At 33.5% G+C, this 109,427-nt stretch overlaps 7 protein-coding genes across 9 annotated transcripts; 4 read left to right on the top strand and 3 right to left on the bottom strand.

Moving 5' to 3' along the window:
* The first annotated feature begins 741 nt into the window (after positions 1–741).
* Positions 742–12,091, top strand: LOC126778234 (retinol dehydrogenase 14). Of its 2 annotated transcripts, none has more exons than XM_050501718.1 (3): positions 742–809; positions 10,731–11,024; positions 11,117–12,091. In XM_050501718.1, exons 2-3 carry the CDS (start codon positions 10,733–10,735, stop codon positions 11,842–11,844), a joined length of 1,020 nt encoding a protein of 339 aa, XP_050357675.1. In that variant the 5' UTR covers positions 742–809; positions 10,731–10,732; the 3' UTR covers positions 11,845–12,091. The 2 variants fall into 2 exon arrangements, with proteins under 2 accessions (XP_050357675.1, XP_050357676.1); XM_050501719.1 differs by lacking the exon at positions 742–809 and adding an exon at positions 9,731–9,792 and having other exon boundaries at positions 11,117–12,090.
* A 109-nt stretch (positions 12,092–12,200) lies between these two features.
* On the bottom strand, positions 12,201–16,280 carry LOC126778101 (uncharacterized). Its single transcript, XM_050501478.1, has 2 exons — positions 14,977–16,280; positions 12,201–14,098 (listed from the first exon to the last, which is right to left on the bottom strand). Exons 1-2 carry the CDS (start codon positions 16,171–16,173, stop codon positions 12,851–12,853), a joined length of 2,445 nt encoding a protein of 814 aa, XP_050357435.1. The 5' UTR covers positions 16,174–16,280; the 3' UTR covers positions 12,201–12,850.
* A 467-nt stretch (positions 16,281–16,747) lies between these two features.
* Positions 16,748–20,954, top strand: LOC126778190 (nucleolar protein 56). Its single transcript, XM_050501653.1, has 8 exons — positions 16,748–16,838; positions 17,308–17,512; positions 17,591–17,758; positions 18,416–18,614; positions 19,089–19,352; positions 19,831–19,985; positions 20,116–20,286; positions 20,579–20,954. The coding sequence occupies exons 1-8, from the start codon at positions 16,836–16,838 to the stop codon at positions 20,824–20,826; spliced, it is 1,413 nt and encodes a 470-aa protein (XP_050357610.1). The 5' UTR covers positions 16,748–16,835; the 3' UTR covers positions 20,827–20,954.
* On the bottom strand, positions 20,948–34,183 carry LOC126778085 (DNA-directed RNA polymerase I subunit RPA2). Its single transcript, XM_050501450.1, has 20 exons — positions 33,999–34,183; positions 33,568–33,897; positions 33,364–33,456; positions 32,771–32,917; positions 30,501–30,673; positions 29,955–30,204; positions 28,500–28,655; positions 28,017–28,183; positions 27,500–27,647; positions 27,323–27,383; positions 26,960–27,159; positions 26,600–26,753; positions 25,605–25,695; positions 24,953–25,148; positions 24,571–24,785; positions 23,988–24,126; positions 23,467–23,673; positions 22,964–23,167; positions 21,861–22,025; positions 20,948–21,698 (listed from the first exon to the last, which is right to left on the bottom strand). Exons 1-20 carry the CDS (start codon positions 34,083–34,085, stop codon positions 21,492–21,494), a joined length of 3,390 nt encoding a protein of 1,129 aa, XP_050357407.1. The 5' UTR covers positions 34,086–34,183; the 3' UTR covers positions 20,948–21,491.
* A 5,828-nt stretch (positions 34,184–40,011) lies between these two features.
* Positions 40,012–68,371, top strand: LOC126778164 (facilitated trehalose transporter Tret1-like). Its single transcript, XM_050501604.1, has 7 exons — positions 40,012–40,224; positions 59,574–59,684; positions 62,594–62,812; positions 64,010–64,207; positions 65,583–65,778; positions 66,807–66,933; positions 67,073–68,371. Exons 2-7 carry the CDS (start codon positions 59,597–59,599, stop codon positions 67,760–67,762), a joined length of 1,518 nt encoding a protein of 505 aa, XP_050357561.1. The 5' UTR covers positions 40,012–40,224; positions 59,574–59,596; the 3' UTR covers positions 67,763–68,371.
* A 1,486-nt stretch (positions 68,372–69,857) lies between these two features.
* Positions 69,858–70,511, bottom strand: LOC126778319 (uncharacterized). Its single transcript, XM_050501826.1, has one exon. The coding sequence runs from the start codon at positions 70,369–70,371 to the stop codon at positions 70,006–70,008; it is 366 nt and encodes a 121-aa protein (XP_050357783.1). The 5' UTR covers positions 70,372–70,511; the 3' UTR covers positions 69,858–70,005.
* A 3,393-nt stretch (positions 70,512–73,904) lies between these two features.
* LOC126778181 (facilitated trehalose transporter Tret1) lies at positions 73,905–106,789 on the top strand. 2 transcript variants are annotated; one of them, XM_050501635.1, is made up of 11 exons: positions 73,905–74,027; positions 86,585–86,746; positions 98,102–98,257; positions 98,839–99,041; positions 99,996–100,182; positions 100,824–100,945; positions 101,659–101,835; positions 102,423–102,515; positions 103,363–103,589; positions 104,723–104,875; positions 105,140–106,789. In XM_050501635.1, the coding sequence occupies exons 2-11, from the start codon at positions 86,632–86,634 to the stop codon at positions 105,162–105,164; spliced, it is 1,458 nt and encodes a 485-aa protein (XP_050357592.1). In that variant the 5' UTR covers positions 73,905–74,027; positions 86,585–86,631; the 3' UTR covers positions 105,165–106,789. The 2 variants fall into 2 exon arrangements, with proteins under 2 accessions (XP_050357592.1, XP_050357593.1); XM_050501636.1 differs by lacking the exon at positions 73,905–74,027 and adding an exon at positions 74,061–74,081.
* Positions 106,790–109,427: the final 2,638 nt, after the last annotated feature.

Here is a 109,427-nt window from a genome sequence, read left to right as displayed (position 1 = left end):
TTTATATGTAGGTACTTGTTGTGCAGTAACAGCGTAATTGAAAAACTCCAAACTGTCACCTTAATAAAGACTTATGCTTGCAGGGTGCCATTACGGTATTACGACGCTATATATTTTCCCAACACTCGAACTAAAACGTTAACGCTATTTTCTTATAATAGGTGGATTGGTAAATGAATGGTGGTAACCGCCCATAGACATTGGCGCTGTAAAGTATATTAACCATACCTTACATCTTCAATGCATCACCCATCTTGGAACTAAAATCTTATGTCCCTTGTGCTTGAAGGAGCACTGGTTCACTTACCCTTCAAACCGAAACACGGTACGGTTGACGGTAGAATATGCGATGAGTTGGAATGCAAGCATGCACCATTAATTATTCTCCTACTCGACAAAAAAAATATTACGAGAAAGCCAGAATCTGTTAAAAATTCTACCATGTCTGTATATCCACCAGCCCGAAGTAGATCAGCATGGCGGAATGAGCTCCAAACCTCATTAAAATATTTACAATAAAAACATTAAGCAACACATAAAGCGTCGTATATTAGTATTTTCTGTGAAAATGCTGAATATGGAATAAATGTCGTGACACCTCTTTGATAATTTAATAAAAAACTGACACTGTGTCGAGGCATTAAGGTACAATTCACTTTGGCTCAAGTTATGCATGCTAATCTTATTTGAGCATAGGTTTACTCGACATTTTCTTTTAAGCTTGATACTAACTTAGTCGGTGTCTGTAGTTTGAGACGTGCAGTCGTGTTAAGAGTTTTATTCTGAAAAAACATATATTCTACTAAGAGGTATGTCATATACTTTAAAATATATATAATTTTAAATCAAAATGATATATATATATATACCTTTAAAGTTTATTATTTAGTTTTGTGTAATGATTTAACGGATAACCTTTTAAAAAAGAATCATGACATATTATTATTTATTTATATAATCTATAACCGGTTTTTTTTACAACGAAATTTACCAAACATGTTCAAAATTATCGGTGAATGAATTGTTATCCGGTTTCTGTTGTGGTGATAAAGAGAAAGCTTATTTAACTATAGTAAGCAAAGCTCGTATGAAGTCGTTATTATTTTAAATAATATGTGATTTATTAATATGCAAAAGTATTTGGACCATTACATTTTATGTAATAATTTTGGCATTAAAATATGAATTGTACTATCATCAAGTTTAATCTATACATGGAAAGTCGAGATAACGCTTAAAGTTTATTTCACCACGTTGGAGCAACTATAATAATAATGTCCTCCAGACCGATTTCCGCCACGGCGGCCAATCTCAAGAGAGATTAGCCAACTACGCAGGAGATATTATAGTGCACAAGTGTGTGCGCAAACACAGGTGCACTCTCTATTCGCTAACTCTCAATATGACCGATGGGACGGCAATCCGACACGACCGGAAAGAGTTCAGGCGCAGGACCAACGGCTTTACGTGCTTTCCGAGGCACGGGAGTGTACACACTTCCAACTTCCACACTCCGGGCTGCTACTGAGAATTTTCCGACAGATAAACCCAATAACTTTTTTTTTGGAACGACCTGGGAATTGAACCCAGGACCTCCGGGTCTGCGGCCTTATATCATGCCACTAGACCAACGAGGCCATTAATTAAGAACATATAAATCTCTAAACAAAAAATATAAGTATTATATTCACTGAGTCATCTTGTGTCTTTTTTGTAAGTAATTTGTTTTGTTTAAAAACATCATACCTGACTCCTTCCTTTAAAGTACCTTTGATTAATTTAATCACCGTAAAATATTGTATATTGGAGCCGCACGTGGATATAAAAAAATTATGAATGTTTTGCGTAAACACGACGATTTTTTAAATATTTAATTCATTGTTAAATATTATAATTAATTAATATATGTTACCACGCCGAAGCCCTTTCTAAGACAGGCTTTGCTTACTCCCAAAGTAATCGGAAGGACCAAATGATGAACGAAATAATAACTATATTTCACTGTTCACAGTACTTTAATAAATTTAATCAATATTGTAACATTGACATTACGTATACGTACTATTACAAAAAAACTTACAGCGGAATTAGAAATTTCAAAAAAATAATCAACGCCATCTATTGACAAATAGTAATAAACATCTGTTACTCTTAACAGGCTTTGTATATTTAAATTAGTAATTTTATATGTTGTCATACAATACGGTGTCGCCATTCGTTTTCACTTTCAATTCATTAGAACGACTCACTTTCTTCACTAATAGAGAATATGTTATAACGGAATGGTTCCGCATAATTGATTTTTAGAAAAAAATATAATAAATAAATAGTCAGAAATCTTTATCAAAATCTCTTTATGTAAACGTTCCTTGGCAATGCAATTCTGAAGGTTCTCTTTTATTTCTTTAAGGTGGATGGAACCGAACGGAACAGCTACAATACAAAGCTTTGAATATTATTTTTTCTCACAAGCCGGTATTAATATAGGCTACGGGGCCCTTGGCACTGGTGCCGAATCCATAGCCTATATTATTACCTTTATAGGTATGTACAGGATAAATAGAGTCGAATTGTACAAATGTAACGCGAGCTTTACATTTGTACAATTCTTTTACAATTTGTCTTAAGCGGCGGCGGAAGGTAGTCGGCTAGACCTCACCCCCGTCCCCGGCACGCGTCTCCCATTAATTCGGATTTCGGTTACCTATTTAGTGAGTTCAAAATTTCGCACACGTACGCTTGGCACGCGCCTTTATTTATATTATTGTTAATATTCTTAAGTTTTTGTTTGTAAATGTGTTATTATACCTGTTATCGTGAATTGTGATTAATATACATAATTGTTACTGATCGTGTGATGTTTAAATTCCCATTAAAATCCTGAAATAAGCTATAACGAGTCTCAAGTAGTATTACACAAATTAACTATATAAGCGCTATGAATTATAATAATTTAGTAAAAGAACTTTTTACTGTCAAAGAAGTTTTTACTGTCAAAGTGAACTCCGAGCCAGCCGTTCTGGAATTTAAATTTTCTTTGATTATTTTGTATTAGTTGGACCATTGCGTTGCTGATTAAGCTGCAGACCTCAATTATATCAATGCATAAAGCCATTATAAGTGTTTGGATTTTTTTGCCAAGATATTCTCAGTAGTAGCGAAAACCCACGAATTTGAAAGTTGCGACTAACGACTATAAATCTAGAAATCATTTATTATTTCCAGAGTTATATAAAAACTTTTTAATCTCTAGCTGAGTTAATTGCATATTGTATTTTGTTAAAAAACTTTAAGTTGATGGCGTTGAAGGATAATGGTGATGACGTATATAAGCTGTTTGAGGTATGTATGTATCAAAACCAGTTACGTCGTTATGGTATCTTATATACATAATGACATACCAAAAAACGTGAAAATTGTTTGCCTGTTCCGTTGGCATAAACATGCAAACAGCAACAAGTTTATTCCGAGAGGTATATAATATAAAGTACATTCTGAAAATTAATCAATTTTTTACTTTAAAAATATACATGAAAAACTTTATTGCATATTTCTTATTGGTTAATTTTTATTTTTTATCTGATGTTTTTATTTCAAAATCAATTGCAATGCTTCTATGTTGAATCTAGATTTTGAATTTAATAATCGTATAAATGTGTTATATATAGTTGATACTACCAAAAACCCTTTTTGCAATTTTATTTTGAATAACTAATATCCTGATATCTTTATCCAAAACAAAATTAAAAATATTATTATATATAATTTAATTAAATATTATATATAATTTAATTATGGATCCCTAATAGTTCCATAATTAAATTTGTTAGGTCAAATAAGACATAGGCCGAATTATAAACAGGATGCTTGCAACGAATGACGTGTTCAGAATTAATTTATATAACTCTAATATAATAAATTGTTTCCGGTGGTTATGAATAAATGTTCTAAGATATTATATTAAATGTTCTGACTGCCCCGTTGGTCTAGTGACTGAATATAAGCCCGTAGATCCCGAGGTTCTGGTCTCAAACCCCATGTCAGGCCAATAAAAAGTATTGGGTTTTTCTGTCGACTCTCAATAGCCCGAAGTATGGAAAATAAAAGTATGTACACTCTCATGCCTCAGAAAACACGTAAAGCCGTTAGTCTTGCCCCTTAACTCTTTGTGAGATTTATTCAATTTAATATGTCCTGCGCAGTTGGCTAATATGTATTGCGCCGTGGCCGATATCGGTCAGGCCATAATTCGAAGAAGATACATTGTGACGTCATTGCAATTATTCGCTTAGAACGCTTAATCGATGATTACGGTATGGATACAAGGAACTTTAAATTTTCATGTTCTTAAACGTTTTATAATTCATCTTGTACTCGGTGGTGAAGGAAAACATCATTTGGATTGGATGCGCTTAGCCCAGCAGTGGGACATTATGACTGAAGTGTATAATTTATTAAGGGTGTCTATATTGGCTTTATCGCTGGCACCGCGTTAATAGAATTATAATGCTTATGTATTACGATATAAAGTCTAATGTGGTCTACGTTCTCAACTGTAGCCGGCACGGGTACGGGTAGCTGGTGTGAAATCAATTTATTTTTATTATATCTTCTGCGCTAATGGACTTTTTTGACATTGGCCAACAAATCAAATCAAAATTAAATTAAATTTAAAATACCACCGGTTCAGAATGTAGATTCTACCGAGAACCGGCAAGGAAATCAGTAGGAACTCTTTTTCGACAATCAATTAGCAATTCAATTACTACCTATTTATCGTATATAGAAATTAATAACTACTAACTCTTTTTTATCATCTATACAAATAATTAATACGCCTTATGAATCAAAAATTAACGAGGGAGGTGAGTTTGATCTCAAAACATCATATTTAAAATATTTTTTTTTTTTTTTACAATTTTTTAAAGCTACGAGTTCTTAAATTCTTTACTGGATCGACAGATCGACGCGTGACGTCACATCGCTCGTCTTCACTCGCACAGTCATACCATTTCGCCCATTTTTTTTATAATATAGGTATGCGGACGAGCATATGAAGCCATGGGATGCTAAGTGGTCACCAACGCCCATAGACATTGACATTGTAAGTAATGTTAACCATCGCTTACATCGCCGATACGCCACCAAGGTTGAGAACTAAGATGTTATGTCCTTTGTACCTGTAATTACACTGGCTCACTCACCCTTCAAACCGGAACACGACAATACCAAGTACTGCTGTTTTGCGGTAGTATATCTGATGAGTGGGTGGTACCCACCCAGACGAGCTTGCACAAAGCCCTACCACCAGTAAAGATTATTTTCGCGTTATTCTTGATTTTATTTACATTACAATTTACTACTAGAATTTTACCGCCGGATATCGCGTCAAAATCCTAAAATCCATTCATTCCCCCTCGATGTCTGGAAATCCACACACGCGCGACGTTTAAGGCATTTACTGCCTCGCACAACCACTCCGGGAACCTAGAAATGGGACAAAGAAACCTTAAAAAAAGAGCCTACTCATTCCTTAAAAGCCGGCAAAATAAGGTTTCTTCCAGTAACAGAGTATTTCAATACAAGCAGGCTCTTCACTTCGCTTCGTGACCTACACTTTCATCACAAGCAAATACACAATATCGTGGCTATATGTAAGACTTGCTTTAACGGTACAAAGCACATGTTCCCTTTTCACCTGAATATGTACTATTGCGTTATAACTATAGCGTCCCGAACTGTTTATATAAAATTAAAATGTAGGAAATGTATATTATTTTTTATATCGATATTATCTTCTACCTAATATCTAAAAGAGTACGAATTTATCGACGATCAGATTTACGATTAATCTGCATTTACAAAAGATTAAAAATAAACAATAATAAAAAGCTCACCATGTAATGACTTCTACTCGTAACCAATTTAAAATTATATTTACTTCATAGTTAGTGAAAACCTCGTGGAATCTTACTACAGTTTTGAGTATTTTAATACACATATATTCTTTAAAATAAGATACTTAGTTTGCAAGTTCTTGGACATCTATGAACTAATATATTTCGCGTGATTTTTAAAAGAGTCCGCAATCATAAGGTCGGCTTTCGGTAGATTATGTATGTCAATTCACAAAAAGGAATAAAATAAATACAAAATTATCAACGCGCGTAACGTGAAAAGCCGAGATGGCCTAGTGATTAGAACGCGTAAATCTTAACCGATGATCGTGGGTTCAAAACCGGTGCTTAATTTGTGTTTATAATTCATCTCGTGCTTAACGGTTAAGGAAAACATCGTGAGGAAACCTGCATGTGTCTAATTTCATTGAAATTATGCCACATGTGTATTCTGCCAACCCGCATTGGAGCAGTGTGGTGGAATAAGCTCGAAGCCTTCTCCTCAAAAGGGAGAGGAGGCCTTAGCCCAGCAGTGGGACATTAACAGGCTGTTAGTATAGTGTTAGTGTATCGTGAAAAAATCGCCCGCAATAATAAGAATTATATGAGAGCGCCTAAATTTATTTATTTTAAAAAAAAGTTTACATGAAATAATCATAAATTTTTCATGCACGTTATTATAATCATTTAATGATTATTTTAGTATAAAAACGATTTTTTTTTTCATTTACGTCTTAGAAAAATGGCAAAGAGTTTTGCCACCGACCGCCGATTGCCGATATTCCACCAGAAGTACTATAACACATTAAAGGCATGTTAAGCACAAATTCGAAAACCCAGTGCATTGTTTATTTTCTAAAAGAGAAAACACACTCAAACGTAACAATACATATCTGTCCTCAAAGGGACATAACTTAAAACAGCACTTTTTATTAGGATACTAGATGGCGCTGTCCGCAGATGAATCGCGCTAACGTTGTGCATTCGTCAGATGCACTAAAACGCTACCGATGAAAACTAAATCAGCTTTATATTATCTGTGATATGTTATGTGATAAATACTATTTGTTACATCAATTTGCATACATAACACATTAATAATATAATTTACTAGGTTTTCTTAAATAAATTTTTTGTAGCGTTTTTATGTAAATAATAAACGCTTTATTAATTATTAGATCCTTACATATGAAATTGGCGTTTTGTACGGGAGGAATATAAAGTGTTTTTTTTGTAAAATATATTTATTTAATCAATGTATGCACCGTTATTATCTATGCACTTTTGCCATCTCATAGGTAGTTCATTGAAAATTTTAATACCCTTTACTAAAAAAACGATGGGGGCGAGAATCAATAAACTCTTCAAATCATTAACTCAAGGTGGTTTGGACTGCCGCATCGGAGTTGAATTTTTTTCCTTGTAAGAAGTGGTTCCTTGTAAGAGGTGGCCAAATTCCGGAAAAAATGGTAATCTGTTAGGACAAGGTCCGGGGAGTGCGGTGGATGTCGCAGACATTCCAGTTGTAGCTCATCTATCTTAGCGGTTATTTGTTGTGCAGTGTGGGGTCTTGCGTTGTCGTGAAGCAGCAGTGGCCTAGAGCGATTGACCACTCTCAGTTGTTTAGCAGCTAGTTCTTCCTTCATGGTTTGCAGTAGCTGACAATAGATATCTGCCGTAATCTTTAGCCAGATTTTAGAAAGCTGTAGTGAACGGCGCTAGTCCACCAAACACTCACAAGTAACTTTTTCTGAGTCAATTTTTGTTTAGGGTAGGATTTGGCTGGATCTCCAGGGTTCAGCCATTGCGACGAGCGCTTCCGATTATCGTACAGTATCCACTTTTCATCAGAAGTAATGATTCGATTTAAAATTCCTTCATTATTGTGTCGGTTGAGCAAAGTAACACAGTAGTCGACGCGTGTTTGCAAGTTCGATTCACTCAATTCATGAGGTACCCATCGTTCAAGTTTCTTTACTTTCCCGATTTGCTTCAAGTGGATTAATACAGTTTTATCACGTACACCGAAGCCTGCAGTTATCTCTGAAGTGCTATGTGATGGAGCCTTTAATTCATTTTCCACTTTGGTCTCCGGCCGTCCGGGGTTGGTTCTGAGGGTCGAAATTTCCAGAACGAAAACGTTGAAACCAAAAACGTACCGTGCTTCCTTTGCGACACCAGCGCCGTACACATCATTAATCTTTCGAGCTGTTTCTGCAGCACTGGTGCCACAGTAGAACTCGTACTCGTAAATATACCTATATTTCAGGTTCCATTGTGCGGTAATAAGCGACGCCAAAGAAAAAAATAATGAGGAAAAAACAAATGAATGACTGTTTTCAAAACTCAAATGTACCAGCTAAATGAATTTATAAATTTGAATTTGGAATTCTTAACCAAAGAGGAGATATTTCAGATCAAAGTGGTCAGTACGACAAAACGCTAATTTCATATGTAACGACCTAATAATAAAACTAAATAATATAATATTAAGAACATTTTAAATGTGGAAATCTTTATTTTTAACTAGACAACTGACGAAAATTATAATATGTATGTATAATATATCTAGCAGCTACCTAGTAGCTAATAGTAATAGCTATACGTACGATCGAGAGGCATGAAAGCATATACTATCAAACAAACTATTTCACATTTATACTATTAATTAAGGAGATTATGTAATCAATTTAAATTAAATATATATATTTTTTAGACTATTTACATTTTTGAAATCGGTTAAAAATATATATATATGTTTGAATACGCCAAGAAAAAAGTTTGTATAAAAATAAATAATACAGTTACTACACACTTTAGCTTTTTAAAACGTGTAACGTTACATTTGAACAACAATTACAACCAAAAATAATTAAATTAGTGAAAACTGTGTTTGCGTTTTATATTTATCTTTTAATCTATGATTTCTACTTATTGTCGTGATTACCAGAACATTTTTGATTAAGAGAACTGCGCGTCAATCAAATTAAATTATTTTTTTGGCAAAACAATTCTTGGGCCCGATACCAGCGCCATGTACCGGAACCAATCTAAGCTATCCAGGGATCCGAACTCACAAATCATTTCATCGTAATCGGTCTAGCCGTTTAGTAGTTCAGTAACATATACACGTGCAAAAAGAAGAATTGTATAATGGCACAAGGAACATTACATCTTAGTTCCTAAGATTGGCGGCGCATTGGCTAAGTAAGGCATGGTTAATATTTCTTAAAATGGCAATGTCTATGAGCGGAGTTGACCACATACTATCAAGTGATATGAATGCCGGTTGACAAAAATAAGGATCTTTCTAAATAATTATTTTTTAAGATTCGCTACCACTATAAAATTAATATTTGAAAACTATTTAAGCAGTTTGTATATAAACAGCAGTATCAGTCACTCTACGCATACTCATCGTAGTAAAACCATTACAACCTACCTACCAAAGAGTAAATCTTGAGTACTGAGTAAATCTTACGAATATGCCTAATATTTAAAATTAGTTCATTCTCTATGATCTCATCTTGGTCGCCACAAGGCCACGTCGAGTAATAGATTATATTTGAATGTACAAAGACTCAAAAGAATTAGTACCTAACAATACAGTACAGTAAAGTACAGGTGTACGCAACAAATAATAATCACAAATAAATCACCTTACTTGACTGAATTTAAACGTTACGTTTTCTATCAGTTCGGCCATCTCGGCTCTTTACATAATGGCCAACAGGTCACATTTTACCAGACAATATTGTTTTTGTAAATATTCCACGTCCTCAGTTACGAGTTACGACGTCCATTTAAAGAAATCGAATTCTTTGTTCATACTCGAACAAGCAAGCTTGCCAAGCTAACGTGTTTTGTGGTTCTAATATTAGTATTTTTTACAAGTGTGAGTCCCATTTTTATTAATTATTATATAATTAATATTTAATAGCGAAAACGCAACAAAACTTAAAATTTTCAGAAATCTAAGATTTTCTACTTATACATTTTTATCCGTAAAAAGCTAAATAGTTATTAATTACTATTATTTAAAAAAAAACATGATTACACTTGACATTGCTACAACTATGCTGTAATATTAAAGAAAAGATTAAAATTCTTTTTTATATTTTTATAACGTTCAGAATCTATCTATTGTAAACTTAAATTCTTAATTTAAATGTGTAAATCTAATTACGAAATGTATTACAATTGAGATTTCTTAATACATTTTTAATTCGATACGAATTTTATACTAAGACAAGTTTATCTATGTGTCCATGTTTTATAAGTGTTCTAATTAAAAGAAAAAATATATAATTTCGAATATAATGTCCTCCAGACCGATTTTGGCCACGGCGGCCAATCTCAAGAGAGATTAGCCAACTACGCAGGAGATATTATAGTGCACAAGTGTGTGCGCAAACACAGGTGCACTCTCTATTCCCTAACTCTCATAATCCGATGGGACGGCAATCCGACACGACCGGAAAGAGTTCAGGCGCAGGACCAACGGCTTTACGTGCTTTCCAAGGCACGGGAGTGTACACTTCTAACTTCAAGACTCCGGGCTGCTACTGAGAATTTTTCTGACAGAAAAACTCAACTTTTTATTGGCCCAACCTGGGAATTGAACCCAGGACCTACGGGTCTGCGGCCTTATATCAAGCCACTAGACCAACGAGGCAGAGGCAGCAATTTAGAGTATATAGAATATATAGAAAATATATATAATATATTCGCTTATATATTGTTATTATTAGACTAAACTATTAAATTATATTGCCTAGTGGTTAGAAGTTAGATTTAATAGTTTCCCTAATGCAATTTTTTAATATTTTACAGAAATGATTGTCGCAGAAGCTTGGAAAGCAAATTACCTCTTCTGGATTTTACCAGCTGTATTAATTCTCGGGCTACTGGCATTGCTCGGTCTACTTGGTATCTTCTTCGCCCTGCGTCTGTACGCCAAACTTACTTGCGGACGTTACCAAGCGAAAACCAGGATGGACGGAAAGACCGTGATCGTTACTGGATGTACAAGTGGAATTGGAAAGGAAACTGCCAAAGAATTAGCTAAGAGAGGCGCCAGGGTTATCATGGCATGCAGAAGTATGGAAAAAGCTGAAAAAGTTCAAGGTACAATTTAATAAAATTAAAAATAACAATTTTGTTTTCATTAATCTTTATATATGATATTAATTTATTTCCGTATTTATCTTCTTTTTTAGATGAAATCGTACAATCAACAAAAAATGCCAACGTCGTAGTCAAAAAACTAGATCTAAGCTCTTTCGAATCCATAAGAACATTTGCTGAAGACATTAACAAAAACGAGAAGGCGTTAGACGTCTTGATCCACAACGCAGGATACGCAGAAACCTTCAAAAAGAATATTTCAGAAGACGGCATCGAATTGACAATGGCTACCAATCATTATGGACCGTTTTTGCTTACTCATCTTCTTATTAACCTGTTGAAGAAAAGTTCACCATCAAGGATCGTTGTTGTAGCTTCATCACTATACCGCTTGGCATCTGTTAACTTGGACAACCCCAATCCATTGAACACAATGCCAGGGTATTTGTATTACGTGTCCAAGGAAGCTAATATTCTCTTTACCAGGGAACTGGCCAGACGCATGGAGGGAACAGGCGTCACAGTAAACTGTTTGCATCCTGGTTTAATTGACACTGGAATTTGGAGAAACGTGCCAGCACCATTGAGCTGGGGTTTGGGGTTGATAAATAGTCTTTTCTTCAAGACCCCTGTCGAAGGATGCCAAACATCAGTAATGCTGGCTGTTGATGAGAACCTATCGAAGGTCACTGGAGAATATTTCTCCGATTGCCAGAAAAGTTCACTATCTTCTTCAGTCAGTGATATGGGTAGGGCAAGGAAATTGTGGGAGATTTCGGAAAAAATGGTCAAATTGGAAGATAATGATCCAAGAATTTAGTTTTTCATAATAATATCGCAAAAGGAGAGATATTAAATACATACAGGAATTTTTAATATCAATAATTATGCATATCAGTTCAGTACTTAGGAAAAAATTAAGTAAGAATGATTAATTATATTTAAATAAGAAGTGTTTATCGAACAACTTATGTTAACATATTACATATTAGTTATATACATATATTAACTTATTTACCTACGCACACTAATAGCATACAAAATATTATTGTTAAACTAAGAAAATGCTTTTTAAAATAAAAAACCAATATAAACTTAATTTTTTATTTTACATAAATATTTACATATAAGGCCTCTCGCATTTAAAGATACTACGTATTTGATTAAAACTATGTATTATTGTCGGTGATTTTTAAATATGGAATCATAACGGTTTTATTATATATATATAGCATTCAGCAAAGTAAAAAGTTACTAAGAAGCCATCCATATGAAATTAACCCATAATTTAAATATCATCTTTTGTATTTAACGAACATTTCTCGTAAAATAGCAACAGCATAGAGTTGTCTACTGCTAAGAAAATACTTAATCTGTATCTACATCTATTTAATACAGTGAATTCAATGTTGCTTTCTTAAGTTCAGAACTTCGGTTGCATCTAATCATGGCTTATGTACGTACTACATATTATATATGATCTGTATAAGCCTACTAGAAGATGAATAAGAAAAAACAAAAAAAAAATTATCTACATAAATATATACCAATTAATGGAATATGAAATTTAAAAAACTTAAAATCACATAAATTAATTAAAGCATTAGCAGTCATGATTGCGTATTACAGAATGAGACGCTTGGTACAAACTTTATGGATGGCCTTTAAAAAAATGAATAAAAGCGAATTCAAACTAACATTGAAAAATCAAAAAATTAATATTTATATTAAATATTATATCTATTATTGCTAACTCTTTCACTTAGGAAATGATAACAACAAATGCAATATGAAATCAGACCTATGCAACTAAATAATAATAAATATCAGTCTATTAATTCAAATTGGTCTAAAAAGGTTTGATCGACGCCCAGCGCAGTTCCTAGACTTTCCTGAGGCTTCCTACGATCAACTTCCTCCATATCGAAGCATAGTTGATCCAAATAATTAACATTTGGTCTCACAGATAGTGTGCTGCAACTGGGACTCAACAGATCTGGCAATAAAACTCTATTTGCCGTGCAAACATCAAAATTTACATTTTCCTTTTCTTCGACAATTGTTTTAACATCATTTAGGCTCTGAGGTATAACATTAGCTCTAACTTTTTTAAATCTGTTTATTATTTTTTCTAATGAACTTGTTTTTTTAATGAGTGATGTGTTCGTTTTAGGAGTTTCCGTTTTAGACAACTGCACATCTTGTTCCATACTCTTTCTTGTTATATCCAAAATAGGTGATACTGTACTGTCAGTCATTAAATCTTTACTCAAATCAACTTTTACATCATTTAGAACTTTTTCAATCCTACTTTCCGCATCTTTTGTAACAGATATTATTGGAAAATTGGACATTTCTGCTTGTCTAGAACTCTCTGCGTTACCTAGACCATGTGGTGTATTATAATTGCTATCGGAATCTAAGCAAGCAATTCCAGAAACGTCAAGTTGCGGTGGACTGTCCTCTTGCATTATCGAAAGTCTTCTGCCTCTTACATTATTAAGTGATCTTTTCTCTCTATTTTCAAACAAATTTGGTGAGGAATAACTTCGAAACAAGCCATTGCTTTCATTGGAGTTCACAGATTCATTGAATAATCCTCCTTTCTTAATATTAATGTCTGGTCTTTCTTGTTTGTATTTGAATTTCTTCGAGCTACTGGATTTCTTTGTGGACAGTAGTCGTATGATCTGCTGTTTTGTAAAACCTGATGAGCATTCTGTTATTGTCTCATTGACTTTTATATTTGAAATGACAGACATATTGTGACTATTGTGTGTCGTATTTGCAATATCATAGGAACTAATACGACATGATATTAAGCTTTTCATAAAATCATCTTTAGAGGCTTGATAAAATGGGGTAATTAATGACTTTGGTTGTGGTTTGAGAAAATTTCCACTTGTACGTTTTCTTAAATTGAATTTATGTTTGTAGAGATTTAAAGGAGTAAATGTATCAAAGAAGACTTGGTACTGATCCCGGTTCATCTTTAATTCTGACAAGTCAGGCATTGGAGGTATTTCTGGATAATCCTTTATAGACACCATCTCATCATATATAATGGGTACGGACTGAAAAAAAACAAACGAAATGATGTTAATATTTTCATAACTTTTTTAAAAATAATGATGGAACATTACAAGTAATGCTAGTATATTTAAATATTATTAATTCTTATGAATTGCAACAAAATACAAACATTATTCTATCCGACTTTCAACATTTAACAAGTTTTATATTAAAACAAGATTTATGACAATAAAATCTATGCTGCTAAACATAGAACTAGAAGATCATTTAAGAATATCACAAATTCTTACAATTTTTTCTGTATTATATTATATAAGGAGGGAGACAGGTATATGGTCTTAAATACATTGATAGCTACCAGGATTGAGATGATTTTAAATAAAATCAAAGTTTTAGATTAATGGTCATCATGAGTTTGATCAAAGTTATTTAAAACAAATAAAACTTATTTAAAAAAAGAGTTTTTTCTTTAAAACAATTACAATTTCTATCAACCCTGCTGGCTAATACTTATGTGAATAACTGTTTGTTAGCAATGAGAACTATGCAAATCCCTCTTACTATTTGTTGGTACTTACCAGTTGTTGTGGATACCAACAACTAATAAGTAATAAATAAATGATTCATTTTTTCTAATTAATAAATGGGTAGTTATTACCAAGACAATAAAAATATCTTTATTATTATTATTGCATTCATTTATGAGTTCCTTTTTCTGATTAGTCTCAGGCTTTTTAATCATATGTCAACTGCTGTTCTATTTTTAAAACAGCACAAAAGACTATTCATATAAAGTGACTTAACTAATAAAATTTAAGCCAGCTTAAAAAACATTTTATTAAAATATTCTATTTTATAAGCTATTTATAAAATTATCTAAGCCTATTGCAGGATTAAAAAAAAACAATTGAATAATTACCTGCAATTTAGCTTCGGCATTTAAAACTCTTTCAATCAATACTTTTAAAGCATTAACAACTTCTTTGAAATTCTTTTCACCGCCTTCCAAATATTTATTAAAGTTATAAATTTCATCTCCAATCTCATTATTTTTCAAAATGAAACAAATTGATATAAGAAATGCTCTGATTAGATTTGGAAAATTTTGTACACCATCCTTTTCTAGGTTCCTTAGTATATATTTTTGTTGGCTGTTCACTTGATTTTGTAATTCAGATGTGCATATTGAATCAGTTTTAGGGTCATATTCTATCATATAGGAACTTTTTTGTATTTGGCCAGTGTGTCGATGAATTATTGCTTCTGTATTCTGTACTATATATTTACATCTGGTCAAAAATGGTAACACCCTCGTATTCCATTCACTTTCAATATTATCTAATTTTTTATCTGTCTCCAAAAGCCAATTTTCAAAAAAGTTTGGATGTTCATTCACATTTTTAATTTTTAAAAGATCACTTTTAAAGTTTTCATCAACCATATTGTCTTTTAGAAAGCTGTCAACCAAATTATTGATATAACCCTGGGCATTCATAGAACACAATTTACTTTCCATCTCAGTTATTCTCTTTCTAAATAACGCAGCCGTTTTTTCCATAATCTGTCTCTTACATAAATAATTAGAAAATTTGCTTAACATAATTTTTGTTTCTCTTTCAATACATTCCACAAAACCTTCTTTTTCTTGCGATTTATATTTATCAGTCATAGTGTTATATAATGTTCTTTTACTATCTTTCATCATTTTTGATACAAGCAAACGATTTACCGCCAACTGTGAGAGTTGAAACATAAGCACTGTTACTTTAAAACAACCAGTATTCACTAAATACGAAGACATAACATGTGTTAACAAGCCTTTCGAACTATAATCGCTAATAAAAATGGATAGTTCATTTCTGTATGTTCTTTCTGCTTTCGTGTCGTAAAGAGGCCATGTTAAAGATGCGTGTACTTGTGAATCAATTATAGACACTAAATAGTAAGATAAATTGTTAAATAAATTCTGTGTAGGTTTATCTAAAGCATTATCCTTGAATATTAAATGCGATAAATCTGGAAGCATAGGTTGTAACTTGCTGAGTAACCCAATATTTAAATTTGTTTCCTTTTTCAGCGTCACAACAAGATCTCTTTGCATTAACATCGTAGACATTTTGTATGAGTTACTAACACATTTCACTTAATTTGAAAGTTAAGTAATATTAAATGAAAACAATACTTTGTTTTTTATCACTTATTTTGATGAAATGAATTTAAAAATAAATACGCATACGAGTTACGACTAACAGTCAACATAGTAGGGCTCAATTCAATTTCAAATTTGACAAGCTTTGCCGTTAAAACCACAGATAGTCAATACTTTTGAATTTTATTAAAAATATATATATTATTTGGCTATAAATTTTCCCACATCTATCTTTTCATACTAAAGTATAACAAAACATTAACCTATGTAAGTGTTTGGTCTTTTTAAAATAAAAAGTTATTTAAATCAAATTTTAGCTTCCAGTTTCCCCACCTATACCTTTTTTAGACGTAAAAATTATACGTTTCATTTAACGCATTAAAATCATGAAACTGAACTTTCATGGGACTTCTGTTTTTATAATAGTGGAATATAAATAAATAATGAAAAATAAGCAAATATATAGTTTTCACAAAATTTTATACTACAAAAATAAAATAGAAGATTTTTTAGAACGTAACGCTATAACCTACAAAAATAACAACGCTTCTATTTTGCATGGTAGATCAAAACACACGTGTTTACGTTATAATATTTAGTAATGTAAAATAATTACATAGAAGTTAATTATGGTGAGTTAAATCCAATATTATATGTTTATTAAGAATATTATCTTGACTTTAACTATATTTGTTTGAATTTAAATCTTTAAAACTCTCAAAGATGTCCTTTTGGAAGATATTCCAAAAATGGATATAGTAGCTATGTAGTATGCTTTAAAAATTAACCGCATGTATCTGACGCCAATCTATTAATAGTTGTATTTATCCAGTAATAGTGGCATTGCTTTTATTTCTGCATTCCAAATACATGGCTTTTTAATTTGTCTTTAGATGATATATTTTGTAAAGTGCCATGCACAAGTTGATCTATTGCAAGTTATAAAATTTGACCTGTGATTATAAAATTGTGCTATAACAAAGCAATTGCAATTACCAATTTATCACAATATTGTTAAGTTTGGATAAGGAATTTGATACATTTATATTAACAAATTTATATCACGTGAACACAATTAAAAAAAAACATATTTTTTTTCAGAGTAAGCTTTATGTGCTCTATGAGCACAGCGCAGGCTTTGCCCTGTTTCGAGTAGCTGAATTTGAAGAACTAGCGGCATTCTTGCCCCAAGTGGAAGAATCAGTGACAGACCTTCAAAGGTTCAATTCTGTGGTGACCCTAATCGCATTTCAACCATTTAAATCTGCAATAACTGCTTTGGAGAATATTAACGCAATTTCAGAAGGTATAGTAACATAATTAAATATGTAATTTGAAACAACTTTTAAGAGATAAAGTTAAAAAAAACTTTCTTTTTATTTAGGTATTCTACCGGAAGATCTTAATCTCTTCTTGGAAGGTGGTCTACCGAAACGCAAGAAGCGTGGCAAATGCACTCTCGGTGTTTCTGACCCTAAGCTTGGTGCTTCTATAAGTGAAGCATTGGAAATTTCTTGTTCACACACCGGTGCTGTACCTGAGGTGCTTAGAGGTGAGTGTCTGCAAGGCTCTATATGTATTGTGATTTGGAGATAAGTCACTGTGGAAATGAAAGTGTATGGACACTGAAAGATAGTATTTTTAGGAAGATGTGTAAGGATAAGCATGTGTTGACACCTGTATTCATGATGTGCATGCAATTACGAGATGATCGATTGAATAGTTAAAACATGAAAGTGTAACAAAGTCTCTTGCATTTATAGAATTATACTTAAAAATAGTTAGTAAATAATCACAATGCACAAATTGATCTATTGCAAGTTATAAATGACTTGTGGTAATAAAATTGTGCCATAATAACGCAGGTCTTACATTCATTTATCAAATAGTTTTGATAATTGTAATAAAGTTGTTGCTACAAATCAAAATTTTATGATTACAAAGTTATAATTATACTTGAAGTTTAAAACTTGCTTCAATTTAAGTGAAGTTAGTGGGTCCTTTTTGATATTTTTGTTATATATCTTATAACCATATGGCCATAAATAAAAATAAAATGTTGAATATAATGGATTGGACCTTTGGATTGCTATTTTATTTGATATCAAAAATGAATTAATTTAAGCATTTATAAAACATTTAACATAGGTTGTTGCTCTTAAAATCAACCTTGAAAGTCTTTCAAAAGTTTAATTCATTTTGTCTTCAGGTATAAGGCACCATTTCGCAAGTCTCATCAAAGGACTAACTCCAAAAGCATGCAGCGTAGCTCAGCTTGGTCTCGGCCACTCTTATTCGCGTGCCCGTGTCAAGTTCAATGTTCATCGTGTCGACAACATGATCATTCAATCTATAGCTCTGCTGGACCAGTTGGATAAAGACGTCAATACATTTTCTATGAGAATTAGGTAAATAAAGTCATATCAATTAAAATTAAGAATAAAATTTTATTTGTTAATTATGTGCACTTGAGTCAATTTAAATTCAGTGGTAAATACATTAAAAATGATAATTTATTGTATACGGAATCACTAAAATTGTTCACCCTATTCAATATTCGATCATAACTTTTACCAACTACTCTAAACTACACTATTGTATATATACTATACTAGTATGTACGTAAGTACAAAAAAATAAAAAACCAAAATCGGTTGCCAAACAGCCATTAACTGTTTTGTTATATACTTAATATTTATATATATATATATATTATAATATTTAATTTATTATTATTGTGGATAAATTTAACCCAGTAGAAAATATAAATAAATTATTTAAAAGATATTTGTTGTATCTTGATTGATGTAGCTTGAGAAAACAAATAAATATTTAACCTAACAATGTATATTGTACAAGTAATATATATATGTTTTTTACAGAGAATGGTATTCGTATCATTTCCCAGAGCTTGTCAGTATTGTGCCAGAGAACTATCTCTACTCAAAGTGCGCAGAGTTCATCAAAGATCGTAAAACTCTCTCGGAAGAGTCTGTAGAACCGCTAACTGAAATCCTCGGTGACTCTGAGAAAGCACAGGCTATTATTGACGCGTCGAAAATGTCTATGGGTATGGATATATCACCCGTTGACTTAATTAACATACAAATGTTTGCTGGAAGGGTTGTTGCCTTAAGTAATTACAGGTGAGATTTAATTTTATACAGTTTCAATTATAAATGTTGTTTAGCAACCGTTTAGTTAATACTGATTTATTTTTTACTATCATTATTGATACTGTGATTCTTAAATTACTCTTAACCTAAGACAAATCATATCAGCGAGTCGCAATGCAGTTTGATTAGAATGAAGTTTTTCATATAATATAACTTACCGATTTAACTTCAATCAATAACAAAGTAGAAAGCATAAAAATTCAATCATAATAAACAGTAATTTCATATAAGTATAGTTTGTAATTTTTGTATTTTGTTAACTGCCAAATTTCTGAGAAATTATTTATTAAGTTATTATCTCAATCTCGCTTAAATTATTTTCTATATTTTCTCTATATCCAATATTATAATGAGTATCATGTGTGTATAATAGATGGAAGTTATTATGCAAAATTATTTGCCTATTTTGATAATATTTGTCAGAGTAATATTTACAATTTGTTTTTAGGAAAGCAATAGCAGAATATTTACATACAAAGATGACCTCAGTGGCACCAAACCTGACGACACTTATTGGGGATCAGGTGGGAGCCCGTCTCATCTCTAAAGCTGGTTCTCTTACCAGTTTAGCGAAGTACCCAGCTTCCACATTACAGATACTTGGTAAGTTTTAGAATCTACAAGGATGACCATATTTCCTAATTCATAAAAAAGCAACACAATAGTAATAATTAGGGATGCACTTTTTATAGAAATCCTAAAATACTTTTATTATAAACATTTATTTTCACAGGTGCGGAAAAAGCTTTGTTTCGAGCTTTGAAGACCCGCTCCAAGACACCTAAGTATGGTCTTCTATATCACTCAACTTTCATCGGGCGAGCTGGCCTTAAGAACAAAGGTCGTATCAGTCGCTACCTCGCAAACAAGTGCTCTATTGCATCTAGGATTGATTGCTTCTCTGGTAAGAAGACTTAGGTATTACTTTATACTAAAAAAATTAACTAGTCTGCTAGGCCATAAGATATTGATGACTCTCATATGAACTCCCAACAAACTTCCTTACTTCAATCATATATATTTTTTGGTTTGACTGCCTTTGTACTCTTGGAGCTAGTTTATAAGGCTACAGATCCCGAGGTCCTGGGTTCAAATCCACAGGAGAGGTCAATAAAAATATGATAAAAACGAAATAAATTTGTTTTAATTAATTTCTTTCTGTTTTATTTGTAAATATATAATTTGATTTTGTTCAGAAACTCAAACAACCATCTACGGTGAGAAACTGCGTCAGCAAGTTGAAGACCGATTAAAGTTCTACGAGACAGGTGACATTCCAATGAAGAATATAGATGTGATGAAACAGGCCATGGAAGAAGTATCACAACAGGATGCACAGGACGCAGGTATGAACGAGGCACAGGTCGCAGACGTAAGCGTTAGTAAGAAGAAAAAGAAGAAGAAGGAAAAGAAAGAACAAGAGGTAGCCATGGATGAAGATTAAAAAGGAATATATAACTATAACATACATATTTTAAACGTTTGTTTTATTTTGATTGATACATACAGACATTCACAGTCTGGGTACAAACATTTATTGTTATATTATATAATTAAACCTTTCTCCAATAATTTTTTGTTTTTATGATCCTATATTATCGAACCAAAAAAATTTAACGTCACAATAAAATGTATTTCACGTTTTCAAGGCCAAACTATTCAAGCGATTTTGTTGAAATTCGTTGTTGAAAAGCTACCTTTTTATTCCTAACACCTGTCCTATAATTCAATAAGATATTCACTTACTATTTAGAAAAATGTTACTTATATAGCAATGAATAATGATAGGATAACAATTCTTCGGCCACGTTTCAAGAAGAATCCGTGACTCCATAGAATGCCTTGTCGTTCAAGGCAGAGATGAAGGCATCAGACCTCGCGGTCAGGCGCCTATGATAAAATGACCAAATCAGATCGGTGGGCGGACCATTGAATAGGTAAAGGATGACAGCAGATAGGGAGAGATGGCGTAACATCCTGAAGGGAATAACAACAGCCACTAGGTCGCGATTGCAACGTTAAGTACTATGCTTAAATAAAAAAAAATATACCAGTCTGCCTTTGTAATGAGAAATACGAAAAGTATTATATAACATTTGTCAACAATCATCAACTCTGTATAGCTAAATCGTTGTTACAATTAATTTTAACATTAATATTAACCGAAGCTAGTTGAGTAACAAAGAACTTGAGGATATACGGAATGGCCACCGTCAAGAGGTCTCCGTCTCCGCACAGGCGGCACGAGTCCTTGGCGCCATCCACGTCGCTCACCACGGGGCCCAGCAGCGTCCCGCACTTCGAACACACGATCGCCTAAGCACAAGAAAATCGTCATATAATTCGTATTATTAAATTGGAATATCTTAATCGCTAATCTATATGCATCAGATGTTATGTAAAAATGAAGATTCAATTTAATCTCAAAAAGTCCTATGTCCCCGAGGCGCACATGCACCTAAACACACACACACACACCTCGGTCTTGTCGGAGCAGTGGAACAGGCGGTCCTGCAGCACGAAGGCGGCGCCGTGCGACAGCAGCGCGTCGCGCTCCATCTCCCCGAGGCGCACTCCCCCCCCGCGCCGCCGCCCCTTGACCGGCTGGCGCGTCAGCGCGTCCACCGCGCCCGTCGTGCGCACCTGGCTCATACGGGGATGTTACACACATGGGGGGACTTTACATACGTGGACCACTTCGATCACTTTCACAAAAATCTTGTTCCAATTGGAAAAGGACTAAAGATAAACAAATATTAAAACAAGAAATATTTACATATTTCATGCGATTTGCTAATAGTTTGTTTGAGTTAAATCTTGCAAGCTAAATTCGACCATCTTCCTCTTATCTTACAGCAATCAACGGCAGACTCGAAATGTTGTATACACATGAACGTTTAAATCTGTACAATTGTTTCGTATACGCACTCAATTGTCAACAATTTTACGAGAATCCATGGTGAATACCATAGAGTATTTAATATCGCGGCAATTTAATGTCAAAGTTGTTTATTTGTCTTTACTCCTCCTGTGGTTGGAATAGACTGACTAATAAGCATGCGTCCGATGATAATAAAATATGATGATGATAATAAATAATCATTTACACTCTGTTTTATTTTGTGTTTTCCTATACCTAAAAATCACATAATATTTCACAACAACTTAAGTTTTTTAATAGTCATATTATAATATATATATTTAGTGCCGGAGATCTGATTAAAAGACTTAATGAAATTATGAAACTGTTTTCGTCTAGTCTGTTGTAATGACAAGTTCTTTGCGGTTTTTATTTATATCAATTTAATGTCTCATTGTTCACGAATATAAAACACCAAAAATCATAGGTGTACACTAAATTTGATTGATGCCCATACTGGAAATGGTCATTTCCTTTAAACACAATCTAAAACTGTTTAGTACTTAATGTTTATTTTTAAAATGTATTATTTTTCTCTTTTAATGTGTTATTTATTTATATAAAGTTTAACAATAATATAAGTTTTTCATTATAAATTTGTGATATGTTATTTTTGAAGCGTTTCCCAATAAAAAATAATAAATGAATAATTCTTTCTGACCTGCCACTTATCGGACACCATGTGCCTTAGCCGCTGGTAGTGAACCAGTCCGCAGAAGATGTCAGCGGTCATCTCTCTGCCGTCGACTCCGCTGTACATACGCTCGGTTCCAAAATAGTTGTAACCGCCGGCTTCTAGAAGTCTCCCAAAGTAATTGATGGCTGTGTCTTGTTCGTTGAAGCGGAATGGAGTTGCATCATGGACCTGATTATAGAATATAAATATATTTAGTTCATAACAAAGCTGCTACATTTTTTTTAAAGAGAACTCATTCACTTAATGGATTTCAGGCAGTCACCATTTTCAATGGTAACTAGTTCACTTCGCAATATATATATATATATATATATATGAGCATTATTTTACAAGAATAAAACAATTGTAAGTGAAACGAAATAAAAAATTAAATTAAACATGATAGAGTAGTTTTTTTTATTTATTTAAAAAAACACTATAAAATCAATTAAAAGTATTTTCTATAAAGATTAGGTATAAAAACTTACATGTCCATGTAGACACGCCGCTTTTCCCGCCATACACTCGATCATCATAGCGATGGTCATTCTGGACGGGAAGCCGTGAGGGTTGAACAGGATGTCCGGGATAAGTCCCGACTCCGTGAACGGTAAGTCCTCAGCCGTCCACTTCTGCGAACAGATACCCTTCTGCCCGGCCCGGGAAGCGAACTTGTCACCGACTGTTGGATTGCGCTGGAATAAATCAATTAAACGTTTTCAAAACTATCAACGCATAGCTAAAACTACTGACGATGAGTCTAGAGAGCTGAAATTTGGAATATAGCTTTATTGTATGAAGTAACTATCCGTAAAGAAAGAATATTTGGAAATTTCAACCTTAATGGGGGGTAATAGATGTCACATTCAAAAATTATTTTGAAGTTAAATTAACTATAATTTTATTTAAAAATAAAAACAGTGTATTTTAAATAAAATTATAACTACTTTTTTAATGTTTGGGTCAATAAGATCCGTGTTTTATATTTTTTTATATGTCTTTGCCCTACCTGTATCCGAACCATAACGCAGGCCTTCTTCGGCGCTTTGGACGAGAAGTCCCCACAGAGCCTCACGCTGTCCACGAACACCTCCTCCTTGCCATGGTAGCGAGACACCACGAACTGATTCTTCTCGCCGTCCCAGTAGCTGACGACGACAATCGATAATATACCGTATTTCATAACGAACATGGTCAATCAATTTGACGAGCCGGTTGGCGCGGTTGGTGGATGCTTGCCTTTCACGCCGAAGGTTGTGAGTTCGATTCCCACCCAAGACAGACATTTGTGTGCATGAAGACACTGAGATGTTATGTCCCTTGTGCCTGTAATTACACTGGCTCACTCACCCTTCAAACCGGAACACAAAAATACCAAGTACTCCTGTTTTGCGGTAGAATATCTGATGAGTGGGTGGCACCTACCCAGATGAGCTTGCACAAAGCCCTACCACCAGTATAAGCATTACATCCACATTACATCCACATCGAGAAGTCTCAATTGTAAATATTTTCGGTTAAATGTATTACTGTCTTTGTTGATTATATAATTGTAGTCAGTTTTGTGAACTAAAAAAAAAACAATGTCTCACCAATAGAAGGGATCGTCGGGCTGCACGCGAGCGCCCACAGCGGGCAACCCGTCCTCATCAACGTGCTGCGCGAGTTCCCCACGCGCGGGATCGCGGCAGAAGTACGAAGAAGAGTGGGAGAGCTCCAGGAAGTTGGCCTTGTACACCGAGCCCGCCGCGAAGCCTCGCTCGTACGCAGACTTGTTGATGATCATCGCGTCCTCCATGTCGTAGCCCTGGAACAGCGGACTAGAGTTACAGCTGGACTTACGACTGAATGAATGGGGGCAAGTATCCCGGTACGAGGCGATAGCGCTCAAAGCCCGCTCTATAGTACTAGTGAAAGCCTTATTCTCAGGGGCTTAGCTTACGAGCAGAAAATAGTTATGAGCCAGGCCCGTACCGTGTAGGAGACGACGGCGAGCACGGCGTTGGTGCCGGCGGGGTAGTCGTCGAGGTGCAGGCGGTCGTGGTGCAGCGGCCGGAACAGTGGGGCGGCGCCCGACTGCAGGCGGTACAGCTTGGTCTCCGCCGACGACGCCCACGTGTGGATGGGCGTGCCCATCGTCTGCTTGCCCATCTGGCACTGGTACATGTTGCTGTGGGTACACACGTGTTGGGTTATCTTGTTAGATTACTATGTATAATTATCAATCACGGTTACATTCGCTTTGATTGATTCTAAAGGACGCGCGTGGTAAGGTACTTACTAACTAACTTACTCAGGTTATTTTTTTGATTACTGTCGTCATATGTAATCGTAATCTTTAATCAGTAAACTGATTACATTTTGCCCGAGTCTATCTACATAGAGATTATTAACCGGACTCGAACATATAAACGACACAAAGCTCTTCACAATTCGCTTTAGTTAACCTGAGCCAAAAAACTTTTTGCTGTTTTTTAAGAGTGCAAAAACTATTATTAGTTTGGTATAGTTAAGTCTAAAATAAATATAAATATGTAATTTTTCAATTTTCAATGAAATATTTAAAAAAATATACTGTCAGGAATATGTCAAATGTATGCGTTTCGTTTTTATGTGTCTAACTCACCGAGGCGACTGGTTGCAGTCCGGCATCGGGACCAGCTGCGCCAAGTTGCTCATGAAAGCTGACTTTGATAGCTCCAAATGTGTTGTTTTACCTTAATACAAATAAAAAAGTATTTATTAAAAGTATACAATTCACGGTCTGAGAAGAAATATCGCGAAGAAAGCTATGTACGTCAGCGATAACTGAACGATATATGTCATCGTTTAACTTCGTACGGAATATGCTCCAAAAAACCTTCTCCTCAAAAGGGAGAGGAGGCTTTAGCCCACTTAAGTATACTTACTTAACTTTACAGTAGTGGAACATTAATAGGCTGTTACTAACTTTGTTTCATATAATAATCCACATGTGATTGATCATATGTTCATTCTAAGACATTTTTTTTTCCCTTTTCTGGCGTGTATCTACGCTATTTGGGCGCAAAATATTCTGCCAATGTCACGTATAAAATAGATGGCACATATTCAATGAGATTATTCGGTTTCAAATTTTGAATCGTTCAATGATTTTGAGTGAAAACTATGTTATTCTACAGTAGATATGTAGAAAAATATTATAAGTAAGACATTTTATAACCTATTCAAACCACGAGACGGGTAAAGACAAATAAACAACTTTGACATACAATACTGGTGGTAAAGCTTTGTGTAAGCTCGTTTGGGTAAGTACCACCCAATCATCAGATGTTCTACCGCAAAGCAGCAGTACTTGGTATTGTTGTGTTCCGGTTTGAAGGGTGAGTGAGCCAGAGTAATTACAGGCACAAGGGACATAACATCTTAGTACCCAAGGTTGGTGGCGCATTGGTGATGTAAGCGATGGTAAACATTTCTTACAATGCCAATGTCTATGGGCGTTGTTGACCACTTACCATCAGGTGGCCCATATGCTCGTCCGCCATCCTATTCTATAAAAAAAAGTCGCACGGAATATGTAAATCTAAGGTTCGTTCATATTTACTCCTTCGATCGGAATGGTCTATATATTATACCGACCTTTTATAATTTCATTCTGTGTGACGGCAATGTCCAAATACAACTGTTCCATTGTCCCAATGAGCTCCAGCTGTCCCGTGGATAAGTTGATGACCGGTCTCATCATGCGAGCCTCGGTTGTGAAGAGGAACACCCCCGCGTACTGTGCGCAGATCTGTTCCGACAGTAGCAAAGACCGTTCAACATATGCAACTTTTTTAAAAGAAAACCGCTAGGAATTATTATTATACATTAAATAAAAATGAAGATGGTAAAAATTTAGGAATTTGCATTCAGTGTGCAAAATATGTAATATATATGTACGTTTGTTATGTAATACGTACACACACAACCAATATGTAAATATTAATTTAACTGCACCTGTTTTTTGGGTATCACGACAATTTCTGTAGATATTGGCACTTCTTCCCCCTTGACCTTCAATGTACGGAGGTAAGCGGCACTCTTTTGAGCGGTGTCTTCGGGCAGATAGCCTACCAGCCTCCCGTCTATGAAGACCGGGTACTTGTACACGTCGTGGGACAATGGAGTGTTCGCCACCGAGCTGATAGGTTCCATTCCTGGATTGAGGGAATAAATGAAAGTAAAACAACAGCTCGTAAATTGAAGTGTATGTGTTTATGTATATATTTATTAGTTTTCCGACTAAACAATTAAGAATATTATTTAGTAACCCATGGTTTGAATTATCGTACCCTAAACAAGTAATATATTGATACGTACCACATTTTTCCAGCACGAACGGTAGGTTGGGTAGATGCTTGGGGTCAGGATGCTGGGTCACCTGGAAGCAAGAGAGCAGACTTCAAACATTGGTCCTTCGAGCCGGAGTGCAAACATTGGTCCTTCGAGCCGGAGTGCAAACATTGGTCCTTCGAGCCATGCGTGTGGGCGGCGTACCTGCGCGGCGGCGGTGAGGTGGTTGAGCAGTCCGCAGGGCGCGCCGTCCGGCGTGTGCACGGGGCACACGAAGCCCCACGCGTCCGGCAGCAGCTGCCGCGCCTCCGTCGTGCGCATCTCCATGAAGAACGAGCCGCGGTGGATCGCCCTGCACACCACCAGCGCTCGGGTCAACGTGGCGTCCTCTCTTTGGAGAGACTTTGGAACGAAATGCTCCATCCCATACATATGTATGAGAAAAATATATGCGACACTACAGGATATACATTATTATCATATTGCATATCGACATGTATGCCGTTCCGATAGGCTACGAGAGCGTATATATGTAAACCAATGAGATATGTTAATAATCAATTATTGGTGGTAATGGTGGTAAATTGAGCCCGAGGTCTTTAGTTAAGATTCAGGCATTGAATTATGAATTATTATAAAAAAATAAATACTTTTTACAACACCACAAGAAGTCAAAAGGAAAAATGGAAGGCAGTAGTTTATAGAAAAAATTCTGGTATACTTGAAATGTGACATGTATCGCATCCTATTAATGTTCTCGGCGACGATGGTCAGCCCCTTGTACTGCGCGAGGTTCACGTTGGTGGACGGGGCGTTACCGGTCGCCAGAAACGTCTCCATCTTTTGTTCCAAGCTACCCGCCATGCGAATTAATTGCTGCAACTCTTTCTGTAAACAAATTTAATAGATGATAGAGAGATCCGTTGGAAATTATTTGTATGTCCACAGATATGTTTGTAACTTATATTCAATATGAAATAATATATTTTAAACGGTGCGTATGAGGAAAGAGGAAGCGAAGTGCTTTATACGTCTCATAGATCAATTGGCTATGGGTGCAGAATCTTGCCTGGTCTCGCGGCTCTATGGTTCAAGTAAACTAGGCTAAAAAGCTCCTGAGCACTCTCTGAAATAACTCTTATAAAAACACCGACAGACATTTTAAATTTAAATTTTAAACATAGTGATATGATAAAAAAATTACCGAGGTCAGAACAAATTTCTTAGCGGTTTTGGCTCGCTTTAGAATATTCGCCTTGATGACATACAACATAGTTTGCAGTCGTTCCTTCAACACTTGCAAATAGAGATGTCCGCCAACCTGCAACTCTTGAACCATTACAGCATCAGCGCCTTCCACCTGTGTTAGAAAAAAACACTTCAATATTTTCATCTGCCACTAACGGCTTGTCAATTATTCCACAGCCAAATATTATTATTCTGTATTCCAGTTTGAAGTGTATGTGAGCCAGTGTAACTGCGCAAGGGGCATAACATGTTAGTTCACAAAGTTGGTATATGGGCCACCTGACGGTAAGTGGTCACCAACGCCCATACACATTGGCATTGTAAGAATTGTTAATCATCGCTTACATCGTCAATGCGCCACCGACCATGGGAACTAAGATGACATAACAATGTCATGTGATGTATGTATGATGATGGATTTTTGTTGTTATTACACTGGCTGACTCACCCTTTAAACTTGAACACAACAATACCAAGTACTGCTGTTTTGCGATAGAATATCTGATGGGTGGTACCTACCCAGACGCTTGCCTTGGTGGCTTGCACAAAGCCTTACTACCAGTGAAATAAAATCTATATTCGAAAGCAGTGATTTTGTTTACAATGTTAAAACTTCTTTTTTAGTCAACAATATGGCTTTCGTCCGAAATCTAATACACTTTCAGCAACTGTGGATATTGTCACCAAAATTAAAAACGCGTTGGATAGTAAGCAAATCGTTCTAGGTATCTTTATCGATTTAAAAAAGGCTTTCGACACGGTCAGCCATAATTTATTGTTACAAAAACTACATAAAGAAGGTATAACAGGTTCGGCAATCAAAATTTTAGAATCATATTTACATCGTCGCAAGCAAATTGTTAAAATCGGAAAATTTCAAAGTAAGCCCGCAACGTTAACATATGGAGTACCACAAGGCTCTATCTTGGGACCGCTATTATTTTTAATTTATATAAATAGCATTAGTACAATTGATTTGTCTGGAGATGTAACTCTTTACGCGGATGACACAAGCTTATTTTACTTTGGTGATAACATTAAAAATATAACTGACGTAGCTCAACGTGATTTAAATGTTATTAGCGAATGGTTTCTGGAGGAGTTCAAATTTATAATAAATTATCGGACTTAATCATTAATAGCAAGAGTTTTCCTATATTCAAAAAACGTGTAATGGAATATGTGCAAAATAATTTATAAGTTAATGTAATCCCTACCTAAACATGTTTGTGTAATATAACTACCCGCAACATTTTATCTCACTGTATATAATTCATAAGGCAGACTTTTAAATGTACCCTCGGGCAAAATTATTGTAATTTCTTATTATAAGTGAACTTTTGTGTTCTTTATGAGAAATAAATAAATGTCTTTAAACCGAAACCGAAATGATGATTAATATTAGGCTCACCTTACATTTATTCTGAACGACATCATATAGCTTCTGTGCCATAAACACCAGAGCGTGGAACTTATCGATGTGCCCATTAAGATGGATCATCACACAGCGAGTGAGAAGGAAGTCAGCAGCGTCCTCGTCTGTGACCCATGGGGGCAGTTCACTCAGTCTGGGCCGAAACATACGACCGAGGTACGATTTACATTCCTCTTGTGTGTGAAGACTTTGCTCATGAAGTTCACGGAGCATATTCTGTACGCAGCTGTTTATGGAATAAATTATTTTTAAATATAGGGCATCGACCAAGCTCTAAAGGGTAGTAGTCTGTGGTAGCTTTACTTTTAACTCAGCTAGCAATACTCTGGTTTGAGGGGGTTAGTAAGCCAATGTACAGGCACAAGGGATATAACATCTTAGTTCCCAAGGTTAGTTGTGCATTGGCAATGTAAGGAATGCTTAATATTTTTTACAGTGCCAATGTTTATGGGCAGTGGTCACTACTTACCATCAGGTAGCCCACTAACCTATTTTATAAAAAAAAAAATTCAAATAACTTACTTAACATAATACAAGTCATTCTTCTTGCCATGTAGCAATAGTCTGTATATATAATGATCCGGCCAGTCCACGAGAGCCTTCATGATCAAGACTAACGGAGCGTAGTACATCACTTTACGGTGAGAGAACATTAGTTTACAAGTACCATTTTGGAGGAAGTGAAGAACATTATTCTGTAAACAAAAAAACAAAAAAATCGTCAACCACAACTATTTCTTTTTTTATTATAGATCTATTATTAAAGTTATATTATATTATTAAAATTTTAAATCTTTAAAAAAAAGCTTTAAATACAATACAACATAATATCCTGGGACATTATTCACACACGGCCATCTGATCCCAAACTAAGCAGAGCTTGTACTATGGAAACCAGACAACTGATATACATACTTATATAGACAATTACACCCTCAGGACTAACAGACATGTTAATGCACACAAATGTCGGTCCTGGGTAGGAATCGAACCCACAACCTTCGGCGTGAAAGGCAAGTATCAACCCCACCAACCGGCCCATCAAAATTTGATTTCAAGTGTTTAAACTATCAGCATATTCATAAAATTAACAACAATTTATAACAATAGTAGGCTAGTACAGTGTGATGCACCATTATAAGCATTTACAACAATAAAATTGAATGACACTACACTTATGAAATAAACAAAACATAATGCTAAAATGACACTCAAGTTAAATTAATAAAGGCAGAAAAAATACCAAAAAGAAAATATAACAAACATAAGGAATAAAATAAATAAAACTTCAATGCTACTTCAGTGCTTTCAATAAAATTTTCTTATAATTATTGAGGCAAGGCAATTATTTACAGTGACAAGTTTTTTACTTCCAACAGTTCCCACTCAAAATTCAATACGTCAGATTTCAGTATGCATTACAAAACTACAAACAAACGCGCCAAGATTCAATTGACCTGTAACCACTACATTTAACACTGTCCTTATCAATTGACAAACTTTTGAAATCATTTATATTCAATTGACTTTTTAACAATTTCATAAATGTAATAGAACATCCCGGAATGCACATTAATCATTATGAATATGACAGAGTGCTTATGCTTAACAATTATATGTTCAAATGATTATTCCATCAATACCTTTATTGTCATTTTGTTTGTAAAACATCCATAAGTTATATTATACATATATGTCATTGTGTTTTGCTTGCTTAGGTAACCAAACTGCCAACCTGATGGTCAGTAGTCACGATCATCAGGATCGCCCATCGACATTGGCACTGTATGAAACCATGTACCTATCCATAAATCAATAATGTACCACGTATCTTGGGAACTAAAATATTACGACGTTGTGCCTACAGTTACACTGACTCAATCACTATTCAAACCCGAACAAAACAATACTAATGAAAATATTGCTGCTGGATGGTAGACAGGATATTACAAAGGTACTGGCTTTATGATTTGTTTTTAATTGTATGCATATTTGTTGCATGTATGTGAAGCCGAGATGGCCCAGTGGTAAGAACGCGTGAGCACAAGCACCACTTAATTTTCATGTGCTTAATTTGTGATTATAATTCATCTCGTGCTTTACGGTGAAGGAAAACATTGTGAGGAAACCTGCATGTGTCTGATTTCACTGAAATTCTGCCACATGTGTATTCCACCAACCAGCATTGGAGCAGTGTGGTGGAATAAGCTCCAAACCTTCTCCTCAAAAAGAGGAGAGGAGGCCTTTAGCCCAGCAGTGGGACATTCCCAGGCTGTTACGGTCTAAATATAATTCATTTCACATAACACTTCTGGTAGGCCAAAACATAATGTCTTAAAATTCAGTATATAGAGGAAAAATATGATTTTTTTGTTTTATATTACGATTGTTAAGAATGTTAGTCTATTAAGTGTACGAAAATGACAGCAACTAAATAAATTAACGCTTCTGCATCGCCGTTCGCTGTCAATGCATACAATTTTTCACAATTTTTATTACTCCATATAATTTTCTACATTGTTCGCTATTCACAATTCAAATATAATATTATTTAAATACATATAAGTTTGTTACATAAATAGAGTTTTACTTGTACGTACAAATTCATGCAATCATTATCAAGATCCATCAAGCCACATGTATGGAACCTTGACGCCATAGTCAAATACATCAAGCTACATCCATACATTGACGCCAAATTCTACAACGACTATATTTTAACTGATGTCCTTTTGCGCTTATAGTACCTATAAGTCATGATGATAATCAGTAAAATTTTCTAAGTAACTCACGGTGCTAGTAAGATCAGGCTTTACACAGCGTACAAGGACTCCAAACTCGGAGAAAAAGTTTCCTCTCATCTTCCACCCTGATCGTTTAATAGCAACAGGATAGTTGCGGCGCGTCACTAGTAACATACGAGCTAAACGTTCATGACCCTGAAAAAAAATTTATTAATTTACAATCTTTTTCATATATTTCTTTGTACACACTATCTTTTGGATACTTTACATCTTTTATAATAAATACAACAATTTTCAATGTTTATGTAATAATTATCAAAATTTAATAATATAATTGAAAAATCTTATTAATAAGAGTAAATAATTTTCATAAATGTAAAATATAAGCAATTAATCTTTCACAAAATGACAATTTGCATACTTTGTTTTTCTGCAGTGTATTTTTAACTGATTTACAAAAAGATCGAGCTTTTAAAATATATATAATTTTACTTATTGTATTTTTTTTATAATATAGTCAGGCGGATGAGCAAATGGCCCACCTGATAGTAAGTGGTCTGCACCGCTACATACACATTGGTAAGAAATATTTACCCTTTCGTACACAGTATAAAGTGTATAATACCAGACTATGTAATTACCTTGATGACAAAATATCCACCCCATTCATCAGCATGTTCATTGTGTTTTATAAGTTCCTCAGGTGATAAATCTGCCAAGTGACATACCTTTGACTATAACAATAAAAACAAAAATAACATAAATAAAAAAGGAATGACTATACATTGACTACATTGTTTTACGACTCAAAGTGAATTATTACTTTATAAATTTAAATATATTACCTTTAACATTATAGGCAGACTTCCTAGTGATTTATCAATAGACATAGCTTTTCCATCAATATTTAAAGTTAATCTTATCTTAAAATCACCCTTATAAGTAGCAGCCCTTTGTCGGCATTCTGTAGGAAGTACTCTCTGATTTTTCACACCCACAGTTTCCATGGGAACACTCGGCTTAGCAAATGCGGCCTCGTCTATAGTGATTTTAATTTTTTCTCCACTCGGCATCTCAAATTCGGCCGGAATTAAATCCGCTATAGCAGCCTTAAGACCATCACGTATCATGTAATTGAAAGAGTCTATATGAGGCGTCCCTAGGCATTGCAGATGCTAAAACAGTAACATAGTATTGATTATAACAATTCATACGTTTTTGAGCACTGACAATAATAATAATAATAGCTTGGAAATCAAACATAAACAATACTTACAGGGTTAGGTGTTTTAGGGGGCTTACTGTAATTAGGATTACTTGTATAAGCTAGAGACGGTTTCTGTAATATCTTTTTTGGTTCCATTATTTTGTAAAGGACTTACATTTAGTAGAAATATTTAGTTATTGCAAAAGAAACGCGACAAAAACACGTGCAGTCGTGCAGATATAACTTGACAGCAAAAACCACTTGATAATTAAATATTTTGGCATTTGACATTGACATTAAAATAAACAGTTTGAAAATTTATATGTGAATCAATAAAGGTTATTTAAACATTGTAATTAAAGTGTTGTTGTAAGATATGCTTTGATTTAAATTCAGTAATGATATTTTTTATACAATTACAATATTTACCTAAATAAATAATACAAAAAAAAAATTAATTGAAAATATATAGTAAATAAAAAAATAGCAAATTTCTTTATAGGTGTAATGTGTTGTAATACATTTAGGCGTTATCAATAAATAATATAATACGTAGTAAAAATAATGTGGTTGATTATTATTTACTCTTTGAATGAGTGAGTGGCTCTATGTTGTATGAGTTGTATGAATTTCTTGTGGTCTGAAAATGTTTTATTTCCCTGGTTAATAATTTACCTTAAATACATATTATATATTGATTTCTAATGCAATCCATGCATCATGCAAAAAACCAAGAGTATAACTTGATTTGGTTGATAAGAACTTAAATTAAATGAAATACAGTTTCATACACTCATTGCTATTAAATGATTTAGACTAAGTTTTATATTAAATTATGATTTCAATAAGTCTATCCTCTTGGGTTTTAAGGACAAATTCAATGTCAATTCAATATTCCTATTTCCTATGGGAAAAAGCTTACATAGATTAAAATTTATAAAGCATCAAAATATATTTGAAGAAAATAAAACAATTAAAATCATTGCTTTACAAGTACTGTTTTTAGTATTTCATATTTAAAAAAAAAAAAACATTTACATTATCTATACAGTTAGTTTCTTTGGCTGACCATAATTATGCATTTTATATTTGGATGAGACAGTTAAATTTCGTCGTTCGACAACATTTTGTATCGTTAAGGTCGGAAAAGGTCATTGTTATTTCAGTGAAGCAAACATGTGAATAAATAAAAAATATGTTGATGGTTACTTTAACGGAGAGGATATTACGAATTAAACATTTGACTTGATCCGTGTAAATGTAGGTAATTTAAATGTTCTAAATAAAAACTGCGGAATTTCACCCCGTTTTTATTTTGACTAGAATTCACGATGCACATTTTAGTCTCTATAGTTAGTATAATAAAATTTGTTAGGAATGTTTGTTACGCTTTCATGTCTTAAATACTCAATCGATCATCATGTAGCATGCACGTTGTCAATTACAGACAGATACTTAAGACATTTTCATACAACTTGAAATAAGGTTCGTAATTACATAATTAATTATACCCTAATTTTATTTAATAAAGAATAATTTATCATAATAAGTAACAATGCAAGGAAAAAACCTTTGTTATTATCTCTTGAGACATTTAGATAATATAATCCCCGAGGTATAATAATTTACTAACGACAAAAACTCTACCAAAACGGTACGGTAAGCGTCTTACTAGTTTTTCGTAACTTATAATCAAATTATAAAATTAAAATTTTAAATAATCCTCAACAGACAAATAACTTTTTGTTGGCCGTCTTAGTTAGTAGTAAATCTTAGTCACGTCAGGGGAACGGAATTTTAAATCAATCCGACCTGTGTAAGTTGGCAAGACCCTTTTGTCAAGTAGGATATGAGCTAATTGTAAAAATAACTATAGGTTACGTAGTTACGTATCGTTGTATTCTACATTATGTAAAACAAAATAATTTTTTTTTCATTTTCTGGCGTGTATTTGAGCGCAAAATATTCTGCCAATGTTAAGTATAAAATAGCTTTTAAGAAGATAATATAGTCTAACGTTCAAAATCTAGCATTGTTACTCTTATATCTGTCATTGTTATCTTTTTTATTGTCACGTAACATACATTAAAAGTTAATAGATCTTACACACATTTGTATTAACGTAAGTTAAAAATGTTTGCACAGTTTACTATTAACTGGTGTTCGCCCGCGGCTTCGCCCGCATATTAGGTAAAGGATAGATTGGTGTCTGGGGAAGGGTTGTTATAAAAAGTAGCATATGTTCTTCCTCAAGGGGCTAAGCTTGCTTCATACCAAATTTCATCAAAATCGGTTCAGGTTCAAAGCCGTGAAAGCGTAACAGACATACAGATATATTTCGCATTTAATATTAGTGTAGATTGTTTGTTGACTGCCTCGTTGGTCCAGTGGCTGCTTGTAAGGCCGCAGACCTGGACGTCCTGGGTTCAAGTCCAGGTCGAGAGAATAAAAAGTTATTGAGTTTTTCCGTCGGAAATTCTTAATAGCAGCCTGGAGAGGAAGGTTGTGTGTATAAACCCGTACTTTGGAAATCCTTTAAAGCCTGCGCCGCGTTGGTCTTGCGCCTGAAATCGGTCTGGAGAAGATTATTATTATTATAGATTGTTTGGTATTTATAATACATAACATGACTATGTTTATACCGCCCTTCTCTAGGATTGACTACACAAAATCAATCTTATTTTATTTGATTAAACAATTACAAAAGAACAGCTCGCCGCGTATTAACAAACGCTTATATGCCTTAAATGAGATACTTTAAAGTGCGTATCTAATTTTAGATAGTAAACATGTATTAAATACAATATGACGTCGTTTTTTATCACGATATGACAGTTTTCGTTAAAACTACACACGTTATCTGGAAGATCGATTTTTCGTAATCACGCAGTAACACTGGCTGGTAAGCGTTTGTCATTGTAATCGCGCTTTTAGATGATAAATAAAATAAGTGAGTGTTCGTTAATTGTTTTATTGCTCTCATTGCTTGATAACTCGGTGTTTGATAAATCTCATTGCGTCCATTAAGCATGTTCACTTAGACCTATTGTATTACCAACTTTATGGTTATAGGATAGGCTTTTCTTGTAACAGCTTAATATATTTTGAAGGACATTATTGATACATTAGTAATAAAACTTATATACTTGTTTTTATAATATAGGTAGGTGGACGAGCATATGGCCCATAAATAACCTGATGATAAGTGGTCACCGACGCCCATTGTAAGAAATGTTAACCATCGCTTACATCGCCAATGCGCCACCAATCTTGGGAACTAAGATGTTATGTCCCTCGTGCCTGTAATTACACTGGCTTACTCATCCTTCAAACCGGGACACAGCAATACTAAGTACTGCTGTTTTGCGGTCGAATATCTGATGAGTGGGTGGTACCTACCCAGACGAGCTTGCACAAAGCCTTCCCACCACAATCTTAGTTCCCAAGGTTGGTGGCGCATTGGCTGTATAAGCGATGGTTGACATTTCTTACAATGCCAATGTCTAAGGGCGTTTGGTGACCACTTCCCATCAGGTGGCCCATACGCTCGTCCGCCTTCCTATTCTATAAAAAAAAAAAGAAAAGAAAAAGATGCCAACGACTTCAAATTTCGTATAAGGGTGATTTTAAGATAAGATTAACTTTCAATATTGATGAAAAACTATGTCTATTGATAAATCACTAGGAAGTCTGCCTATAATGTTAAAGGTAATATATTTAAATTTATAACGTAATAATTCACTTTGAGTCGTAAAACAATGTAGTCAATGTATAGTCATTCCTTTTTTATTTATGTTATTTTTGTTTTTATTGTTATAGTCAAAGGTTTGTCACTTGGCAGATTTATCACCTGAGGAACTTATAAAACACAATGAACATGCTGATGAATGGGGTGGATATTTTGTCATCAAGGTTATTTATAATTATTTATATATAATTACATAGTCTGGTATTATACAGTTAAAGTATGTAAGAAGGGGTAAATATTTCTTACCAATGCCTATGAAGTGGTACAGACCACTTACTATCAAGTGGGCCATTTGGTCATTCGCCTGACTATATTATAAAAAAATACAATAAATAAAATTATATATATTTTAGAAGCTCAATCTTTTTGTAAATCAGTTAAAAATACACTGAAGAAAAACAAAGTATGCAAATTGTGTGTTGTCAAATTGTATGCAAATTTTACATTTATGAAAATTATGTATTCTTATTAATAAGATTTTTAATTATATTATTGAATTTTGATAATTATTACATAAATATTGAAAATTGTTATATTTATTATGAAAGATGTAAAGTGTCCAAAAGATAGTGTGTACAAAAAAATATATGAAAAAATTGCAAATTAATAAAAAAAAATTTCAGGGTCACGAACGTTTAGCTTCTATATTCAGAAAAGCCAAAGTATTTTGGAATATTAACGTGCTCTAAGCTTAAAACATAAAGTATTTTCAAATCTACGCATTGTCTTTACAACTAAGCTCGTTATATTTTGCTCTGAAGCATAGCAAATTTACATACACACATCGTTTACGAATTACCTTAAATATATCTATTCTATATATTGACACTAATTTAATTATAAATAATATTATATTTATAAGAAAAATTAAATTAAATATTACATAATAGTTAACTGTCTAAATTTAGCGTGTATATTTTTTTAATTACCAGTTATAAGCGAACACAGACATTATAGAGCCAAGTTAAGAATGAGATAATAAGAATCCGCCAATACCAAATATTAATTAATCAGATCTTTTTACCATGCATATATTCAAATATCTCAGTTCTTGTAGCATTTCTAATGGTACCTAAGAGGTTTTTGATATACAATATAATAAAATATAATAATTATATTATATGTGTAAAAACTTATACCAAATTGAAGTTATCGTAATCAGATTAGTTGTTGCGTGAATCTGGAACAGACGCACAAAATGTTTGTTGAACAACTATAAAATATTTTGGTCACACATTACTTATTTTTAAATGTATACAAATATCACCGATTATGCTGTATTAGTAGTTTGAAATTCACAATAATAATTGGCATAATCCCTTTGTTTCCATGTATCATAGAAGCAAAGTATGATTTTTTCCGAGTCAGCTATGAGAAGACATTGCCTTATAACATTGTCTTGAATAAACAATACCTATTGTTACTGGCAATCCCGCCTAGATCATAAGACTTCTTCGAATCATCATATGAAACTAAAATTATAAAGACTGACATGAAAATATTTTTCTACATTGAATTTGTGAAAACGATGTAATATTTATTATGCAACTACGCGATATGCGAGATTATTTATGACGTATTAAATTGTGTAAAATCACATTAACTAAAAATATTTCACAGTCAAGAGCGTCTGTTTATTTTTAAAATATTCCAATCTGAATCGAAATGTTTGTTGACGCCACAAGTCTATCGATGTGTTTGTTTGCTATTAAAATAGGAACAATTTAAAATTACATTATAATTACATGTACAGTACATGAATGATAATAACGTTCCGCTTGATATAAAAATACTCAAAATTTAGGATAACTGCTGACAAATCTAGGAATAACTGATTCTAATAACTTAAACATTACTGCTAAAAAGTCGCTTAAAAGTCAAATCATTTCATACAGTCAAAATGTATTTATGTTAAAGCTGTCTTAAAATACAATTTAATGTTTTTCTGATATCAATTAAAATATTTTCTGCAAAATTTTTTTACACCTTCGCCAATAAATATAATAAGCAATTAAATATTAATAAAACGTCTATAAAACTATAATTGTATGTCATATAATTGTGCGATATTAATTTTTTTTTTTTGAAAAACAAAAATATAAATAATCTTTTTTTATTCATTATCCATTTCTAAACTTAACAATAAAATAAAATGACGGTTATGCTCTTATGGTTTTTTACCATTTATAAAGAGACATTTTCATCAAAAAGTTTCTCCTTTATTTTTCAAGAAACAAATTAAATTTTGTAAACATTGTTTTTATTCGTTTTATAATATAAATAAATAGACGGTAATTACAAATAGAGCGCTACAAACGCTTGACAGCGACGCAGGTCATTTCAAATTATTTGGCCAGTGTTCCAAAATCCGGCGCGAACGCTGAGCGCGTCCATTGCTGCGTCCGTGCGCGCAATATCGTCATTACATAATTAAAAAAAAAATATTACGTCTATATAACGAATATTATACTAAATTTAGTGATTTTTAAGAACTGTTAGTGCAGTTATTGTTATTTTTTCTGCAATAGTTCGTATCTTTTATTTTTGGTAAGTGATTTTTTTTTATATATTACTTACTTACTTACACGGAGGTTAAAGTGTAACTTTTAACAGAAATGAGTTATAACGAAATATAAGTATAGTACAAGAATATACACGATGACCGTTACGAGTAATATTATGAAACGCAAAACGAGGTTAATTTTTTTGTACGACTACCCACGCTAAATTTTTATGAATTAATGTCATTTATCCTGAATATTTTACAATCAAAGGAATCAATTAATTCATAAGTCGCAAGATAATTCCTTAATCATTGGTTCACTGTTTAATCTCTTCTTCTACAAATTAAACTTTCAATTGGAGAGCATAATGCGAAAAATTACGATTAAAAATTTTCCTTTACATACTTTAATATATAAAATATTAAAGCTAAATTATTGATTGTATGCAATGAATTCATTCGGTTGGTAATCTAATAGTAATAGCTTATGCGTGCGTCTCGCTCACGTAGCTTTAAGCTTATTACGAAGCTCCATTTCGTATCCACTGTGTACTTTTCATAAGTGGCTTTATCCTGTTATCGTAACGGGATAATATCTATAACTGATATAAGTTAAATCGTTAGTTCATAAATATAAAAAGTTTCATCTCAAACGGCTCCATAGTTTTTTTGTCACGCTGGAACAAAATGACGGTTTATAGTTTTATAATTATATGATGTATATTTATGATTGATTGTGATTCTTTAATAATTCATTTCATAATATAACTGAAATTGAACATTTTTACAATTCAGTATCGTCGTTATCTCGAAATTATCAAATCGCTTCGATATATTCGATAAATTAAAAAAAAAATCAAATGTTTAATCAATTTCTATTAATTGTTAGGAAATTATAATGATACGTATATTTTATAAATGGAGAGGTTATGAAAATGCGCTAAAATCAGAAACTAAATTATATTTTAAAATATTTTTTTATCTTATATAGCGTGTTAATTAAGGAAGGTTAAGGCTATGTAACTTTAAGTACCGAATAGCGGAATATTAATTTTAAACGTCAACTATTATATATATATATATTTAGTACCTAGTATATAGTATGGAACTGTCAAGCACAGATAATCAAAATTTATTTGAAACCGCGTGACAGTTAAATAATTAATATCTACTTTTTTTAATTTCGTTATTATTTGTTTATGGAATGTCTTTATATTATTATTATTATATTATTGAGCACAGCAAACAATAATTTAATCTTAATTATAATACGCAAATAATGACGTTTTCCTTATAAATTGTGATTCAATAAAAAAATCTCGGGAGGATAAAGGTCTTGAAAGCAAGGACTAATTATAAATACTACATTATTTATTTATGTACATAATTTAAGGTAAACAACTGAGCAAAATAGAAATGGCATCGAGCGAAATGTAACAGTAAAATTGGTCTTTAAGAATTAAATTAAGGGGAAAATACGATATGTCTGGCTCTTAATTTGACTATTAAATTATAGTATAAAATGGCTGAAAACCATTCGAAAAACATTATTCTTATGTTTTTTGTCTTCTCGTTTTATGCCTTTATTTTAGAGGAACAGTAAAATTCGTCTACAGTAGTCATTTCGTCGTAGACGGATCTTTAAGTGTAGGGTTAGGTTAGGATTTTGCCAGTACTTCTCAAAAATAACAAAGCTATTCTTATTATTCGTATTTTAATTTTGCCTGTATTCCGTTATCCAAATTGACGCCAGAAATATCGTAATCTTGCCAAATTTCATACAATGTGAGGGTTCTTTTATTTAGGAAACACTATAGATGCTTTATATCGTCCTAGGCGTAGAAGTTAGGGGTGCTAAGTGAGTCTAAAAGGCCTTACTAGTTTTTGGGCTGAACTCTTTTACGAAATCAGATATTTACAAAATAACCCTTTACTCCCCATGCTTTGTAAATGACAGAGTTTTCGCGTTGTCATTAATTCATTTGACAAAGAAAAGGAAAAAAAGAAAAGATATCTACAGTAATTGATACAAAGAAATAATAAATAATACGCAGAAATATATCTGACTGATAGACTTACCGTCCTGTTTAATCACCCACGTAAAAAAGAGATATCAATAGGTATATTTAAATCAAATTATTTTTATATATATTATGTCAAATTATTTTTGTTTAAAACAGTATTCAATGTTTGAAATCAATAAGCAAAACGCATAAAGATTTTGACTTACTAGAGACCGTACTTAGCTGTGTGTTCGGTAGTTTTGATCGCCTCTCATAACAGACTTATGTTATAAAGTAAATATTGTTGTTTAAGGTAATAAAAAATTTGAGATGTTTATTAAACTAAGATAATATAATAATAATAATAACAACATCCTAGGACATTTTTCACACACGGCCATCTGCCCAAATTAAGCTTGTACAGAGCTTGTACTATGGAAACCAGACAACTGATATAATATACATATAATATTTTTCCTCTGTAAATACATACTTATATAGATAATTACACCCAGACTCAGGACAAACAGACATGTTCATGCAAACAAATGTCTGTCCTTTTTTTTTTTTTTTTAAATATATAAGCTAGCGCTTGACTGTTATCACACCTGATGGAAAGTGATGATACAGTCTAAGATGGAGCGCGCTTGCCTAGAAGATGCCTATTCACTCTAGACTTGAAGGTACCCGTATTGTAGGTGGTGGGAAAAACGGAGGTCGGGAGGGTATTCCAGATCTTAGCGGTGCGTATCAGAAACGATGAAGCAAATCGTTTCGTACGTGTCTTAGATACATCAACTACGTACGGATGCAGATCTTTACGATGCCTCGCAGTTCTATGGCAAAAAGGTGACGGAGGAACCAAATTAAATAGTTCCTGGGCACACTCTCCGAAATATATTCTATAGAAAACCGACAGACAGGCAACCTTACGACGGTGTTCCAAAGTCTGGAGTTTTGCGACCAGTGTCTGGTCGCCAATGAGCCTTCTAGCACGACGATCCACTGAATCCAAAGCCTCAAGCTGGTACTTAGCAGAGCCGTCTCATAAATGGCTGCAGTACTTTCCGGTGTGAAGTACTATTTGACCTTATTGAGGATACCAAGTTTTTTGCCAGCAGTTTTAGCTTGGGATTCAATGCATTGTCCAAAGTTGAGTTTCGATGTTAAGGTAACTCCTAGAAGGTCAATACTGTCGGTGATGGGTACAGATACGTTTCGGAAAGTCGGAGTCAGGGGGAATGGACTCCTCTTGGCGGTGAACAAACACGCTTGAGTCTTGACAGGATTAAATTTGACTTGATTATCGTCACCCCAATCTGATACCTCTTCCAATATCAAATTGATGCGTTCTACCAAGGCCTCTCTGTGCTCAAGAGAAATTCCTGGGTGGGAATCGAACCCACAACCTTCGGCGTGAAAGGCAAGCATCCACCAACCACGCCAACCGGCTCGTCAAATATATATTTAAGTCAGTGCGTTGTTTAGAATTTATATATATTATATTCTTATTATTATATATGTATATGGTTCGATATTACAATTATACAAAGCTTGCTGAGATGGCGGTTTCCACGGTGTCACTGCGGTAGGTATTAGGGTTGCGTGTTACACTGGTCATCACATAACACGTAACATTGTTGTTAAGAGTGATTGTTTTTTTATTCATGGGATAAATGTTCGTTAAGTCAGAATAAATTCATCGCCATAACGAAGTTTAATTACAAAAAAGCAGTATAAATTTTATAAAAATATTTAATTCTTCTAAATAAAAGATTTTACTGGTGGTAGGGCTTTGTGCAAGCTCGTCTGTGTAGGTACCACCCATTCATTGGATATTCTACTCGAAAACAGCAGTACTTGTTATTGTTGTGTTCCGGTTTGAAGGTGAGTGAGCCGGTGTAATTACAGGCACAAGGGACATATCATCTTAGTTCCCAAGGTTGGTGACATTGGTGATGTAAGCGATGGTTAACATTTCATTCATTGCCAGACATTGGCATGGGCGTTAGTGACCACTTACCATCAGGTGGCCCATATGCTCGTCCGCCCTCCGTCTCTATAAAAAAAACATCTTAGTTCTCAAGGTTGGTGGCATTGGCGATGTAAGCGATAGTTAACATTTCTTTCATTGCCAATATCTATGGGCGTTGGTGACCACTTACCATCAGGTGGCCCAGTGTACCTATGATACTTATATAAAATAAAAAAAGTTTTTATATCAACCTTTTCTTTCTCTGGTTAGCAGCTCTTCCATTATCACATCTATTCTATGGCACACCTGCATTTTTCAATGCGGCCACATTTTACAAGTAAATGTATGTCTACCCGCATAGAAAGTTAATAAAATATATTTAATCTAATGAAAATTGGATTTACAGTTCTAAATAACTGAGCGATTCCTGATGCTGCAGTTGATATGGACTTCTGGGGCTGAAAATCGGTAAAGAGAACATATATTATTTCTTAAAGAAGTTCCTTTTTGTATGTATGCTTATATATTGAAAATTATCTACTACAAAACATTTTCTAGTGCTTATTACTACTAAAATTACTACTAAATTTATTTATAGAAAAGGAATCTACAGTAAACGTATTAAGATTTAATGTAGAAATATAATAAATTTATTTAAAGCACTAAGATACTGCTATAATTACTTAAATTTATAAAAAAATAATGGATTATAAAATATCAATATATGATTTAAAAAAAAATTGACGGGCGGAAGACTGTATAAATAATTCCTTTTCCACAGATGAAAAAAAAAACTATAGATAACCTCGTCGTAACCGTGGACAGTAACTCTAAACTTACCGCAAATATAATATCAGTGGTTGCTTGCGGCTTCCAAGAGACTCAAACGGAAAGACGTATCATTGTTACAAGTAGGAATCACGCGCTCCTTTATCTTAACTAAAAGGATAGCAAAGCATTTCCTTGCTATCCTTTTCAATTCCATACGTAAAAAGAGATAGCAATATATTTCCTGTCAAAAAATGTTATAGATTATATACCTATATCATGCGTACATGTATTTCTTCACACATACGATACTAGGAGCGGACATCGCGTAAACAAACAATATTTATTGTTATTTAAATAGATTTGGCAATGTATCAATATAATTCTATAGATATAATAAGGCAAATGCATCTTGTCTGTTCGTGGATATATTTTGTAAATAATATTGCAATTAAGAATTTCAACACTATCTGTGACTTCCAATAAACAATTTAAAAAAACTTGACATAAACGTAAATGTTGCTGCTAGGAAAAACCTTCTTAAGGACTTTATTCGGAGTTTAATCGAGCACGCCGGTCCAGTGTGGGTCACTGGATCTACGCTAGACAGAAATATACCGACGCATGCTTTCCTGACACTAATCCCCTTGAGAGAACGGGATGAAACGAATGGCGAAATGTAAACCCAAACAATCAAACATAAATCTAAGCAAATAATGCATTCGATGAATTAATAGTCTTGTTTAAACAAAATTATTATCTTAGTAACGATTGATTAAAACCACCTCACCCAAATTGCTGGTTACGATACCACTAAGTACACAATACAAGTCAAACTGGATATGATACCACACAAGTCATTTAGACTTATCGATTGATTTTAGTCAGGGGGCCAATTCTAGTCATCTATTACGATAACATAGTCATATAATACGTTCCCGATTCAATTCCAATCCAACTTTGACTATTGAATATTCATTCGAATCGGAACCGAACCGATAATATGTTAACATATACGGTTATGTCAAAACAAAACGTAATTGTTAAGGCCACCTCTCTCTTTGAGAAGTTATGGAGATTCTTCCACCAGACTGCTCCAATGCGGGTTGGTGGATACATATGTGGCAGAATTTCAGTGAAATTAGACTCGTGCAGTTCCTCACGATGTTATCTTTCGAGCATGAGATGAATTATAAACAGAAATTAAGCACATGAAAATTCAGCGGTGCTTTGCATGGGGTGGAACCCACGATCATCGGTTAAGAGCCACGAGTTCTAATCACTGGACTTTTTTTTTTATAGAATAGGAAGGTGGACGAGCATATGGACCACCTGATGGTAAGTGGTCACCAACGCCCTTAGACATTGGCATTGTAAGAAATGTCAACCATCGCTTACATATCCAATGCGCCACCAACTTTGGGAACTAAGATTTTATGTCCCTTGTGCCTGTAATTACACTGGCTCACTCACCCTTCAAACCGGAACACAACAATATCAAGTATTGCTGTTTTGCGGTAGAATATCTGATGAGTGGGTGGTACCTACCCAGACGAGCATGAGGACTATCTCAGCTTAGACTTAGACCTTAAAATAATAGTGCAAAAATATTTCTTAAACATATGTATAAAACACCGTTTATTTTCTCCTCTGGAGACAGAAGGGCCGATTCAATTCCACACATCCACGGTCGTGATTTGTACATTATCTATTTTTGACATTGATATCTCATGTAAATATATGTTATCTATCCAAATTCGAACGCGGGGCGAATATTGTCTAGTCATTATAAAAATGTAGAAAATGTTATCTATGATATTAGAGGGTAGTGTACTCTTGTAAATAAAGGTCAATGCACGGTTTGTGCTGCCGCCATTAATCAAAGAACAAAGGGTATCATTATATCAATCGGCGTGTTCTTATCTATCAGATCCAGCATCCAAGATTACACTATAAGTACATGGAACAAACATAAACTTCTTACTCCAGTTAACCAACTGTACAAGGTTAGTAGTATATTGTGAGGCAATGTATACAGTTTTATAAAAAGAAACGTTTAATATTTTTTTTAAATGTAGTTATATATCAGTCAAAGAACTGAGAACACTTATGAGCTTCGGAATGAAATGATCGCCTCCAGGTCGATGGTTGATTTAAGTCATCCATAAAAGAATGTTTTTCTTTTTTGTTCGTTATGTTGTAATATTAGAATCACCTGATATATATACATAAATAATTTCGTATACTGTGGGATATTATATACCTTTTGACTGTACCAGGACCAGCGAGCTTGTGACTGTACATTGGTTCACATAACATATGTGGGCAGTGTCAATTTTTCTCCGGCGTAAGAAAGCGGATTTATTTATATATATTACGGTCTGTATGTCTGTCACGGCTAAACCACTGAACCGATTTTGCGATACAGAAAGCTTGAACTCCAAGGAAGCACATAGGCTACTTTTTATACTTCCACTTGATACTTTTGATACTCCTAATGAAAACTAGTAATACAGTAATGAAGATCCTCTGGATTTCAACTCGCGGAACTTCAATTTATTTTACTATTATATATTCAGTATTCAAACTACGATAAAAATCTCTATTTGTTAAATATATTTTATTTTAACAGAAACGTTATACTTGTATACATTTAATTGTATATAATAAACATAGCTACGTTATTTAATGGGTAAAGACTTATCTACTGAGCTTCTTGCCGATTTTTCTCGGTACAATCCACATTCCCAACCGTAGCTTTACCTTTAATACGAGCATACTTGATTATATGGATCAATTTTTTTGACTTAAATGTATGAGTAACGCAATAAGGATATATATATAAGTTACTTTAATAAATTAATACAACAGTGACATGCTAAAAAACCGCGTCATGTAAATAACAAAGGAAAACGGGTTACTTAGTATATTACGAGCAAGGGGATTATCCACAATTATACGATTTTATTTTACGAGTATTTTACCTCATATGTCAACTCTGATATGCGTATGAACTTATGATCACTACATGAACGATGAAAAAAAAACCCGCTGAGTTTCTTTCGCCAGTCTGAGGTGTTTATTTCCGAACCGGTGTTAGATTTATGACAATCAATAAGTATGTGTAACGCTTTTATTTTGATGAACTACTCATAGGATATTACGTTATCAAATCATATAGGGACACGTAACACATCAATTTTGAATTGGCTTCTAGAAAACACTTAAATCTAAGGTTTGTATTGGGGTTTTAACCTTACAAATACAACCGAATTTCACACAGACACCGATACCGAGACATACACAGGCAGTTGCTGAATTATACTAAAACTAGAAAACAACAAAGAAAAGTTATAACGTTATAACTCTATCTTGTATGTCATTACAGTCAAATTCTTTCAAAAATTTTCTGAACACATACAATATTTTTATGGTACAATTTTCACGTGTGATATTTATCCTAATAATAGACTAGAATATTTACCATATGGGCTCCATATGTTTACAACAAGCGGTAAAAGTTGTCGTCAATTCATATACGCTAACGGCTAAGTAACGTTTTGTTTAAATGACTGATTTCGGTCAATGCGGCCATTCTCAAGCCTGCGATGGAGATATTATAGTGCAAGTGTGTGCAAAGCACTCTCTACTCTCTCACTCTGAAGATGTATTTAGGCGCAGACCTTACTTAACGGTTTTACGTGCTTTACGAGGTATATGACTGTAAATACTGCTAATATGATTATAAATATTTATTTTACGAGGTATATGACTGGAAAATTTGGCTTGCTGGTAGAAGCTAGCCATCGAATATAGGGTTCTACCATGACTGTTTTAATAGGTACTTAATAATAATTCTTATATGAGAACTAGCCAAGTCAGACCTTAGGCTTAATATATTAATTTAGTCAACAACAAAGGCATATATCATAATATTGAACTTGACTCTCATTTCACATTTATGTTCTTAATGGGATATAAAGTAACAAAAAAAAAATTAGCTCAAGTAATAATTTCTGGTTAGAAATATTTATTTCTTATTAAGATTCAAGTAATTCACTTACATGATAAAACAGAATAAATATAGCATTCGCTTAATGCAAGTACATAAAATATACATCTAATATATGACAAGTAAGTTAACGAAACAATAGCAAAATACAAAGACTTAAAACTTAGCAGTAATGGAAGTAGCAAAGATTACGTTATATCGTATTTTTTTTAAATGTATAATTTGAATGTTGCAATTGTTTTTGATTGTTTTATTTATCTTGGTAATTTATTATATAACTGTGCCCTTTTAAATATTATACGTTACTACTGTAATTAGGTTCTCGGGTGCATAAGATCAAATTCTTAGAAATTTTTAAAAAAGTGTTTTTGAAGTTTATTTTTTTTTAGTATATTTTATGTAATTTAAAAAAGAGATAAAATTATTAATGACGTAAGCTAGACTATCTGATTCGTAGAATATTCGTTTGCCAACTTTCTCATTAAAAAAAAAACATAGGTTTATATATAAAAATGATATTCACCAAGGAGGTGAACTAATTAATTTGTATTATTAGCAGAAGCCTACACGACGGTCGTAATTTTAAGACAGTTTACAATCTAGCTAGATTTATAAAGTAAAAGTCATTACAGTTATATTATTTATTTATATATATATGTAGGTATAGTATTGTTTTTTTATAGAATAGGAAGGCGGACTAGCATTTGGGCCACCTGATGGTAAGTGGTCACTAACGCCCGTAGACATTGGCATTGTAAGAAATGTTAACCATCGCTTACATCACCAATGCGCCACCAACCTTGGGAACTAAGATGTTATGTCCCTTGTGCCTGTAATTACACTGGCTCACTCACCCTTAATACCGGAACACAACAATGCCAAGTACTGCTGTTTTGCGGTAGAATATCTGATAAGTGATTGGTACCTACCCAGACGAGATTTCACAAAGCTCTATCACTTATACACTATATAGAGCTTTGTGAAATCTAATATAATAATATTATTATATTTAAAAAAATAAAGTTGAGATGATCAGTACACCTCCTTACCGCTTTATTTATTTATTTCAACCCAAAGGTTGTGTGGAAGAGATCGCTCTTTTAGCGATAAGGTCGCCTTTTGTACATAAATAGTTTTCGTTTTTTTTAATGTTTATGTTTAAAATGGTTCCGTAACTCTTTGGTGTACAATAATATATATGTGCATATTCTATTATATTCTAATAATATATAATGTTACATAAAATATTTATTCATTATAGAGATTGAATATACTATACTCGTGATTACAAATTCGTTTCTAGTATTTAATTCCAATCATTTATGTATATTAACCGACGGTTTCTAGTAAATCATTAACATATCATATGTCACTTAATATGAGTTTTTATCATTTCGTTGAGTTATTACAACCTTTGTACCTCAGATTCAATCAATGTTAACCTTATCATAAAGTCGCGTCATATCAAAGTAATGTGTTTTTTAGTAAAATATAAACAAACGCTTATTATTTGTAATGATGTAAAATACTTAAGTGTGTGCGTACTTTAAGGTTTACTTTTTATTTCCTAACTAATAATCCGATGGGACGGCAATCGCATTCGACTGGAGAGACTTCAGGCGCAGGACTAACGGCTTACATTGCTACAACTCTTAGAGTTTGGGCTGCTCTATGATAATTACTCACAAAGAGACTTGTCATAAGGATTATTGAGAATTTCTATTTCGAGAGTGAAACATAAAAACCGAGACTATACCGCAAAGTGAAGCGCGTCGCTTAGCATTTTTGTTGCATAGCAAATAATGTGTTGCCTAGAATGACTAGATGGCGTTAAGTCCGCTTCTTGTACCATAAAATTTCTAGTAATTGGATATAAATAACTAATAATATAAAATTAATTACATAACATCAATTCAATGCTATTTTACCGTAAATATATTCTATTAATCCATTCCAAGTGATCACCAAAATAATTAAGCTTCGTCGAATTAAATTCATAACTTATCTTGACATAACCTACATTATAGATGTTCGTGCTAACATCCAAATCACGTAGCTGCTGCCGTGAGAAGATGTATAACGATGTTTATTTCCCAAAATAGGTTATAATATGAGAACGATTTGGCTTTAAACCGGCAGCTATTTTAGTTCATCACAATACGTAAATGTATTTAAAAAAACTAGCTGTATCGCGCATTTTCACCTTCGTCAAATATAACTGTACCGTCCTCGTTGTTAACGCGATGGTAGTCTTTATATACAATAAATGGTTTATCTAACGCATAAAGGTAAAGAAAAATAACTCAAAGGTTGCGTTGGTGATCTATTATTCAAAATATTGATGTCGATAAAGATAATTTTGTGTATGTGATAACGAAAACAGAGGACTTTGCTTATTAATTTTTAGTATTTCTAATAATTTAAAAAACCGAAACGAAGAGTTTTTACAAAAAAAAAACAACGAATATGAATGCTGTTATGACATTAGCTGAGGAAAAAAATAATACAATCATTGAAGATACATAAATGTTTTTTTTTTATATAGAATAGGAAGGCGGACGAGCATATGGACCACCTGATGGTAAGTGGTCACGAACGCCCTTAGACATTGGCATTGTAAGAAATGTCAACCATCGCTTACATATCCAATGCGCCACCAACTTTGGGAACTAAGATTTTATGTCCCTTGTACCTGTAATTACACTGGCTCACTCACCCTTCAAACCGGAACACAACCATACCAAGTACTGCTGTTTTGCGGTGGAATATCTGATGAGTGGGTGGTACCTACCCAGACGAGCTTGCACAAAGCCCTACCACCATAAAATTTGTTTATATATTTATTAAATTGAAGAGGAAAAGTAATTTCAGCTAGCTGTAAAAATTATATCATCTATAAAATAAAGTACACTCCATAAAATGAAGTCTATAAAATAACCACAGTTTATAAAACTGATTTTGTGTACTTAATTCTGTATATAAAACTTCGAGTCACAATTATAAAATTACTTTATCGCGTGCTGCGTAAATACATATGTTGATAACTCGGACCGGCCATTATCACTATACCTACACGAATAATATAATATATTTTAAGAACAGTAAAAATAATACGAGATTAAAATTTAGTTACTATGAGACTGCTTAGTATGAATTAATCAATGAAAAGTATTACGTAATTAACAGATATAAAAAAAATATTTAATAGTGGCAAAAAAAAAACAAAAAACCCCTCTAAAAACCAAATCAAATGTGTAATAGGCTTTTTAACTTTATTATAAGGAATCCCGTCTCCCGTCGAGAATCTTCATGTGGAGTTTAAGGTCTTCACGTGAATATATAACGAGTGGAATACCACCTTAATTAATTAATTAATTTAATTTATTTTATTTTTAATCCAAACATGTCATTTAGTACTTTAAACTACTTATAACTAAGAGTATACTTATAACTAACAGAATCAATTAATTGAAAAATTGTAATAAAATGATAAAAATTTACTAGATAATTTTTGTACAAAAAATGATGATATCCCCCTATCAAAAACATAAATGTGAAATGACAGCCAAGTTCAATATTATGATATATGCCTTGGTTGTTGACTTCAACGACAAAAGAAGTCAGATCTAAATGGGTGCCAAGTTCAATGGTCAGTCCTTAAATTTATTTATAACAACATAAAATATTATATCTTATAAATTAGGATAATATATTGAAGCCTTTTATTGAGGTCTGACTACATACATACACACCGTAAACGTACCGTGTTAACGTCTCACTGCTGGGCTAAGGCCTCCTTTCCCTTTTGAGGAGAAGGTTTTGGAGCTTATTCCACCACGCTGCTCCAATGCGGGTTGGTAGAATACACATGTGGCAGAATATCAGTGAAATTATACACACTCAGATTTCCTCAAGATATATATATTTATATATAATACTTATATATATATTGTAACATGAAGTATATGATATACAAAAAAAAATTTTGACGTCGTCCTGGCTGATTCGGGCTACGGTGACTATTCTCAAAAGAGAGCCAACTACGCGTGGCATATTATATTGCACAGATTTGTGCGCAAACACAGATGTACTCTCTATTTCTTTACTCTCATAATATAATGGTATGATAAATTCGACATGATTGGAAATAGCGCATATAGCGCAATAGTTCGGGCGCAAGACCAACGGCTTTTTGGTTAACACTACTAATTTCCTGACTAATAACTGCTACTGAACTACCCAATTATTATTTTTTCGAACCCAGGTCCTCGCAATATCCACCTTTAATATACAATATAAGCAAACTAGTAACTATAAGCCGAGATGGCCCTGTGGTAAGAACGCGTGAATCTTAACCGATGATCGTGGGTTCAAACCCGGGCAAGCACCACTGAATTTTCATGTGCCTAATTTGTGATTATAATTCATCTCGTGCTTTACGGTGAAGGAAAACATCGTGAGGAAACCTGCATGTGTCTAATTTCACTGAAATTCTGCCACATGTGAATTCTACCAACCCGCATCGGAGCAGCGTGGTGGAATAAGCTCCAAACCTTCTCCTCAAAAAGAGGAGAGGAGGCCTTTAGCCCAGCAGTGGGACATTCACAGGCTGTTACGGTTACGGTAAGCAAACTAGACCACCGAGGCATCCATAAATAATCTTATGATAGTTTTATTCTATGTCGATTTGAGTTGGGTGGATGAGCTAATATCCCAAAACGATAAACGATTACTATGACTCATGATTTAGAAGCAGACTGACAATGGTTTGCTGTTGTCAAACATTGCCACCTTGAAATAGACCAACGACCAATCAGTTATTTTGTCCAAACATCTTATTTCGAGATTTTTATACTTATATTAATATTATAAAGTGGAAAGATAAACTAATACTGATTTTAATATTTTTTTCACCATTGAAAAGCTACTATATTTCAGTAATAATATGAATAAGGATTAAGCAATTATCAAAAACTCTACAACAGTATTTGTAGAGTTCACTGCCTCGTTGGTCTAGTGGCTTGATATAAGGCCGGAGAGCCGGAGGTCCTGGGTTCAATTCTCAGGTTGGGCCAATAAAAAGTTATTGGGATTTTCTGTCACATAACAGAACAATTTTATTTGTAGAGTAAGCCAGAAGGAAAATCAGAAAAGTTAATGATAATGTCCTCCAGACCGATTTCAGCCACGGCAGCCAATCTCAAGAGACCATTAGCCAACTATGCAGGAGATATTATAGTGCACAAGTGTGTGTGCAAACACAGGTGCACTCTCTATTCCCTAACTCTCATAATTCGATGGGACGGCTATCGAACACGACCGGAAAGAGTTTAGGCGCAGGACCAACGGCTTTACGTGCTTTCCGAGGCACGGGAGTGTACACACTTCCAACTTCCTCCACTACTGAGAATTTTCTGACAGAAAAACCCAATAACTTTTTATTGGTCCGACCTAGGAATTGAACCCAGGACCTATGAGGCTACGAGGTTTTGTCTATGTATACTCCTTCGATTGAAATAGGCTATATGTATTTCTATAATACTGTTTATTATATCTCCAAAAGTTTAACTTCATTATTATTCATGTAACATTGTATATATGTTTATGACATAATAAATAAACTACAGATAAAAACTCTCGAGGTATTATAAGATTTATATTCCATCGTATACGGTAGCGTAAGCTTAGTCTTAATCTCCTTTGAAGATAAGCAACTGAAAGTATTATTACATATCTTGCATTGATAAAATGAATACCCGGTAGCTCACAATTGATACATCGATATCTCTGTCTTGGCGGTTAAGTGGATACTCATATAGCTGCGGTTTGAATAAGGGATCAATCCTACCTAGATTTTGGAAGGGGCAACAAAAGTTTAGTTCTGTCAAGTCATTTTTGGAGCAGCTTGGTAAGCTACGGTATAGCAGCGATGTGAGCAACTCCGGATTTATACCTAAACATACAAGACACCGGCCTTTGGAGTCCCACCCAGCCAGTAATATTATAATTTTACTCTCATCGCTTCGGAATGGGGGCGCCTCAAATGTAAAAGTGTGTAGGGGATTTGGATTTCTGGGCATGGAGGGTGAGAAAGCGTCATGTCGTTTACCGTCACGACGTACGAGTCAGTCTTCGAATTCACGTTTGTATATATGTGCCAATAGTTGTTTCTCAACAAAGAGTGCATCTAAAAATATAAAATTATATAATATATCGATAAATATTTGTAAGCTTCACACACGTATTAAGCGCTGGTTGGGTTTTATTAGGCTGAATTTTCATGTACTTAGTTTTGGTCGCATACTACTTTAAATGAAAAAGTCTGACCAGCAGTGGGATATTTATAGACTTTTACTTTTTTTAATACAATGAATAGAACCACCTCGCTCACCACAATTAATACACTGAAGCTTTTCTAATAAAAACATGAATTCCTCTTCATATGTTCTCGATCAATATATTAAAATATGTATTTATATATAATATCATTGTTTCCCGATGTCACGTTAGCCCACATATCGAAGGTTACGTTCAAGTGGCACTTATCATTATCAGCTTGGTGAGATTTGGCGCCGATGTTTATCGCTTCGATCATTCGCTTAAATGCTTTACATTGTACGTTGTATGTTTTATATTATATTTAGAAAGATATATAATATTTCCAAAAAGATCATCGTATGAAACATTTATGGATATGAATAATTCTATTTCATTTTATTCTTTAACGGCTTCTCTTATAAAGGCTCTATAGTGGTTGATTGGTTGAAAATATTATTTCTCTTTCTGTCAGAATAAGACACGGTTCAGCTATTCACCCCCCTAAGTAACATTTAGGTGGAGCTAATACTTTCTAGCTAAAAGCAGGTTACTACAAGTCCATTTTAGTTGATCAAAAGCTAAATTAAAAGAGATCTGAACTGACTCAAATTTCATTTAAAAAAAAGTAACAACCTTTGATTATTATTCTTTAAAATATTCGTTTTCGTTGGAGAAAATATAGTTTTATTTATTTATATACTTTATTGCACAATAATATTAAATTACATTTACATAAATGTTTTTTTAGCATAAGTTATATATTCATAAATACATACATATACAAAAAAAAACAAACAGAAACATGCGTAATTATGTTTATGTTTGTTTTGTAGTTATAAAAAAGTAATTATAATAAAGTTTTTTTTTTAATAAAAAAATTGAGAAATATTTACTATATTTACCTAACCTGCTGCTGTTGTCAGCCATTGTATATAAGTTGGTATTACTCTTAGAGTTGTCATTGTTTCCCAAATTATTAACGGACATAGTATGACAGGATTGTTTTTTGGTAGAAAAATAATAGGTGCCTTGGCGGTGTAAATTTTATTTATTTTTTATTTTTACTTGTAATCAACAGCGTTACATAAATGGTTGTACAGTTATTACTCATTACTAAATTAAGGCCACATAAAATTACAATTTTATAATACGAAGCTTGACAAAAAAAAAGTAAAGATATAGATAAGTATTAACATTAATAGTAAAAAAAAAATCATTTTTGCTTTGTATTAATGCGAGAAAATCGCATGCGTGGGTGCGCGCGCGCGCGCTTGTTTGTTTGTGTGTGTGGTTATTTGCTTTATTTTTTACGTTGAATTTGAATTATTTCTCTTTTCAATTGCATTTTGGATAAATGGAAAAGGCCAAGTTTAGAATAAAAGTTGTTATAAGTTCGTGCCAGATGTATGATAAAATTTTGGGCATAGTTAGAACATGGAAAATGGAATGGCACATGGAAAAGGTTAGGCTTACGGGATCTAAAAGAAGATGCGGTTAACGAAAAGGCTGATAACAGGTCAGGCCAGTCAATTTTGCCTATCAATATTGCTTGAAGTAGTAGCATATCACTCTGGTGTCTTCTGTGTTCAAGTGTATCTATATTATAGTGAGCGTGTGCCTCTTCATAGCTGCTAAATTTTTTGTAATCCTTAGAAGCAAGGTATCGGATAAAATGCTTTTGAACGGATTCAAGTCTCTGAGCATGTATAATATACTAGGGTGTCCAAATATTACAAGCGTTTTTAACTATATTTCGAACGTACACAAAGTACAGGATTTTTATACAGTAAATATTATTGAAGATATATAATAAATAATAAAGCCTAACTGTTTATATGCCTTTTCTGCCACGAACTCAACGTGATCATACATTGATAGCTTAGCATCAATCTTAATCCCCAGGTCCCTGAAGTTGTCAACTATTAACTATATTCAATGACTATGTATAATGTGATGCTTTTCAAATGATGTGACTACCTATAATTAGTAGAATATTTGTCAAAAAACTTTTTCAACTTCTATTTAACTGTATCTATTGTATCTACAGTTGGTTGTCCAAAATAAAATAAATAAATAAACCCTAGAAATATTCACATTGTTAATTTTATAATAATTTTTTTTAGTATGTTTTTTTTATACAAGTTTTTATACAAAAGTATTTGTACTAAACGCTATCACGCTTTAGATTTATTGTAGGAAGGCAGACTTGCGATGTGTCTCTTGATAAAGTGGTGAAGTCATAGTACTTACACGCTGTAACAAAATTAAACCAATACATACACCGTCAGCGCGCCGTTACACTCACAATCAAATAAGTCATATCTCTTGTACTTGTTATCAAACTCAAACTGGAAAACAGCAAGACAAACCGTTTAGTGCTTTGCACCAAGACCGGTTATGACGAATCTCTGCTACGTTTCTGGAAAATATCTGTAGCCTTTCCTCAACCTACCATATACTATAATTATGAAACTGCGCAATTAAAGTATGTAGGTAAATAAAAAAAATATAATTTAAACATGTCACCCGCATCTCACCTCACAAGTTCAACGGTGCATCAACGATGACTCAAACGCTTTGTAGTTTACTCCATTCAGACTCATTAACATGCAATGAGTCGAATGATACGAATTGACCTACGTAAACATTACTTGTAGAACAGTGACAGTTGAATACATTGTTACGTTAACTAGGTTAGTTTAAATGTATGAACAAGCAAGCAAGACTGAGTTCAAACCCCGAGTCAGGCAGTCAATATAAAAGGTATTGAGTTTTTCTGACTAGAAATTACATTCCTAAGCCTCAGAAAGTACGTCATCCCGTTTTTCTTGCCTGAACTCTCTTTGGTCGTGTTAAATTGCCATGCTATCGATTTCTTTATATAATCAGTGGCGGACGGAAAAATTGGTCTGCTGATGGTAAGTCACCATAGCCCATATTGGCGTCGTATGAAATATTTAACGCACCTTATATCGCCAATGCGCCACCAACCTTGGAAATTTAAATGTTTTGTTCTTGTGCCTGTAGTTATATTGGCTTTTAATAGGAGCAGCAAAATTCTTAATCTCTTGCTGTTTGGCGGTAAGATCTCTGATCCCCTGATCTGATACTTTGACGAGCTGGCACAAAGCCGTACCACCAAGTCATTATTAAAGATGATAAGAGGATTATGAGAGGAGAGAATAGTGCGTGCACCTGTGTGCACTCTCGCTTGAGCACTGTCAGATATCCGGTGTAGTTGGATATTCTCTAAATTCCCAATTGTTTAACCCGATCTGTAATTGTATAAATTCATATAACTCCTATAACTCTGTGTAATTTAAGAGCCTAATAATAGCTTAGGTCGGACCCGTCTGTAAAAAGTCAAACATATCCGGCTATAGACGGACCAACCAACCTTAAACTCTTCACCGTCCTTCCCGTCCTTTACATAATGAGATAAATGTGTTCCGTATCATACATCTGTATCTTTTATCTTAAAAATGTGAAGATAAAATGACATTCCTTTTGATTTGCAGATCAGAATATAAAACTATTGATTATGTAACTAAATAAATATGTTGTTCTTTTTGTGGTGCTATTCTGTAAGAACAGACTTGAAACTCACCGAAAACAAGGGAAATGTCAGAAAGTGTTTATACCCAATAATTTTGATATTTAGAGAATACACGTATCAAAAAACCTTGTCAACGTAAATTGGTTTTCAATATTTCACGAGTGAGATACGAACAGATTTCTAAAACTATAATTAATATTTTAAGTTTATACGTTAAAAAAACATCTTTTTTCCTATTTAAGAAGGTAATTATTTAAAGTGACAAAGGTATTGCGTAAACAGTATGATATTAGCACTTAATTAGCACACATTAGATCTAAACAGCTACGACCGAGGCTATGAACATAACATTGCCATACTTCACATACCAAACATATTTACCATGAATATTATTTAAAAAGTATAGTCTTAATAACAATTATATATATCTTGAATTCACTCATAAAGGCTTATTTAATAAAAATAGTTTAGTGTTGTGATTCGACCTTTTAGATATTGTGGTGATAAATAAAAAAAAACGTACGATGTGCTAGTGAAAGATATTACAAAAGAATGCCATGTCATCACTTCATTTAAATTTGTAATTCGAACACAAATTATATAAATAGCTACTTTAATTTTTTTTATTGATCGTCGAAGGTCGTAGTTTTTCGATTTTATATTATAAAACTAAAACTTATTTTGGAATTCTTAATTTAAATTAAATAGATTCTACCAACCAATTACAAAGCTGTAATTTAACTCAAGATTTTTTTTTTCAGGATGCGATAAGTAAAGTTGTATCATGGAGAAGCCAACAATGCATATGCTCTCCGTCCAGGAGAAGGGCGGAGAGACAAAGAAGACTAATCAATACATCGCAGCCATTGCAGGTGAGAAATATTCTTTATATTGCTGTATTTTTCCTATGTTAAGTACTTATGAACTGTACGTTGATGTATAATACATGTCAAGATATACTAAAAGATTTAAACACGATTAGGTGAATTTACTAAGGTCGTTACTGTTAGTGGATTATGCTCTAAAAAGTTTTTAAGCATGAGTTTCTTTCATATTAGAAATAAGGTATAGGCATATAAATCAAGGTATAGCATTTTAGAAATATGCAGGGTAACAATGATAATAAGTTTTAGCAAAATTACTCGATAATTAATCATTTTCACCATTTTAAAGGTCAATGGACATTACCACTATAAAAATTGGCAAATGGCCAATTTATCAAAGAGATTATTGAATTTAAAAATATGAACATACGAAGTTTTAATATTAGTTTGTTATTTTTTTTTAAACAATGCACCATCTGTAAATGTAAACTGACCTTACTGAACTTGATATATATATATTCTTCGTTATCTTGACCGTTTTGTTCATATACCGAATGTGTTTTCCGCGGGTTCTGTTATTTAATAAAAAACTTATGACATTGTTTTCATTTTATGAAACATCTTTTGGCAATCGGCTTAATACAAACTATTGTTAAACTTTAATTTCATAAATATAATTAGATTAACACTTGCTTTAATATGTAATTATATATTCTTAACAATCTTCGACCAAATGTATCAATTCCTTGTACCGGAATATATTATTTTGTTAATTGTTAATATTTAATTATAAAGTATTACACTTGTTTGTATTATTTTTAAAAAAGTCAATTTCGCTTCTGTTCTGTATTTATAAGTATAGAAAAAAAAATAACTGACGGACATATTAACACTCAACACCATGAAAATTTGCATATTTCCTTTTACACAATAGGCTAGCACTAAGTAAGGATTTTTAAAGAAAACCCTAAAGCAATTTAACCCCATAAAATGATGAAGACTGTATGATTTTCATACAATTTTCATCAAGAATTTCTTTCTTTTATGAAGAGCTTTTGAATTTTAGCAATTTTGAATAACGACGATAATATATTTATAGATTGGTTGGGATCAGTAATATTTTTTTTTAATTAAACGTATATAACCGTTGATATATAAAAAGGGTTTTTTATATATCAATGTATGTAAAGTTTAATTTCCAAAGTAAAACGATTTGTTATAAATGTGTGTTATAAAGCGATATGTTTGTATAATAAGATGTTTGTTATCTAAATAATTTCTAAAAAGTTTTAGTTTTCATTTTTTTATTTATTTTAGTTACCTCTCATTATATTTTTTATTTAAATGATTCACTTGATATATCACATTAAACATAAACTTTGGCACTGTAAGAAATATTAATCATCCCTTTCATAATCTATGCGCCACCAGCCTTGGGAACTAAGATACCAAGTTTAAAAATTTATTTTTTAATGCTTTAACCTTTAAAAACCTATACACGTGCAGCTTGTGGCTAAAGTATACGCAGAGGACGCGCTGCGCGTACAATATAACGATGCATTCAGGATACTGTTGGGATTGCCTCGCTTTTGTAGTGCATCACTGATGTTTGCTGAAGCCCGTGTGGATGACTTCTATGCCATAATTAGAAAGAGAGCAGCGTCTATAATGGCTAGAATGCGCGGAGTTTCTAACGGTATCCTGAATACATTGATGCTGAAAATGGATAATCCATTTGTTAAGCATTGGGGGGAACTTCGTGTATCAACTCGTTGTTTTAGATCCCTTACGTATGCTAAATAATAGTTAATATATCTACTAACATAGTTTTTAAGCTTGTAACTAACACTATGGATATCTGTAAATAATATTGCTATTATAAATAAATTAAAATTAAAGTTGCATTAGGGAGCCCGAATTATCACATGCAGTCTGTACGCAATGGCAAAAGTAAATAGACTTAATTAATTACTGAATTATTGAAATGTAATTTGCATCGATTGACCCACGAGTTAATAAATTCAATACAAATGCACAATGAATGAACTGTGATCGTAAATATACACGCCGACCTGCTTGACAGTGGATAAAAATAGACACGTAAAGACCCACTCGTTCAATATAATTAGCAATTACGATTTGTCTGAAATTATAATTAAATAACGACTTGTCTATAATTTGTACGTATCGTATTTTATATATAACTGTCTCATTGGCTCAAGTGCTTATATGTAAATGGAAATAACTATAAAAATACTAAACCAACTAGAGCTTGTATTTATTTCTGATGATGTTGTCTATCGGTTCAAATTCGTGGTCAAGCAAATAAAAATTGGTAAGATTTTTTTGGCAAGACATTTCAGTACCATTTATTAAAGAAGTTGGCAGTATTATATTCTCTTGCCTCTGATTTCTCTCTGATCATGTCGTATTGTCGTCCCATCAGATAAAGAGAGTGAACGCGTTTTGCTATTGATCTTTGAGTACAAACATCAGTAGGACTTTAAGAACAAACTCGAAACTCCCCGCACCGATCGGTCCTAAAATACAAAATAAATATAACATTTCAAAAACCACGCGTAAAAATAGTATCATAGGTCAATTGTCACCATTTCACGGTTGAGTAATGAAGTGAGTTCTTTACTGTTCAGAATAGCATTGCTGAGCATTTTGATTGGCTGAAATTCGGCCAAATAATTAATTCATGAAGACTATTGTTGTTTTATCAATCCTATTAATTATGTCTTTTAACAATATCACAATTCTTATCATAGTAAGCTTGATTTGATTCCATACAGAGTTTTATAACACAAGAAGGAAGTTAATCTTGCAGATTGGTACAGCCGTTTTATGTTGGTTTTCTTCCACAAAAATGCCAATCTTGAACAATATGTCTGTCTGTGCTTCAACTGTAAATAAAAGAGTAACTTAAATAGATCCATCATTGTTATTTTTAGCGGCGATTGGCGCGGTCACAGCCGGAACGATCTTGGCGTGGACGTCACCAGCGTTACCTCAGCTAGAACCGCCGAAGAACACAACGAAAAATATAACGGAACAAGAGATCGATATCTTCTCAATTAACGAGACTGAAAACATTATTGATCAAAATTTAACTCAAGTGTTGTTGAATTCGCTGGGACAACCCGCTGACTTCTTGTTGAACACTACCGAGAGTAAGTTGCATTATTGAATTATTATTAAACAAATCGGAAATTAGATTCTGAATGGCCTAGTAAATATATATATTTTATAGAATACTTGGACGGGCACCTCATAGTTAGTGGGAACCACCACCCAAACACATTGGCGGTATAAGAAATATTAACTAAATATTATGTGAAGTATGTCACATCGCCAATGCGCCACCAACCTTGAGAACTTCGATGTTATTCCTCATGCCTGTACAGAGTTGCACTGGCTCATTCACCCTTCAAACTGGCACTCAACAGTACTAAGTACTGCTGTTTTGCGGTAGAATATCTGATGAGTGGGTGGTACCTACCCAGACGAGCTTGCATATAGCCTCAGTACCAGATAACTATAATCATTATAAAAGACTAAAATATTGTATATTTAAAAAACTTAAATTAAAGAGTATAGCTTTCATTTGCAATTTTCATTGTTTTTTTTTTAACTTTATTATGAGTCTGTAATTATATATGATCAATAAACAGATCAAAAAAGGTCCCACAGTTTATTTACAATTAGACATGTTTTCAAAACGCTAGGAATGTTAGCGCGAATGCATAATCCATGTAATTACCACAAGTATATATTTAAACGCCACACCCACAACTATGCTTTCATTACGTAGTCTCTGGATATCAGCCAGGAACGTCATCGAAGGTCATTTACTTTGTTTTCAAATTTACATCACGCGATTGAGTAAAAAAAAACGTATTCGTTTAAATTCTGAATAGTCACATGACATGTTACAGCATATCTAGTTCGAAATTATTTATAAACAAGAAAAAGTCGTAAAGTTTTTATAACTTATGATTGAGAAAATAAAATTCATATAGCAACTATTGAAGATATCAGATATAGCTTAGTCACAATATATAATCCAATATAGCAGCACTATGGGCCAGTTTCTACCAAACGCAAGATCGTATGCTCGGGCATCCTCAATTTATACTGAGAACAAAAATGCACTACGGAAGTGCGGCTTACCACCAGGTAGCCCATATTCTACGCTGGTGAAACGTCATTCTATAGTCTAAAATATAATTGGCATCAAATGAAACTGCAAGATTAAGGATTAATAAATTATCACAATCGTAACCATTGGTGGTAGTTAGAGCTACTCTAAAATATATTTTATTATATTATGTCATAATTTATTATCCTTAATAAATGTACTTTCCTAGGTTCCCTGGTGTCAGCGATCCTAGCCATCGGGGCGGCCATTAGCGCCCTGCCGGTTGGTGTTTTCGCACAAAAATTCGGAAGACGACCAACGATTCTTGCACTTGCGGTGCCTTTTCTATTGAATTGGCTGCTCACAATCTTCGCTAATGGAGCCGGGATGCTCATTGCTGCAAGATTTTTCGCTGGAATAGCTACTGGTAAATATATTATTATTATGAGTTTTTTATGGGGGAGGCTCGGAATCGAAGGAACAGGAATCGTTTAAAAATACATCATAATTACTTGTCTTTAACAAAACTCCACCTATTTCCCAATGAATAAATTTAACATTGATTAACAAATAATGTAATTCTATAAAACATTATTTTAGTATAGATATACATCTATACTAAAATCTACTAAACCAATATAAATAAACCTTATACTCGCTTTAAATTTAGACTATTGACTTTACAAGCGTGAATTTCATGTCCCTGTATAATACTCGTTGATAATAACAACGGTGGAGTCAGTGTTCCAATATATAATTTGTAAGAAATAATATATGCTTGAGCTCGTCTCCTTGCTTTAAATAGTCCGGCATGAGTACCTATACATATAATGCCCCTACAAGGGATTATATTTAATTATAATAAATACGGAGTCTCTGATGGCTTGCATGGGATTGGTAAAAATACAATAAAATTCTTTACTGAAAAGTTAAAAAAAAATCTACATATGCTACGGGTAAATTAAATGTAATCATGTAACACTTGGAATACAGTGCAATAGTTTTTGAACTGGGTCTGATAGCTCGCGTGGCCCTGACAAGCGTCCCTAATATAACATAATACCTGCCTCTAACAATATCTAAGAATAGAAGATAACAAATTAAGTGACCTATTTGCTCCGGAGAGTAGGTACATACGAACATTGTCTTGTAAGCTATTTCGCTTGGGCTCTAATATAGGAACTACTGTTTGTCTTTTTTTCTGCAAACCTCGTAATTTTCTTTTTTTAAATGTATTCGGCGGTGCTTGCCCGGGTTTAAGCCCACAATCATCGGTAAAGATTCACGCGTTCTAACCACTAGGCCATCTTGTCTTTTTTTTCTTTTCCGATGACTTGGGTTCAAACCCGGGCAAGCACCACCGAATTTTCATGTGCTTAATTTGTGTTTATAATTCATCTCGTGCTTGAAGGAAAACATCGTGAGGAAACCTGCATGTGTTTAATTATTAAAATTATATTAAAATTTACAGGCTGTTACTGTATTTAGTCGTGATGAGATAACAGATAGACAAAACTTCGTAAACCTAACTGACTGAATATATCCAAAAAACAATTAAAAATTTCAGTCATGATACAGTAAATACATTAAAAGGTTCACTTGTTTAGCGAATGTTTAGTTAAACTGATTTATCTCTTACTATCATCAGTGTTTTTATATTAGAAAGAAGAAGACAGCAATGTTTAACTATTAACTAAACAGCATTTATGAGTAAAGTCTTAAGTTAATATATTTAACCTTAACATATCCTAGTTAAAGTTTATTTCAAGTTTCTAACTAATATGTTACGGTTTGCATTCCAGGTGGTATATGTGTAGCAGCACCCATGTACATTGGCGAAATAACTGAGACGTCTATCCGAGGTGCACTGGGTGCTTTCTTCCAGCTGTTCTTGACAGTAGGCATCCTGTTCACATTCGTCGTTGGCGGTTGGACTCATTGGAGGACACTCTCCATCATCTCGGCTATCTTTCCAATATTAATGGTCGCTGTTTTTTGGTAAGTTCAAAGAGAGTGATTTGTTGGGCTTATTTCCGATTTTTCTTTTAGTATTATCACAAAATACTAAAACATTTTTTTTATAGAATAGGAAGGTGGACGAGTATATGGGCCACCTGATGGTAAGTGGTCACCAAACGCCCTTAGACATTGGCATTGTAAGAAATGTCAACCATCGCTTATAGCCAATGCGCCACCAACCTTGGGAACTAATATTTTATGTCCCTTGTGCCTGTAATTACACTGGCTCACTCACCCTTCAAACCGGAACACAACAATATCAAGTATTGCTGTTTTGCGGTAGAATATCTGATGAGTGGGTGGTACCTACCCAGACGAGCTTGCACAAAGCCCTACCACCAGTAAATGATGAACATGAGCCGAGGTGGATAAAAACCCTGAATCTTAACCGAAGATTGAATTTTTATATGCTTAATTTAAGGCAGTAAAGGAAAACGTCGTAAGCATGTGTTTGATGATTATCTGTCATATGTAATATCTACTAATACATATTGGAGCAGCATGGGGGAATTAGTCCCTAACCTTCTGCTGAAACGAATATGACGTTGTTTTCGTCAGAATGATTATTCATATTTGTTCATTCATAAAAAAAACATTCAAGCAAGTAACGGTCTTATTTATGAACAATGCTTAGTTGCTGTTTCGTTAAACACGGATTCCTCCCTTTCCGGCATTACTGATTTGACATTAGAAAGAAGTAGACAAAATATTGTTTAACTAATTACCAAATAACTTTTATAAGTAACGCCGTAAATTTTCGTAACTTATAAATAAACAACCGCATTTACGTATGCACGTATGTTAGTATTTACAGACTTCCAAAGAGGACATATAACTTTAAAAAGTGCTTACATGTATAAAGTATATTTTGTTTTATGTTTCTTCTTTCGAATGTCAAAACATTGATGACAGAAAGAGATAAATGTGTGTACATTAACTTTTACATACATACATTAACTTTTAACTCGTTTTTTAGTAATGTCTATGCAATACTTTTTACATTTCAGGTGGATGCCTGAAACTCCCCAGTATCTCTTAGGTCAGAACAGGAGACGCGATGCAGAGAAAGCCTTGAGGTGGCTCCGAGGACCTGACGCTGACCTCACCTCGGAACTTGAAGACATGCAGAAAGACGTGAGTGAACGCTTTAAACTAGTAAAATTTAAAATTAAATTTAAACAAAAGTTATTAGACTATATAAAACAAATATATTTAAAAAGTTGAAAAAAAAGTTAATAAACTAATCTTATAAAAATTTCTTTTTTCTCACCAGGTGGATAATTCAGCCCGTCAGAAGGCTGGCATTATTAGCATGATCACCAACCGTGCACCCCTCATGGCCCTCATCTGCTCGCTGGGGCTGATGTTCTTCCAACAGTTCAGCGGCATCAACGCCGTCATCTTCTACACCAACAACATCTTCCAGTCCGCCGGCTCCAACATCCCGCCCGCCATCGCCACCATCATCGTGGGCGTGGTGCAGACCATCGCCACCTATGTATCCTCCCTCCTCATTGAGAAAGCCGGTAGACGCATTCTCCTCCTCCAGAGTTGCATCATTATGGGCATCTGTTTGATAGTTCTCGGTACGTACTTCAAGTTGCAAGAGAGCGGTGCCAAGGTCGCTCCCGTCGGCTGGCTCCCATTGCTGTGTTTGGTCCTCTTCATCATTTCCTTCTCCCTCGGCTTCGGGCCCATACCCTGGATGATGATGTCGGAGTTGTTCGCCGTCGAATTCAGAGGGACGGCGTCTGGTATCACCGTCATCATGAACTGGTGCCTCGTTTTCATCGTCACGCTATGTTTCCCCTTGATGAAGGACGCGATCGGTATTTACAGTTGCTTCTGGTTCTTCAGCGGTTTCATGATCATCTGCGTATTCTTCGTGTTCTTTTTGATACCCGAGACGAAGGGGAAGACCGTGTCTCAGATCCAGACCATCCTCGGCGGCTCGAGATCCTAATTAAAGTTGATTGAATTAAAATATATCGAATACTCAGTTTTGTTTATGAAATTTCGTCAATTTTATCAATTAAGCTTTAGTTATAAGACTAATAAGTTAAATAGATGTGTTCATATCATTTCATGCGCAATTTTATCGTTTTATGACATCTTAAAGTATGAATCGGTTTCTAGTAGACGTTCGATTTATTTAATTTGTGATTAACTGTAAGCAATTTACGACCTTACTTATAAACGGTGTTTAGCGGGTGTCTAGTCAAACACTGATTTGTCTCTTTCTGTCATTATGGATTTGACATTAAAAAGAATGAAACAGCATTAACTAATCATCCTTCACAACATTTATAAGTAAAGCTGTACGTTTTTGATTTTTTTTATTATTATTAAGTGAAATAAACGTGCCAAATATTTATTGTAGGCGTCGATTTTTTTATTAATTTATTCGTGACGTAATATTTGAATGTGATGTGCAATAAATTTAGTAATATTGGTATTTGCTTTTAATTGTAATTAGATTATTTTACAATATTTAATTCTGCGTACATTGTTATATTTGCGACGATCAAATGTTATTAATAATTAGAATCGGTTGTTATATTGTTAAAGTTTAACTAAATGTTAAATAAAAATAATTACAATAATAATATTTGTTTTATTTCTCTGATATGCTTAAGGTTTAAAACTCACGGAGATATTTGAAACTCGAAATTCACCATAGAAAACGGTCGTGAAATGTGAGAAGGCGCTATGCGATATTGACCTTAATAATTATAATATTTCAAGAATACACACATCAAAATAGTATATCATTACCATAAGTTGGTTGTTAACATTTCACGGGTGAGTAATGAAGTGAGTTCTTACAGAATAGCACTGCGGTGAGGATTTACCCATGAGTTCTTAGTGTATGCTATCTTTAATGGTTACTGTGATAAACAATCTTGTTTTGAAATAAAAAAATATACAAGTTAATTTTTTTTTATTACTGAATTGAAAACTTATTAGAAGCTTACGTTACCAACCGAAGCGGGCAGTCTGATGAACTTAATCCATCATTCTCCTGACTCTGATGACAGAGATGTTCTCCGGCGGATAATAAACGAAATTGATGTTTATTGGAAGAATTTATAATACAACAAGTAAATATGGAAAATAAATAAAAACTATGATTATATAATATAGCAACGCTGTATACGCGCTACGCATACAAGGAAGTAGTGAGTCGCGGTGGAGAAAGGACATGACAGGACAAAGCAGTTTTGTCGTTTGCCGTCACGGCATATGGTGAGGCCACAACGACGCCGTGTCGTAATGTGTCGCAAACAAATGATATCATGAAACTCTGACCATTCGTTTAGTTGGAGTGAGACATGGACCACACTACACTTTACATATTTCTGCGTGCGTCAAAACGCCTCAAGAAAGCCACATTATCGCATCTCAGATTGGTACGGTACGGTACCGTATCGGAAATTTTAACGACGAATTTTAAAGCGCTGAGCTTTGTCGCTTCTCCCACTCTAAATTAAAAAGAAAACGCTCAATCTCACGTCCATCACGAACGCATAGATGTATACTTAAATAATTTTTCTAACTACTTATTTATTCCATTCAATCTCAACTGAAACTGTCATAAGATGCAGTTTAAAGTAACAAGTTTTGATCGATACATATAACTATATATATACTATACATACTAACGGGTGAAAAAGCATGTAAGCATATTATACTGTGGATATTTTAATTATTTCTTAAACTAAAATAATTGCAAAATGGTACGCCCCATGATGTTTTGGAAAAGAATACATTATTTTTATTTCCTAAATTTCGTCCGAATATTAACCCTTCCAATATCATTGTTTGTTTATAAGTGATGGTGATATAAAGGAAATGTACCACTCTCTCAATAAATCTATCTATAAAGAAATTTGTATTGCTCTTCTGGCTTGAATGATGAGGGTACCACTGAAATTACACGGTAAAGACTTACAATGGCAGTTCAATGTCTATGGCTTTTTACCTTACCTTCGAGTTACTTGCCTCACTGCTTGCTTCCTAATATATTAAAATCAAAATAATCTATGTAATGTCTTATAATTTATTTTTATTAAAATACAAAATATTAAGTCATTTTTCGAAAAAACTGGTCAAATCCTCCTGTACTTTTAAATTTCCATCCTCGTACGATTAACCAACCCCGAAAATATTAAAAGAAAAATATGAGGCAGATATTTGTGATGCATTTTATTTAGGAACTCCGAGTACTGATGACGTAATGGATGGACACTCCTTACAAATGAGTCTCTTCTCCATACCGTCGACTCTCGACGCTAGTTCTATGATGTGTCTCTCGATGGCCTTTACATCACTTCTAAATCCGGTAACTGTAGCGTCCAATTCAGTGAGATACTGTATTTTGTTGCTAAGTTCGTCGTATTTCTGCGATATATATAGTCTTGCGTTGCTCGAATCGGTAACTTCCTTCTCGATTTTGTGTAGAATCTCACATTTCAACTCGTCGAACTTAGCCTCTATCCCCGGACCTAATACATGGGCCCCTTTTATGATTTCCTCCGTCTTCAACTTTGAGGGCAATATTGGGCATGCCATTTTAAGCACGCGGTTCGCACACTTTGAAAAGCTTTAGATTTTCGTACTTACTGCGCATTTTTTGTAAATTTGACCGAATGATTTAGTACAAACAATTTTGCGTAATTATATTAACAATTTTGACATTAGTAAAATCTATTTGTTTTTTTTTATAATTTATCGGCCAGTAATTTATTTACATTTTAGGAAATTCAATCAATATTATTGTAATATTTTAATCATTTGTATAGTTATATAGCGCATTTTCGTTGTATATTATTTAAAAATTTATATATATATTAATAACGATGACTGAAATACTATACTATATTACATAATAGACATAATACATAAGTGTCCTGGCGGATTATTTTAAACGCGGACGTTCTCAACGTACGAAGAAGCAGACTTCAAAATGCATACAGCATATAATATGTATAATACTTATTTTATTTTTTAGGTTTTCTAACAAAGACACATCACAAAGTTACAATAAAATCTTTAGATATACATATGTATATCATTATAAGAAACTGCATCATGCAGATTATATGTAAACAAGTAACAGACTGACAAAATTAGTGTAATTTTTGTATAGAATGATGTTTTTGACTTTGTCGAAGCTCTAAAAAAATTCGAAAATAACAGACACATCCGCTAGAATTTTCTAACATAAATTCTTTCCGCATTAGTTAATAAGACGTACTTGGTTGCAACAATTGATTACATGTATATTTTTTATAATAAACAGCAAGAATAAGCACTTGAAATGAACAAATAGATAAATATAAGAGGTTTCATCATCACGCATCGCTAAAGTAAGTAATTTTCCAATTTATTTATTCCGTGTGACATGGAGGCACTTGAAAAACTATTACACAAATGAAGTAATTCTTTGCATGTACATGATGATTGAGGGTGATGATGATTTAGATGGATAAATGATGTATTCAATCTAAATTAGGATGTTGATGTGGATGAGTGATGAAAATTGATAAGTAAGAGGGAGTTGGAGTTGGAGATTTTGTTAGACATGTTTCTAACAAATACAATCATCAATTGTATATGCTACAAGCACGAATAAGTATCCCTCTGCTAAGCAGGTATATATTATTTATAAAATTTCATTCACGATTGATCACGGTGTCGTTTTTTTCTTTAGTGTACCAGTGTTTAATGGGACTGGGATTTCTATGATAGTCTGGATAGCCAGCGAGTCCTCTATTATAATCGCCACCGTAAGGTTGTAGTCCAGAAGCTTCTTGGTTTTCATAGTTTGTGTCCTTACCAACAGTTTCCCCGCCACTGTGATTGTTGCTGGTAGTATGTTGTTACTTTCATAATAGCAAATTTCTTAAAGACATATCAAAGAGGAAGCACTGTCCGCTAAATTTTAAAATGTCCAGCCCTGAATAGATATCATACAGGGCCCAGTGTCTAGTCAGCAATTAATCATACCTTTTTTTATCATAACTGTTATATTTATCCAACTTCAAGAGCAAGTAGCGTTACAGCACTTGAGAAAGAGATAGATGGCGCCGATATTATACGGAATAATGGAATTCCTTTAATGCTATCAGTACTAAACGTGATCGGTGGCTTCGCTTGATTTGCAGAAAATGTCACTGATGATCCTTAATACTTTGAAAAAAATTGGGGACATCCTTTTGAATGCTTAATAAAGGTATTCTTATTTAACAATTTTTACATTACATTTACATTGATGTTAGTAGTGACAACAGCTCAAGGGGTCAGATTCAAACCTTTAACGAATACATCGCTATGCGTTCCGTGTATACCACTAAGTTATCGAGGCTGAATACAACGCTTTACACGTGAAAATAATATAACGTACTTTGCAGGCCCGTCGAGGTGAGTGTCACCTACCACGGTTTTGTGTAGCCACTTGGGTGGGTACGACCCGTTCACCATTTATTCTACTGCCAACCACTAGTACTTTGTATTCCTGTATTACTGTTTGAATGTTAAATGAGTAGTATTCAGGAACACTAATTCGTTGGTCTAGTGGCTGAAGGCCGCAGACCCCGAGGTTCTGGGTTCAAATCCCAGGCCAGATTGAAGTTATTGGTTTCTTCTTTTGAACAACTGGGTCTGGAAGTTGGAAGTGTGTACACTCCCGTGAAATTTAAAAGAATCGTTCAGGAGCACTACTATATTATAAAACCTGATGATTTCACCTCTTGGGAATTAAACCAGGCCATTTGAAATAAGAAGTTTCACTGAGGGTCGGTCTGAGGATGAACATGTCCAAGACCAAAATCATGACTAATCGCCACATACGTGCACCTAACATAATCGTAGGTAAGGACACCGTACAGGTGGTTAGCGATTATATCTATCTTGGACATCGTTTATCATTTGATCAGAAATCTCAAATACAGGAGATCGAACGACGGATTGGATTAGGGTGGGCTGCTTTTGGAAAGCTCGAAGATATGTTGACATCCAAACTCCCACAATGCCTCAAGACCAAGGTGTTTAACCAATGTGTCTTGCCTATACTCACCTACAGTGCCGAAACATGGACGCTTACTAAGCATAACATGCACAAAATAAAAATGGCACAAAAGGCGATGGAGCGTGCTATGCTAGGCCTCTCATTGATCGTGTACCAAACGCAGAAATCCGACGAAAGACGAAAGTCGAAGATATTGGGAAGCGTATCACGAGGTTAAAGTGGAGATGGGCTGGCCAGACGAGAAGACGGAAGGTGGACTAAAGTCGTCACGGAGTGGTGGCCTAGAGAAGCAAAAAAGCCAGTGGGCAGACCACCCGCCCGATGGTCAGACGATTTTAGGAAGATGGCGGGTGCTCAATGAATGCGACTAGCATATATGCCGAGATAGGACCGGGAGAACTGGCGCGCCTGTGAGGAGGAATATGTCCAGCAGTGGATTAATGTGGGCTGAATATGATGATGATGATTTGAAATAAAAAATACATACATTGTATAATACCTATAATTGTAAAATTAAGATAAAAGAACAGTTGTTATGGCTGCAGAACTTCAGACCCTGGGCTCAAATCCTGGATCGGGCCAATAAAAAAAGTCCATACCTCTAAAAGCGCCATTAGTCCTGCGCATGAACTCTTTCCGGTCGCGTCGGATTTGACGTCAGTGGAGAACAAGAGTGAGGGAAAAGTGAGTGTACTTGTATTTGCTCATACATGTGGGGCATATTATATTATATGCACACACAGCAAAAATGGCCACGCTAGCCGAAATCGGTCGAGACTTCATCGTCACATACAAACAACACATTGTACCTCATATTAATAATTCTTGTAGTATGTACAAAAAAGTAATACATAATAAATACACTTATGTATTTAAACCAAAAAAAAAGAAAATATATTTAGAAATTCAAAAATGTATTGAATGTGAGTTTGTGTTTTAAAAGTACATTGACTCTACTCGGTGATGATTTGAAAAGGCGATAAAAAATACTAATATAAACTAACATACGGATAAATGTATCTAAAATAAATAATGCAACGTTCGATGAGTCGCACAGACGGACATACATACGTCCATCGTATATCGCGAAAGATAGCAATTTTTATTGTTATCAATCACATAATGGTTATTAAAACATGTTATATTATTAATCTGTAGTCATTGCGTGGTGCGGTTTGTGCTGTGTTCCATTTTATATGTGAGTGATTTAATTATTTTTTTTATCTGTATTTGTTTTAATATTACAAAAAAGGTAGGTAATGCTTAAGTCTTTTTTTTTTAATTTTAGTTTGTATTATTTAGTTATTTTTATTTAAAGTTTGTTTAATCACAACTATTTAATTTGATAAGAACCATTTTTTATTCCTTTTTTTAGCCAATCATTAAATATGTAATTAATAATTTTATTTTAAAAAAATATATTTACCATGTTCAACAAAGAGTTTTTTAACCTTTAATATAAAGTACATTTGAGTCACACTAAACTCTGTAATGTAGCTGTTGTTAATATCCTATTTAAAAACGTAGCAAATAAATTATCAGCTCGGTGATATACATATTTGTCGGTCTATCGTAACTTTGTCGTTATTAAAAAAAACATATTTTGTGTTCCAAATTTAAAATATTAACCTGTTAAACAAATTATTAATACTAGTATATATATTAACCGTACCGTAACAGCCTGTGAATGTCCCACTGCTGGGCTAAAGGCCTCCTCTCCTCTTTTTGAGGAGAAGGTTATTATATATATTAAATTATATTAAATACTATAAAATACGTAAAATTTAATGGGATATTTCTCTTGGTACACATTTATTTACTTTACGTAAGTTACAGATTTAAATATTTTATTTGAAAAGTAGTTTACCCACGTTTTTGCCAGTGTTTCTCTCATTAAAAACCTTATAGCGAAGAAATATAAATCGCATCTACCACCATGATGGTAGCTCTATGTTTCCAATTGTTATTTATTTGAATTATGAAAAAATTTAATGTTTCTGTTATAAAGAAAGTTTTATATTGCTCGTAGGACATTAATTAACTGAACTCAATCGATTTATATTCTGTTATACTCACTTCGGTTTTCGCTCGTAAAAACCGACACCGAAATTTTTAAAACCGTATTACGTTTATGCTCTATAATTTATATTAATGCGTGTACCCTTTAAAGTCAATGTCGCAAATAATCTTTTAATATTACTATATATATTTTAATATTCATATATTTCAATAGAATCATTTCTCTAACCATTGTTACCAAATTACAAAAACATATTTTAACCTCCGCCATTACACTGGATGAAATGTCTTATTATTTTATTTTTTTATTCAAACTGAAATTTTTACACTATACATTCTAGTTACAAGGATTACTAACATCAGTAGTAGAGGATACCGATCCACTAGCAAAAGCGTTCTCGATAAGGTCCATTAAAATTCCGTTAAATCTCTATGCAAAAAATACACCAGGGTCGTCACTATTGGAGTCAATAAGCCGGGGTATTATATGATTTATACAAAGCTTATATACTTTTAAATAATAATTTTTGTTTTAATCTTTTGTGGTCTTAATTCAAATATCTTTACAAACATAATGCTCAAAGTGCTTAATCTTGGATAAACCATATCATATCCACTATGATTGAAAAATATAGCCGTATCTATTTATCAAGATATCTATAGGAAATATTTTGTTTTTAACAAATCTCTATTCTATTTAGCCATCCAAATAGTCGAAATATCTGTCATTATAGAGATACGATTTATATACTTATCTATAATAAATTTACACAAACAGAGTACTTGACCTTGTGTTTGCTTTCTCAAGATTTTGTCAAACGTTGGTGACAAATTTGTAATAAAGTATTGCATAATAAATCTGTTATCAAATACATCGATTGTTGATTGCTAGTTTTATTGTTGTTGTTGAATGGACTTATTTCTTCCTGGTTCTGTTCGGAGTCAACATTCGAACCATTGGCAGATGACGATTCAAAACTGCTTTCTAAAAAGCTTACTTGAATAATGAATAAAGTACAAATCTCTACGTGAAATGCTAGCAAGAAGTTGGCAGCAATTCACTAATTTTGAATTGAATTCTTAAAGTATCGTTTTGTCTCAAATATTTTTTAATATTTTCGATAATGGAAACAGAGTACTACATCTGTACAGATACCACAAAACATTTTTGTTATAATATTTTATGTTAAAATGTATAATTAATTCTCTTTACGTATCAACTACCGAACGAATTAAAAAAAGTCAACATCGTTATCGTTATATCCTAAATGATACAAATTTGATAACTAAATATGACATACAATTTTATTTCGCGTTGCAGAAAGTCGCAGCCTTTGATTTGTTAATTTAAACTTGAATATATTTTATCAAGAACAAGTTAGTTTCATGGTACAAGTAGCATCAATGATAACATAATCAGACTATCATCCTCATTTGAGAGCAAGATTAGATTAAGTATTTAGATTGGATACAATTCTATTTACCAATTATTTATCGAACCATCTACCCGTAACACTTCAACTAAATGTCAGATACTTTTTTTTTTCAACCTTTGATTTTTATTTTATCATTAACATACCTATATTTTGAGGAATTTCTAAAAAGGAACGGAAATGAATGGAATGATTTTTTTGATATCCGTAATATTTTTTATTCCTTATAGCGTCTACTAGATGTGATCCTTGGTTAAAAAAGGGATAAGCCTATAAGACCTGTCCATTAGCAGAAGCCTAGTTCTCTCCGTATATACTCTACTGAATATTTTTGGTAATATCAACCAAGAATCACACTGCATAGATTTATTAAATGAAACATTTACGTCGGATATTATTACATGCATAATACATTTGTTGATTACCTTGCTTTATGCAATGTAAACAATATATTGTATTGCATATATTACATTAATGGAAAATAAATGTATGTTAATAATCTACACAACTATTTCAATAACTTCCGAGGGTGCGTACGAATTAGAGGCGGCACGAGGTCAAGTCGCATATTTTTAGCCTTACATTGTTGACTGATACCGAAATTCTTGAATGAACTAGAATAGTTACTGTGTACATTTGTATCGCAAAATCACTTTAAGGAGTATTTTCACAATAAACAATAAAAAAATACTTGAGTATGAACGTCGAGGGAACTTTGGGCGGTAGCATAACCGAAAGCTGAAGGCATGTTCATCGAGTCGTGTCCTATTTGAGTAATCGAAGAGCCTGAAAAAGTTTCGGCACTGATCTCTTATTCTTATAAAACTTTCTTTGTAAATTAAATTTCTTCTTCACATAAAATATTTTCTTTTATTTCTTTTTATTGGTATAACAATTTCGCGTGTCATAATCTATTTACCAAAAATATTTTATCTTAAATTGTAATTTAATCGTGTCCGTGTTAAATTTGTTCTTTGTAGCTTAAATTATAGTTAGACATTTTTTTTGTCTACGGTGTACTTAAATACAATTATTAACGATTAAGTTCAAGTTCAAGTTGTCCCACAGCTGAGCTAAGAACTTCTCAACGTTTGAGAAGAAGTTTAGGAGCTCATATCACGCTACCCCAATGTGGTTGAGGGATTATAATATAATTAATTATAATTATCTGTTATTGTAAAAACTCCTTTTTTTCAAATGTGATGTTCAAATCACAATTTGAACATCGTCGAGTTTTTATTGGAAGCGTGCATTTTGACAAATTTAACTCGATTTTTACTTTTTCCATAATTTCTTTAGTTATTTGAATCTTGTTCTATTCAAAATGCTAATATTTTCAGAATTATGCTACTGATAAAGAATATAATTATCATTACTACGGTAATGTTAATCAACGAATGATATTTTTGTTTATGGTAATAAACGATAAGATGACATATTGTATTAAAAGTGTAATTATTTTATCTCAACTCTTGGAATAACTCCAATTATTATTAAATAAATGTAATTAGTATGAAATAATTATTTAATTAATAATTATAACAAATCATAGTTGAAACCAGGACCTCGGGATCTGTGGTCTTATATCAAGCCACTAGACCAACGAGTTCGGGCCAGTAAAAAGTTTTTGTGGTATTCTCGATTGATCGAAACATGCAAATGCTTACTTAATATGTTTTCCTCAAATTTTCAACAATTATTATGGTCGAATTTTGACAACTGTTCCAAAACAAACTTTCATACATTATATTCACACTAATGTATAATATTAATAGGTATCTACGCAAGCACTTGGCACTGACCTTGATATGTTGGATATGTTTCTAGTACAAGATAAACAAATTATAATGATGTTGAAACAATCGACCCTCGACTGAAAAAGCACTTGTTTTATCCTATTGTAATGAGCTTCATCAAGAGGGTACGATAATTGTGGTAAAATATTCTTAATATTAATTAATATTCCTTTAAGTAAGTGAGTGAATGTGTCCGTAGTGCATCGAAGTAGCGTATCACCCTGAATAAATTGTCAAAATTTCACGTAAGATAAGAAGTGAGTTTTTGCTGGATACAATCTCTCCCTCTCAGCTCAATCCTTAATTATTCAAAAAAAAAACAGATGAAAGCTGATAATTTATATAAGTAATAATAATTCAATGATTATATTATTATGATCTAAGACAGAAAACACGGCTCTATATGAATCAAAGCGCCTTAAAATGTTTTAATAGCAATAACGTCAATATATCTTTTGGCGTGTCGTTTCTTAAAGTATTATAATATTATGATTTAGAAATTTAGTCTAATATTATAAATGCAACTAGTAACTTAGTCTGTCTGTTCACTCATCAGGAGGTAGTACGGTATTAACGCAAATATATTGATGCGAAACGAGTCACGAGGAACTGCTAGTTATAAATTTTATTAATTTAGTAATTGAATTAATACATTATAAAATTATAATGCATATGATGGACATCTGTTATACGGTGAAAGATGACCTAGTATGTTTAAATGTGTACCACTTCCTCGCTTATTATTCTACTCTCATACAGCGGAACTTTGTAATACTGGCCTTTTAAATAGGATAAATAAAGAAGATACCTATGAGTAGACTTAAAAAATATTATGACTGCTGCTATTAAGAAGGTCATGCCGATTACATTTCCAATATTCATGTGTTCCATAGGATTTCCCATCGGCGTTCTCTCAGGTATCTTTGGCCTTTTTTCAAATGGTATAATTTTCGAGGACCTAAACCACTTTGTTAAATTAGTGCGTGCGTGGAATTAGTTTTGTAAACAAATAAAGATTAAAGAGACATCCTCCACATACACAGACTGTTTTGGATTTCATTAATTTTCTATAATTATTTGATTTTTTAAATTAAAATATATTTTAATCAACTAGGCTCTTGCGGACACTTTTGAATCGTTTTCCAAAACAAATTAAATTTATGCTTAGCACCGGTTTTGAATGTAGAATTTATCATAAATTACTGGCACGAAAATCAGAGGTTATGCTTTTCCGATAATTAAGTTACATTAAGTCAAGTGGGGTCACGCCCTGATAACAGAAATTATGATTACAAGTAATCTGTTAACACGGCGTTACATAAAACTAGAGATATTATTAAGTAAATTTGATTTAATTTTATTTGAATAAAAAACAGTTTTCTAATTATTCTCGCGTGAATGAATTTGTCTAAGCTAATGATTTAGCTGAAAATTATTTTATTATAAAAATAATTTCATTTCATATTTTTATTTAAAAGCAACTATCATGTCCATCTTTCTTAGTGCTCACTTAGTTTAATACAACTTCTATATACAACTCGTAATTAAATAAACTTAAGTCTAGAAATTATCAACAATAGTCACATATACTACAATTGGTGGTAAGGCTTCGTGCAAGCCATTTTGGGTAGATACCACCCAACCACCAATCACCTACCCATTACATATTCTATTGCCAAACTTTTAGTATTGCTTCCGGTTTGAATCACTCACACGACTGAGCCAGAGTATCTACAGGCTAAAGGAACATAACATCTTAATTCTCAAGGTCGATGGCGCATATCTATGGATGGCTGTGACCAATAACTATCAGATGGCTCATATGCACGTCCGCCTACGTATTTAATAAAAAAAAATACTACGCAGATCGGATTTCCTTTACGTCATGTTTTATGAATTTATAATTTGTATCCTTATGTATTAATTAACACTGAGCATTATACGGATGAGTTATATCGAAACACTTTTCCTCTAGGAAAATAGTGCAGAAAACACAAACACTCGCGGAAGTAATACGGAAACAGGAGATCACTAATGAGTTTTATACCAGCGACGCATTTCCTGGTTACATTTTGAGCCAGGAACTTGCACACACATACGATGATATGAGGCATATTTAGCATTTTCTTTTCTTAAAAATGCATTAATTAATTATTATTACTAAAGTAGAACCTTCTGTTCTTGCATCGCTTCAGTGGTAATTGCCACTTCTCTTCTCTTTTCTAAACCCTTTATGGTACATTACTTTTTTTTCGACTTATTTTTCGGAAATTATGTAGCTAAGAGATTAGTGAGTTTAAAGGTATATATATATATATATATATATATCTATATCTTATGAAAATGTTGGATATATTTATCATATACCTCATTAAAGACAAGGTAGTAAAAGTAACAGCCTGTGGTGGCATCCTTGCGAGAATGTAACACGCTTCCATAGAATTCATTTAGAAGGAAGGATAACCTTCACCACAAAACATTATATGAATTTAAATTTGAATATATTCAAATCCAACGGTGCTTACCTATATTGGAACCCACAAGTTTCTATTAAGATTTACTTAATACTTCTATATCAGGCCCAGTAGTTAAAACGCGTGAATCGTAACGGATGGTCGCGAGTTTAGATCCAAGCGAGCGCTAAATTTTCATGTGCTTGTATTATGTTTATAATACATATCCTGCTCGGCGTTGAAGAAAACATCGCGAGAAATCCTGCTTATGTCTAATTATACTGATTTTTTGCCTCATGCGTATTCTTCGTATTGGAGTATCGTGGAATAAGTAAATCAAATCTTCTCCTCAAAGGAAGCGAGAGACCTTAACATAGCAATGGGATAACATTGTTACTTTACTATTTCTAACCTCTGAGACCAAAGTAATTTCAATAAAATGTATTACATATTGTAAAATAGCAAAAAGGACATTTAACGTAATGTAATGAAACAATTAAGATATACAAACGCATTATCCTTCTTACGTCTGCATAGTAGGTATGATAGTTTCTCGTCTAAACAGCTTCCGGGAGACCATTACATGACAACATCTTTTAATGGCCAATTAATTGATATATAGCCCATTGTATCGTGACATGATTATATATATATTAATATTGCTTAACGTAAGCGATTGTATTATAATAATCAGAATGTTTTGCCAGTGTTGATAAGTGTATTCAAGTTATTTTCATTATTCCGTAATAATCCAATATGAAAATCAGGGCCTTATGCTGCAACCCGACTTTCGATATATTGTTTGTTTTTTTTGAGTGTCCGAAAAATAGTTAAAAGTATGTTGGTGCGTTTCTATATCCCACCATTAAATACCTGAACAGATTCGGATGTTTGGGATGTTGGAATGATCCCAAATGATACTAGCAATAAATTATTTGAATCATTATTTCAGGACGGACGTTTTTAAACTTTATATTTTATGTTAACATTTACTTGTCGTTTTTTTTATAATAACTTAGAATTATTTAAACAAATGTTCGATCAGTTGTAAAATTATGGAAAACGTATATATTTGCATATTTAAATTTAAAGCTCGTCAATATTCTTATAATATCAAACAAAGAAAAAAGAAAATCTGTTGAAAAATATGAACAATTTTGTCTTTGCCTGCTTACATATATGTAGGTAAACACATTTAAGCAGATAGACATATCATATATATGTTACAACAACAATACAACGTATCTGCGAGGACCTTCGACAATTTTTCCATAGATATTTAATGATCTTATCGTTTTAATAGTGCATTTTCATTAATATGCGAAATTCGAGATAAAATTCCAATTTATCAATTATTTAAATTTCAAAACTTTCTATAAATTATTGATAATTCACTTGGGGTTTGATGATAACAGAAATTAAGATTATATATAATCTGTTAATACGGCATTATATAAAACACGAGATATGATTAAGCAGGTAAATAAATTATTCTCTATTATATTCAGATTAAATTTTCTAGCGGCAAATCGCTGAGTAACTCATAACACATAGAAATAATCTAAAACTTTTCTGTTATATTATGAAAATTGAAGTATATATAATGTTAATATAATTTATTTATTTTTATTGTCGAGAAAGTTAAAAATTCGGATCTTTATAATCGTTTTTATAATTAAATCCAGAAGATACTTTTTTGTGCAAATGGATAAATTAAAATGTTATGTTAAAAAAACTTTATTAAAAAGGTATATTATATTTGGGACTGGTTGGCGTAGTTGGTAGACTTGCCTTTTACGCTGAAGGTTGTGGGTTCGATTTCCAACCAGGACTGACATTTGTGTGCTTGAACATGTCTGTTTGTCCCGAATTGAAAGTTTTACATTCAATTTAATTAAATACATATGTGGCAATCAATAAACAAGGGCTTTTAAATTTTATAAAGATTTTAATTTGGTGGTATGGTATGGTCATAAAATATTCTAACGCCAAACACCAATTTAAAAAATAATTAAAATATATATACATATATGTATATGTGTATCATGTATAGACAGCCTTATTACAATTTGTAATTTGCACAGATAAATAAAGATAAAATGTCCAAATGACTTTTTAATATCCATATTCTGATATTATACAGATAGCAAGAACTGTTTAAGAAAATTATTATTAATATTCTCAGAACATATGTAGATATTTGTATCACAAAAGCGTTTGCGAAGAAATTTTCCGTATAATGAAATGTAAGTAAAAGGGTTACAGTTTTTTATGTAATTAAATATGTAAAAAAACATCCCTACTGATATTATAATCGTGACAGTGTATTTGTTTATATTATCACCTTTGAAGCAGTAATAAATAGATAAATAATATTTCTTGCTTATGCCCTTTTGATGCCGTCCTTACTGATTTTGGCCAATCTCAAGTTAGATTAGCCAACTATGCTATATTATAATGTACAAGTGCATGCGCAACCACAGATGCATTCTCTATTCCCTCACAATCATAATCCGATGAGACAAAAATCCGACACGACCGGAAAGAGTTTAGACGCAGAATCAACTGATTTACGTGCTTTTCGAGGCACGGCAGTGTACTTCCAGACTCCGGGCTATTATACAGATTCTTCGACAGAAAATCCAATAACTTTTTTTATTGGCCCGACCTGGAGTTTATCAAGATCTGTGGCCACAAACATGAGCTCAAGAGTGACGAAAAATTACATAAAAATATATAGACTAGTTAAAATAAATATTTTATTTATTAGTTCAAATGTAAACATAAATTGAAATCATCACACTTTTTAATATAGAAATTCTTAGTTAAATTTAAAGTCTTTAACCCCCAATTATAAGTAAGATTTGGTACACCTGTGAACAAAATCTGAAACGAACGGTGAAAAATTTCGATCAGTGAGCCGGGATGCACCTTCACGAGGGATTTTAGATTACGTGGTGACACATTGACCGAAGTCGAGATGGCCCAGTGGTAAGAACGCGTGAATCTTAACCGATGAACGTGGGTTCAAACCCGGGCAAGCACCTCTGAATTTTCATGTGCTTAATTTCTGTTTATAATTCATCTCGTGCTTTTCGGTGAAGGAAAACATCGTGTGGAAACCTGCATGTGTCTAATTTCATCAAAATTCTGACACATGTGTATTCCACCAACCCGCATTGGAGCAGCGTGGTGGAATAAGCTCCAAACCTTCTCCCCAAAAAGGGAGAGGAGGCCTTAGCCCAGCAGTGGGACATTAACAGGCTGTTACTGGTTACAAATTCCAAGTCCTGTAGAAAGGCATACACGAGAGCGGATGCACAGCGCATTGTACAGATTGGTCATGACCTTGTTTCGCATCCTAGGGGCTCCCGTAGCTTCTGGCGTCTGACCAAGTCTGTGCAAAACAACTTCTGCCAACCTTCGCTGCCACCGCTCAGAAATCCGGACGGATCGCTAGCTCACAGTCCGCAAGAGCAAGCTGATCTCCTGGCTAAACTCTTTGCCGACAATTCCGTCATCGATGATTGTAGTGCACTGCCACCTACAATACCTGCATGTGGCCATACGATGCCTGACATTAAAATCAGGCAACGTGATGTGCGTGCGGAGCTGCAATCACTTGATGTACGGAAAGCTAGCGGTCCCGATGAAATACCAGCCATAGTGCTGAAGAAGTGCGCAGCGGAGCTGTCTCCTGTGTTAACGCGCCTGTTCCAACTTTCTCTCTCTTCGGGAAGTGTGCCGGAGGCTTGGAGAAGAGCTAATGTGCAAGCGGTTCCCAAAAAAGGGGATCGGTCTGACCCGGCAAATTATCGGCCAATAGCTATCACCTCAGTACTTTGTAAGGTGATGGAACGGATTTTAAACAACCAACTGATCCATTACCTAGAAGATCACTGTCTAATTAATGATCGTCAGTACGGTTTTCGACCAAAACGGTCCACAGGTGATCTTCTAGCGTACGTAACACACCTCTGGGGTGAAGCTATCGACAAGCATGGAGAATCGTTGGCTGTCAGCCTCGATATCTCCAAGGCTTTCGACAGGGTCTGGCACAGAAGTCTTCTCTCCAAGCTACCGGCATATGGTCTGCCTGCTCAGCTATGCACCTGGATTGCCAGCTTCCTACACAAGCGTAGTCTTCGTGTTTTAGTAGATGGTTGCGCTTCACAATTCTATGTAGTGAATGCTGGGGTCCCCCAGGGATCTGTGCTATCTCCCACACTCTTTCTTTTGCATATCAATGATATGCTCTCCCTTGGGAACATACATTGCTATGCAGATGATAGTACAGTGCATGGTGGATACCACGGACGCGCAGTGGCTGGGCGGGCGGAAACTGAGGAGAGGCGGGAGAATCTTGTCATTGAACTCGATAGGACGTTAGATCTCATCGCCAAATGGGGCTCTGATAATCTTGTTGAGTTTAATGCCAAGAAAACACAGGTATGCGCTCTCACGGCGAAAAAGTCAACATTTTCCCCTCTTCCCTCCCTCTGTGGTACTCCGCTGGTGATGCAAAGCAAAATCGCCATGCTGGGGATTGACGTTCGCTGCGACCTTAGTCCAAGGGATTACATCGAGGCTGTTATAAAAACAGCTTCACGGAAACTCGGAGTTCTGAACAAGGTGCGGCGCTTTTTCACGCCACAACAACTGTGCCTGCTGTACAAAACACAGGTACGGTCTTGCGTGGAATATTGCTCGCACCTTTGGGATGGCTCCGCTAAGTACCTACTTGAGGCCTTGGACCGGTTGCAGCGACGTGCCGTACGCATTATTGGCGACGTAAAGGTCACAAACACCCTTGAACCTTTACAATTGCGTCGTGAGATAGCAGCACTGAGCGCTTTCTATCGACTGTATCACGGCGAGTGCTCTGAGGAATTATTCTCTCTAATTCCTGCTTCCCCCTTCCTTCTTAAGTCCACGCGGGCTGGTTCTCGATGTCACCGCCTAACTGTGACATCAATTCCATCGCGAACAAAGAAATTTGGCAACTCCTTTCTTTGTCGCACTTCCAAAAAATGGAATTCCTTACCAGCTCACGTATTCCCCTCCTCTTACAACCTGGGTTCCTTCAAACGAGGCGTGAAGAGGCATCTTGCGGGCCGGCAAGGCGAAGGCGGCTAGTGCAGAACGTTTTTCCCGTCTGTACTGGCCGTCGTCGCGTTTGGACTCTACTACCACTTACCATCAGGTGGAGTAGAGTCATTTGCCCTCCCGGCGATATAAAAAAAAAAAAAAAAAACATTGACCGTGTAAGAGATATTTACTTCACGCAGTGACAATGTCTGTGATTGAAGATGCTTACCGTCAGGTGAAACAATCTAACAAATTCCTGATCCTATGAGGTTTGGTAGAATAGATATGCCATAATTTTATTCAACGCAAACAAATTTTCTTACGATAATATCACCAACGAACATAAGATTATGAACACAAATTGAGGACATGAAACTAAACGTGCTTGCTAGGATTTTAACTTTAGATTTTCTGTTAAAATCAATGTGTATCCACTGATCGCTCTCAAATATAATCTATCTGTTACAATACCAATGGGCAACTGAATTTGAGATCTCAAATACTATCAGGGGTTGTATTACATGTCATACCAAATTCTATTTTATATATATATATATATATATATATATATATATATTTAGAAAAGATGTATTCGAATTTTTAAAGTATTTTTGTAAATGACTGCTTCTGAAAAATATTCCTCTGTTTTGAAGCAACTGTTTAAATAATAATTGGTTGATGATATCATTATTCAAATGTTAATTACTCATTATAAAATGAAAAATGTAATGAAAATAATAAATTTTACGAGTTCGTTTTACAAGATCTCTATAGAAGATGGCACTTTACTTGATGGTAGGGCATTATGCAAGCCCGTCTGAGGAAGTGCCACCAACTTAATATGACTTAAATAGATCGAATAATACGAAAAAACCGTTTGGTACTTTTAAAACCGTTGCTTTGGTATTTTTGTTAAAAAAAAAACTATTTTTTTAATTAGAAATGACAGAAAAACATTTGTTACAGACTTGGGGCGTCCGCACGTGCCAACCTAAGACGTCGTGACGTCACATATGGCAGATAGGAATTACGCTTACGATCCGGTCGACACCGGCACGCCAGTCAACCAACAAACGTTCAGAATGGAGGGCGGGCAGCTCTGGCGGCAATACATCATCGCCGGCGTCGGTATGTCTCATGATTATTAAAAAAAAACAAACGTCAAAATGTTTAAGGACTTTTTGGAACCTTTGCTTATTAATAAAACTGGCAAAGGATATTGAAGTGATGATATTTTTTGAGGTATTTTAAGTGATAAGTATTTAAGTTCACAAAAAAGTTTTATTATGTTCAGTGATTGTTTTTTTTTCGTGTGCGTGTTTAAATCGGATCAGTGGATGTTTGAAGTGATTTAAATGATTGTAGTGTCCAAGTGTAAAATTAATTTATAAATTTCATTGGTCAAAGGAATTTTAATTTTCAAATGGTACAAATTTATTGATTTTTTTTATAGAAATTTTATAGTCACTTTTGCTCATTAAAAAAGTATCGTGTATCGTTAAAAAAGTACTTGTAAGTAAAAAGTTATAAAAATCTTATATAAGCGGACATAATTTTAGCATAAAAATATTTACACTATATTCTTTAATTGTTAAAAATAGAGGACGCGTATTGAAAATAGTGAGAGTACATAACTTTAACGCGAGGTTTTAAGTGAAACTAATTTACGTTGTTGTCGAATTTCATTTAAATTAAAAATAAATAAAACATGTTAGTATTGTAAGCAATTTCAAGACTGACTGTTAGGAATATGACATTAAAAATACCAAATTGTCTATAGTTTCATCCTAATATCTTTGATTGACAGTTAGCCACAAGGTAGGTGAGTAGGGTTTATTAATTACTATTAACACGTAAATAGTGGTTAGTTAAATAAAACATGACGTAGCAACAATAAAACACTACCTTCCCCATTCTTATTTCATGGAAAGACCACATGAAAATTTTATCGAAGAATTTAAGTTAAAGAAAAACGTGTTTTAAAAAAAATACATTTAATAAAAAAGTTTCTCGCCGTTTTTTTAATGGATATTAAATATTTAACAGTATGTTAATATAACATTTTAATATAATTTTAAATGAATCATAATGCTTAAAACTTCAGCATATAATACCCGTTTCCAATCTAAAAAAACACCTTAATATATTTTGTTATGTAAGAAAATGCATTTGTTAAGTCGATACTATTCCTAACTTCGCTATTTGTAGCGCCTTTTATGTAGCGAATGAATTAATAAAATTAGTTTGGCAACGTGTTTGTATAAATTTTCGTCTACCATTCGGTATTTATGTACGATGTATGATGGTATTATTAAAAATAAACAATGTTAATTTTGTACGTCAATCGTTTGTATTATCATATCACTGTAAAAATTTATTAAAAAAAGAAGTTTATTTTAAATATTTAAATTGCCCACAACGGTTAAGTTAGATTAAAAACACATTTAAAAAATCTTCTGTTTAACTTAAACATGATTAATTGCTCTTTTATTAAAAGGCAATTGCAACATTTAAAAAAAAGTTAACATCTTCAAAATTAAACAAATATAGCTGTATGTGCATAAAATATTATATATACAATATTAGCGAAATCTCCGAAACTATAGGTCCGATTGACTTGAAATTTAGCGTAGTTACTACTTTTACTTAAGTTACGTCTTTCGCGCGTAGATCACTAATTAATATTCCACAAATCTCCAATCTCTCCATCCAAAATATTTTCATAATTTCACAATTACGAAATCAAGACAGCCCAGTCAGTGTAGCTAGTATGGAAAATAATTAAATAATAATAAAAAAAATCATTACTGCAGGAATTACTTATATGTTCGCTTCATAAATATAGTTTTTAATTATTAAGTAAATTTTGTATTATGTCTAATTATTTAGAGTCGCCCGGTTTCTATTTTGATTCACAAATGTATTTATATAGCACATAGGTCAGAGTGACATTACAAATTAAGCTATATAATGTATAAATGAATAATTTTAGATTCAAATAAAATTTATGTACATCGAAGAAACAGCTAATCGAATTTAACTGTGTCTTGTTATTTGAAATTTTAATTTTAATTATTTATTGGATTTAAGCGCAGAATATATTTTTTTTAAATAATTATATTTCATTATTTTAGTGAACGCGGCATTTTAAGCATTGATTTTTTCACCGGTCATTTTACAATTGACTAAGGTCGTAATTATTATTCAATATTAAATATTTATATCAGGCAACAAATTTCCCTACACCGAACTAAATACTGTTTGGTGCTGGATATTAACAATCTTTACTAATAAATCAGATGTTTTTTTCTAATGGCCAAGTTAGAAAAAACACTACTTAACCAATACAAATAAAACTCATACCTTACATCGTATAAACCATGCAACTAAAAATATTGAATTACTTATAATGTATAAACTAAAATGAAAAAGATAAAATTCTCCATTAAAAAGACCAAATACTGACAAATATCTACATTCTTAAATCACCATCGTTCAAATCTTATTAAAAAAAGGCTTATGTGTGTTTATATTATTAAAAAATATACTTTTACAAATATTTACTTTAATGTAGAACTGTCTCTATTGACATATGCAGGCCAACCGCATATTTTATTGTATTTATCAATAATTGTGCTTATTGCTATCAGCTGGTATATAATTCCTAAAAAAACGTCATAAACTGTTTTCTCATGATAAGAATTACAGGAAGCATCAATTTCAAAGCCAATCTTAATTTTTTTAGTCTTTTAATAATGAAATAAAAAATCCTTATATGTATAAAAAAATGTTAAATTAAACACAGATTTCGCTTTCTTTCGTTATTAATTTCGCGCTCTTGTGAAGAAGACAAAACATCGTTTAACTAATCACCCGTCAAATAACATATATAAGTAATTACGCATATAAATACATTTACTTATGACCTTCATCTTAATATATATGTATATATAAAATTTATTTATACTGCATGATAAATTGTTAATGTGTGAAGTTTGCTACGCATTAAAGTTTTTTTTATACGTGTTTTATTAAGCGGACAAAAACAAACTAAATGTATAATTAAATATTGAACATATAAAACATTTTTATGATATAATGTATCGCTTTATTTATTGTAAATTATATTTATTGTTGATATTAGATATGAAGGCTATTATTTTTTATAACACTGATAATGAGGTTATCGATGATACAGCGAAAAATACGAGAATATAATATGTCGTTTAATATCATAATATAAATGTTGACATTTAATATTGGTCGGACCATAATACGTATGTACAATATTTTTAGTAATATATAAATAGTTCAAATAGTTACGATCATTTTTTAAATCATTTTCCAAATGTGTCAAGCTTTAAATAACCGGGGCCATTGACTTATTTCGTACCCATTATTGTATCTTTTATCATGTATCAATATCATGATATTATTGTGTTTATAATTCATCTCGTGCTTAACGGTGAAGGAAAACATCGTGAGGAAACCTGCATGTGTCTAATTTCATTGAAATAATGCCACATGTGTATTCTACCAACCCGCATTGGAGCAGCGTGGTGGAATAAGCTCCAAACCTTCTCCTCAAAAGGGAGAGGAGGCCTTAGCCCAGCAGTGGGACATTAACAGGCTGTTACTGTTACTGTTACTGTTACTGTATTGTATCTTTATTTGCCTCGTTGGTCTAGTGGCTAGCTTTTAAGGGCACACGCTCCTAGGAAATCCTCAGTAACAGTCCGGAGTCTGGAAGTTCACTGAACTCTTTCTGGTCGTGTCCGATTTTCCGTTATATCAGATTCCGAGAGTAAGGAAATAGAGATTGAAACAGAGACTTGTGTTTTCACACTTGTGCACTCTCTATTCCCTCATCAGTATATATATCTCGCGCAGATGACTAGTAACTCAACAGTAACTCAAGAACGATCGCTGTGGCGGAAATCGATTGGAGCGTAATCATCGGGTCGGGCTTGGACCTATCCCATTTATTAGTAGCTTGAAAAGCTTTATATAAATAAACGGTATTTGGTATGTGATAATAAAGTAGCTTGGAGACTTTTTGCTGTCTTTTCGGCCAGCTTCTAGTTACACTCTTACCTTTTTGCTTTGATTATAAGCTCACATTATGATTTTACAAATTTTGAGTATTAGGATACATGCTCCAATCTGTATATAATTATAATATTAATATCGTAGTAATGACAAAAACATTCACAAAAAACTTCACACAGTAAAACCTAAAGCGAAATTGTACGTTCAATATCAATAATCGATTACCTTATGTGGTAAGGCGTTAACATACCGCGCAAAAATTCCCTTTAGCCATTGGCGAGATCTATTCTGTAAGAACACACTTCATTGCTCATACGTGAAATGGTGACAAGCGACTTATAGTGATATACTATTTTGGTGCGTGTATTCTTGTAATGTTATAATTATTATGATCAATATCGCATATCACACAGACATTTCACGACCATATCCAATGATGACGTTTTAAGATTTTATGTATCTGTATTGCGTAACCAGTGGAAAGTAATCATTATACCAAGATAGTGATATATTACTAATTAACATAATAATTAATATATTTTTACTCTGATAATTAATTAGGTATAAATTATGATTAAAACTGTAAATAATCTATCGGAGATCTTTCAAACAAATATAATCTAGATCGCATTTTATCGCGAATAAAAAGTGGGTGTTTAATATTTTTCTTTACTTATACAGGAGCACTTTCCTTCTGCTACTGATTTGTTATAATAAACATTTATTTGAAATTAAATATGGGCGTTTTGATTAAGAATTCAAAATCGAATCAGAAGGAAAGTGGTGTTTCAACATAGAATCATTACATTATTCATCTAGCACCAGTTCGGAAAAGAAATATCCTGACTTGAGGAGAACCGGCGAAAGATACTCAGCGGGTTTCTAATATATTAACATATACAGAAGTTTATTATTTTTTATTTATTAAATTATCCGATAAAACATTTTAAATATAATATTGTGAAGGAAAGCAAAGTGAGAATACACTTTACGTATGTATAATACACACTAAAGTAATTTATCTACTCGTATAGCAACTTGATAAAATCGACTTCTAATCTTAATCCATTGCAAGATAAGCTTGACAGATGAATATTTATACGCTGTTATAGTATATACAAGTTAAAATAGTCTATTTACTATTAAATCACACAAACACAGAGAAATTCATGCGGACTGACAATAGACAAAGTGAAGACATAAAATTATGAAATATCAGTGCTTTCGTCAAGTTATAAACATTACATATAAGGTCCTCCAGACCTATTTCGGCCACGGCAGCCAATCTCAAGAGAGATAGTCAACTACGCAAGAGATATTATAGTGCACAAGTGTGTGCGCAAACACAGGTGCACTCTCTATTCCCTAACTCTCATAATCCAACGGGACGGCAATCCGACACGACTGGAAAGAGTTCAGGCGCAGGACCAACAGCTTTACGTGCTTTCCGAGGCGCGGGAGTGTACACACTTCCAACTTCCAGACTCCGGGCTGCTACTGAAAATTTTCTGACAGAAAAACCCAATAACTTTTTATTGGCCCAACCTGGGAATTGAACCCAGGACTTCTAGGTCCTTTCCGGGAGAGGATTCCTCATACCAGTGGAGTACTTAATTAGTACCAATAATTAATACTTAAAATCGTGGTTTTGTCTAAACCATATAACTCAAACACACAACTATTATCATAATCGGTCCAGCAGTTTAGAGGCGTTCACTGATGTACACACAAACAGTATAATGATATACGTATATAAATACTGAGAATGGTTATAATCACGCTGCGACCCACGCGCGTGAAGCAATCACGTTTAACGGCTGAATCCGCGGGGAACAGTTAGTTGTCATAAATAATTTTACTTGATAAATATCGCTTCTTCGCTAACTTTATTGCATATTTATTGACAAAACTTATCACAACTCACCTTATCTTTGACATGTAACTTTTATCAAAATAAACATAACTGTAATAAAAGTTACATGTTTACAGAATTGGTTGTATGTTTGCTACTAGCGTAATAATTACTAACTGCTCCGAGTGTCTAGTGGCTAGCTTCTAAGGTTGCAATGTGTGTGTGTGTGTTAAAATGTGGAGTTAGTATATACTAAAGTAGGAATAAAGCACTTAAAATTGTACCTTTTTAAAAATTAGAATAAAACTCGTATTAAGATCGTATTTAGCAAAAAAAAACGTGTTAATGATCGACATTTCTTAGTTATTTTAGTCGACACGTATCACGTTTCAGTGATAAGATGATCTATCTTTTATCTTATTTATTTAATTCGATTATAACGCACGAATCGTACGTGTTTTTTTTTCTAATAAAATAAATGGCATATCAATATGAGTAATACTACAAAATGTTTCCTACTTCCCTTGCTAGGTTGCCTGGCAACCTCGTTGATTCTACGCCTGATCTGCCTCCATTCTCTCGGATTATGAAAGAGGGAATAGAATAGAACGGGAGCCCACACAACTGTGCACTGTCATATACACAGCGCAGATTCATTAACATTGGCCCTCGTCATAGTGACTGTAGGAATTTCACAATATATTATCTATGGCTTCTTGTCACATATAAAATGTCGTTAGTAGACTATATCCCATTGGTTAAATTACACAAGATTTTGTGTCTATCTCTTCAAGAAAAATAAATGTATCTTACTCCGAATCTACTATACTGCTCTACCTGAATTTTAATTAAAGTAATTATTTAATACCAAGCTATCTTTTTCTTTCGAATTCATTGTTAGCTATTAGCCAAAGTTATCTCGATATCGTCACGGGGCGGAGGCCGAGTCTTAATATACTCAGCTGATGTTGGGATCCTACTTAAGGGCGCAGAATACGCGCATTCTAAGGGCACCTCCTGTGAGGCCAAAACTCGGCTAAGGACGCCGACATTGTATGCTGTGTTCCTCATCATACGCACGAACGGATTGTAATGAATGAGGACCCTTGGCCCCAACGGCGGGGTTGGTGTGTGTTTACTCTGTAGCCTAATAAGCTAGCTAGCTAGCTGCCTAATAAGCGATGGCAGGTGTCATTTTATCGTCGGGGGCGTTTAGTAAGTCGTAGGGACGCTTACAGGTCGGAATAATCTAGTAACCTGTGTTATTTAGAAATATACTACATATACACATATAATTATAATACAACACATACTTGACTACTTCGTTGGTCTAGTGGCTTGTTGTAATGCCGCAGATCCGGAGGTCCTGGGTTCAATTCCCAGGTTGGGCCAATAAAAAGTTATTGGGTTTTTCTGTCAGAAAATTCTCAGTAGCAGCCCGGAGTCTGGAAGTTGGAAGTGTGTACACACACCCCCGTGCCTCGGAAAGCACGTAATGCCATTGGTCCTGTGCCTGAACTCTTTCCGGTGATGTCGGATTGCAGTCCTATCGGATTATGAAAGTTAGGGAATAGAGAGTGCACCTGTGTTTGCGCACACACTTGTGCACTATAATATCTCTTGCATAATTGACTATCTCTCTTGAGATTGGCTGCCGTGGCCGAAATTGTCTGGAGGACATTATTACAACACATACATGGCCTGCTAATGTCCCACGGCTGGATTAAATTTTCCTCTACCTCCAATTGTTCGTTCACATAGCATTAATTGAAGTTTAATTTAATACAAAAATTAAGCACCTGAAAATTCACTGGTGCTTACCCGGATTAAGACCGCAATATTCCACTAAAATTCACGTGCTCTGACCACTGAGCAGCTAAAGCAAATTCGCTCCTTTTAAAATTAAAAAATATAAAATGTCTATTTCGATTTGAACCTGCCTTCATGGTATGAACGACGATCTTTGATCACAGAGCCATCTAGGCTATTAAAATGTAAATAAATGAATTAATGAAATAATTATTCCCATGTTGATAAATGGATCAATTATAATGTTATCTGTTGTTTGATTTATATCTTGTGAAATTAAATATTTACACTGGCAACATTTTATTTAAATTTACTTTAATTATTATTTCTATTATATTTATTTTTTAGCCAAGATGGTCCAGTGGTAAGAACGCGTGAATTCTAACCGACGATCGTGGTTTCGAACCCGGGAAAGCATCACTGAATGTTCATCTTCTTAATTTGTGATTATAATTCATCTCGTGCTTTATGATAAGGAAAGCATCAAGAGGAAACCTGCATGTCTAATTTCACTGAAATTCTGCCACATGTGTATTCCACCAATCCGCACTGGAGCAGCGTGGTTGAATATGCTCCAAACCTCAAAAAAGGGAGAGGAGACCTTTAACCCAGCAGTGGACATTCACAGTCTGTTACGGATTTACTTTTTAGCTTTGTATTGCCTTACTGTAATTCGAGTATATTAGCCTCACCATTTTACAGTAATATTCTGACGCCAAACAGCAATACATAGTATTTTTATGTTCGATTTTAAAAGGTGAGTGAGCCAGAGAAACTACCGGTACAATGGAAATAACTTAGTTCCCAAGGCTGGTGGCTCAATGGCGATGTATGAAATGGTTAATATTTCTAACAGAGCCAATGTCTATGGACGGTAACAACACCAAGCTTCTACTACTATTATATTTTTATTCTATATTTAAACTTGTTAAATATAATTATCATAAATATATAATATGTTTTCATTAAATGATCAGATTAAAATAAAATAAATTAAAATTTACTATAAATTGAACACGCGTTTTGAACAATAGCAAAAGAGTATGTCATTTATATTTTTTTACTTATTTAAATTGTTGTAATTTTTCATTAGTTAAAGAATGTTTGAAAACATTCATTCCAGAGATTATAATACAAGTAAACAAATATTGACTACAATTTTAAAATTAGAATGTATTTCTTACTTACTACCAGCCCCGGCTTTAGACGGGTAGGTATATAAGAAATAGGGGCTTACATAGAACGTGAATACTGAAAAATGAGAATACTAAGAAAACAGTCTTTTTTTACTAGGAACCTTACGGTGAACGTCCAATGTTCAATCACATGAATGGTAACAACGCATATACTACAAATAGACATGTTTTATTTATTACGATGATTAGTATAAGACATAATATATTTGACGAGCCGGTTGGCATGGTTGGTAGATACTTGCCTTTCGCGTCGAAGGTTGTGGGTTCGATTCCCACCCAGGACAGACATTTGTGTGCATGAACATGTCTGTGTGTCCTAAGTCTGGGTATAATTATCTATATTAGTATGTATTTACAATAGAAAAATAGTATATGTAGTATATCAGTCTGGTTTCCATAGTACAAGCTCTGTACAAGCTTAATTTGGGATCAGATGGTCATGTGTGAAAAATGTCCCAGGATATTATTATTATAATAACATTTTCGATTCCAATGTTAAATTTAAAATTCAACCTTATGTCGTTAAATATAGACTTTGATCGTTTGGAGAAGCGTTCTATCACAGGATACGAACAATTTCAAAGCGTTTTGTTCACAATAGACCATAAGTGTTCGTCTTGTTGTCGAATAGTATTACGTCAACCTTTGTTTTTTTTTTATTACCGGTAGTTTAAGGACTATTTAATTATATATGTTATTATCACGCGAGCCTCTATCGTTAATTATTCTATATTACAGTGCTAGCAGCGTTTCCTCTTTGAATAGCAATTCCGATTCTCAGGGCGAAAAATAAGCCCGCCCTCCTATCACCAGTAGAAGCAATAAGACGGAGTGTAATATTTTTGATGAAATTATATTAATGTATTTATCATTCCAATGGTATTAGGATTCCTAACCACATCTCGAATGGGTGAACATGCTCTAGATTTTCATATACCATTTGCAGATAATGATATTTTACTATTAATTAAAAAACAAATAAAGTACATAAAAATTTCGTGGTCTCTGTTGATACGGATTGTTGGACGGATTTGAACACGCGACCCTCAGTTCAAGTATATGTACAAGGACATAATTTCATTTTGCATTTATACACAAAAATACATACATTAATAAATTAAGTGTGAAGTTAATAAAGATCGCATTCGCTTGTACACTAGATAAGACAGTTTATGGTATGCAAATGGCATCTGTTGTGGCAAATGAGTACCTAAGCCCTACTTTAGATGTTTGATTAAACATGTTTGCGTCGGGTTCGCTACAAATAACCGTCTATTAGCTTTGAGTGGTGTTTAAGGGCTTCCTATTTTGAGTCGCTCTCAAATTTAAGCGTTAGTCAAAATTGACTTTTGACTATGCGGAATTTTAAATTAACGCCGTCTCAAATAATTGAGTTACGCTTAAATATTTAACTGACGTTTCAGTATTCGGCCGTAAGTGTACATACCGAGGTGTTAGGAATATTTATTTATTTATTTTTATTTTTTATTTATGTACCAACAGAGTATACAGAAAATTATATAAATGAAAAATGTGTACAAAGGGATAACTTATCTCTAACAAGAGATCTCTTCCAGAAACCCTGAATCTAGTGGAGATTATTTGTAATACATATTTATATTTCTAACTATAATTCCAATCGAAGAAAGATAAACAAACTTTAAGCAAACCTTAGATTTACATAATCCCGATTACAACTTCGCGGACATTTAAATCGCCATTTTTTCACGAATCCATAGTGAATAGTTGATTATATAAGATCTCGTCCAATGATATCGCGTCAATTTAATGTTAAATTTATATGTCTTTACTCCTCTTGTAGTTGGAATACGCTATAGTTAGTAATTACCTACGGAACCATCTTAGTATCTTTGATTGCTTAGTAACTATATAATATGTTAGTATGCCAGAGGGTCATGTTTCAACATATTTATGTTGTATATATTTAATTGTTTTCATTTCTTTGTTTTGTGGTTTGTTTATAAATCAGCTGAGATGGCCCAGTGGTAAGAACGCGTGAATCTTAACCGATGATCGTGGATTCAAACCCGGGCAAGCACCACTGAATTTTCATGTGCTTAATTTGTGATTATAATTCATCTTGTGCTTGACGGTGAAGGAAAACATCGTGAGGAAACCTGCATGTGTCTAATTTCACTGAAATTCTGCCACATGTGTATTCCAACAACCCGCATTGAAGCAGCGTGGTGGAGTAAGCTTCAAAACATTCTCCTCAAAAAGGGAGAGGAGGCCTTAGTCCACCAGTGGGACATTCACAGGCTGTTAATGTACTGTTGTTTATATGAATATACATGAATATATTATGTACATGAATAAATACAGGTACATTAGTTTTGAGACGTTTTTGCGTTTGTAGTAGTGAACGGTCAGCAGATAAAAAAATAAACAATTTTATTTTTATAAGTAGGTACTTATTATATATAATAATTTTTCTTCAACTTCAGATATTTCGTAATCATTCTCAGCCTAACTTTCATCCGATAAATTATTTATATTAATGACAATTCGTTATAATATCAGATAAGCTGATCTTACTGTGTAATATTCTATTCACAGCGAACATCGCGATCGCATCCACTGGTTACTCTATGGGATGGACTGCGCCTATCAACACTAAGCTTAAAAACGAGACTGAATCCCCATTAGGAAGACCCGCTACATCGGGCGAGCTGGCATGGATGGGCTCACTTCTAAACATTGGTGCTATTCTTGGTAAGTGTATCCAAAGCATTTTGCAAATACTATCGAAACGCTAGCTAATGAGTTGAAATAAATATTTAGTGTTCAGAAGTAAACTGGATTTTATAAAAACCTTAAATTGATCCTTATAAAAATTAAATACGAAATCATACTCCTACAAATGCAAATAAATATAATGTATATATATTTCATGCAAAATATATAATATCCATCCCGATATTGCATCATAATGTCACCCATGGTAAAATCACCCATTGGCATTTATTAATAATCACATACAAATACTATTTTATATTATATAAAAGCATGATCATCATCATTATTAGCTGTACGGTGATGATTGCGTTTTTTTTTAATTTTAAATCGGTAGGATGGTAAACGGGCAAGCTGATAGTAAGACGTCACTACTATTCATAGATATGGGCCGTAGGTAATAAGAAGGCAATTATTTGTCCAACATCGACTTGTGCAATATTTTATCTTTGTATCTACCGACACTTTATTATTTGCGATTTTAATCATAATTTTTATTGCCAATATGTTGGCAACATTGAATCTGTTTTTTATATCTAAATATCATTATTAACTTATAGGACCATTCATCGGAGGTTTCGCAGCATCGAAAATTGGCAGAAAATGGGGACTTATGAGTTCAGTAATCCCTCTACTCATCGGGTGGATTCTGGCAGCAGTCGCGAGCAGCATGGCTATATTATACGCTGCCAGAATATTCTGGGGTGTTGCTGTGGGCATGCTCTTCACTATATCCCCTATGTACTGCGCTGAAATTGCTACGGTAAATATATCTTATAGGTACACATTTCATGTAAAAACAGTGGATATCTAGGTTGGAATCTAGGTTCTCTAGGAAATCTAGGTTGAAAGTAGGTTGACACAATTGGCTCTTACCAGAAAATCACCGATTCAAGCCGGGCAAGCACTTGGAATTTATTTACTTCTTGTAATTTATACTAATATTATAATATAATATAAATGTCTGAGTAATCTTGTATGTCTGTTACCGCGATAAACCAGAATTATTACCAGCCTGGGATCTAGTTATAAATATACACAGGCATATCTCAATTACGTGATTTAGGGGCTGGAAAAGTATTACAGAGACGAAATCGTAACAGCTATTATTCAATAAATTGATCTTTATTTACGCTCAACTTGCAATAGAAATTACCCTAGTACTATAAACAACGATATCATTATAAAACTGGCACCGTGTTTAAAGTGTTTTAATACTTTTATTTTAATCACTAACAAAATACTAATACAATGTAATACTTAATGGCTTATTTACACTATGGTGGGGCGCACGTGCCCAGGGGTGTGCCTTTCATGACCGTTATAAATTTTTTTTAACTTTTTGATTTGACTTTTCTAATGAAAGTTGAACAACCTATCTAATCAACATCACACAAGTACTCTAAAACTCGTCATTAGCTACTTACCTAGTCTTAATTAAATATAAATAATTAACAATAGGTACAGTATGTACTTTTTCTTAAATTTAAGGGTGATTTTTTTTTGCCCAGTAAGTCATATCTTAAGATCGGCTGAAAAATCCGACACGCTTATAAAGGTTACAATTAAGTGAAACTCAATAATTGGTGATATCGACATTCAAACGAGAGGCAACAACATTTAATAACATTAATTAAGTACATATATATGTATACATAATATTTGGTTCACTATTTACCTTAGATATATAATATTTCAAAAACCATTATTCCTCTAGGACGACTCCAGAGGAGCTCTCGGTTCGTTTCTCCAAATGTTCATCACGATTGGATTCCTGCTGGTGTACGGAATTGGTCCCGTCAGCAGCTACGGCGCGGTGGCTTACGTCGGCATAGCTTTTGTAGTTGTTTTCGCCGTGGGCTTCTTCTTCATGCCCGAGACACCTACCTACCATCTACTGAAGGGTGAGTACTATCATTTTAATATATACACATTATAAAGTATGTTTATAAGTAAAGTAGTAACAGTCTGTTAATGTCCCACTGCTGGGCTAAGGCCACCTCTCCCTTTTGAGGAGAAGGTTTGGAGCTTATTCCACCATGCTGCTCCAATGCGGGTTGGTAGAATATACATGTGGCATAATTTCAATGAAATTAGACACATGCAGGTTTCCTCACGATGTTTTCCTTCACCGTCAAGCACGAGATGAATTATAATCACAAATTAAGCACATGAAAATTCAGTGGTGTTTGCCCAGGTTTGAACCTATGATAGTCGGTTAAGATTCACGCGTTCTAATCACTAGGCCATCTCGGCTCAAGTAAGTTTATAAAGTAGTTAGTAAATGGTGAACGGACTAACTGATGGTAAGTAGTCACCACCGCCCAACATCTGGACACAACATTAGTTTTCGGCTTTTATTCAGCGTGAATCTCAACAGAGTCCAGGCAAGCAGTATATAGTTCATGCAACGTTGAAAACATAGTGGGGAAACTTACTTTTTCATAATTTCACTGAAATTCTGCCAAATGTTCATCCATGTATGTACAGGAGCAGCGTCGTGGTATATCAATAATACAGATAACTAATTAGATTATTTATACAGAGGACAGGGAAGCGGCAGCTAATTGCCTCAGTATTATTAGAGGGAAGTCTCGCGCAGGAGTCGAAGCGGAATTGAGTATCATTGCAGCTGACGTATCCGCTTCCATGGAAAAGACTGCTACGGTAATAAACACACTAAGACTTTTGTATCGACTTTGTATTCATACTTTTAATTAAAAATAATTAATATTACATACTTCACAAACACAAAAACACGCTCACACACAGGCACGCACTCACAAATCTTTCATTAGATTCTCATCTCTTAAATGTTTTACTTTACTTATCGTCTTCTAGTTAAATAAATGGATGTTTAAACTAATTGTGTAATCCTATTTTGGTTTAAGTTAAATGTCATATAACATAACATAATAAGATATGTATGTGAACTGTTGGATTGCCAAAAAAATAAATAAATAAAGGCATCCAGCATATAAACTACTTACATATATTGTCGTACTGCCATATATATAGGTACTAATATTCAGATAATGCAATCGATAATTACGTTTAATAATTAATTGGACTTGACCTGAGGTGCTGACTTCAAAGCCCGACCAACGGCCCGGCCATTAAAAAAATGTTTTTTTGTAGAAATTGCAGTTTTTGCAATCCCGTACCTCGGGAAACTTGTGATGCCATTGATCCAGTGACTGAACCTTTTGAGAGTTTCAGATTGTCACCTCATCGTATGAGACTGAGGGAATAGACAGTATACTGAGCTCTTCTTTGTGTATGCCACCGTGGCCGTAATCAGTCAGGAGAACATAATCTTCATCCATATATGAATATGTATGTTAAGTAATAATGTTTCTAATAATATTCAAATTGAATAGGTGGCGGACGTATTCCGAGGGAGCAACTTCAAGGCGTTCTACATCTCCTGCGCGCTGGTGTTCTTCCAACAGTTCAGTGGCATCAATGCTGTGCTCTTCTACATGACAGATATATTCAAGGCTTCTGGCACTGATATGAATCCCGACGATGCCACAACCATCATTGGAGCTGTGCAGGTAATTGATATAATATATTATGTACATTAGAACTTCGTAACTTCAAGATCGAAATACATTATACCAAATGTCGTTAGATGTATTTTACATCGCACTATAACAATATTTTTAGAAAGTACTAAGTTAGTTTTTGTAAATTTGTAATGAGAGAGACCATTTACTCTATTCGACCAGCAGTACATACTCGGTGGTTTTATTTTGAAGTCTCACAGTACCAATACTACCGGGTAACCCCAAACACATTATAATAATTGTTTATTCTGATTTAAAATTATATTCAAATATTGGACTGTATACTAGAAGCGTTACACTTACTTATTAATTGTCATAAATCTACCATTAGGAACTGGTTGAGTAATAGTTATAACCCTGATACTCCGATAAGTGTTCCGATTTGGAGGGTAAGTGAACCAGTGTCTACAAACACAAGGGACATAACATCTAAGTTCCCAAGATTGGCTTGTTGGCGATGTAAGGGGCAGTTTATATTTCTTACAGCGCACATGTCTATGGGTAGTGGTAACCACTAGGTCAACAGGCCCATTTACCCGATCGACAATATATTTAAAAAATAAATTTGCTAACAGTTGGTGGCGTCATTCATCACGCCCTTCGTGGTAGATAGACTTGGTCGCAGACTGCTTCTGCTGGTATCTTCTTGCGGTACTGCTATTGGACTTGTAAGTAAAGTTTTATATATAATTTACTTATACTTACTTGATGGTAGGGCTTTGTGCAAGCCCGTCTGGGTAAGTAACACCCACTCATCGGATATTCTACCACCAAACCAGCAATATGCAATATTCGGTTTGAAGGGTGAGTGAGCTAGAGTAACTAAAGGCACAAGGGATATATCATCTGAGTTCTAAAGGTTGGTAGCGCATTGGCGATGTAAAATATGAATGATATTTCTTACATCGCCAATGTCGTCGGGCGGCGGTGACCACTTATCATCAGGTGGCTCATTTGCGAGTCCGCCTACCTACAGTCTCACTGCTGGACAAAGGCTTACGTTCTTTTCGAGTACGAGGTTTGGAACTTATTCCCACCATACTGCTCCAATACAGGCCAGTGGGTGCGCCAATTTAATCAGACATATTTTGCAATTTTTCTCACAATGTTTTGTTTTAACACCGAACGTGAGATCAACAGACAGTCAAGAAAAATAAATAAAATAAGTTCAGTACCACCAACTCACTAGATATTTTATCATACTTACTAATATTTTGTATAAGAAATGGTATGGGTAAGTTTTGTTTTTTTATCCGGTCGCGAAAACTAAAGATGTGAATTTTCTTTATTTTTTAGTTAACACTTTCAGATCGGACATAGTATGTTGTTATATTAAATAAATCTTATGATAGAATCCTTATTTTACCTCTACGTCGGTACAGCGGCTAGTATTCAAAAATTGCAGCAAATTATTTGTGTTGTTATAATTATGTATGAACGTAAGTTAGCTGCAAGAAACTACACGTACAGAATGTCCAAGATGGAATTTTAATTTATTTTATACCCAATTCTCAGGGCCTTCTCGGCATGTTTTTCCTGCTTTCCGCGAATGGGAGTTCCGTCGTGAGCAGCATCAGCTTTTTGCCGGTGCTGGCATTGGTGCTGTTCATCGTCACCTATTGCTGGGGTCTAGGACCATTGCCGTGGGCGGTGATGAGCGAACTGTTCCCAATTGAGGTGAAGGCAGTCGCTTCGCCCATCGCTACTGCCTTCTGCTGGATTCTTTCGTTCCTCGTTACCAAGTATGTTAATTTTTTGCGACATAATTATTACTAATGACAAAAAGAAAATAAGCATCAATGTATATATAGAATATGCTTTATTGTATTTATATCAAAAGAGTTACAGAAACATATATAAACACAACAAAACAATTAATGGTACGTACAAAAGACGGTCTTTGCGCTTAGAGAGCGATCTCTTCCAAACAACCTTTTGATAAAGGACATGATAATAAAGCGGTATGACATGATAATAATAAAAACATACAGTTTAAGAATTTATTTCTCAAAAAAAAAATACAAGATTTGAGAAAACAAGATTAACATACTTAAATATTATATATACAAAACACGGGCGGTACACAAAAGAAGAACAACAAATTAGACTCTTCATTTAAAATAATGTGGGTATGACAAAACCAAGATGCAATATTACGTATCGTTTGTATTATAGCATTTAGATAGCAATTGATATTATTATCTTTAGCTAATTTACAAATTAAAATAAAATAATATAAATATATATATACATATTCATACATAAATACATATACACATAAATATGTATATATAAAATTAAATTAAATTACATAAACATTCATCTGAAATATGTGAAAATAAGTAATTATGTATCATCTTTACATGCTTTCTTTTTTTTAAACTGACGTAATATGTCAATCTTATACATCTACAATAGTATATTTATTGATGAAGTTATGACCAACTAATTAAGTACACTCAGGACATATTATATTGCAGGCGTGTGTGCGCAAACACAGACAAACAATCCGATGGCACAGCAAATCCGACACGACTGATAAGACTTCAGTGTTAGTGTTCCGAGACATGACAGTGTAAACATGGCCAGCTGTATTTATATATTTAAGCACACTAACAATATAATATGTATATATTAAAATTGTTTAATAAAAGTCTTATTAACATATTTGTGAATAAGATCTAACTAACTATCGTTTAATTAGAATAAAATAAAAAAGACAAAAATCAACTACAACACTACTGACAATTTCTCTCACCAGAAAACCCCAATAATATAACCCCAATTTTCACTGGCCCGATCCGGGTTTTGAACCCGGGACCTCGGCATCTGTAGCGTACTTAGCTAGCCACTAAACCAACGTAATTCCTTCCAGGTTCTTCCCTTCGATATCTGATTCTATCGGAATGTATGTTGGTTTCTTCATCTTTGGGGCTTGCTGCGTGTTAGCATTCTTCTTCACGCTGTTCCTGGTACCAGAAACAAAGGGCAAGAGCTTCCAGGAGATCCAGGAGATGCTGGGAGGCGGGTATGTGTTTTTATAATTTTGTGTCAATATTTCAAATTAATTTTATTTTTCGCTCAATAGTAGTAGCCATACCGTAGTTTGTTATCAAGCATCAACAAGAGGCACAAATTCGATCCTAATTTAACGCAAATTTCTAACTAAAAGACTCAAGATTAGGGCTGGAAAATGGTCTCAGCTCAAGGTTAATAGAGAAAGTAATGGTCAATTGTATTTTTATCATTTGTTGTGAAATTTAATTTAATTGATAAACCTTTTTTTTTTCAGAAACAAAAAATCAGAAAAAGCTTAACTTCGTTCCAGTGAAAAACAAACAAAAAATAGTAAATTCAAACATTAATCTTAAACTAAAGAGATGTGCTGAACGGGACCAACTTTATTTTAATAATTTTAGACAAAACGTTGCCTCGCATCATAATTTGTTTTTATTTTTATTTTATGTTTCATTATAAAGTTTATTTTGTGTTACTCTATTCTATAATATTGTAAGTAAAAACGAATGGATAATATTATATTTAGACCAAGCAATAAAAAGAGGGTTCCTAAAAAAGTATAATGATTGAGTGGAATTTGTTAGGGATAGTATAAATCTAAAATTTCGCCATTTTGGAAAAAAATGCTGTTTTTTGACCTCAAAATATTTGGCATTAATTTAATAGAGCATCTGTATATATCTCGAAAAAAATTAACGATACAGAAAGGGTAGTTGTTTTAATACAAAATATTGCTTATTATGATTTACAAAGAAACGGTTCCTATTATTTATATAAGTTTTTGAAATAGTGCTTTTTTCAAGATGGCGGCTAACGCTCAGCTTTTGATACAAAAACATCAGTTCAAACTTAGGGACTACCACTATTATATTAGGGTTAAAAATCACAATATTAACATTGTTAAAACAAAACAACTTTTAGTAAGTTTATCATATATTAGTCTTATTTGGATTTCATTTTGCGCATAGCGATATATCATGTTTAATTTCAAAATAAAACATTCCCATTTAGAACTTATTAAGTTGTCGGTAATATATATATATAATATAATATAATTATTTCTAAGGCGAGCATTTTGCAGAAATGGTACAAAAATGAATATTATTTTATTTTAGCCTTTCTTCCAATATGGGTATATTGGAAGAAAGGCGTTTAGGTGATTCAAATTACACTACTGAAACAACTTCCCAACTCAGTTCAAATGGTAAACACCGACAGGGACACGAGTCTTGACAAAATGGCACCGACTCTATCAAAAAACATTTGGTCTTGCTTTATACTTTTAGTACATTTGATTATTATTAGTACATGATTTATGACCTTAACTTAGTGCCTTACTAAATTTAGGCTTAGTAGTGATGTTGCTTTGTCACTCACAAAACTGTCTCTTTCACACACCAACGCCGCACTATTTTTTGTTCGCTTGACGGAAATTAAAATAGCTGTTTATTTTTGTATAAATTATTTATAAATTGGGAAATATTATTAAGGATATTGAGTATATTAGTATTATTCTGTATACTATGTTTATATCGATGTTTTAAAATTAAGCGATAAAATTCGAATGGTCAGACTACCGAATTTCAACTTGTATGTGTACACTAAAAATGGCTAATTCGTTATTATATATAAAAAATGTTTCTAACATTTTACAATTGAGGCAGATACATGAAAAAGCTTTAGTTAATTTGACGTTTTTATTTATTTGTTTTAAATAAATTCCCTTTGAGTATAATATAGGATACATTGTTATTTTATTAATAAGAGAAGGAAACACCAAAGTTTTGCAGTTTTGCGCAACGCATCCCTGTGTGTGGATACTGTGTTGTGATAATATTGAATAACGAATTTTATTGTTACATATTTGTACATATATTTTTTAATTGAAATTGTGATATTGTTTACAAATAAATTTTCGTAATTATTTGATGTTTTAATTTTAAAGATTGACCTTGAATTGACATCCGAGTAAAGTAGTGTAGGGAAAAGAACAGTTTGAATGAACAGTCAGATGATTAAATGATTTAGTAAATGTGATATCAGACACATTCACTCTGAAGAACGTTCACCCGAGTGATTATTCAATTTATTAATTACTATCAAAAATGCCAATATCCAACATCGGTCGTTCGGTTCGTATCGGTTCAGTAATTTGTTCATTTTTCATTCATTTTGTTTTATTTTTTTTGTATAATGAAACTAAACTGAGTTAAAACACAAAATATAGGAAAAATTTAAATAGATCTCTATGTACTTTAGTTGATTACAATTTACATAGATTCGTTGCAACAGTTGTAGCTACAGTTTTCATTATTCTAATTTACGGGTTACGAGTATATGTAGATAGATTTAGCATCCAGAATTGAAACTGATTTTATACAAAACCTCGAATTCTTCTTTTTAAAAATAGAACACTAAATCATATAAATTTATGTAAATAACTCAATTACTCTTAAAAATCCATATAACACATTTGAACACGTTCAACAAATCACAAGTCGCGCCAATAATAACTTTTTGTCCACTATCAAAATGGCGATTTTAAATTAGCGCGCGTCTTTTTTTGTTTATTATTTTGTTGTAACCCTGTAATATTTTCAAAGCGGGTACAACTTATAACTGTTATATAGTTTTTTATAGAATAGGAAGGCGGATGAGCACTACCTGATGGTAAGTAGTCACCAACGCCCATAGACATTGGCATTGTAAGAAATGTTAACCATCGCTTACATCACCAATGCGCCACCAACCTTGGGAACTAAGATGTTAAGCCTTATGCCTGTAGTTACACAGGCTCACTCACCTTTCGAACCGGAACACAACAATACCAAGTACTGCTGTTTTGCGGTAGAATATCTGATGAGTGGGTGGTACCTACCCAGACGAGCTTGCACAAAGCTCTTCCACCAGATAATAAAGTTATGAACTCACTTTTGAAAATAACTTACACAATACAATACAAATATATATTAAATATACTTTGTACACTAATGAACGTAGAAAAAATACAGATAAGCTAAAGTAAGCTGACCTACGTTGTTTGAGTATAAGAACGTCATACGTTGCTTGTATTTTATTTTTTGTATTTTTATAATATTATAAATGCGAAAGACGACTATTTGAAATACTTTGATTTAGATTTCAGTCTCTGGCTCTGAAGTAAATAATTCTTCAGGATAATATTATTCTTTGCAATATTTATTTTTTATAAAATCTTGTATTCATTAAAAATATATAATAAATAATATTAATTACATATTAATATTTATAAAATATTATAATATTTTTGACAAGGATGTACGGCATGCAAATTAATAATGTTGCTATCATGCTAATATATTTATTTAAAACAGGACCCACTTGAGAGGTTTAAATTATAACTAAAAATACTTGTATTTAAAAATTAATATTAATAGAAAAGAATACTACAAATTATTTCATATGGAAGTTGTACATCAAATATTACATTATTGAAGTATCATTGAACTTATTTTGCAATCACTGCGCGTTTGAAAATTTAAGACATTATTAATGAATGTAACACGATCACCTCTTTTTTTAACGCTGGAAAAACGCCTTACGCGTTTTCCCCACGGGAACAGGGGTGTGTGGGGCTCGCCGGTGTTCAAGGCGCCGAGTGCGCACCGAAAATCGGAATACCCACTAAAAAACCAGCGGTACCCTTTCCGTCTTAACGAGGAGCGCCACAGGATCGCTTTCGCATGCTACCGTGAACACGATAAGGGTCTACTATTACTGGCGGTGGGTCACAACCTGATCTATCAAAAATATGCGGTGAAATTCCTGGCTAACAAATAACAATTAATCCGCATTACGAAACTATTAGAAACGTATGTCGGTTTGAACACACAAATGATGAGTCAAATGAGCGATTGTATTGGAACGGTAAAAACTGAAATATTAGATTTAATGGCTTCACATGATGAAATTAAAAAATTGTTTAGTAGTAACATATCAGCTCTCAAATACAAGATAACAAAACGTTAACTTCAAGAATGTCATTGGAACATGATCATATAAAATCTCAATTAAGTAAATTAGAATTAAAAATAAAAAATGATAAAAAGAAAATTGAATCACTTGAAACAAATATAAATGAATTAAAAATAAGCCCAACGCCCGCAACCCAAAATAAACAGATATATACAAATGAACAAATAATTCGAGAATTACAAGACCGCAAAAAAAGAGAAAAAATATATCATAATCATGGGCATAGCTGAAAACAACTTCATTAATATTCAAGAGAGGAATATTCAAGATGAGACTGAAGTACTTAAAATTATCGGTCAAATAATTAAAGATATTCCAAAGGCAGTCGAAATTTTCCGTATCAGTAAATATAGTCCAGGGAAAACCTGTAGGATCAAAGTATGTTTTGACAAGCCGGATACAGCACTATTACTTCTCAAAAATAGGGAAAAATTACCCAACAATTTAAAAATGTTTTCTGACCAGACTTCGGCCCAGCAAAAATACTACCTACATATCAAGGAGGAACTGACCCAACGCACAAATAGTGGAGAAATCGATACCAACTT

The sequence above is a fragment of the Nymphalis io genome, chromosome 25 (assembly GCF_905147045.1).
Source record: "Nymphalis io chromosome 25, ilAglIoxx1.1, whole genome shotgun sequence".
NCBI lineage: Eukaryota > Metazoa > Arthropoda > Insecta > Lepidoptera > Nymphalidae > Nymphalis > Nymphalis io.
The sequence above is the reverse complement of the archived record's forward strand: the minus strand, read 5'-3'. Positions and strand labels throughout refer to the sequence as shown.

Excerpts from the sequence above, each read along its gene's own strand:
- LOC126778234 (XM_050501718.1), top strand. The coding sequence starts at position 10,733 with ATGATTGTCGCAGAAGCTTGGAAAGCAAATTACCTCTTCTGGATTTTA. Across the intron at positions 11,025-11,116 it reads AAAAGCTGAAAAAGTTCAAG|ATGAAATCGTACAATCAACA; the intron begins GTACAATTTAAT and ends CTTCTTTTTTAG.
- LOC126778101 (XM_050501478.1), bottom strand. The coding sequence starts at position 16,173 with ATGTCTACGATGTTAATGCAAAGAGATCTTGTTGTGACGCTGAAAAAG. Across the intron at positions 14,099-14,976 it reads ATGCCGAAGCTAAATTGCAG|TCCGTACCCATTATATATGA; the intron begins GTAATTATTCAA and ends GTTTTTTTTCAG.
- LOC126778190 (XM_050501653.1), top strand. Across the intron at positions 18,615-19,088 it reads ACATTTTCTATGAGAATTAG|AGAATGGTATTCGTATCATT; the intron begins GTAAATAAAGTC and ends TGTTTTTTACAG. Across the intron at positions 20,287-20,578 it reads TAGGATTGATTGCTTCTCTG|AAACTCAAACAACCATCTAC; the intron begins GTAAGAAGACTT and ends GATTTTGTTCAG.
- LOC126778085 (XM_050501450.1), bottom strand. The coding sequence starts at position 34,085 with ATGGAACCAAAAAAGATATTACAGAAACCGTCTCTAGCTTATACAAGT. Across the intron at positions 25,696-26,599 it reads ACAGAATGAAATTATAAAAG|GTAAAACAACACATTTGGAG; the intron begins GTCGGTATAATA and ends ATTTGTATTAAG. Across the intron at positions 23,674-23,987 it reads GCGTTATGGTTCGGATACAG|CGCAATCCAACAGTCGGTGA; the intron begins GTAGGGCAAAGA and ends GATTTATTCCAG.
- LOC126778164 (XM_050501604.1), top strand. The coding sequence starts at position 59,597 with ATGGAGAAGCCAACAATGCATATGCTCTCCGTCCAGGAGAAGGGCGGA. Across the intron at positions 62,813-64,009 it reads CTTGTTGAACACTACCGAGA|GTTCCCTGGTGTCAGCGATC; the intron begins GTAAGTTGCATT and ends GTACTTTCCTAG. Across the intron at positions 65,779-66,806 it reads TTAATGGTCGCTGTTTTTTG|GTGGATGCCTGAAACTCCCC; the intron begins GTAAGTTCAAAG and ends TTTACATTTCAG.
- LOC126778319 (XM_050501826.1), bottom strand. The coding sequence starts at position 70,371 with ATGGCATGCCCAATATTGCCCTCAAAGTTGAAGACGGAGGAAATCATA.
- LOC126778181 (XM_050501635.1), top strand. The coding sequence starts at position 86,632 with ATGGCAGATAGGAATTACGCTTACGATCCGGTCGACACCGGCACGCCA. Across the intron at positions 99,042-99,995 it reads ACTGCGCTGAAATTGCTACG|GACGACTCCAGAGGAGCTCT; the intron begins GTAAATATATCT and ends TTATTCCTCTAG. Across the intron at positions 104,876-105,139 it reads CAGGAGATGCTGGGAGGCGG|AAACAAAAAATCAGAAAAAG; the intron begins GTATGTGTTTTT and ends TTTTTTTTTCAG.